General features: G+C 34.7%; 9 protein-coding genes across 16 annotated transcripts; 3 read left to right on the plus strand and 6 right to left on the minus strand.

Moving 5' to 3' along the window:
• Window positions 1-26,108: 26,108 nt before the first annotated feature.
• On the minus strand, window positions 26,109-27,386 carry LOC148546718 (uncharacterized). Its single transcript, XM_088500476.1, has 5 exons — window positions 27,291-27,386; window positions 27,123-27,215; window positions 26,941-27,042; window positions 26,669-26,835; window positions 26,109-26,223 (listed from the first exon to the last, which is right to left on the minus strand). Exons 1-5 carry the CDS (start codon window positions 27,384-27,386, stop codon window positions 26,109-26,111), a joined length of 573 nt encoding a protein of 190 aa, XP_088356602.1.
• Window positions 27,387-40,479: 13,093 nt separating this feature from the next.
• LOC107619029 (lectin) lies at window positions 40,480-41,623 on the minus strand. Its single transcript, XM_016321234.3, has one exon. It carries the CDS (start codon window positions 41,502-41,504, stop codon window positions 40,632-40,634), a length of 873 nt encoding a protein of 290 aa, XP_016176720.1. The 5' UTR covers window positions 41,505-41,623; the 3' UTR covers window positions 40,480-40,631.
• A 20,378-nt stretch (window positions 41,624-62,001) lies between these two features.
• On the minus strand, window positions 62,002-64,471 carry LOC107618295 (uncharacterized). Its single transcript, XM_088497943.1, has 8 exons — window positions 64,451-64,471; window positions 63,906-64,335; window positions 63,583-63,815; window positions 63,302-63,505; window positions 62,923-63,015; window positions 62,668-62,769; window positions 62,126-62,521; window positions 62,002-62,049 (listed from the first exon to the last, which is right to left on the minus strand). Exons 1-8 carry the CDS (start codon window positions 64,469-64,471, stop codon window positions 62,002-62,004), a joined length of 1,527 nt encoding a protein of 508 aa, XP_088354069.1.
• Window positions 64,472-64,893: 422 nt separating this feature from the next.
• LOC148546719 (uncharacterized) lies at window positions 64,894-68,539 on the minus strand. The gene is made up of 4 exons (XM_088498183.1): window positions 66,267-68,539; window positions 65,867-66,181; window positions 65,683-65,788; window positions 64,894-65,595 (listed from the first exon to the last, which is right to left on the minus strand). Exons 1-4 carry the CDS (start codon window positions 68,537-68,539, stop codon window positions 64,894-64,896), a joined length of 3,396 nt encoding a protein of 1,131 aa, XP_088354309.1.
• An 11,420-nt stretch (window positions 68,540-79,959) lies between these two features.
• LOC107616415 (uncharacterized) lies at window positions 79,960-80,841 on the minus strand. Its single transcript, XM_016318375.1, has one exon. It carries the CDS (start codon window positions 80,839-80,841, stop codon window positions 79,960-79,962), a length of 882 nt encoding a protein of 293 aa, XP_016173861.1.
• Window positions 80,842-85,913: 5,072 nt separating this feature from the next.
• Window positions 85,914-88,216, plus strand: LOC148546720 (uncharacterized; the record flags this gene model as incomplete). Its single annotated transcript, XM_088499325.1, has 4 exons — window positions 85,914-85,955; window positions 87,559-87,792; window positions 87,996-88,088; window positions 88,181-88,216. Coding segments are annotated over exons 1-4 (405 nt in total), but the record flags the coding sequence as incomplete, so codon positions are not given.
• A 9-nt stretch (window positions 88,217-88,225) lies between these two features.
• On the plus strand, window positions 88,226-88,794 carry LOC148546721 (uncharacterized). Its single transcript, XM_088497944.1, has 2 exons — window positions 88,226-88,282; window positions 88,375-88,794. The coding sequence occupies exons 1-2, from the start codon at window positions 88,226-88,228 to the stop codon at window positions 88,792-88,794; spliced, it is 477 nt and encodes a 158-aa protein (XP_088354070.1).
• Window positions 88,795-132,781: 43,987 nt separating this feature from the next.
• On the minus strand, window positions 132,782-133,750 carry LOC107616412 (uncharacterized). Its single transcript, XM_016318373.1, has 2 exons — window positions 133,408-133,750; window positions 132,782-133,218 (listed from the first exon to the last, which is right to left on the minus strand). The coding sequence occupies exons 1-2, from the start codon at window positions 133,748-133,750 to the stop codon at window positions 132,782-132,784; spliced, it is 780 nt and encodes a 259-aa protein (XP_016173859.1).
• Window positions 133,751-138,459: 4,709 nt separating this feature from the next.
• On the plus strand, window positions 138,460-143,987 carry LOC107618127 (DNA repair protein RAD51 homolog B). Of its 8 annotated transcripts, none has more exons than XM_088499695.1 (12): window positions 138,460-139,017; window positions 139,135-139,515; window positions 139,946-140,099; window positions 140,224-140,292; window positions 140,380-140,539; window positions 140,930-141,087; window positions 141,197-141,422; window positions 141,536-141,587; window positions 142,507-142,651; window positions 142,781-142,891; window positions 142,991-143,284; window positions 143,729-143,987. In XM_088499695.1, exons 7-11 carry the CDS (start codon window positions 141,355-141,357, stop codon window positions 143,038-143,040), a joined length of 426 nt encoding a protein of 141 aa, XP_088355821.1. In that variant the 5' UTR covers window positions 138,460-139,017; window positions 139,135-139,515; window positions 139,946-140,099; window positions 140,224-140,292; window positions 140,380-140,539; window positions 140,930-141,087; window positions 141,197-141,354; the 3' UTR covers window positions 143,041-143,284; window positions 143,729-143,987. The 8 variants fall into 8 exon arrangements, with proteins under 8 accessions (XP_088355821.1, XP_088355822.1, XP_088355818.1 ...); XM_088499696.1 differs by having other exon boundaries at window positions 138,460-138,704; window positions 139,382-139,515; XM_088499692.1 differs by having other exon boundaries at window positions 138,460-138,704; window positions 139,382-139,515; window positions 141,197-141,297.
• Window positions 143,988-144,179: the final 192 nt, after the last annotated feature.

Consider the following 144,179-nt stretch of genomic DNA (forward strand, 5'->3'; position numbering starts at 1 on the left):
TCACAAGTCGGCTACGTCCCCGAGTAGAACACTCGAATCCAAGTCTTAAAAGAAATTGGACTTGAGTAGGGGCACTGTTCATACCCTGGCCCAATGATAAGGCCCAGGTCCAGATGAAAGGCCCAATCCGAAGGATTGAGCCTCGCGCTACACCGACCTTCTCTCTATGAAGTCGGTTCTTACCACGACTTGTGATGACATGTCATCATGTCATCTTTTTCTATGCTTTTTCATACAAGAAATTGATAATTAGTGCTTAAATATTGCATTTTTTTATGCTTAAATGGTATATTTCCTTGATCTTTTAATTTTATAAATTTGGTAGGAAATAAGAAGAAAAAGAAGCACAAAATAAGCTAAAAAGGAGAAAAAAAGAACTTTGGGGCACACTTTGAAGTTGGAGCACACTTTGAAGCCTTAGGCCACGCTTTTAAAAGCGTGGCCCATGACCAAATCAAGAAAAATCACAACCAGCACTCAAAGCTATTAGTGAACTGAGCTTTGCCGTACAAGAAACTTAGCTTGGAGGCAAGAATTTTCGCTAAGTTAAAAGTTGGGCGTTTACAGCATGACCATGCCTTCTTCAAAGGGCCATAACTTGAGCTACAGATGTCCAATTGATGTGCTTCCAGTTGCGTTGGAAAGCTGACATTCAGAGCTTTCCAACGATGTATAATAGTCTATATTTGGCATGAAATTGAGGCACAAGTGAAAGGAATCTTTAAGGACCAAAAACAAGCAAAAATAAACCAAAGTAGCTTCACCAAGGCTCGAAGGGGGAGACACAAGGAAAGCAAGGCAAGAGCAAAATAGTGCTCAGTTCACTTTTCCAACTTAGCTTTATCGGGCTTCCACTCAAGAAAATTCAAGGAAAAGGCTCACAAAACTTCTTCCACCAAGAGTTGAACTTGGGACCTTGAAGACAAAAGCAAGGCGCCACAAGGGGAGCTCAGTTGGTTTTCCCAACTGAGCACTACTTCCCCCCTTTTCCCCACATTTTGACACGGACCAAAGGCACCAAGCAAGCCTTGTGCGCACAATGGGACACGGCCAAGGCTGGGACGTACGCAAAAAATTGGACAAGCAAGGAATTGGAATGCTCAGTTTGGTTTTCCAACTGAGCCGTCCCCTGGGAGATGCACTTGGGCCAAAACTCAACCAAAATTCCATTTAAATTCAATTCTTCACCAAATTGAATCAAAGCCAACCAAACCCATCTCTCTTCAAATCCAAAGCAGGCAAAGCCCACATCATCACTCAAAGGCACAAGAACAAGCTAGAATTAGGATTTTCATTTAATTTGTTTTTCATTTCAATTTCATTTTATTTTCATTTTGTAAAAAGCCTATATAAAGGCATCACTCTCATTTTCAAAAGAGGAGCTCCATTAGAGAGAGGAGGAGGCTGGCTCCACTGAGGAGCATTAGAATTTGAGAGCTCTCTCTTAGTTTTCATTTCTGTTTTAAATTTTGGATCAAGAATTGAAGGAATTCTATTTCACTTGATCTGAAATCTCTTTGTTCCTCTTCTGCATAAAATCTGAGTTTCCTTTATTGCTTTCATCTTCTTTTTCTTCTGCAATATTGTTTTCTTGTTGGATCAAGGAAGGATTTGAGATCTAGACTTGTTTTCTAGTCTCTTCCACTCCTGAGATCTTCAACCTTCTTTTAAATTGCTGCAAATTAAGCATAGTCTTTCTGTTTTCATTCTTCAAGTAGTTTTACTTTCTGTTGCATTGCTTCCAATTTACATTTCCTGCAATTTACAACTCTTGCAATTGCTCTAAGTTCTTATTCACTGAAATTTTGCTTCTCTGTTTGCATTGCTTCCAGCACCCAGCCCTTTACATTTTATGCAATTTACATTTCTTGTCATTTAAGATTCTTGCAATTTACATTTCTTGCTCCTTAAGTTTCAATGCAATTTATTTTCTGCAACTTCAATTTCTCTTGTCATTTACTTTCTGTTGCTTCAATTGTCACTCGAATCACTCAATTTAGCTTGACTAAACTAATCACCCACTAAAGTTGCTTGATCCATCAATCCTCGTGGGATCGACCTCACTCTAAGTGAGTTTTACTACTTGATACGACCCGATACACTTGCCGGTTAGTTTTAGGTGTTTTGGAAAATTCGTTTTTCCACAAAAAAATACCATCAACTTGCCCTAAAGAAGTCGGGAACAAGGATTAGCTGGCAGATAAGCACTCATTCAAATGAGTAACTGCCCCTAAAATCTCTCTACCCACTTCCAAGAGCCATATCTCAACTTCCCTAAGATAAAGGGACGGTTATCCACCTTAAATGGCGGAACTACTCCAACGGTGGTTATGGGTTCACCACTATAAATACACTGACACTTTTCAGGTATCACTCAGACCCAATACTCGCTAGACCTGTTTTGCTCCCTTTGCTGACTTTGGCATCGGAGTGTCTTTGCAGGTACCACCCCCTATTTTCTCATACCGAAGTCGGACGGGGGCCTTGGATCATCAATCCGCTTGGATACTTCCTCATTCAAACGATTGGGCCAGCCAAACTGATCCAACCCAATAATCTCCGGTTACCCATCGTAACAATAAATAACAATAGAGCCATAAATAATGAAAATTTATAGTCCAAAATAATACTAAATTAAAGAGTACGGGTAATATTAGAAAAATTATAGAATATTTTTTTTGTTTAACATTATAAAATTTATAGTACTCTCTTTTATATTTTTTATTGTATTTATTTATTTATATAATAAATATTTTTTATATTATTTTTGTTAGGTTCTGTTTTTGCATGTATATAAAAAAAATAATTTAAAGTAATTTTTACAATGTGAAGTTCCGGAGGATCAACATTTCTAGGTTTTGATTTCTTTGACATTTGAGTTTTTTTTAGTTCAAACAGATGAAGCAGAAATGGTTGAGGGAGGAAGAAGATGAAGGCTTCGAAGCTGGCGGGAGAAGAAAGGGAAAGTGAAATCCTTGGGTACGCATTCAATAGAGGGGGTTGGTTGTGCTAAATGGGCACCGTCTCTGGGGAGCACCTGACCAACGATACGTGGATGGGGATAGCAACAAATCGGACGGTCCGCTTTGGCAGCAGGAACTCGCACGGTCCGAGTTGCGTCTTTCCAGTCGCACAGTTCGAATTCTATTTTCCCTGACACCACCCCAATGTCAAGCACCCCTCTTCTCCATATCAGCGTCTAGCACCAACTATGCCTCCATATTAAAATTCAAAAGCGTATATATTTTTTGTATTATTTTTCTTTTTTATTCTTCTATTACTTTAATTGTCAAATCACTATACAAGCATTGCTGCAAATACCATAATTGCGATTGCTACCGGTACAACATAAAACACGATAGAACGGAAAAGATATATTATTTTTGAAGAAAAAATTTAACTTCAATCAAAATATTAAAATAAAATAAAATATTTAAAATAAAAATAACATATTTCAAATATTAGACAATTTAAAATTTTTTTATTATAATTATTTTATTATTTTACTATTAATTTTAAAATTTGATACTTAGATAATTCTAATATTATTTGAGTTATCTGCGTAGAAGTAATATACACGTAAAAAACATATAATAAAATTTAATTTTTATTATGATTTAATTAATTTTAAATATGTTTATAAAATAATAAAATCTCACATTATATATATTTTCTAATAGAAATGAATTTTAAAAAGAGAAACCACTACAAGAAATTACCCGGATTAGCGATCAATTTGGGTGGTTGCTAAAACCATGGTCGCTAATCAGAAAATAGCGACAACTTTGGTCGCTAAACGTTAGCGACCGATTTTAGCGACTGATTTGTTAACAAGGCTACCAAACCCTTACCAAAGAGTATCGGTCGCTAACAAAATAAATCGGTCTCTAAGTAAATCGGTCGCTAATTTGGGACCAGTGTTTCGGTCTCCGATTCGCAAACGTTATTTCGGTCGCTAAATCAGTCGCTAATTTGTGATCAATGTTTAAGTTTCTAATTCGGTCACTAAATGTGGACCTGTATTTTAGTAACCAACATTTCAGTCGCTAAATCGGTCGCCTAATTAGCAACCAAGCATTTTAGTGACCAAATTTTCATGGCTGATCCTAATTTTTCAATTATCATTTTTACTAAAATTTTAATTTCAGCCATCAAATATTGAAAAATCATTAACACAAAACCTACACCTTAACACAAAAGCAAACAACACTTAAACAATAACCAAAATAACATAACACACTTAAACAATAACCAAAATAACTCATCAATTTAATATCATAGACAACACCAATAAGTAAACAACACTCTCAAATTACTAATTACATCAGTTAAAATCTATTAACTAACTAACATCACAACTACAATGAAATAATCACTCTTCAGACATAGGTTCACCATCTTCATCATTTAAATCTATTAACTAACTAGCATTTGCCATGGTTTCAAGTTCATCCACAGTATAAAATTCAAGCTGTCCATTTAGGCTTTTCAATCCAGCAAGTATTATGAATCGACCAGCAAGTGACCAGAAAATGAACTTACTCTAGCTGGCCGGTTCCCACCACCCAATTCAGGAACAAAAAGTGCAAGGATGGGATCAGTTGGTGACCAGCTAAAATACATTACACTTTCAACCTTTAAGGATTTCTTGTCAACAAGAGAGAATGTATCTGTCTCGTACACAGAGATTATATTTTTTCCAAGTCTTGCAAAGTACTTGTCCTTTCCTCCACCCCATCTAAAAGAAATATTATCATTCCAATAAGTTAATGATAACAATAGTAATTATTACTACTATCACCGTCACAAGCCAAGGCAGGAAAACAAATAATTACCTAAAAATGGGCCATGACACTCCTGCAACACCTCCAATACCTCCAATAGCAAAATCATCAGCATTTCCCTTAAAATCTCTCATGACTTTTCCAGTTCTCACATCGAATATATTTATCACAACCCTCTGTAAGAATAAAATAGATACTACAACAAGGAAATCTTACATTTGCATATCGAGGATTGCTTGGCTCATGCCTACTATAGGTTACCAAAAACTTCTCACCAAGTGAAAAATCAATAAGTTTAACCTGCAGTTGGTACCTTCATTGCTTAAGTAACAAGAACATAGCTCATATAACAATATTGCATGGATAAGGACCAAAATTGACTTGGGGATGAGCATATCGCATGAGACGATTGAATGTTGTGGAACCTCCCCAAACTGCTGCTCCTTGCCTATGTATGGTTGCCAGGTATGTACCCATTGGAGACCATTGCACAAAACTTTCAGTCCAGAACTGCACATGAAAGATACATTAAACGGTAGACAATCTCAAAAGCAAAGATAATCTAAAGAAGCGATGAATCATGCAAAAACTTTGACTACGACATCATATTATCATATTAATGAAGTAAAGGTCCCGAAAACTACTGACTGCACGCTTATAAACTGGATCAGGCTTCAAATGTCTTGCATCATTCCACAACACCTTAGTATCTTAGCCAGCACGAATCACAAACTGGTCTCGAGCTTTTGAGTCAGTCAGCCAATGTTAAAGATTTTCCTGCAACAGATTAGATATATAGCAAGGCTTGTAAAAGGAGAGGAATTTATTTATCGGAGATTTATAAGGACAATGAAGGAAAAAACGTAATGCAAGATAAAGGAATAAAGGCACTAGTGTCCTTATTTGTACACAATCTACACCTACAAGGGAAAATATTCTTAATGTAACACTTAAAGAACCAAGCAATAAATAACATATAGCAAAGTAAAAAATACAAAATTTCTAGTTAGTAGTTGAGTTTAGCATATATTTTTAGCTTCAAATATCAAATACATTCTTTAGAAGGCATTGTGAGAGATAAGTTACCTTCTTGAGTTCAACCTCTGGAGGAGGTTCCTGCACAAAATCCACAAGACAAAATGAAGAAAATAATTTAGAAAACTAAGATCAAAACAAGGAATAGAATCCATTTTGTTCGCGCTAGGGAGAATGCTATGATGCATCACTTTAAACTCGGTACATCATGCACTAAGGTAATCCCAATGGCTCAAATCCGGTGCATAATAGATTGACCTAAATCTACTCAATTGGATTACCATAGTGCATGTTGCATCAAGTTTAACTTGGTGCATTTAAGCCATAAACCCATGCCATATACACCTTTGATTTCTCTTGGAAATTAGTATTTTCAGCTTCCTTTTCCTGAATTTTCCCTTCCAATTTTGAGAAGAACTGAGGGAAACAAAGGATCAATATATCACAATGACTATAACATAATCAATAAGATAAGATGCAAGGTTGCAGTAATAACCTCCTTCCTTTTTTCAGCTCTGTCTTCCAATCTGAAGGAGAATCCAGAACCACTGCTCCTCCAGCGAAGAGTGGTGCTTCTGATAGCATGTAAACAAAGTTTGGTGAATATACAATATTGAAATCCAATCCAAACTCAGAGATAGCGTAGGCATCAGTTAATTCATTCACAACCACATCAAATAAATTTAACAAAATTATCGTGATGGAGAATGATGATGTTGATAATGGTTTCTCACATTCATGTCGCAGGTTGTTCTCCCTAGTATAAGCAGATTTAGCACCCTGAGAAGTATGATGGAGCATTCTTAATCAGATATAAACAAAATGTAAGAAGTGCTTAACGAAGTCTTTGATCCATGCATAAGTGAAAATCATATTTGCATAGACTGGGGGGGAACTTACTTGAAAGATGGTTCCTAACTTCTTTAATGCTTTTGCCCGAGATTTCAAAACATCTTTTGAGACACTTGGATCTCTAAGAACCCGAGATAAATAACAAGATAATTTTCTTAAATCCTTGCAATTAAATGAGATTTCATTATCTGTAAGTGAGATAAATAACAAGATAATCTTAATGTACTGTACATTTTTTTATTAGAAAGTCTAATCTACCTGAAATCAAAACAACTCCTGCAACAAGAGAAAAATTCCCTTAGTGTACTGTAACATAGTTTACACTTCACACACATCCTTCAATGTTTCAAAAATAACCAATTAATAATGAATTTTAATTTTTACTGCCTCACATTACATTACATATAATCTTTCTTTCAAGAAAAAAAGGGACAAACCACATAACTAAGCTAAGGAGAGGGAAATATTACACAAATCCGCCAAACGAAAATGTGGTTCATGAATCAACTAAGGCAGGTTTCTATGTAGTTCAAAGCAGCTCAATTCGAACTCCATGTACATATAATTCGAATCAACTCGATTCGAACTATATACAAACCCAAACACACACTAATTCGAAGGGGCCTAATTCGAATTACACTCAAACAGTAATTCGAATCAGGGTGATTCGAATTACTCCCCAGCACGCAATCCCAAGTAATTCGAAACTGACTAATTTGAATTACACAATGTATAGTTCGAATTAGGCTGGTTCGAATTATATAGGACCAGACGTGTATAAATATGGTCTGAACGTGAATTGATCACATTAGAGTGGAAAAATAGCTAGTGAGGAGAGTTTTGTAGTGTTGGTTCACCAAAGAGGATCAATTAAAAGAAAAACACGATCCGGTGTGAAGTTCACCGATAAGGATCCTCTCAGTATTTTTATGAGGCCTATGACGAGCTATGATGACCTGGTTAATTCTGTACTACAAAAACTTGGTCTGGAAGGCGTGAAACGGGTTAAGAAGTTTTTCTATCGCATTCCAATCTCGGTGCTGCAGGAAACCGTGAAGTATGATTGTTTCACGATCAGGAGTGATGATGACTTGCAGGTCATGTTTCATTGTCGTCGGCAGTTTTCCGAAGTTAGGACACCTGAACTGTTGGCGAAGTTGGTTGACGTGGTATCCAGCTCGGGGGGTTTGAACCGGAATACCCCCACTGTAGGCACGGTAGCCGGTTCTAGTTCCAGACCTGTTGGTGCATCTTCCTTCGTCCCTGTGTTTGAACCTCTGGTCGAGCTTGTTGCTTCCCCTTCGTTCGTTGCTGATCTCAATTGTAGTGGAGGGGGCGAGGTTGGAATAGGGGATACTGTGCTGACCTCTTTACAGTGTGCTGCACCGGCTGGTCTGGGAGATGCATTGTTGGATGATCCAGACGATGATGATGTGGAGCCGGATATCATTGCCGATGACAGTGGCGATGATACTGGAGCGAGTGAGCCAGCTGGGGCGGGAGGTGGTTCTAGCTCTAGCACACAGCAGTACCCTCCACACTTTTCATCTTTGGACTTGGATGCCATGAGGCAGGAGGGGGTTCCTGGGGAGCCTGCTGGATTTGGTGCTAGAGATGCCGAAGGGTGTGCAGGTCTGACAGAGTTTCACATTGGTCAGCAGTTTCAAGATAAAAATAAGGTTGTGTTAAGTGTAAAGACGTACAGGATCCTACGCGGGGTACAGTACAAGGTGGTGGAGTCTGACTATCGCCGGTATGTTGGGAAGTGTTCTGAGTTTGGGAATGGGTGCACATGGTTGATTAGGCTTAGTCTCCGGCAGCGCAAGGGCATTTGGGAGGTCAAACGGTACAACAGACCACATACGTGTCTTGCGACGTCCATCTCCAGCGACCACAGGAGTTTGGATTATCATGTGATCTCGACATTCATCATGCCAATGGTTAGGGATGATGCATCCGTGACCATCAAGGTGCTCCTGAATGCAACGGCAGCACACTTTGGGTTCAGGTCGATGTACAGGAGGGTTTGGTTGGCGAAGCAGAAGGCCGTTGCCCACATCTATGGTGATTGGGATGAGTCGTACAATGAGCTCCCTAGGTGGGTGTTAGGAGTTCAGCTGACAATGCCTGATACTGTTGCAGTCCTTAGGACGAGCCTTGTTCGTGTTGGGGGTCAGTGGACAAGTCGCAAGCTTATTTTCACCGACTGTTCTGGACGTTTCCACCATGTATTGAGGCATTCCGTCATTGCAAGCCCTTGGTCAGTATTGACGGCACCCATCTGTATGGCAAGTATGGGGGAACGTTGCTTGTCACGATTGCACAGGACGGGAACTCCAACATTCTGCCTGTTGCATTTGCACTGGTTGAGGGTGAGAATGCCGAGTCCTGGTCCTTCTTTCTCTCCTACCTGCATCAGCACGTGACCCCGCAGCCGGGTCTGTTGGTAATATCAAACAGGCATCACGGCATCAAGGCTGCCCTTGAGACTCTGGACGGAGGATGGCTACCTCCTGCTGCTTACCGTGCATTCTGTATTCGACATGTCGCAGCAAATTTCGCCCTGACCTTAAAGGGCAAGGACGCTAGGAGGAATCTTGTGAATGCAGCCTATGCTAAGACTGAGGTGGAGTTCAATTAATGGTTTGATATTCTGCGGTCTGAAGACCCTGCCATGTGTGAGTGGGCGAACCGGATTGAGTATTCATTGTGGATACAGCATCGGGATGAGGGTCGGAGATTTGGTCACATGACGACAAATATCTCCAAGTGTGTTAATTCAATCCTGAAGGGGTCAGGAATCTCCCTGTGTGCTCGCTGGTGAAGGAAACTTATGGGAGGTTGGCCGAACTATTCGTTCGCAAGGGGAGAGAGGCTGAGGCCCAGCTGGGAACCAAACAACAATTCAGTCAACATCTGGTGAAGTGTGTAGAGGCCAACTTGAAGACGGCGAGGTGCTTCACGGTGACTTTGTACGACAGAGATAACTCGGAGTTCACCGTTTCGGAGACGACTCCTACCGGTTTGTTCTCACTCGGTAGCTACAGGGTGTCACTCGGGGCCCAGACATGTGACTGTGGATACTTTCAGGCACTTCATTTCCCATGTCCTCACGCCCTAGCATGTTGTGCCTATTCACGGCTAACTTGGCAGCCATATGTCCACCAGGTGTATCGTCTTAGCTCCGTATTCAGTGTGTACCGGATGGGGTTCACACCTCCCATTCTCGAGGGTTTCTGGCCACCGTACGATGGGCCGACAGTGATACCAGACCCCAACAAGAGGCGTGCTAGCAAAGGACGTCCCAGGTCTACCAGGGTACGGACTACTATGGACGAGGCGGATCCGAACAGGCTGAAGAGATGTGGGCTCTGTCAGCAACCAGGACACACACGTCGGAGTTGCCCACAGGTCGGAGGACCAAGTCACATGGAGGGGGGAGATGAGTAGGTGATATTGTTAGCTTTATTATTACGTATGAATCTCTTTTGTATTTAGAATTCGCTGTTTTAAGATTTGTTACTTGAAGTTGTTAGGTGAAAAACTTTGTTTAACTTACTGTCATGTACTTCGCGTGGGTTATTAGTTAACCAATGTGTACCGCTTCTGAAGTGAAATATCAAATTAAAGAAAATAAATAAGGAAATAATGCAATCTTGACAGTAACTGCTACACGATAAGCAAAATATCTAACTCACCTAAATAAAGAAGGTACACCAATTTTCAGAGTAACTGATACATGATAACTCAATAAGGTACGTAACATAAATAACAAAATACAACTAGAATCACATACATACATAACTTAAATAAACAAAGCAAGCTAACATACAACACTGATCATAAACATAACTCATACAACAGAATGAGGTCATCTAAATAGATGCGAACTGGTGAAGCAACGACGGGGAACCGGTGTCCTCTGGCCTCTTCCGGACGAGTGGCTCCTCATCCTCAATGTCATCGTCGTCATCATCCGGGTCTGCCTGTGGAGGTGGCCTAGGCTGGACTGGCAAGGGACGTGAGGAAGACCCTGAAGGAACTGACTCTCCACGGACGGGTGCCCTAGACGGTCCAGCAAAAGAATGTGAGGCGGAAGGAGGGGTACCACCCAATGCAAAATAGTCATGAACAGGCACGGAAGGAGGCTCGTTCAGATCAACGTCTAAGGGTGCCTGTGTCCCCGTCAGCTGACCCCGACGACGTGCCGCATCATCCTCCTGCATAATGGCACTGATCTCATTAAGGAAGTGTGAACCGCCGAAGTCCACATCAAGACCATCACTGGCCAGCAAGTCTGAAAATAGCATCCCCAGACTAACCCATGGCTGACTCTCATGAAGTGTGTGGTCATCAGCGGGGACACCAACAAAGTAATCCCCGAGTGGCCCTAATCCAAGTCCACCATCACCCTGGGCCGAACCGTCTCCCACACCGGACCCGTACCACTCTCCACCATGACTGCCATGGGGAGGACTAACACCCCCTACACCAGCATGGCCTCCACCGTGCTGGTCACCATGGTCGTCATCATCACCATGATCCCTGTGATCGTCCACAGCAGCACGTGCCCTGCGTCGTCCTCCACGACCTCGTCGCCTGCCTCCACCCCTACTGGCCACGTCACCCTCCTCCATAGCCTGGTCGAGCCACCTCCACTCACGTTGGCTCTGTCGTGTCCCGACGCGAGCTCTCCGCTCAATCCGACGCCTATCCGGAACGTCGTCGACACGGTCCATCTCAGGAACTCGTCTGGCACCCCTCTGCATCGCCTCAATAGGAATAGGCACGTCTCTCGAATCCCCAAGGAACATCTCTGGTGACAAGAACCTCTTACCATGCTGACGCCACCAATCCAAGAAGTCATGTGAGGGACCTGGGTCTGCGACAACATCAAACCGGAAAATGTGGTCCGCACGGCTCTCCCAATGCAGATGCCAGAACTGAAAACTGTATGGGAACCAATGATCTCCGCCTCTGCCATCCTTCGACATCAAGAAGTCGATGTTTAGGGCGTGCTGGGGGCAGGACTGTACTCTGCCAAACTACAGTAGCACCCGGTCAACCTGATGCCACTCTATGACGGCGAAATATATCAATGAAGTCACACACCGCCATAACGCCGTATGACGAGGCTCCAACACCTCCGGATGGACAACCTGAAGTACGTCGGGAGAGCTATATGGCATCCAAATAAATTGCAAAAACACGTCAAGAATGTTAGGCTACCTCGTGAAGCGAATTATGAAACGTTAGTTAACTAAACATAAGCGGTTAGTTTACTCACAGTGGCCTGTAACAGGTCTATCCGCAGCCTCCACATCTACACTCGAGGTCCCTTCTCGCTAGCAGAAGGGTTGTGACCTGACCACCTGCAACTCACAATGGTGTTTTAACGAAAGAGAAGTGTGATACAATAGTATAACATTATAGGCGGACATGGAACAAAATAATTTAACTGGAAAGAGAAAAGTCCGACAACAGTACCTCGAGACCAAGGGCCAGCTGAACGTATCATACCCAACAGGTCTAAACCCAGGAAAGCGCCAAAAGATCCAAGATTGAAGTAACTGCAACGGACCAGCTAACTTCACCACATGTTTGTTGGCCACTCGGTACATGCACCGGTACAACCACGCTAGTGCTGCTGAGGCCCAGCTGTAGCCACCCGTCTCCTCAAGCCTAGCCACGTAGGGTAGCCATCTGATGTGTATACGGTTGCCGAACTTGTTGGCAAACAGCTGAGTGCCCAACAGCATCATGATATAGGCACGAGCATAGCGCCTCACTGTCTCCTCGTCGGCTCCCTGGTGGCACTCTCCGAAGGTCTCCTGGAACCAGGTGCAGTTCACTGCAAACTTCTGAATTTGGTTTGCAGGAAGTAACACCCCAAGCAACTCTTGGAACCACACCCATGCTGGACGGCCACCCAGGATGTATAGCTGGAAATCCGTCAAGCAACCACTGACATAACGGCCATCAACTGGCAACCCCAACTGGTACGCCACGTCCTGTAGTGTGATTGTGCACTCCCCGAACGGCATGTGGAATGTGTGCGTCTCCGGACGCCACCTCTCGATAAAAGCACTGACAAGGGGCTCATCCAATCTGAACCATCTATCGTTCAGTCTCGCAAGATGGTATAATCCAGCCATCTGCAAGTATGGAACATACCTCTCGTTGAGTCGCATGCCCTGCTGCCGCCGCATGCTCGAGATGTATCGCTGGGGCTGCGCATATGATGGACCACATAATTAAAACCACTTACAAAACCACGGACGAAAACCACTAACAACATAATCCACTAAAAGAAACCACTAACAGAAAAAACTAACATAAACCACTAACAAAGACTACATGCAAAACCATTAAAAAAACCACTAACAAATCCACCAAAATAAACCACTAACATAAACCACTTCCGAAACCACTAACTAAACCAGTAACATAAACCACCAACAAAACCACTAAAGTAGATCACATGCAAAACCACTTGCATAAACCACATGCAAAACCACTAACAAAACCGCTTGTAAAATCACTAACATAATCCACTAACATAAACCACTAAAATAAACCACATGCAAAACCACTTACATAACCACTTGCAAAATCACTAACATAAATCACTAACATAAACCACTACAATTGACCACATGGAAAATCACTTACAAAATAACTAACATAAATCACTAACATAAACCACTACAATAAACCACATGCAAAACCACTTACAAAACCACTTACAAAACCACATTCTAAACCACTAACATAAATCACTAACATAAACCACTATAGTAAACCACATGCAAAACCACTTACAAAGCCACCTCTAAAACCACTAAAACAAACCACTAAAAAAAACTTTAACTACTAACCTCGTCATTGATGACCCCAGCTATATGAGCAACTCCATCCAAACGATATAGTCTTTCCGGATCATTCCCCATCGCCTCAGTATCCTGCTCGAGCCTTTGTCGGAGTGAATCTTGGTCGTTTTTTCTGGGATTTAGTGGGGTATGAGTTTGGAAAAGTGATTCGAATAAAGGTGGTTCGAACTCCTTTTATAGGCGAACCAAGTGTAATTCGAAACAGCCCAATTCGAATTACTACTAGTGCCAAATATTGTGTAATTCGAATCAGCCAGATTTGAATTACTTAGGGACTCGTGCTTGGGTGTAGTTCGAATCACCCTGATTTGAATTAGTCTATGTGTAATTCAAATCAGGCTGATTCGAATTAGTGGGTGTGTGCGTCTGTGTGTAGTTCGAATCAAGGTGATTTGAATTACATGTAAACTAAGTTCGAAACAAGCTAATTCGAACTACATATAAATGCTCATTGGTTGATTCATGAACTAGTTTCTAGTTTGGCTGAATTGTGTATTATTTTGCTCCCCTTAGCTTAATTAGGTGTTTTGCCCAAAAAAAAAAAATAAAACTGCATATCAAGCTGATTATAGAACAAAAATTCCTATAAGTTCGCCAGTGCCAAAATAAAATAACTGAGCTAAAGGAATTAGAAGAAAGTGATTACCTTTGCAAAATTGGAACAGTAAGAGGGAAGAAGCTTCGAGAAGGTTCCACGATCCGTGCCCGGAAATCTAATCGGAAGACCTTTACGATGGTATTTTAGAGAGAGAGAGAGAGAGAGAGAGGTTCGTATGATAGGACCGGGTGTGTGTGGAGCACTCAATTTCTTTCTCTTGGAAGGGTTGTAGGATCAGATCAGAAAACGAAGAAATAAAAAACAGAGAACAAAACAAAACCTAAAAACAGATCTGATTTGAGAGAAAGAGCATTTTTATTTACCTCTTTGAAACAGATCTGATTTGCTTCTTGCTCCGTGAGCTGGCCTCAATGCAAATGAAGAAGACGACCGGAGAAGATGACACCAACGGTTAGGTTGGAGGAGACGTTAATGCGCGCAGAAGATTGGAGGAGACGAGAATGGTGTGGGTGGCTTAGGGTTAGGTTGGGTAATTTAGATAATATCTTTTTTTTTAACTTAGCGACCACTTCTTTGACTGATTAATTTATAAAATCGGTCGCTAATTTAAAAATTAGCGACCGATTTAGTGACTATAATCTTAACGACTGAATTAGTAACCAACCACATTATTCTAATTACCTATAAATCGGTTGCAAAATCGGTCGCTAAATTAAAAAATAGTGACCGATTTTGTGACCAAGAGTTTCAAGGACATTTCTTCTTTTGTTTTGGTTGCTAATTTGGTCGCTAAATTAAAAAATAGCGACCGATTTTAGCAATCGTCTATATTCTAATTGTATGAAACTAGTCGGTCGCTAATTCGGTGGCTATTAGTGACCGGTTATGTTAGTCACTAAAATCAGTCGCTAAATTAACAATTAGCAACCAATTTAACGACCAATAATTTAGCGACTGAATTAGCGGCCAAACAGTTGTCCACCCTATTTCACTATCAGTCGCAAAATCAGTCGCTAAAATAAAAAATAGCTACCGCTTTTGTGACCAACAGTTCCAAAGATATTATTTCTATTTTGGTTGCTAAATCGGTCACTAAATAAAAAAATAGCGACCGATTTTAGTGACCGATAACTGAATTAGCGACCGAATTTATTGGTCACTAATATCAGTCGCTGAATGTAATTTAGCGACCAATTTAGCGATCAATATTGATTTGGTCCTGAAAATTCTGTATCGGTCACTAAATTGGTCGCAATTAGCAACCGATTTTTTCAGTCGCTAAAATCGGTCGCTATTTTGGTACTTTCTTGTAGTGAACGACAACTAGAGACCATTGATCACATATAAAGCCAAGGAATACACACATTCTTCGAGCCGCGTCTGTTAATCATTGCAGTGATGTGACAATAATTTTATCATTAAAATTAATATAAATATATTATAAATATAAATAAATAATAAAAAATAAATAAATTTATTCTAAATACATTATCAATAAATTTATTTTTGAGAATAATGACTTTTTAATTTATTATAAAAAACTCTCTTTATAAATAAATTATCAATTTTTTAATGAATTCAAAAAATAAAATAAATTTTAACTTCTACTCAAATTTTTTTCCTTTATATTAACATTAATTAAAATATAACATCCAGAAAGAGTTTTTAACTAAAGTTAATATCCGATATATTTTGCTAACAAAATAAGTTGATGATATATAGTATGCCCAACTACGAAATACGAAGACTTTCTTAATTTGTCATATCCGTATGTCAGATATATTTTGAATATAATATTTGTTACGATGGATAACCAGAGATTGTTGGGCTGGACTCGCTGGGTTGGCTCAATCGTCTGAGGAAGGAAGCCTTCGACCGGGGCTGCGTCTTGGGGGCCTCCGTCCGACTTGCGTGTATGAACGAATGGGGGTGGTACCTGCAAAGACACTCCGATGCCTAAGTCAGCAAGGGTGTGAGCAGGTCTAGAGAGTATTGGGACTTAGAGATACTTGAGAGATGTCAGTGTATTTATAGTGGTGAACCAATAACCACCGTTGAAGTAGTGCCACTTTTTTAGGGTGATAACCGTCCCTTTATCTTAGGGAAGTTGAGATATGGCCCCTGGAAGTGGTTAAAGAGATTCTAGGGGCAGTTACTCATTCAAACGAGTATTTATCTGCCAGCCAACTCTTGTCCCGAATTCTTTAGGGTAAGTCGTGGTGAGAACCGACTTTGCAGGAGGAAGGTCGGTGCTAGGTGAGGCTCATCCCTTCGGATTAGGCCTTTTATTTGTACCTGGGCCTTATCGTTGGGGCAGGGTATGAACAATATTCATCAATATTCATTTGATATATTTATTTTTGTGTTCAATTATATCTTAATAAAAAGTATTTTTTTTTTTTAAATATACTTAAGTACACTCAAATATCATCACTAATTTTTATTTTTTATATTATCTAAACCTTAAATTATAACTTTATGTTTAATATATATTTTTAAAATAAATTTAAAAATAGTATATATTATTAATTATTAAAATAAAAAATATTTTAAATATTTTATATAATTAAAAATTAAAAATAATTAAACAATTAATTTATATTTTAATATTAATAAAATATTAAAATATTTTATATTTTATATATAAACTGTGTCGTTGTTATATTTTATAAAATTTTAAATTCATGTATTTATATGTATTTATATTAGTGTTCATACATGATAGATACTGTATCTGACATACATTTTATTAAGACAGTTCATTTCAATTGTCTCGATCAATCGTGAAGGGTGAAAAAAATCTTATCCTACATATGTGATGATATGTGTGATATGTGACGTGTGTGTAATTGTATTATCTAAATAGTTTCTTAGCTTTTATCAATCAGGTATATACATGGAAAAAAAAAATTCAACAATCGACCAACTATAAAGGAACACAACATGTTGGAATAAAGACGAGTTATATATTTATATTTATAATTAAATTTCATAAATAATATAATATAATTTAATTTTTATTTGTAGTTAAATTTTATAAATAATATCATCAAATTCAACTTATATTTATAATAAAAATATAAATAAAACTATAAAAATATCATGGTAATTAAGTAATTTTTTATATTCATTAAAAATATGATTATTATGCTATAAAAAATATTGATTTTGATAATTAGTTATTTTGTTAGAAAATATGTGAAATAATGCATATAAATATATATAAACATATAATAATTGATTTTTTTTTTATAGTTATAAGGTATTTTTGTTAACCTCTTATATTGAATAGGTTAGGAGCCTTTAGAGGTAAGGACTATTATTAGTATATAATCTCATAGAATGATGTGTGAGTCGTATTTCGGTATAATTTATGCATCATATATAGAAAAATAATTTAATTATTCAATTAATTTTCCTACATATTTTTTAATTATTAGTTGTAGAAATTTTTTATTTTTAGTATTTTAGTACATTAATTGTACATACTCGATCTACTTCTAATATATTTGTTACGATATTAATTTTACTAAAATATTCTTTTACAAGAAAATATTGAATACTTCATTCTTATAGTTGTTAAATATTAAATAAATTTAAATATTTCTTTGTTCAAAATTTAGAAAACTACATGGTAATGAAAAATATATTATTAGAAAGATATATCAATGTTGTATATGTATATTATTAGCTCATTCAAATATTATTCGACAATTTTCATTTTCTTTTACGGATGAAATGTTTTATATACATATATCAATGTCTTGCGTTATTTGAATTTACATATTATGTAAAGAGAAAGTCAATGGGCCAGCAATTTTATTAAAATTTGGCCAGTACTTAACTATAAAAAAAGTAAATAATTTTATACTATTAGATATAATTTTACACCATTAAAAATACTAATGATAACTAATTGATGACTACAAATTATAAAACTTGCTGTCTCCCTAGCATTTCTCAAAAAATATGCTACTTAAACACTTATTGTGTTGGTTATGACTTTGTTGGATTTATGATTATGTAAATATATTGTATTTTAAAATGTAATATTGATATTATTTTGATAGATTTTTATACCTTATTTTGTAGATCTTGATAATGTAGTAGATTATATATAGATTCATTTATTAAAAAAAATGATGCAGGGGATATTGCAGCAGTTCAAACTGCCACAGAAACTAGCTTTAAATTATATCAGCAATTTGCGGCGATTAGAAATTGTCGTGATGTTCAAAACAAAATTCTCTGCATTTTTAACGGTGGTTCCCAACCCGCCACAAAACATCTATGCAATATTCTTCATATAAATAGTGGCGGATTAAAACCGCCGCTACGTATAGAGCATCTTGCAGCGGTTATTCCAGTGGTTCTTTTAAACCGCCGCCGCAACTATGCTGACGGTTGACCTGTCAGTGCTTTGAGAATCGCCGCCAGTTAAATCTAACGGCAGTTTGAACAGCCACTATCCGACCAAAAAGCTGCCGCTGGTGACCTGTTTTGCTGTAGTGATACCAGATTTTTATTATAATGATTTTAAATTTAGCAATATAAATACAAAAAGAAAAGTAGAAAATTTTAAAACAATACTTATACTACCAACACACGGATCATCATGGATATACAAGCCATCTTTTTTATGAACACTACAAGAAATACTGTCGAGTTTAGCGATGTATTTGATGTGAAATTCGTCATGCCAAATAATTACTAGCGGATAACCGCTTCCAACGGTAAAATCGCTGTAACTTTTTTGGCGAAAAACCACAACAAATAGATGTAAATCCTGCAAAATTAGCGAATAATTAACCCATAAATTAAATTTTAATAAAGAAAACTAAAAATGTAAATTTTATAGTAAAATAGGATAGAGCTAATTAAAATAAGAATTTTGACACTAATTTTAAAGAGTTTGGCCTAAGATTGGACCAAACGGGACGAACCGGTCGAACCGGTTAATGAGCATCAGCTCATTCTCTTCCTCATTTCACATGCAACACGCTGCTGAGGAAGAACACAAGGGAAGAAAGGTGGAATGTTCCAAAACCCTTGGTTCCAATTCAATCCTCCATAACTTTTCGCTCCGAGCTCCGATCGCCGCACTGTTTGCGCCCACGCGTCGGCGGCGTCGAGCTCTACAAAATCCGATACCTTTCAAGGTGAGGAAATTATATTCCTAGCCTTTATTCTCTCTTCTTCAATTCAAAAATGTTGAGGTTTTGGGGTATTGAGATTTTGGTTAATTTTATGGTTTAGGATCAAATTGACTTGAGAGATTAGTGAGCTTTTACTTAATAAAGTCACATCCAAGGTAAGGATCATTAACCCTAGTTAATTCCTTGTTTATATGTGTTGGGTATTGAATTTTGGGTATATATTTGTGATGAATATGTTAGGTGTATGTATATATGTGATATGAGGCAATTGGGTATGTTGGAAGCTTAATTGGAAGCTTGAAGTGAGATCTAGTTGCTGAATTTTGGTGATTGAAGCTTACAATTTTGCCTTGTGGGTTGTCTTGAGTGATACGAGAAAATCGGCCAAGGTATGGTTTAGGTTTCTCGTATTTAATATATAAGGTTTTGTGAAAACTTAGGCTAAATGACCATAGGATAGGTATGGATGCATGAGTATGATAATTGCCTAGCACCTTTGATGATGATTGTTGATATAGATTGAGTATTTATTGATGATTAATGTTCATGATGAGAGTAGGGTGATAAATGATGGATTAATGATGCTTGATATGTTGATAATGATGAAAATGATTAGATAATGGATTAGTGATGATTTGTTGGTAAAATTGTGAAGTCCATGTATGAGAACCATGTAAAATTAATGTATGGTTGATTATGGTAGGAGGTGGAGGTAGTGTGGCTGTGATAAGGTGTTGGTGGGTTGTTTGTAAGCATAGAATGTTGATTGAGTTTGATTTTTGATGAAAGTAGAGGTTTGAGGTTTTGAATGGAAACTTGATTTTTAACAAACTTCGGTGGTCCATAACTCAAGCTTCAAATCTTGGATAGAAGTGAAATTTGTTTCAAATCAAAGATGGTTTTACAAGCTTTAAAAAGGTATAAGCTTTGTGAAAAAACAAAATTTTGTAGAGGAAGTTATGGACGTTGGAAATCTTGTGCAAAAACTGGTTTCTTTTAAGTTACAGCAAAACCAGAATTTCTGGTTTGTGTGCATACGCACACTGATGTGCGCACGCCCCCAGCAGTGGCAACATTTTCTTTTGTGCGTACGCACACTTGTGTGCACACGCACACCCTGTAATTTTCAGAAAACGTGCGTACGCACACTATGGTGCGCACACACACACACAGGGACATGCCTACTGCTAAGAGCGTTTGCACACTCTGGAGCACACACACCTCTATGTACAATTGCACAAGTGTTCGCACGCACACATCCTGTTTTCAGCAACGTATATTTTTGTGATTTAAACATGGTTTTGAACTTCTAAACCTCTATTTTCATTCTTTTAACCCTAGATCTTAATAGTATGCCTAAAAAATGAGATTGAACTAGGAAAGAGTGGTAACTTAGGGGTGAAGTAAGGTTGAAAAATGATGGATTATGTATGAAAAATGCAGAGAACTGAAGTATATGAGATGCCATGGCTGTAAAGGATGATTATGAATGAATTGAGAAAATGATGAAAACTGAATTGGATTATGAAATTGAAGGATTATGAATGAATTATAATAATGAAATTGAAATTGATTGTGTTATGCCTCCAGGTAAGATGTAGTGGTGTCATCCGCTTGCTCCTGGTAAGAGGCGAGATTACCGGGTAAGATGCAGTGGTGTATCCACTTGCTCCGGTTAAGAGTTCGAAGCTCTGGGTAAGATGCAAGGGTGGAATTCTGTTGCCGCTTGCTCTGGGTTGAGAACTATAACACCGCCTGGGTAAGAGGCAGTGGTGAGGTTCTCCCCTGCTCTGAGTATGCGGGTAAGATGTAAGGGTTGAGGCATTGTCCCACTTGCTCCGTGTTTGGTGTTCTGTCCACGGTTAGCTACTAGGACATATCGGGCTGGTTAAGTAATCGACAGTTGATATCAATAGCCATAGGACAGGCATGCATCATAAGCATATTGTTTGAATTGCTTATTCATGCTCTAATTGGGATTGCCTATGTGACTTTCATATGCTTACTTGTATACGTGCTACTTGCATTACTTGTATCCTAATTGTGTTTGTTATTGTCTGCTTGCTTGTCTGTGTGATTCTACTGGTGATGGAGGTTTTGGAGGAAAGAGGATGATGGAGGGTTAGGTTAAAGTATTTGGTTCGGTTTAGGAATCCTTAGAAAACCACCCTTATTTATGGTTTTAGTTTTAATTCTTAAGTTTTATAATCTGAATGTTGGTGTTCTAGGATTGCCTCTGGCATTCCCAGGACCTTATATCTTATGTGTGTGTGATGAGCGGATAATTTATACGCTTTTTGGCATTGTTTTTAGTATGTTTTTAGTAGGATCTAGTTACTTTTAGGGATGTTTTCATTAGTTTTTATGTTAAATTCACATTTCTGGACTTTACTATGAGTTTGTGTGTTTTTCTGTGATTTCAGGTATTTTCTGACTGAAATTGAGGGACTTGAGCAAAAATCAGATTCAGAGGTTGAAGAAGGACTGCTGATGCTGTTGGATTCTGACCTCCCTGCACTCAAAGTAGATTTTCTGGAGCTACAGAACTCGAAAGGCGCGCTTCCAATTGCGTTGGAAAGTAGACATCCAGGGCTTTCCAGCAATGTATAATAGTCCATACTTTGCCCAAGTTTAGACGATGTAAACTGGCGTTCAACGCCAGCTCTCTGCCCAATTCTGGAGTTCAGCGCCAGAAAGGGATCAAAAACCAGAGTTGAACGCCAGAAATGGATCAAAACCTGGCGTTCAACTCCACAAATGGCCTCTGTACGTGGAAAGTTAAAGCTCAGCCCAAGCACACACCAAGTGGGCCTCGGAAGTGGATTTATGCATCAATTACTTACTTCTGTAAACCTTAGTAGCTAGTTTATTATAAATAGGACCTTTTACTATTGTATTAGGTATCTTTGATCAGTTGTATGCTATCTTAGATCACGTTTGAGGGCTGGCCTCTCGGCCATGCCTGGACTTTCACTTATGTATTTTTAACGGTAGAGTTTCTACACTCCATAGATTAAGGTGTGGAGCTCTGCTGTTCCTCAAAGATTAATGCAAAGTACTACTGTTTTCTATTCAATTCATCTTGTTTCGCTTCTAAGATACCCATTCATACTTCAATCTGAATGTGATGAACGTGACAATCATCACCATTCCCTATGAACGCGTGCCTGACAACCACTTCCGTTCTACCTTTGACTGAATGAGTATCTCTTAGATCTCTTAATCAGAATCTTTGTGGTGTAAGCTAGAATGATGGCGGCATTCAAGAGAATCCGGAAAGTCTAAACCTTGTCTGTGGTATTCCGAGTAGGATTCAATGAATGAATGACTATGACGAGCTCCAAACTCGCGATTGCGGGGCGTTAGTGACAGACGCAAAAGGATAGTAAATCCTATTCCAGCATGATCGAGAACCGACAGATGAATAGTCGTGCCGTGACACGGTGCGTTGATCATTTTCACTGAGAGGATAAGATGAAGCCATTGACAAGGGTGATGCCTCCAGACGATTAGTCGTGTCGTGACAGGGCATTTGGATTATTTTCCCGAGAGAAGACCGAAAGTAGCCATTGACAATGGTGATGTATCACATAAAGCCAGCCATGGAAAAGGAGTAAGACTGATTGGATGAAGATAGCAGGAAAGCAGAGGTTCAGAGGAACGGAAGCATCTCTATTCGCTCATCTGAAATTCTCACCAATGAATTACATAAGTATTTCTATCCCTATTTTATTATATTATTTTCGAAAACTCCATAACCATTTGATATCCGCCTGACTGAGATTTACAAGGTGACCATAGCTTGCTTCATACCGACAATCTCCGTGGGATTCGACCCTTACTCACGTAAGGTATTACTTGGACGACCCAGTGCACTTGTTGGTTAGTTATGCGAAGTTGTGAAGATATGTTTAGACCATGGTTATGTGCATCCGTTTTTGGTGCCATTGCCAGGGAATCAATTTCGAACAACAATTCACAACCTGAGTAGCAATTTCGCATACCAAGTTTTTGGCGCCGTTGCCAGGGATTGTTCGAGTTTGGACAACTGACGGTTCATCTTGTTGCTCAGATTAGGTAATTTTCTTTTTGTTTTATTTTCAAAAAATTTTTCAAAATCTTTCAAAAATTTTTCCTTTGTTTTTGAAAAATTTCAAAAAAAAAAATGTTTTCAAAAATATATTTTTCTTCAGAATTTTTAAGAATGAATTCTAGTGTTTCACGAAGCATGCGAAGCCTGGCTGGCTGTAAAGCCATGTCTAAATTTATTTGGACTGAGGCAGCAATTTGTTATCAAGAGCAAGCTAGTTGTTGTTAATCCACCTGCTGCTGTTCCTGATTTACATGCTAAAGCTTGGCTGGCCATTGGCCATGTCTAGTGTTTTGGACCGGAGTTTTCATTGAAAGCTTGGCTGGCTGGTGAGCCATGTCTAATTCCTGGACTGAAGCTTTAGACTAACATGGCAAGATTCCTGGAATTTATATTAAAAATTTTGGAATCCTTATTTTTCTTTTTCATAATAATTTTCGAAAAAAATACAAAAAAAAAAAGTTAGAAAATCATAAAAATCAAAAATATTTTTGTGTTCTTGTTGAGTCTTGAGTCATATCATAAGTTTGGTGTCACTTGCATATGCATCTTGCATTTTTCGAAAATTTCATGCATTCATAGTGTTCTTCATGATCTTCAAGTTGTTCTTGGTGAGTATTCTTGTTTGATCTTGATGATTTTTTGTTTTGTGTTGTATGTTGTTTTTCATATGCATTCTTGAATTCTTAGTGTCTAAGCATTAAAGAATTCTAAGTTTGGTGTCTTGCATGTTTTCTTTGCATTAAAAATTTTTCAAAATTGTGTTCTTGATGTTCATCATGATCTTCATAGTGTTCTTGGTGTTCATCTTGACATTCATAGTGTTCTTGCATGCATTCCTTGTTTTAATTCAAAAATAAAAGAGAAAAACATGAAAATGATGTTTTTAATTTTTTCTCTTGAATCATAAAAATTCAAAAATCAAAAAAATATCTTTCCCTTTTTCTCTCATCAAATTCGAAAATTTGAGTTGACTTTTTCAAAAATTTTTAAAATCAAGTTGTTTCTTATGAGTCAAATCAAATTTTCAATTTAAAACCCTTATCTTTTTCAAAATCTTTTTCAAAAATCAAATCTTTTTCATTTTCCTTAGTTATTTTCGAAAATTATAAAAATGTTTTTCAAAAATCTTTTTCTTAATTTTATCTCATAATTTTCGAAAATAACAATAATCAATTAATGTTTTGATTCAAAAATTTCAAGTTTGTTACTTGCTTGTTAAGAAAGATTCAAACTTTAAGTTCTAGAATCATATCTTGTGAATCAAGTCATTAATTGTGATTTTAAAAAAATCAAATCTTTTTCAAAACTAATTTTTATCATATCTTTTCAAAAATATCTTCTCATCTTATCTTTTTCAAAAATTTGATTTCAAAATATCTTTTCTAACTTCCTAACTTCTTATCTTTTCAAAATTTGTTTCAACTAACTAACTAACTTTTTGTTTGTTTCTTATCTTTTTCAAAACCACCTAACTAACTCTCTCTCTCTAATTTTCGAAAATATCTTCCCTCTTTTTCAAAATATCTTTTTAATTAACTAATTATTTCAATTTTTAAAATCTTAATTTTCGAAAATTACTAACATTTTTCAAAAAAATATTTTCGAAAATTACTAACTCTTTTTCAAAAATTATTTTCGAAAATTCCTTCTCTCTCATCCCCTTCTATTTATTTATTCATCTACTAACATCTCTTCATCAGTGTGGCACGTTTACCATGTTGAGAACCTCCGGTTCTTATTCCATACTGTGTTGTTATTTTTCAGATGCTGGTCGAGAGGCACCTCAGTAGACGTCTAGAGTTTCTGCGGCGAAGTAGTTTACTTTGGGGTTTCATTTTGTTATTTTGATATTATTATGTATAAATGTATAGTTTCTCCTCTTGTGCATAAGGATGCGTTGTTTTTGTACCTCGTAGAGGTTTTATGGAGAACTAGGGTTTATGTATATGCATTTTGGGACTTGGGGCTATGTACATAAATACATAAATATTCTCCGGCCAGCCTTAACTTCACAGGCTGAGTTAGGAGCTTGTTATTTTGTACCCTTGATCCTTTACTCTTATCTTTTGTATAATTATGTTAGTGGATTCACTACAAAAAAGGCGCTAATTTGCGGGTTTTTTTTTTGGTTTTGTGGGAGTTTTTAACCCCCGCAAGTTGTGTAATGGCAGTTTTAAGAACTGACAGAGTTAGGTGTCCTGCGGTTTAGTTACGGGGGTTTTTCTCCCTCCGCAAATTGTGGGGGTTTTCAGTATATTGTGTCGGTTTTCGAAGGCATCCAGTTACCCTATTCTGTGGCGGTCTTGATTGACGTTGTGGGAGTTATTAACCCCTACAAAAATAAAAGACTAAAAACTGGTTTTCTATTTGTGGAAATTATAAACTGCCTCAATTTAAAAATCACTACACAAATAAAACTACCATAATATTTTTATTATGCATATATATAATTTTTTATTTTATAAGATATTAATAAATATGGAAAATTTTAACACTAATAAATTCATATAAAATATAAATGTAATTCATAACTCATTGTAATGAATAATAACATTTTTATATTATAATAAAATGCATAATATCTTAATTAACATTGTCTTCATATATCTATTCCTAAAAATTAAAAATGTTAAAATTCAATAAATTCACAACTACCACTAATAAGTTCACTATTTGAATAAGTTTGTTTAGTAAATAAAATCTAACATAATATCCTAAAAAAAGAAAAAGAATTCACAACTAATCAATCTTTAAAATAACACTAAAGAATGTCTTCACGATTTTCATTGCTTCCACCTGATGATGATGTTCTTCCTGTTGTTGGTGTAATAGTTTCATTATCAATATCATTAGCCTAAAATAAATTAAAACAAAAATGTCAACCTAAAAATTACCAACATTTATAGAACTATAACAACAATTCAAAAGAAAAAAAAATCGAAGTGTAAAAAAAGCATTAACCTTTTCAAATGTCAAAAATATGAACAACAAATTGAAAAGAGTAGAGGTGTGAGGTTAGAATATACGAAACTAACAATGCTAGAATATTAGATTAATGTAACAATTATGATTCATCATAATTTTCAACATGATTAGTGCAACATAAATGCCACAAGAGAAGGCAATTTACCTAAGCTTCGTGGTCAAATATCCTAGTAAATTCAGCAGGAATTTTTCCTTCTTTAGAAAGGAAATAAGTCTTTAGTGCAGTCAATGTCCCATCAAATTTAAACTCTAAACGTTTAAAATTAGCTTGGGAGTAATTGGTAGAAGACATTGAAATTGAAGAATTAGCAAACTGGCCAGGATGATTGGCACCTCTAAAAGTATTAGTAGGTGTAGCTCCCATTCCCAAGCATCGCACCCTACCAGAATGCTCGTCCCCAAACACTTTGCCAATAGCATCATTTGTGGATGGTCCAGATTCAACTTTCTCATTTTGAGTCATAAGTAGTTCAATTTGTTCCTACAATTGAAATTTAAACAACGAAAATATAATAAAATAACATTAAAATTTGTCGGATTCTGAAGTTACATTTTTTACTAAAATAGACTAATAAATTCAACTTACTGCTATATCCCTTGCTTCATCAGTCACAAATGACCCATCTTTCTTCTTATGAGTTTCTATATACATTTCTCCATGGCTAATTTTTCGCCCAGTTTGTAAAAACTATGTAAAAAAATATAAAAAAAAGTTAAGAAGCATAACATAATTTAATAAAAACAAAAAAAAAGAATTATAGTTCATACTATTTCATGTCTTTTTCTTGAGATGGGTTTTGAGCCACCAGTATGGGGAATTGTTTGCTTCTTGCGAACTTCTTTGTTTCTCCTACACATCTCCTATTAAAAAAGAAAAATGAAGGTTAAAGAATTGATCACATATTAATATTAATTTTAAAAGAGAAAGCATGTTACCATTGTAGAAGGTAGAAACCGATATTGAATGAAGGATGCCCATTGATCTCTGTCGATGCCAACTGGGACATTATCAATGATTGCTTGTCTACTCATACATGGATCATAGAACTCATTCCACAACTTAATTCTATGTTGTGACCACTTTTTTGCAAGGCTCAATTTACAATATCGCTTTGCAATGCCCTCAGAAATTTTGAAATGAAATTTTGGCTATCAAAAAGAATTATACATAAATAACAAGATGTCATTATTAATGTATAACTTTAATAGGCATTTGATAAAAGTAAATATTCATAATACATACCTTCAGCAAGTTACTAAAGCACTCTTCAAACCTAGATCGAGGTATACCTAGAGGTCCTGACCACTTTGAGAAATTGATTGAAAATAACTTACAATCAACTGCTAATGTCCCTAAATATCCAGCAAGCAAACCTTGGCTTTCCCCAATAGCTTGTTGATCTTCAAAGTTTACAACAACTTGCTCATCTCTAGATAGGTTATCCATTTCTTTAACTTTTAGCCTTCTAGTCTTAATAGTTCCATCTGTGCCTTTATTTACATATAAAAAATAATTTATGAGAAATAATAGGAGATTAATAAACTAAATTAGTGACAGATATTTCCTATATAAGTTTTAAAAATTTAAACTAAATTAATTTTTGAACTAAATTAAAAATTTAAAAATAAACTCTTTGTATATAAAATTAATTATATGTAAGAACAAGTAGAAAATGTTTCCTATGTTGGGGAATAAGCTTAATCAAAGTAATCTAAGAATACTTATTACTCCTTGTCTTGTCTGGTGAATCATAGGTGATATTGATATATGAGCAATTTTAAGTAACTTTATATATGACACACCAGTATATATACAGGATCAACATATAATTTGTCAAAGACGGTAACCTAATAAATATTTTTTATTTGAATTTAGAAAATGAGAAACTTGGAGAAGTGGTATATATTATATTCCAGTTTCCAGATTTGTTCATATATATAGTTGGGACTGAAAAAAATAAAATATTAAGTAGTGGAATATGAAATTTAATTAGTTTCGTCACACTTACCAATGGCCAAATTGGGCTAAATTTTCATACAATTGAAATTTTTAACATATGGCTCCAACTAAATAAACTTTAGCATCATTCAATCATAGCAATATAGAACAATGAATGATTGGAACTATATATCTTATGTTATTATTTTATTATGTGGGATGTGATACGTGTAATGAATCTATCTGTTAAGAGAATATTAAAGAAATTTTAAACGCATTACAGAAACCATAATTGAGTAATTAATATTAAAAGACAAATCCTTCTATTAAATTCTTTTTCCCAATAATTAAAATTGAAAAACGATATATATAAAAAATATATATAAAAGGACTTGATACTTTTTTAAACGAAATTCATCTGTATTGTAGAAATCCGCCCTCTCCTTATTTTTTTGTTGTAAGAACACTTTAAAAATAAACCAAGTTTATTAATTCAAAAAATTTATTTAAACCTGCCGAATAAGTATACAACTCAAATACTTATTAATTCAAATACTTATTTTTTTTTCTCTATTTTAAAATAAGTATCCTTTTTAAAACTTGACTTATTTTAAAACAGAAGAGTATAATGGAATAAACTTGATTATTTCAAAACACTATTGATTAAGCTACTTCTATAAAGGATTCAATTTTAAATATTGAAAACATGTGTATTTCCACAAACTAAAAAATGCTATATATAATTTAAACTTATATGAATGAAAAGCATTAGATCTATACATATTGGCATACTGTATATTCAGAAATCATTCGATCACTTCTCTACTTTCATACAAGAAATTGCATAAAAAAATATAACATATAAAGATTGAAATATAATCATCATTTGCATTTATTTAGAAAGCAATTATCTAGAAACTTAGCATGAGACAATAAATTTATTGTGCATCGTACCTATTGTCTCCACTGTCCAATATTTAGAAGATTGACGTCCACCAAAGTGCTTAGTATGTTCTTGGAATCCTTGGTTAGGAAGTGAGTGATCCTTAGTACTATCCGGATTGCCTTGCATTATGGAATCATGATTAGGTGGTGAGTTATCCGTAGGTGAATTGTGTACTATGTCCTCATTAGATTGATCAAAACCCCTTTCGGGTTGAGGAGCTGATTTCAGCGGATTAGTAAAACGTTTACACTTCGGTATTGCTGCAGATGCATTTAACAACAAAAAATTTGATAAATTAACTCAAAAAGCATGTTATATTCACACAAAATTAGGCTAAAGATAAACTTTATGAACAAATCAAAGGATTAATCATAACCTTAAATTAACAAATATAAGCTTAAACCTTAACAAATATAAGCATGTAACTAATGATTTGTTATTAATTAGTAGTACATGATAATATGATTCATACCACTGATAATAACAACTGTGAGTGATTGTGGCACTGACTCGTATATATAGATGGCAAGGTATTCTATGGAGCTTTCAAGAAGAGTTTCACTACATGGACTTATCAAAATAAGTTAAAACTGAGTATTTCTGTTTTTTATATTCACAATTTAATCATCTAGATTTTTTCATTCTATCTACAAATTTAGCACTTAACTTTTCTTAATCAATTCCCACAAATAAAATTTGCAACATTGAATTCTACCTGACAGGTTAATTATGAAAAAATTCAGCTCTTGGTATAACAAGAATAAGAAAAATAATTTCGTTCAGTCTAGAACATCATGCTAGGTATAGGAGAGAAAAACAAAAAAAAGTTATTTATAAAAATTAAAAACTTTAAATTTCTCATATTAGATTTGCTTAAAATTTTCTCAGCAGATTTTAATTGAAAAATGAGAAAAGTCCAAGTTAATCAAGTATGAAGTATTCTTTAGTTCAAATGATCTTAGAGTATCTAAATACCATTTCATCTTTCAACAAGCTAAATATCAAATTCAAAAAAATCAATAACATCTAACAAATTACTAAGATATTATCTTCAATCTCCACTCACAGAGTTCTAAAAAATTATTGATCTCATCAAGGCCTATAGCTAAATATCAATTGAAGGCTTATGCTAACATTTTTTTGTCTTTTCTTTTGATGTATTACTAGTTCATAGTCCTCCAATTTTCTATTAAATAAGCCTACGTAGTAGAAGTATTCTAGTAGCAATCAAAACTATTAATATACCATATATAGTACTGAGCCAAGAATTTAATTAAGATCTTAAGATGTTGTCTTCTTTTTGGAACCTAACTAGTAGTATAATAATAGATAGATATAGATAACATTTTATCATGGTAACATGGACTTAAGAGTCAAATTGATTATATAATCTTGATATATGAGAAATAAAAAGAAAAGAATATTACAAATTCATCAAAATTTATTGTTCTTTGTTATTAATTAGTGATTAATATTTAAAAGTATGAGTATATTGTTAAATTAAAAAAATTAAATTAACAACTAAAATAATAATAAAAAATAATAAATGTAATCTAAGATTTCTCACAAAAGAAAATAACATGGTGACACCAATAAAATGAAATAAATTGTGTGGTTTAACAACTGGCAAAACGGCAGTTGCGGACAGGAAAGAAAAGAGTAGTGCAACAGATTTGAATTGGAAAGAAAGCTTCTAGAAGTTATATGAGCAAGCATACGTATCAACAAAAATTGAGAGAAAGAGATGAAGCATTGAGCAAACACATTTTGTGGGAGTCATTCTTCCTCTTTTTCACAATTAAGTTATTATTCTAGATATATATTTAGTAAAATTTCACCATTATTGAGAAGTGATGAGAAGACAGTGAGTTGGATAAGAAAAGTAGTGAATATATTTTATGTTTTCTATGAGAAGGAATAACCAACTCTGATCCAAATTGTTCAGCCACAATAAGTCATTCAGAAAGAACTGACAACAGATATAACTAGATAACCAAATTAAATTAACTAAACTATTTTATGCTTTTATCTACTCAATATCTTTGTTTGTACTGAGAAAGAGATTGAAAAATTGTAGAAATAGAGAGAGTGATCATTGTGAGAAGTGAAGAATAGGGAAAAAGTATTCAAAGGTTGTGTCCCGTATAGGATTCATCCAAAACAAGTACTGATATATTAGCAACCACTAAATCATGGGAAAAGTTTAAGCAATTGGTAATATAAAATTCTTGCATAAAATAACATTTAATAAACATTACACTTGCAATTTGCAAGTGACTAAGTTGTATGAGAACATACATATGATATGAAATCTCTCAATTTTTCAAAGATAACCTTATCCCCACATGGTTATGTGTGATCTCCATCAGAAAGTGATGAGTTATTACTGAAAATCACTTGTATCATATACAACAAGTGCTGGACATGTGTGCTCCGATCTAATAAAACAACACCCCATTGGCAACAAATACATTTAAAGAACATTGAAAGCACTATAAGCTCTAAGAACAGACATATACTGTACATCGAAAATATTGTAGTCGACGCACATTACAAATTCTTTTTTTTGGTGAATTCACTTTTCTTGTCTATTAATTATTTTTTTGTTCCTTCTGTATTCAAATGTTTTATTTCTGTTTTCCTTCTATCGATTTAATATGAAGTTTAGAAAAAAAAAGTAAAAACAGAATACGGAAGGAGTACATAATCAAGAATCAGCATTGAATAGGGACTCAAGCAGCAACTCATTTAAATGAAGGACACATTAACCTAAATAAACAAAGCTCTGTATAACCATGGCAACAAATCTCTCTTTTATTTATCACACATGCAAATTCAAATATGAGTATATGAACCCTAACAATTCCCATCTGTATATGCTACCAAATTGTTACCTTTTGTATAAAAGCACAGCTGCCACTATGAACGCGAACAGCAGCAGCAAGAGGAACCCAAACCTGAACCCGAACCTGAATCCGAATGCTTCGCAAGGAACAGCAGCTTCAACACGCGCCCGCTAACAACAGCAGCAACACTAGCGCGAGGCAGAATGATGGACAATAACAATCAATGAAGAAATTCAAAGAACAAAGCAATTACAATGTTAGGAGAGTAGGAGCAAAAAAGGGTGGGAGGAGGAAAATTTGGGTTTCGCGGGAAGAAGAGATTTTTGCACCTGCGAGATTGTGTGGCCAAATTGTTTTTAATTTAAGGGGGTTTTTAAAAATCCTAATATTTAAAATTAAAACTCCCGTTAATAAATTTATTAATAAAATAACAGAAAATGTTTTGTTTTCAAATTCAAATTTACAGGATTTTTTTAAAACCTCCGTTAACAAATTCCTATAATATAGCCTTTTTTTGTAGCGACTTTAGATTTCTTCGTACGCAAGTAACCACGTTTTCTGAGCGCTGCGCTTTTATATTTTGTGATTTTTGCTTTACCTTTTCTTCAAGACTCCTCGTATATTATATCCTTTTAATTATTATATTATATATACTTTATTTTAGAAGTTGTAGCGCCTCGCCACCTCTATTTTACATCCTAGGTGAAAAGCTCTGTGTAGTAAGGTGTTACAATAGACGCCAAATTTAGTGTCAGAGTTACCGCCGGAAAAATCCAACGGTAGCCACGTTTAATGGAATATTGCATTTTGGTTATTTGCACCGTGTTACCGTTGGAAATATCCACCAGTAAATCCGATGGTAATCGTGCCCTAAATTCAAATTACGAACCATCTCCCCTTCATTTCGAATTCACTCTCTCTCTCTAACCTGTCACCTTCGTCTCTCTTTCTCTCTAACCACTCACGCTCCCACTTTCTCTCTAGCCTTCTCATCTCTCCTTTCCATAAACCTCCTCTACTGCCACCGCAAATGTCGTCGCTGCTGTTGCAATTCTCCTGCCGCTTCTGCTTCTGCCGCCACTGCACCTCTACCCCTCTTCTTCGTTTTCTCTTATTTTGCATTCAAGGTTTTTTGTTTGAACTCTGTTTATTTCAAATTATATTACTTCAAGTTAGTTAATTAGTTAGTAAAGGAGGGTACTGCTCTGTGCTGGAACTTGAAGGGCTATGTTGTGTACGTGGATCGGCACCTGTATCATCATCGCTGTCCCTAATTATATCAACAGGCTCCTGGTCTGAGTCATCGTCCTGCATTGCATTCTCAACTGGATCAGGTTCTCCCAACCCTACAACATCTAGATTAATGCCAGAACCATTAGCCACCTCATATGTCTGCTGCCGGACCGAACGGTTCTCGAATGGTACAGAACCAACTGCTTCCGTACGGTCTAAATCAACCGCAAAGGAAGGAGATGCAACGTACGGAACAGTTGGTGCAGCCGTAGCCATCGAACTAGAAGCACCGCCCATGGCAGTCGAGTGAGGAATCGGAGCTAATGCCCCAGAACTATCGACACCGATCTCTAACTTCGCATACAGCTCGTGTAGTATGACCTCTGCAAAACTCCTGCGATAATGAAACAGAACCCGAATATCTTCATCAGATACTATCACAAACGTATCATACTTCACACTGGTTGACACAACTGCGATAGGGATCTTTTAAAATAACTTCTTCACTCACTTGCTCCCGAATACCCCAAGCTTCTGCAATACGCTGTTTTTTAGATCTGACGAGGTATTCGATGAACTAATAAATACACTTAAGGGTTCTCTATCAGTGAACTTCACACCGTATTTCTTGCTTCTATGAATTTTTCTAGAACAATGCACTAGCACTTGAAAACTCTCATCCTCACTTGCAATTATAAAAATGATCCTCTTCAACACAATTGATTTCACTGTGTATATATAGATTTTTTTACTCCTTATAAACCGTAAAAGGAGTAAAGAGAATTATGTATGCATCCAGTGACGGATCCAGAAAATTTTGGTAGTGGGGGTAAAATTTATATAACATCATAATAATTTTTATAATAAAAATAATATGTGTATATAAAAAATTAAATATTAAATTATCTATTAACCATTATATATATGTGTATAAATATATGTATTGTTTAACTTATTTTTAATGTGTATTTTATATTTTAATATATATTTTATACAAATAATTATTTTTTATGTACATATAACATGATTATTGTTATGATTATATTTTATTATTGTAAAATATGATTAGCCTTCAAAATATCTAATATATAAATTACAATATTAAAATAGTAATTTAAATAATAATATATAATTTAAAATTCTATTGTTTTAGGTTTTATATTTTAAAAAATTAAATAATTTTTCTCTTAGCACTACCATCCAAATTTCTCTCTTTTTATATATATTACTAAATAATTATTTAGAAATCCACTTTCCAACGCAATTAGAAGTCGACTCTTATTGATATTTATAGTTAAAAAAGTTCTTTCAATTAATACAATTGCTATGCAAAAATTAAAGCTAATTTAAAAAGAAGATAAATAATATTCTTTTGAGTTGATTTTTAAAAAAGAACACTAATTTCGTTTAAATTTGAGAATTAATCATTCTAACGAATTTCTAATATAAAATTTTTAAATTGACGATTAAGTACCAAAAGTTGAGTAAAAAATTATTGTGGGGTCAAATTTAATAATCGTCTAATGGGGGCAAATAAATATTATTATCATATACTACTAAAAAAAATTTCAAATCGTAGTGGGGGTGCTTGCCCCCACACCACTATACATAGAACCTAGGGGTAGCAATGGGTAGGGTAGGGTAGGGTTTGGAGTCAACCCTAACTCTACCTGTGGGTTGAGATTTTTATATAAACTCAACTCTACCCTACCCGCGGGTTGAGAATATCTCAACCCTAACCCTGCCCGCTCTTAACCCGCGGGTTAAAAAAAATACAACGTTATTATATAATTTGATGATAATTTAAAATAGAACTGACTTTTATGTAAAAAAGTTTATTAAATTATCAATTAATGATATTCTTTTAATGACTAAGGATCTTTTGTATTTAGTGAGAAATCTTTTGTTCAACATCCACTTAAAATATATTTTTATATAAGTATATAACATATACATATATAGGGTGCGGGTTGGTCGGGTAGGGTTGAGGCTCAACCCGCACCCTACCCTACCCGCTGCGAATCGGGTTAGTAACCCTACCCGACCGGATGGGGTCGGGTTGGGTACCCGCGGTAGGATACATATTGCCACCCCTAATAAAACCGTTCCTGTATGCATCGCTTCTATTCATAAACCGTAAAAGGGATATCACGGTTTATGTGATTCTACTAAAACGTAGAAGGAGTTTCACGAATTATATAAAATAGTAACAAGACAAACAAATAAAAAATTTTCAATTATTGTATTTGGATAAATTTTTCTTCCATTTATTTTAAGAATTTTATTGATATGTGTTCTGCTGATATATTTCAAGTGTACTATAAAGTTATCATATTAAAATTACTAAAACTGCAGTAAATATAAAATTATAATTATATTCCTAAAATGTGTTTTTAAAATACAAATTAATTAAAATTTTTAATTATTTTTTTTCGATATCATTAGGATTTATAAAATCAGAATCACCAATAATCATCTCTTGTAAGATGTGCCTCCCACGTGGCAACACGTTGCACAAGAAGACGATGGCCGTTGGATCAAGTACTTCATCAGTATCCTAACCCGGCAACTAATTATATAAGGTCTTTGGTTGTTGCACACAGATATCCATTTTCTGTGGAGAGATTCTAATTTTGTAATGTCAGCGATGAAAACGGAGGTAATACCTTTTTAAAATATGGGAAGACGGAAGGTGTCATCTGATGTCATGTGATATAGTTTTGAATTTTGCATTTGAAAATGCATGTTTATAAGCACATGATGAATACTAATAGTCATCTTAACCTTTTTTTTAATACAATTATAAAATATACTATATCTTAATATGATTTTGTCGATCTACTTAAATAACTTTCAATCATACTATATCTCAATAATACTCTCTAAATTTCCATTGTACACATTATACAAATATTTTATTGACTTTTTATATTTTTTCTTTTCCCTTATTATATACAAGATAAAGTTTATTTATCGGTGTTAAATAAATTAAAAAATAAAAAAAGATAACTATCAAATTTAAATTAAAAGATTTTTAATTTAACTAATATTTATAAATTATTCTAACATTTTTTCGTAAATTCAAGTGGAAGCTATAGTAAATATCTTGTTTAAACACTAAAATACTAACATACATAAATAGAATTATAGTAATTTCACATGCAAATAAAATTGAATAAACACTCAATTTGATCTTTGTGCATTTTAAATAGGATATGGCGATTTTTGTTGAAAAAATAAACCTGTTTCGATTTCTGTTTCTAATATGTGTACTGTGAGTCATGGTGGCCCTTCCATCATCTCTCTTCACCAAATTTAACGGAAGAGATCTACGTGGCACTTAATGTTGTTGATGTGGATGCTAAATCACTGTTAATTAAGTAAGGTGTTGGCGAATGAGGAATGGTCAGAGATCAATTCGCAAATTGGCTCCCTATAAACAATGGTCAAGGGTCGATTTGTTCTTCTATGGACAATAGTTAGGGGTTAAATTGTCTCTCTTTAAACCTCTAACTAATGAATTTTTGGAAGTTGTTACCGTTTTTGAGACGATAACTTTGACCCCATGAATTTGTTTTTCGCGCATTCTTTACTATCAGATAGCATAATATGGACAACAACATGGTCCTAAGACAAAAGAAAAAGTGTAAAGTACCATTTTTGTCCACAACGTATGGGGTAAGTCCTATTTGTGTTCCTAACATTTAAATCGTCCTATTTGTATCCCTAACGTTTGTAAGAGTAATTCAATGTTATCCTGCCGTTAATTATAGATCATGAGCTTTAGTTGGAGTTCTAAAAATCTCTTCTTGAAGTTAGAATACTAATGCTGGATCAGAACCAATGATCCACTCCAGATAATAACTCATTAAAAGCTTAAACTGTTCATACCCTGACCCAAAATATAAACCAGACCCAAAGCAGAGAAAGCCCAGAAAACAGCTACCAAGTAACCGACCTCCCAAGAGGTCAGACAGAATGCTACAAAGTGATAACAACCCCCCTGAAGGAGTTATAACTGCCTCCCCAAATCTCTCACCCACTTCTAGAAGGGAGATCTCAACAACCCTAAGATAAAGGGATAGTTATCCACCACCAATAGTGGAACTACTCCAACGGTGGTTATTGGCTCATCACCTATAAATACCCTGACACCCCTCAAGTATTCTTAAGTTCCAATACATTACAAACCTACTTACCCCTTGCTAACTTAGGCATCGGAGTGTCTTTGCAGGTACTCCCCCACCCATTCTTTCATATACACAACTCGGACGGCGGTTCCCAGGTGTAAAGCAAGTTGGAGACCACCTTCCTCTAGCGTTTGGGCCTCTCATTCAAGCCCAACCATCCGATTTTAGGTAAGCCCCGGAACATTGGCACCGTTGCCGGGGAACCTGGAAGATCAACTCATAATGGCGGACGACCAGAACGAGGACGGACATACTGCATCGGAGTCTGAGCAAGAGCATCAAGATGCGGTCAACAACAACAGAGCAATAATATCTCTGCAAGGAGCAGACAAACAACATAGAGAAGGTCCCTCAGGCATTGAAGACTCAAGAAGAATCTCCTCTGAGGTACACGAACCAGATAAGGAGGGACAACCCTACTCTGCCGATCTCATGGGACTGCTACATGGCCACCAAGGACGCCTAGAACAGCTGGAACAAGAGCTAGAACGACAGCACGAAGCGCAAAAAAACCTAAGGAGAGAAGTTGAGCAACGAAGAGAGCTTGAAGAAAAATGCTTAAGGCTAGAATCCAACCTCCGAGATAGGAATTCTCGCGCTGATCGAGAAGACACCCCATTGGGAGGAGAAGATCCGTTCAGTGAAGATATCATGAGGGCTAAGGTTCCCAGAAACTTTAAAAGCCCTGACATGGATCTGTATGACAGAACCACAGACCCAAAACACCACCTCAGCAACTTCAAAAGTCGAATGTACTTAGCCGACGCCTCAAATGCTACTCGCTGCAAAGCCTTTCCGACTACTTTAACAAAGGCGGTGATGAAGTGGTTTGACAGTCTCCCCCCCAGGTTGGTAACTAGCTTTGATAACCTCTCGCGTAAGTTCCTTACACGCTTTTTAATTCAGAAAGACAAAGTCAAGCATGTACCGAGCCTACTAGTAGTAAAATAGGAGGTTGGAGAACTCCTGAGAGACTACATGGAAAGGTTCAACAAGGCATGCTTAGAAATTCAAGACCTCCCCACTGAGGCAGTGATAATGGGCCTTATAAATGGACTTCGAGAAGGACCTTTCTCTTAGTCCATCTCTAAGAGGCACCTGACCTCTTTGAGCGATATACAAGAAAGAGCTGAAAAGTACATCAACATGGAGGAAAACGCCAGACTACGTGAACCAAGCTGGCAATCGGGTGGTAGCTCATCTGATCTCACACCCGACAATAGTTCCTCCCTTCTGTATTTCATTCTTTTCACTGCATAGCATCTTCTCTCTCTCTCTCTCTCTCTCTAAGATAGTAGTGGTGTCCTCCATTATCTCCATTTACGCCTTGTCTCTTTTTCTTTCTTTTTTTTCGGTTTGGTCTTTCTCACTTTTGGATCTTTCAACAGCGGCAATGGTAACTATGGTTCCTGTAGCCATTGCCCTCCTCTCTTTTCTCTACCTCAATCTATATTTCATGAAGTTGTTGGAAAAGAGGTTTGCAATTCGCTCTCAGATGAGATAAAGGAGATTTGTGATTTATATGAGAAAGAGGATGGGCTCGTTGGTAGTGATTGGAGGAAAATAAAATAGTATGATAGTGATAGTAAAGAGAAATAGGTGGTAATGGCGGCAGTGATGGTGGTAGTTGGGGACGAGTGATTGTGAGAAAGAATTTGGATGATGGTGGAGTTTGGAATTAGTGTGGTGGAGTAAAATTTGAATTTAAGATTAGGTTAGATTAGAGGGTAGTTTACGAATTTTAAATAATTTTTTAAGGTTTGATAGTTTTGTTAGCGAAATTTCATCTTTCATGCACTACAAGAAAAATGCTGAATACTGTCAGATTTAGCGTCAGACATTAGCAGTGGATTTACTGGCGGATTTAGCAATAAATTCGTCGGATAAAAAGATTATCGTCGGATTCATTTTTTTACTGTAATAATTGGAGGAAGAAAAAAAAAAGATAAAATGGCGTGATCATTACCTTCGGATTATCCGAATTAGTGCAATGCTGCATTTTGGTCATTCGCAAAGTATTACTGCTGAACTACTCTCTCTCTCTCTCTCTCTCTCTCTCTCTCTCTCTCTCTCTCTCTCTCTCTCTCTCTCTCTCTCTCTCTCTCTCTCTCTCTCTCTCTGCCAGCTTCGGCCACCACCAACAACGTTCAAAGACTGTGTGGACACCATGTGTCGTGTCGATCGTTCTATCACCGCCGTTTTTCGTCGCCGCCGCCACTGCTGCATGAAAATTTTGATGCACAACATAAAAATATTAATGCACAACACATAAATTTGATAAGTAGCACATAAATTTTTGAAAAACCACATGCACATAACATTATTATTGTCCAACTAGCAAACAATTCATGCCTCAAAGACATTTTAAAGCACAACATAAAAATATTGGTCCACAATACGTAAATTTTTAAAAGATCATTTATTCATAATACAAAAAATTTTGGTGCACAATACATAAATTTAAAGACCATATATCCATAACATTGACTCAATCAACCAACAAAATACATATATTATATGCAAAAATTTATATACTCTATGCACAAAATTTTATGTTATATTAATAAATTATGTGCTATGTACAAAACTTTGGTATAATCAATAAATTTCTATACTCTTCAAGAAAAAAATCATCCGCCAAAGAAGAACCAAATGAAAAAGCATGTGATGCATGTGCGCATTTTTTTTTTCTTTGACATTCTGCCAACTTAATTGAATTTAGCTATAAAAAAATTTGTAGGTGTAACATCATTAAAATTTTAAATACTAAATCATAAATATTTAATTCTAAATTCAAAATCATAAATCTAAACATTAAAATTAACAAATATTAGTTAACAAAAAATTAATTCTCTAAACTTTTTTTTTTATATTTCTCCTAAAAAATCGTATATACCTCTATTTTCTTTTCTTTTCTTTTCCTTGACATGTGTCACTTTTTCTAACGAAACGAAAACAACAGAAAAGTACAAAAATCGAAATGCATCTTATTAGGAAGAGTTCATTGTTCATGGATATATTACATAGAAGGCAGAAACACCACAAGCACAGTGCAGTATTCACATACACAATGGACTACATGTACTTGTCCTTATTATTATTATGTAGCGTCATGCCCAATCATTACACAACACTTGCAATACCACCTTTCTCAACCTTGAAGCTTTTCCCTAAAATTGAACCAAAAGACCAAGATATTATGTTATTAATTTGTGAGTACTGTCCAGTGGCACCAGAGAACCCTACCCTAACTTGTTCAGGAAGAACAGTGGTCAAATCTATGTCATGAGTGAAGTCAACGTTGTAACCATTAGGGTAAGAAGCAAAAACTCTAAGAGTCTTGGCATAGGGATCATAGAATATTGTTACCGCCACCGGTTCTCCATTTTGAAAGTCCCATTCAGCGGTAACTTCCGACTTAATAGAGTTCACATCAATTCCGATGTGTTTGTAATCGGGATCCCCGAGATTGAGATTAGGGTACGTATCAAATTCAACAGCAACAACTTTGTCAGATGTGGATTTAAAACCAACGAGCTCTTTGCGCGTGTTGTTGAGCGCATTCGAGGCGCTAAAGAGGCCAAGGTAGCCACCACCGGAGTTAGGAGGGATAGTAGTATCCGGCGAAGCGAGGAAGAAGGTAAGGCCGTCACCCGGGGTATCAGAAGGTGAAGAAATGAGGAAGATAAAGGAGGTGAATATGGACGCTACTGCTCCGGTGGATTTATCGTAGAGCGAAATGGGTTCGGAGTACAAGGCTCGGCCGACGCTACCTCCTTGTGGGACGCCACTGCTGTCAACCCTAGTGAGTTGCAAGGCTCCGTTGCTTGAAACGGAAGCGTCACCTTGGATGATGAGATTCTCGTTATTTTGATCGAACCTGTCGAAGAGGAAAGTGGTGACATCCACTGAGTTCACACTGTGGAGTAGGATGAGGAAGATGGCCATGGAGGCAAGAAGGGGAAGGTATAAGGGTATTTTGGAGTTAGACGCCATGGCTGGTACGTATAAAGTGGAAATGAGTATAACACCGCAGAATAAGTTATGTTTAGTGTGGGTTAAGTTTAGTGCTAATTTATTGGGTATATATAGAGTGGGTGACGGTAGGTTCAAGGCGCATGATGCATGCAAAACTTTACTTCTGTAAATATAAAAAAGGAAAAGTAGGAGGAGAAAATGAGTTTAATGTATAATGAGTATAATAGAGCTAAAAAAATTAAAATAAGATGATAATTAATTTTAAATAATTTTGTCGTTTAAATTAAAAAAAAAAAATTTGTAAATGGTGTGCAGTTACGTATATAGACATACGACGGTAACTTTTTTTTTTTTGTATGTAATTTTCGTTCTGCATCGCCTTTTTACTTTTGCCCATTCTCTTTCTATCACTCTGGTCTGTCGCTACCAGGAACACCAGTTATCACTGTCCAGAACACCAGCCGACGCCGCCTAGTTTTTTGCCGACAACACCCAGTCTCTCTGTGTTCTGCTTGCGCGCGTAGCAATGGGAGATCGCACCGCATAACCCTGTGTGTTCTCGTTACTGTTGCCCACCCGCTGCCGGCCGTGCAGGCCCACCGTAGCCGCCGCTTCCCGTCGCGTCGTTCCAGACGCACGTTATACTCGTACTATATATTCACAATCAATGAATATACAGAATCAAAGATAGAGATGACAAAAAATTTGTTGGTCTATAGCTTTGGTTGCTATATATCTACATATCCACAATCAATGAAGATACAGAATTTTTAACTCTCTTTTCTTTTTTCTTTAACACTTCTGATTTAATTATACTCTCTTTCACAATCTAGTCGCCGTCGACTTTTTCCACCCTACAAATATGCTGGATGCTCAATTCACTAAGTATGTAGATGGTTATTTTAATTCTTAATTGGATGGTTATTTTTGTTCGATTCAATTTAAGTATATACAATTAACAAATGCTGGATGGTCATTTCATTAGGTAGCCAGATAATTATTTTAATAATTACGTGAATGGTTGTTTGATGACGATCCCGCAACGGTGACGGGAGAGGGGCTACAAGGGTGGCTGCCGGATGAAAAAGAAGAGTGATTTGGGGTAAAAACTTTTTGTAATTTAGGATTTGGGTGGTTATTTCTGAAATAATTGAATGGGAGTTTTTAGATTTAGGGTAATTTGTGGAGTGATTTTTATTTTTTATTCCTATTAGGCTAAATAACTAGTTTATTGTACACATTGTCAAGATTTTTCATTGCCTTTCTAGTTGAGTTGGAAAAAAAAATGTTCGGTGGATAGTAAAAATTAATTATTAAATTAATTATTATATATTTATATATGTAATATAATTTATTTTTAATATACATTTTATATTTTAATGTGTATTTTATATTAATAAATAATTTTAATGATTGATTTTAATGTATATTTAATATAATTGTAAATATATAATATTAAAAAATATTGTGTATTTTAGAAATTCTAATAGCCGTTAATATATGCGTGTAAGTGATTGTAGTGAATTTTAGGAATTTTAATAGTCGTTAATAAATTTATTGGTATTTATTATTTTTAAAAAATGAATATAACGTGATTCAACAATAGTTTAATCTATATAATATTCAAAGTATATAAAATATTATTATAATATAAATCAACAAAATTTATTATTAATTATATAAGTGATATATTGGTACTGTTTTGTTGCAATGCATGGTGTCCGATCACATCATATGGATAAGATTTCTTCTTAGCAAAAATTATTGTTGCTCTTGCACATACATGTCAATTAACAATTGAAATTACAAGTCACCCCAGAGCCAATGATTCACCTCTTAATTCCCACATGTTTCACGCAAGGAAGAAGACGGCGGTTGTATAATTTTTCATATGAAATTTTTTATTTTTATATTTTTGGGGGGAGGAGCGGGGGTGTTAATGACCTTCCCAAATTAATAATTTTACATGTGAAATTTTTTATTTTTGTACTTTAGTCCTCTCTTAATTTTTTTTAGCCTCTTAATTTTTATATTTTAGACTTAGATTATGAATGTTTTTATCTACGGTTCCGCTACGTTACCAACAACATATCTATCAACTTCTGCCAACTCTTATTTATAATTGTGTTTTATGGAAGTGTGTTCGTGGATGTGTCTAATAAAAATATCTTTTTTATAACTGTGTTTAATAGAAGTGTCTTTATAGATATATTTTCTAGATGTGTCTCTTTATATATATATTTAAAATATATATATTAATTATTAGACACATCGATGAACACACTTTCATGAAATACAATTATAAATAAGAATTGACAGAAGTTAACAGATAATATATTGGTACCCTATACTTTTCCTTTTATCTATTATCTTATCTTATTATTTATACTAATGTGATAGTATACTAATAAGACCCAATATATATATAATACATAATGAGATTTAAAATCTAAAGTAGATCATCCAATTACTTCATAAACATATTAAATAAATATTATAATTAGATCTAAATATTCAATCTGTATTAAAAAAGGCAAAAATTATCAATAGAATCCCAATACAAGAAATTCTTACATGTTTATCTTGTTGTTCTATGGGCAACAAGTGAGAGTGTATTGAGAATTTAGAAGTTACTCAAATTGATTGGGATGATGAACGAAATTGATTATATTAAAAGGGGCTTTTCATCGTTGATTAATATAATGGACAAATCGTTAGATATATATCATTCTTTTATTTCTATTAACGGTTTAAATTTTAGAATAAATAATTTTATAATACGATATTAAAAAATTTTATAATTAAGATGTCTAAAATTTGATCTTTGTATATAGTAATTTTTGTTAGAGATATAATTTTTTTTGTATTAGTTTAACCTTTTAAAAAAAATAATTTCATGACACGATATCAGAATTTTTATAATAAAAAAGATCTAGATTTCGATCTTTATTATTTCCCTCTAAAAAAAATAGCACAAAATGAATAATAAAAAGAAAGTCTATACAAAAATTTAAATAAAACTCAAAAAAATTATTGTTTAAAGAGATATGCTAAAAAATCTAGAATTATTTTCTTATTATTATACCGACTTACATAACATTCAGGTATATTTTTTTTTTCTTTTTCTTTTTTGGACTACATTCGCTGGTATATATCTGGTCCAATTGTTAACAATCAATAATGTATGATTCGATACAATATTTCACTACGAACAATAGACACCACCAATAAAATTTATTATTTTTTTATTAACTTTTGATAAATATTAAAAAATAATTTTTAAATTTTAAATTTTAATAATATAAAAATAAAACATCAACTTAAAATATTGGTTAATATTAAAAAATATTAATTTCTAATAAATTTCTTTCACAAATTATATATAAGTAAAATAAAAAAGATGTGGTTTTTGCTTTGCACGCCACTATTATTTTTGTTTATAAAATTTGGTTTTAATTTATTCATAATTAACTAAACATTTATAATTAATACTTATTTAATCAAAATATTTACTTAATTGAAATATAATAAGCATTATACATGTATTATAATAAAAGTTTTTTATTATTATAAAATATAATTCATTCTCAAATTATTTAAATAATATATCTATTAAATAGAATTTAATAATCTAAAACGATAAAATAATATTTAAAATTTATGTAGTTTTTGTTTTATATTTTAAAAAATATAAGGTAATTTATTGTCAATTCAATTAAACACCTTCATTTAAAAAAATATCTTTTAAAGGAAAAAAAATCTCAATCCCTATTGAATTTATAATTTTCATAACGTACGAATTTGTTATTTTGATTTAAATTAAATTTAAAATTTTTTTATTTTATCATTTTGTTCATTCACTTAAAAAGAGCATAATTTCTCAAATTGTATATGCTGCTAAATAGTCATTAAAAAAAATATTCATCATTCATATAATCACAAATTTGACTCTTTATGATAATATTACTAGTAAAAAAATCTTTCAACTATAATTGTCAAAATCAAAGCGAATTTTAAAAGAAAAAACACTAACTAAACATATCCTTTCTAATTTAAAAAAAAAAAAACACACACACACAAATCCAATTTAAGTTTGATTATTGATATTTAGATTGATTAAATATTTTATAAAAAGTTATCAAATTAATTATTAGGTGCCAAAAACTGCACACACAAAAAAAAAAGGAAAAGATAAAATCGAAGTAACTAAATTACCTTTTCATTATCTTGAATACTTCCAATCCGCTTCCACACTTGAAGACTCTGCTGGCTTCACTGCTGCTTTCTACTCCTCACAAAGGAGAGAGCATGATGACGCTATGTTAGACTACAGCTCACCATGCCAGTTGTTGGTGTAGCACGCCTAGCCTCCGCCATCTCCACTACAGCTCACTATGCCAGTCGTTGCCGTATTTTCTGATTCTGCTGATATCTTTGACTGTCGCTACTACTGCTACCGTGCTAAACGTCCGTCGTTCAGTTCTGCAAAGATCTCTCCTTTTCCTCTCCTCTCCTCGGATTCCTGGCTCATTCTTCTGAAGTTTTGCGTGCATAACTCTAGGTTTTTGTGTCAACCCCAACTCTCAGGTTGGTTGATTTTAAAACCCAGATTCTTCTTCTTATTTGTTCTGTTGCCTGAAGAGCGATTACCTTCCTGTAAGTTCTATTGTTAGATTACAAAAGATATATTTGCTGCTTCGCCTCGTTTCAAATTAGCATTCTTTAGGCTCCATTAAAATCAAGGAGAGGATATGTAACTTGAGAGAAGGGGTAGCAGCAACGACAATAACACGTTTTGCAATTAGGATTTGGAGAGAAAGCCTATTTTTGCGTTTATTTATTTAATTTCTTTTTTATTCAGTAATAGTTACCAACAAAGCTCTGCCATAGTGGATACTACCCTCCAGGTGTGTAACAGCATTACCAAAATATTAATCAATTTGATGGTAGGATAATATTGATACAAGTTAGAAATGTTAGAGATATAAATAGAACGTTTTAAACGTTAGGGATAATTTTGAAACTTATCCCAAATGTTGTGGATAAAAATAATACTTTAAATAAAATACCATGTTCAGTTTGGTATTGTGTTTTGGATTGTAGATGTGGAATTTTCAATTGACTCTCATTCAATTCATCCTTTCACCAAATATGCTTAAATTCAATAAGCAAATCTGAAATATTAATTTAAGACAATTATTATTAGTAAAAATTTTAATTTTAATTATTTTTGTGTGTTTTTTTTATTTGTCTTATATTGATATTTTTTTTAGAGTTCACCAAATATCAAATTCTACACTTTTTAGATATAAAATTTTTTATACCATATCATAAAATTATTTCTCTTAAAAGTTTATACTGATAGGATGAGGTATATGGTTAGTTATATTTTTAATATTATTAAATATATTAGGTGTACACTAATATTAGCCACTAGTATAAAACATATATTAAAATATAAATATACATTAAAAATAAACTAAATATGACATGTAGTTATATACAAATATATTGGTGATTGATTTCACTTTAATATATATTATAGGTTAATTGGTAATGTAACTTTTTTATCTTATATTATAGTTTCCACTACAACACTTCCGGTAGTTAGCGGCGGTTAAGTAACCGCTCCAAAATAGGTCGTGGGTAAATAGTTAGTAGCGGTTTCTGTTAATCATTGGAATAATCGCTGCGAAATTAGCGTTCAATTTTGCGTTGGTTTTACCCGTTAGCATAGTTGGTAACAAAAATGCCTTTCATTTTAGCGACGGTTTGTGACTGCTGCTAAATAACACGTACATAAAAAACTAAAAATGACATATATTTTGCGGCGGTTATAAACCGCCGCCAAATTCAATTTTCCAATTTCTTTTTTATTATTTTGCCTCTTTTATTTTGTCTATTTTTTTTACTTTAATTTATTAGAACGTAATTAAAATAAAAAACTTTTAATCAAATAGAAAAACAAAATACCATAAAGAACATAAATATATATACGCAAAAATAATATATATAATAAAATTGTCATAAGTGCATCATTCTTTATAAATTAAAATGAGGTAATGTTAGAAAAATAAACATTAAACACTAAAACAAATTAAATTCAATAGTATCTATTTTAGTTGACTTAAACTCATTATTTTTGTTGGAGATCATGATTGCCAAAAGAAGATGGCCTTGCGCGCGATGAAGTCAGTGTACTCCCCAAAGAATCCAGCTCTGCAGCAACCTCAAGTGGCAAATTGTCTCCTTGTTGTCGGATTAGATATCTCAAAAGATTGTTCATCGTTTGTCTCTTTGCCTTCTCTTCTACTATCTCAACCTTTAATTCTGCAATTGTCCTTTGATACTCTTCAATTTGCACACAAAAATCCGACTGTTGTGTAGTACTGTTACCAAAAACTTGGGTGGGACGACATGGTGCAACACCTAAGGCACGAACTCGTCCTAGGTACTCCTTTTCAAGTATTTGTACAAGCGAATTATTTTATGAAAGCTGCTTGGAGAATTCATCTTGACTCTCATTATTCGCAATTGCTTCCTACAGATATACCAGAATTTGGGTTATAATGATTTAAAATTAGCATGATAATACAGTAAGAAAAGGTGAAAATTTTAAAACATTACTTATACCAACAACACGCACATTGACATGGATATACGAGCCATTTTTTTATGAATCATGGTCCACAACTCTCCTCTACTAATGGGATTTCCTCGTACGTTCTCCTATAACATTGATGTTGACATAATCATATAAATAACAACACTATATTTACGAAAATGAAGCAAAATCTTAAAGCAAATAATTATTTATTATCTCTTCGTCTTTTCGTCTTGCCAATATTTTGGAGCTCCCAAATGTAAATTTGCTTCAAACGATTTAAAGCATTTTGTTTATACTTTTTCTATGAACAAATAAAGAAACTAACACAAGTGAGACTGGGCTGAATATTATAAAATTTAAAGAGACTTTTACGTAGACATACATATGTTTTAGGAGAAATAATACAAAATACCATTTGTTACCTTTGTTTCTTCCTTCAAGCGATATTCAAGGAACCATTTTCAGTGATTTTCTTCTATTTCTGATGGGCATTGCTTTACATTTTCCTCAAGAGTCTTTGTTTTATTGTAAAAATTATGATACAAGTTGTGTCTTGTATCCTTCCAGTTCTTTTCTATCCTTTGCATAATTTTCTGCTTTATTTTTCCTCCAGCGTCGTCCTCATAATGAAAGACCTGCTACAATTATTTGCCATTACCAGTAACCAAAACCAATCAACAAACATAAGACTATGATAATGTAAAGAATATCAACAACAAAAAAAGGGTACTTTAAAATGAAAAAGTATAAGAATATAAGATGTATGTTGTATGCATGTTCCTTATTAGCGTTGTTCACGTTCTTCCAACTCTCTTCACAGATGAAAAACTGGGAATAGTCAGCACCCAAACTCCCTAAGAAACTACTTAATAATCCAGTTGTTTGACCAATTGGTTGCAACTATTTATTAAAAAGGAGTATGATCTTTGTATTTGGAGGAAGTGCTATAGCCTCCTTGATGCTCAGTTTAGACCCTTTTGTGATGCCATCCTCTAAGAAATATATAAAAAAAATTGTAAGATAATCGTTGCACAAAAGAAAAATAGAAATAAAGGACTTTAAAAATAAATATTAACAAAAATAGCAGGAAAAAAGTTTGCCAATGACAATAACTTTCCATCTGTATCTTTGTTTGTTGTCGTTGTTTCGACCTTCGACTTCTTGGGCAGCAAACAAGTCGTCAATGTGGTCATCAAACGACTCAACTTCATCCGCCTCCGGGTCGTAATCTTCAACCTCTGAAGGTTATCGGCCACTTCATCGCGATGTCAAGTCTCTGTGTGTTTTGTGCGAGTTTGAGGGTCATCACTTGTACTTGACAGCGCAAGGCGTCTATCATTGCGCGGTGCACGAATTGGTTCATTAATACGAGATGTTGGAGCACTATATTAGCTGAGGACGAAAATGGAGGAGCTCTATCACGTGGTTGCTCACGTGATATCTGAGCTCTTTTAGGTATTATTCCAACCTTAAGGCAAGATAAAATAATTTAGAATGATATTGAACAAAAAGAACTAATTTAGAATTATAATTGAATTCACAAACTAATAATTTTCCACGAAAAAGTTACAAAATGGCTCAATGATATAATTAAAGGCTACATAATTTTAACATAAGCTTATGTGGAAAAATGTTAACAACGATCACTCACCATAATATTCTCTTCGGCATTAATTCTGACATCTTTTTGGGGTTCTTGTATAATGTTATACCATGATCTTTTAGACATTTTTACAAATCTTGACAGAAAATAATATTATAAGACAAATATTAACAAAACAACAATTAAAAAAATATTAAAATAAATAGAAAATAAAAATTACAAATCAATATAAGGAAGAAAAAACATTCAAAAGCTTAATAATTAGACCCAATGGTTATAAGGAGTGCACATTGCCAACCACATTCTTTTTTTTAGCTTTTACCCTTGGTTCCATTGAGTACAAATTTGTTAATAATATGTATATATATATATATATATATATACCTCATATCAGATCACTTCCTATATACACAAAGACAAGAATCGAGAAGAAACTAAAACATAATTAGTCGTTATTGAGTTTCGTTAAACTAATTCTGTAACAACTCTGAGTATATCTACTGTGTGAACTTTATATTTTTTCGGATGGGACTTGATATACGATTTTATTTCAAATTGTCCCATATACTTATGTTTGTTATTTCTAAGATTTGAAGCTGAAGTTTTTTTGAATAATATATTGACCATCTTAAGTAGTTTTTATGTTTAAATATTATTACTATTATTATTATTTAATAAAAAATGAATAAAAAATTAAAAAGTCTATCAATATATTCATTTCTATAATGTGTTTTTAGATGTTATAAAATATTATTGTGTTTGAGTAATGTTTGATCTAAGTAAGTGTAAATTGTTTTGGGTCCAAAATGTATATAATTTTGGTGTAGGCAAAATCAGTCAATTCATACAGCATCTTTTATTATCTCGTTGGAAAGTTATAAAACATATTGTTAAATACTTGCAAGAAACTAAGAATTTTGGTTGACTCTTCAATAAGTGTGATGATTATAGCTTTATGGATTTTTTAGTGTGGACTAGGCTGCTAATTTTAAAGATTGAAACCTTTTATCTGGTTTTTGTATATTCTTTGACACTAATCTAATTTTTTGGTGCTACAGCAAACAAATCACAATCTTTAGATTCTCTACAGAAGTAGAATTCAGAAGTTTGGCTATGTATGAAGCTAAGTTTGTGTAACTGCAGAATTTTCTCCAAGAACTAAAGATTAATCTGCATATAGCACCTATAATCTTGTTTGATACTATGAATACTATAATATTGATAACAAATTCAGTATTGTATGGAAAGACCAAACAATCTCAATTAGACATGCAGTCAAAACAAAATATAAAAAAAAAACAGCTCAATAGAGTACATATACTAGGAATAGATCCTGATATTCTAACAAAATCATTGAATATAGCTTCTTTTAAAAGATTGGGATGCAAACTCAAAGTGGTTCCAAAACCTCTCTTATGTTTGAGGGGGATAGATATAATGGAAAACAAACTATCACTTTAGTTAGTTGTGTTATAAGTGTACAATTTCTGTTATAGGTAGTTAGAGGGGTTGAAAATTTATCCTTCATCTTTCTTGAGCTTCTCTTGTTTATTCACTACCTATAAATATTGCTCTTTCTTTAGTTGTGAATGGCACTTACTTTGCAGTCTCAAATTCTATATTTTCATTTTTCATTTATTGTCTTCTTTTTTAAGAAACTACAACTTTAGCATTCTATTTTCTCTATAACTTTTAAGATTGTTTCAAACTTAAATTTTTGGTGAAATGTGATTTTGTGATATAATATCAAAATTTCAATAATAGAAAAGTTCAAAATTTGGTTTTTATTAAAACCTTTCAAAATAATAAGATAAAATCAGCACAAATTAAATTAAAAAAGAAAAGAAAGTCAATATATAAATACAAATTCAAAGAAAATTTATTTTCTAATTTTAAAATAGATTAATCTTATCTATTTATAAGTCCCATAAATCTTAACCTTCAAAATTACATAACTTTTTAAATCAAATTCTTATATTCTTACTTATAAATAATAATTATCATGATTAGTAATTAAATTATGTTCTAACTTTAAGTTTAATGTATATATTAAATAAAAAATATTTGAATTTTTATTTACATCAATTTTTGGCTAAATAATTTTAATATGGAATTTAGAGGTGAGCTTTACCTGGAAATGGAGATTTTTGGTGTATATACAGGTGGGTGGATGTTGTACTAGTGCAAGCACAACACGCAAGTAACGTGTTGACTCAGCACGCAGGCAACGAGTTGGACACATGTCCAAATCTTATGCAACACGGATGGTGCGTGTTGCCACGTGTCGCCAATCCCTTCAACACGCATGATGCATGATTCATACGTGTCACCAATGGTATGCAACATGCAACCTGCGTGCTGTACACGTGGCAGACGCTAGTTGGATGGCATTGCAACATGTGACATGCGAGCTGTGTCCTCTGCCTATAAAAATCAAAGCTCGTAACCATTTTGCTTCATTGTGAGAGAAGTTTTTTCCTCCAAGGTCACTACGATGGAGGGCACCGCAAATATAGCGGTTTACCACAACGGTGAGGTCATACGAAATACGTATAAAGGAGTGAGCTTTGCGTGCGAGAATATGTTTTCTTTTGTGGTTCCGTGCACTATAACGTTCGTGGAACTACAGTACGGGTTCTGTCAAAGCATAGAGGATGATACTTTAAAGAGGGTGAACATTCTTTACAGGAGTCTGGTTGTCATATTTGGCGGCCTAATACAGTTTGAGGTTATGCCAATCGTCAACGAAACAAGTATTCAACGGATGTTTCATATTCACCATCAAACTCAGGTGCAACACTCGAGGATTGAGTTATACGTTGAGTTTGAGCATATAGCTGCAGATGAGGTTCAACATGATACAGATGTGCAAGATGACAGAGTTGAGGCATACTTGGGAATGAACAATGATAGCGATGAGGAGTTCAAAGCTACTTACGAAGCCGGTGATGAGGACAAGGACTGCGATGGGGGAGTTGAGGCAGTGCCAGAAACTTTAGTGGCTCTAGCCACAGTTTGTCAACTGATGGACATTCCACCTTTTATGCGTAGCTTAGATCTTGACGCCATGCATACACCAGAATTTCCCGAATATGCAAACATAGGTACGTGAGCAGTGGGTAGTATGTTTACTTGATTTTCTTTTAGCGGATCGATGAGCGACAAATTTGTTTTCTTGTAGGTGTTGCTGATTCTGAGGTTGGAGAGTTTAGAATCAGAATGGAATACGCTTCAAGAAAATCAGTCGTTGCGGCAATTCAGAGTTATACTATCTCCAGAGGAATCGATAACGTTGTTTATGAATCCGAGTCACAGACATTCTATGCAAAGTGCAAGACTTATGGACGTCGGTGCGACTAGCTTATCCAAACCAGCTTGATACAAAAGAAAGCATGTTGAGAGATTCGGAGATACAACAGGAGGCACATGTGTTCCATGGGAACGATCTCACAGGATCACTCCAAGTTAGACCCGGACACAATTGCTGAGGCTATGAAGCCATTGGTTGAATCTAACCCATCTATAAAGGTCAAATCTATAATTGCGGAGGTCCAGGCAAGATTCAACTACACTATTAGTTACTGGAAGGCTTGGCTAGCAAAGCAGAAGTCGATAACTGATATGGCTTATGATGCCAGAGGGGGGACTGTGCATATCCGTACTGGCGCACCACTCGGTCTGCAGAAAGCCATTCGACACACTCAAATGACACTAATGGCCCCACCGTGTCACAGACATTAAGGTGTACGTGTAGTTCGGCAGGAATGATGATGCCGACATACGGCCTCCAGACAAACTGCAAAATATTTCGAGGGGCATTAGATTATTAATAATATCGTAAATTATAACAGAAAATCTCAAAACCCATACTCACCCCTTCCATAAAGCCAATTGCGTGCCTAATAGACTCCTGAGTCATAGCCATCCGTTTTCGGGTCCATGGATGATGACTCCATCTGCAACACAGAACATTATTCACATAGTTTGAATTACATCTTGATTGTAAACCATAAATAACATATAAGTCAAATTCCAATAAAATAATTACGGTTACCTGCATGCCACTAGTATCTCAGCTGACCCAAGCTGGTGTCGGGGAATGGGCGCTAGCCACGGCATACGCTCCCACGCCCAAGCAAACAACAAATCAAGTGGGCCATCTATCTCCTTAAAATCATACCATGATGCACGATACAGTGACCTGTAAAGGTGCGCAAGAGAAGTTGACCCCCAACTGTAACTGCCGATCTGATCAAAATTCTGTAGCAATGGTAGATACTTTGCATGGGCATATGTCGTCGACTTATCCACGAAGGGGGTGGTACCAGCAGACAGAAGATGTGATACCTAACATAGCTTATAACAGACTCCCATGTGTCCAAAGGGTGTGTGTCTCTAATATGGCGGACCCATGAAAGATTTATATAGCTCTTGGAGGAACTGCTCACTTGGGGTTCGCTGCCGAATATCGCGAGGCTCTTGGTGACCAAGAAGTCGTGACTGCTATCGGTCCAACCAGTCACAATCTCTCTGTCAATCGGTAGGCTGAATATGTATAACACGTCCTCAAGTGTCACTGTAACCTCACCTACTGGCATTACAAATGTATGTGTCTCCGGCCGCCACCTTTCAACAAGAGTAGCTAGCATCGCGGAATGCCCTCTGATCACTCCAACTCTCGAGAGCTGGTAGAATCTGGTGGTTCGTAAGGCTTGTTTAATATCCGGATGCCACGTCTCTGGCTGATTAAGCTTACGGAGCAGAAGATTCTTATTAGCCTAGTAAAGTTCAACCACAAAAGAAATTAATTTAATAAATAGCAAAAAAATAAATTAAAAACAGAAAATAAAATAAATAATACTTACAGAAAAATTATTATACTCACATTCATCTTGTTTATTAATTTCATTAATAAAGTCATTTTATTAATTCAAACATAACATAAAGTAAAAATAACATTAATTAAATAAATAATAAAATAATAACAACATACTAAGAACACAAAAATAGAAAAAAAAATAGCCTAACATTAATTTCGAAAAAAAATAACTTAACATTGATTTCGAAAATACCTTATCAATTCACTACAACTGCTCATAATAATATTTATGCAAATAATTACACTAATAATAATACAATTTAAATACAAAATTCTAAATTATTTCGGATTAACAATAGAATTTTCGATTAATAATAACATCATAATAGAATATCCAATAAAAAAATTGACAAATTTATCTTATTAAATAACTTCAATAAAAAAATTTTCTAAATTTATTAAATTACTTCAAATGCTAATAATAATATTAATCAAATAATTACACTAATAATAATACAATTTAAATACAAAATTCTATATTATTTTCGATTAATCATATTATTTTTTATTAATAATAACATCATAATAAAACGGCTAATAACAATATTAATCCAAAATAATTACACTAATAATAATACAACTTAAATACAAAATTTTAAATTAACAAAAATATTAAACTTACATAATTAGGCTGTCCCAAATAACTAACAATGTGATCTTCTGGAGACGTATAATCACGTACCATTTTTTCAATTAACACAATAATTAATCTCGCTCTCAATCTCAGAAAATATCACTCTCTTTCCTCTCAATAACTATCAAAATCCTCCACCCATAAACCCTCTCAACCCTCTCACCAAATCCTCCTTTCATGCAGAGAATGAACACCCCACCACCTTTTTAAAGCCTTCAACGAACCCAATTTTTTGCCTTCCCGAAGTATGATGTCGCGTGCATGGAGACCGCTCTGCCAAGTGGGCAACACGCAACTTCTGTGGTGCTAGGGAAGCGACACGTGGCGTGACGCATGGCTCTGGAATCTCTGCTACTGCAACACGCGGGTTTCGTGTTGGCTACATGCTCGAAACGTGGCTTGGAATTTCTACGACGGGGACATGGGAAACAAGCAAGGAATCCTTGCACAGTCAACACACTGGTTGCCTGGTGCATGGTGGCTCGACAAGTGGCGAATCTCTGCGCATCTTTGTTTCGAATTTCTGCAAAAGCTGAAGCAATTTTTTAAAAAGTTAACACGTTTATTGTGTGTTAAAACTGTGTTTTCTGATACTCCACATTTTTGCAAAGCACCTCCAACCCCAATGTTAAAGAAAAATGCTCATTTCCTTTCCATATATAAAATATTTTTTGTCAATTTTTTTATTTTTTTTAACTTTTTTATAGATACGATGTTATTAAAAATATCAATGCAACACTTTAGAAATTAAAGTATTGGTTGTTTACTTGTTTACAAATGAAATGTGCACTTGTATTTTTTATAAATAAAGTTAAAATATTTATTTATTGTACTATATTTTTTAAAAAAAATTTAAATACCTTGTGAATTTTTTTATTTTATATCATTATTTAATATTCATATAAATACCAAAAAAACATACAAACTTGTGTTATATAAATTAAATATATTCGTAAAAAATATTTAAAAGCATTTTAGACATAAATATTTAAAAATAGTATTTTTTTTTTGTTACACGGTACATAACCCTAATAATAAACATGTAACATGTTTATAGAAGATACTAAAATAGTCTATGATACGGGTGTCACGGTGTCCATGGTACATGCATCATTCACCATCTATGAATTCGCAGTGCAGTTTGGTTCGGTTTTATAGAGAAAAGTCATCCGATCCGATCGTTCAATTAAACTGCGGTTCGATTTGGTTCGATTTTTTTACCAAAACCATATGAATTGTTTGGTTCGGTTCGGTTTGTTCGGTTTTTCAAACATTAGAAAAATGTAAAAAATTATATCCATCTTTACCTAACAAAATTAAGCCATAATACAAACATATGAATCATAGTATGCAAAACTTAAGCTGTAAAGAAATTGACTAAATCATAGCAATAAGAATAAGGGTGGTGGAAAGCAACAACTATTATCAATCAATCACTACTTCTATACGATATTACCATGTATATATATCAGGTGATTTAAAACTCTGTCTTTCAAAAATTAAAACAACATAAATTAGAACACCAAATCACATTCAAATTAGATAATTAACCTGACTTAGAAAAATCAAGAAGCAAAAAGAAAAGCAAAAAGGGACTGAATCAGAAATAGAACCAAAATGAATAAAAAATACAACCAAACTAATTTCAAAAATTTTCATGTGGTGCACCAATTTCACAAATTCTTCCTCTTTCACCTTCTCCTTTCCTGTATTATCATTGAGTAAACAAAAAGTTCAGAATCAACCCTAAGTCAAATTACCCTAAATCAAAACAGAACAAAAAGTTCTAAATTAAAAAACAAAATCAAAATCAACAACTCAACCACAGAATCAAAAACAAGCCAACCAAGTGTTCACTACAAATTAGAATCAATAAGACTGAACTAGGATAAAAACAAATAGAATCAGAAAAAAAAAAACAAAACATGAGGCTTAGGGAAGAGCTTTCTATGTTAAGGACATCATCTAAGCTTGAACACTGAACAATACATTGAATAATGAATAGTTAACAACAGAACAACAATCAAAGCAATTTCAGTAAATCAACAACAAATAAAATAAACAATGAACAATAATCAGAAGTAATTTCAGTAAATCAACAAGAAATAAATTAAACAACGAAGAACAATCAGTAACAAATATACACTAAAATTATACATTGAACAACAAAACAAAATTAATAGCAATTACAAATACTTTGAAGTTAGAACAGAAATTATTCAAACAAAAGCATAAATTCAAACAAAATAAAATTATTAACCATTACCAGAAATTCAAACAAAAATACACTGAACATAAAAGTTAGAATAGAAATTATTCAAACAAAAATACACGTTGCTTCTGGGTGGCTAGTGAGGAGTTGGGTTTGCTGGTTCGCGGTGCTGGGAGGGGCTGAATGTCGCTGTTGGGTGGCTGATTCGGCGCTGCTGGGAGACGCTGATGGGAGGAGCTGGGAGGCGCTGGTTCGGCGGGATTGGGTGGGGCTGCAAGGCATTGGGAGGCAGGGTTGGGAGGAGTTGGGAGGGGCTGGGAGGAGGGATTAGGAGGGGCTGCGAGGTGTTGGGAGGCGGGGTTGGGGGAGGGTTGGGGTAATGGGGCTTCTTTCCTTTGAGAGTGTGGCTGCACTAGGTTAGGAGTTAGGAATGTTAGGGGATTAGGTTATCTGATGGGGGTGGGGTGGGGTAATGGTCTAATAGTTTTTTAAGGTTTTTTATTTGATCGGTTCGGTTCGGTTCAAGTTGTTAGTAGAAAAATCGAAAACCGAACCAAACCACAAAAAAATAGCAAAACATAATTTTTTCGATTTTTTTAATTTTTGATTTTTTCGATTCGGTTGATCGGTTTTGTTCAGTTCGGATTGATTTTGAACACCCCTATACACGGATACATAACCCTAATAATAAACATGTAACATGTTTATAGAAGATGCTAAAATAGTCTATGATACGGGTGTCATGGTGTCCTTGGTACATGCACCAGTCACCATCTACGAATTAAAGAGTCGTATTATTATTATTTACTAGTTTATTTTTTCATGCTTTATAAGGAGAGATTAAATTTAATTTAAATTATAAATATTATTAAATATTTTTATAAATTATATATACAATTATAAAAGTAGATTATATTTTATAATTTTATAATATTTATTTTCACAAATTTTTTGTCATTTTTATTTATAAATTAACTTATTTATTTTAATTATCTAAAATTACTAAAAATTTAGCTATTAAATTTTTTAATTACATAAAAATTACTTAATTTTGATTTTTTTTATATTCACAATAAAATGAATTTTTTTTGGTGACACAATAAAATGAATTAGTTCATATAACTAATTATTTTGAATAAATTATTTTTTTAATTTAAAAAAAATTATTTTAGATATTTAATTTTTCAAAATAAAAATTATAAATATATTTAATTATTTTAAATTAAAATTTAATTTTAGTATTTATTTATTATATTTATTAAAATTAGATCTTTTATATTTTACTTTAAGCTTTTAATTTTATCAAAAGAATTTTATGATTTAAAAAATATAATTATTAAATAAATTAACAAATTATCAATGTGGATACATTAAATTGAGTAGATTTTTCTTTCAAATAAAATATGTTAGTATTATTTATTATTTCAACCCATAATATAACATGTGGTGGTGAATTCAAGTAGAAAAGAAATAGCATATTAACAACTCTTTCATGTGTGTAAAATTTTTAGTTAAAATAAAATGGCAATGTAGTTTGTAACAAAATAAATAAAGTAACCATACATTTTATATCAAAAGTTAGATCCGATGTCAACAGAACAGGAGTAGAGATCGAGGTGAAGATGTCTCCGAACTCTTTGATCCTGAACCTTGACCTTCTTCCTTTCCTCGTCATCAATTTTCGCCATAAAAAATATTATCCTCATTTTTATTCTCTTGTGTTTCTCACAAAACCCTATTCTCTATCTTTTTTTGATCATTTCTATAAAAATTCTAATAAATTAAAAAAAAAATCATAAAAATATTGAAACAACTTACAAATACATATTTTTCAAAATTATAAATTAAGTAAAGTTTAATATCATGTTCAGAAAGGTAAAATAACACATCATAACATTTTAAGGATAATTAAATAAATTCACCTAATAATCCGAAGATGACGGGGATCCTCACTCAAGTCTACAGTTGTCTTTGGAAAAATTTATCTCCATTTCTATCTCTGCGAAAAAAATTCCGTCTTTAAAAATCAATTCCGAGCAATCCCTACAATGATTTTCGTGTCTCGAAAAATTTTGCCACACCTAATAAAAAAGAATAATATATTTTTTGTTTAAATTTTACAAATAATAGATGTTACATAAATCTACAATGCAAATGAATAATAATTAAAATAACCAAAAAATATACTAATAACGATCAATAAAAACATAAAATTTAAGTAAGAGTTGAAGTAAATCATTATGATAAAAGTAAAATAAAAAAAATACTATGTGTACACAAATAATTGGTTATCATGTATTTATGCATAAATACATACATATATTGTTAAATTCATTTTTAATATGTATTTTATATTCTCACATGTATGTATTCTATATGGATGACATAATTTGGTGACTGATTTTTTTATACACATAGCATAGTTGAATAAACAATTATAGAATGGATTTACTTAATTCAAGCAATTTGAATTATAAAAAATTCAATAAATAATAATTTAATTAATATTTTATAATTTTAATTGAACGTAAAAGAAATTATTTAAAAAGAAAATTATTATTATAAAGCTATCAAATATTTAACAATAAAAATATGTAACAAATCAGTTTCATATCAAATAAAAAAATTGAGATTGATGAACAATAAAAATAATAATTCTATTTTTTTAATAATCACATTAAAATATTACATATAATATAATTAGAAATAATTTGTATTCCTATTAATATAATATCTTTTATATTAAATTAAATAATTGTTAGAATTTATTGCTAGAATTAATTATTCAAAATTTGTTAAATTGGATTAATAAAAAAATATTACCAAAAACATGTTATTTTAGTATAAATTAATGGTAAAAATAATCCAATTTTAAGTATATTTAAAATTAATGGTTATTAAACTTGACACAAAATAACATTAGGTTTTATCTACATATAAAAATTATAAACAGAATCTAACTATTTGTAACTATTGCATTCAATTTTAATAACAACAAATTATTCTACACTACAAAAATAATCACTTTTAGCGGCCATTTATTTTGCTTTTAGCGGCAATAAAAATAGCCGCTAATACATTTACCGGCAATTTGACATTAGCCGTCTTATGCTTCGTCGCTAAAAGGTTTTAGTAGCCATTATAACATTTGCCGGTAAAGACTATTTTAATGGCCGCAAAAAGTATATAACTTTTAGCGGCCATTTTCTTGGCAATTTATATGGCCACTAAAAATAATTCTAAGATTGCAACATTGTTCACTTTTAGTTGCCATTACTATTGCCGCTAAAATCCATGTTACCGGCAATTTATATGGCCGCTAAAAAAATTCTAAAATTATAATATTATTCACTTTTAGCTGCCATTACTATTGCCGCTAAAATCTTAAAGACTTTTTTTTTAATTATACTCACTTTATTAGAACTAACAACCTATAATTTTTTTATAATAATAATAATAATAATGATAATGATAATGATAATGATAATGATAATTTGCATTTGAATTTTGATCAAGAAAATTTAAAACAAGCTTTCTATTAAAATGCTCTTTTTAACAAACTAGAGTATTAAAAACAGTATTTATCAATACATAATAGAGGTTTCTTCGTCATTTTATTGACTTTTAATACATTTTGCAAAAAATAAAAAAAAAGCCAAAATATGCTAATTCTTCTAGGCTAACAGTGCAACAAAGCCACCAACTATGAGTCCCACAGCAGTTATAGTGATGCCAATTCCTATAACACCATCTGCATATATAACATTGAAATTTCAGTTCAGTTAATGTTCCAATACTTATTTTAAAATTCATAAAACTATAAATACCATCCAAATATAAATTAAATTTGAAAAACAAGTCATACAATGTCAAAAGAAATATATATATATATATAGGAAGAGGGCGCACACTCAAAACTGAAGCAATGATTGAATTATATCTGAGTGAAGTAAACTAATAGTTAGATCTACTCGACTTTCAAAAGTGAAAACAGTAAACATTCTCTTGAGTATAGTAAGTATATCAACAGCACTCGAAAACAGGGTAGCACTAGAGAAATTGAATGAAATCCACTCATACAAAAACACACTAAAACATGCACTCTTAAACCAAAACTAAGTCACGTATCAATAAATATATAAAACCAAGCTTCACACCCAAATATAAACAGTGATAAAAAAAGCATCCTGTCCAAATTTCATCAATTCGCACCTACTACATAACCTTTAACGCATGGAAATCCTTAGAAAATGTGATACTTATTCTCAACAACATATCCACTTCAAATGGATAACTATGAAGATCTTCCTTGCATCAAACGAACTCATGTTCGGTAAAATACAACATATGTTTGCTAGGAACTAATATTATAAGTAAGCTACTGTTTTAACTAGGAAGTAATCAACTAAGCTATGTTTTAAAAATTAAAAAATCATTGACCCCTTTTTTATGTGTTGCCAAAATACTGAAACAGCATATCTTAATAAGCAGTTGGTATTAGTTAATTAGTGCTAGATTCAAACAATAATAGATAAAGATATAATCTTTTAAAAAAATAACTATTAGCATCGAACCTGATTTTAAGTGCTGGATGGTGCTAACTCATGACCACTATTAGCATCAGGAACCTAATAAATGCAGTAATGTCAAATTAAAAAAAAAAAAACAGCTCACAAAAAAAAAAGTTCAAATTTCAAAAATTACCTGCATAAAAGAATTTTCATTGAAATTTTGAGTCATAGATGAACCTGTTGAAACAAGCTTACACAAAACTTGTCTCATAAAAGATAATTCAGCAAACATTTTATTTTGATTTTCTTTCATCAACTTCATTTCTTCTTCATGTTTCTCCTTTAGCACCTTTATTTCTTGTTGTAATTTTTGAGCAACCTCATTGGCTAAAGCATCTGAAACAAATTTACCATAAGATGATTTATTACCCCACAATATAGAAGGTGTTGGACCAAGTCCTAAACCACGTACGTAACCACTTCTATCACTTCCCAATACTTGAGAATAAATATCTCCTTCCCAAGCAACACCATTAATAGATTCTTCATTAGATAGCTCGCCATTATTCAACTTCTCTTCAATTAGTTCCTATATAGAAAAAACTAAATGTTACAATTGAGTGAAGCTAAAAAGGAGGATACATGTATGTTTCTATTTTAGAACTAAATTCATGATTTAGTTCCTTTATACTTTTCAATCACAGCAACAAGAAGATACAAATTCATAAATTTTACCACTGCTTTTGCAGACTCCTCATCCAATGGTCTACCATCCTTACGCCTTTTATGAATTTTGAGAAAAATCTCTGCTCGTGAAGGTTCGATTCCATCCTTGGCCTAACAAAATAACAAAGTCAAAAGAGAAGTGCAAAAAAGAAAAATTTTCAGTGTTCTCATATAATATATACTGTGCTGCGTTGCTAATGGTTATAGAAAAAAAAAACAGTGCAGTTTTATAAAATATCTGAAATAAAAATTACGCATAAGTACCAGTTCATCCATCAAAGTTGCAATGCTTTTGGATCCTCCCGTGTGAGGCATTTTTTGCTTTGCCCTATTAATCCTATTTGCTTGGGTACGTTTCTATCATAACACATTATGGATTAGTAAAATACACTACTACACACACGTGCCATTATTTCTCTATTTTTCTATTTTCTATATCTATATAGTTTCAGTAAAATAGTAAGTTCTATTTCTCCATGCATGTTCACGGAATCTACTTTGGCCTAATTAATTTGCTGCAGTTATGGCAGAATTAGAATTAAAAAATAAGGAAATGCTAATAAAACAAAGGAAGACAACCCTTATTAGATTCAGTAATAATATTTATCTTATATTTACATGTTAGTTAAGGCTTTCAAAGTACCTTTGCTTTATCAGAGAACCAATATGAGACAAGACCAATCCATTGATCTCTTGGGATTCGTTCCGGTCTATTCTTCAATAAAACATCTTTGGTTTTGTACTGTCCCAAATATATACCCTTTAAGTCACATTTATAATCTTTCCATTTCTTCCCAATTGATCTTTTTACAAATTCCTCACCACGTACTGGGATTGAAAACTTCTTCTACAAAATGTTCAAGCAATATCTTAATGAATTAAATTAAATTAAATTAGAATCCATTAAGAATAATAAATTCTTACCCTCACAATTTTCAGCAACTTGTTTTTCTCCTCTTTATCATAACATCTCCAGTCATCTATGTTTAAAGGCATTATTGAAGGAGTTCTAGCTAGAATACCAAGAAAACTAGCAAGCTTTCTGCCTTCTTTTCTTATAGCTTGGTTGCGGTTATTAAACTGCACATCAATTGTCTTTCCACGAGGCATGTTCCAAATTTTTTTCAACAATGTAGGTCCTCTAACCCTCTTTGCCTCTAGATGACATAACAAAAAAAATGCAATTATTCAGTGAAAAGAAATATGAAAATATAACAATATCATATTTGAAGCAATAATAATATCACCTAATTCTTCATCTTGCTCAGAATTTATACTATCAGAAATATTGGGAGTTTGAGACAAATCCTCATCATTCAATAGTTGCTCCATAAAAGGCAGCACTTCATCAGCATAATTTTCCTCTTCAACAAATCTGACACGACTCTTTTTAGGCACTCTTAAATCTGTACTTGAGACAGCACTCTCAAGATCATTATCCTTAGTAAATTTGTGTCTTTTGCTTGCCATTGAAGCACTGATTTCTTGCAATCTCTTTCTCTTCTTTTTTCTACTGGTGAAGCCCTCTTCTTCTGAATTCCTTGTAGCTTCTCCATCAATTTCATGCCTTCTCTTTCTCTTCTTATGTTTCTCCTTTTTATTTGACTCTAAATTATTTCCCAAACTGTTTCCTTCAATATTTGACTTTTTATAGTTCTTCTTTGATGCATCCATATCCTACAAAGTCAATAGAAATTAAAGTATAAAACCTTTACATTTAACAAAACAAAATAAAAAACAGATTACAAAAAATAGAAAATATTATCAAAAAACAGAACCCAAGGATTCTAACCTGAGTTTCCAAAGCTTCCATGTAATAGCAGGACAAGGGTAAAGTGAATCAAATTATATTATACCAGCTTTATCAGAGAAATCAGATTCTTACTAACATGAATGTCATTTCACGATGGAGAAAAGAAAAAGATAAAATAACATATAAACTCCCTAGGTCAACATTAATGAACAGAATAAGTAACCAATCTTAAGACATAAAAGATCCTTCAAACTCAAAGGTCAAAATTCAAAACATCAAAGTAAGAGCTATATATCAAAGTAAGGGCTGCATCTGCTTCTCCATGCGTGTACCAACACCTCCCCAAACGAGCATGTGCAGAAAAATGCAAATCACTTGGTACACCTCTCTAAATAAAAAAAATATAAAATTAATAAATAAAAATAAGAAAAATACAGAAAATGAGAATGCAAAATGTAAGAGTTCTCAAAATATTACCTAACTTACTCAGAATTGTCATCAGTTTGATTTGGTGAATGTCCATGATCAATTACTATACCATTAACCCCACTTCTAACCCAATCAGTATTCTCATCCTCAAAGTGACGAATTTCCTCTAACAAAGTTAAGTCACCATTATCATTTTGCATTAATTTCTCAAACTGCATGATTTTCTTTTCTCCCATATTATATATGTCTCGAGGACTAATTAGCCTAGGGATAAACCATTCATGATCATGAGGATCTTTCACAAATATCACTTGTTGAGCTTGGTTTGCAAATACAAAAGGTTCATCACTCTCTTGATCACCGGTATGTATTAAGCGTGAAAAGTTCACTAGTGTGAAACCCAAGTCATCTTTCTTAACTCCTCTACCTTTGGTTATGTCAACCCATTCACATTTAAACAAGACAACCTTAAATTCTTCAAAGTAATTTAACTCTATAATATCAGTCAATCTTCCATAATAATTGATATTTCCCGACTTGGGAGCATTGTCACTTGCACTTGCATAGCTAATCACCTTTGAGACAACCATGACACCAGAATTTTGTGTTGCCTTGGACTCTTCATGCTTTTTTGTTCGAAATCGATACCCATTGTTCAAATCAAAACCTTTGAATCGTCTTGCAATGTAACTTGGACCTCGTGAAAGGGTTCTTATATCACTTTGGGTACCAAATGTGATATCCAACTTGTTAATCTAATCAGAAAATAATATAGAAGCTATAAACTTTTGAGAACGTAACATGATATTAACCAAAAACTAATAATTAAATCCTTTACTTACTTCATCCTTGAACCATTCATGAAATGAATTAAAATGCAAGCGATCAAGTTGATGTGAAGAAAGGCGACGCTTGCGATGTGTTCTCTTGATCTCACTAATATGTTCACTGTACATGTGATCCATATATATGTCACTAATAATGTTATATATGGTAAACAATAAAGAGAGCTAGATGATCACTTACTTTCTATAATCTTCAACCACTTTAGAAGCACAATTGAAGAGCACATATCGATGGGTTTGCAACCATGTTTTATCATCCATTAGAAATGCTTCTTCTTTGCCAAATGGCTTCCCAATAGAAGGAAAAAGGCATCCTTCTTGATCAGCCTCATGCTCAATCTCCATTTTATTTTTTGTTGACCAATAAGATCTTGAATCCCCACCTTCCATATATAGTGAGCAAAATGCCAAACACTCATTTGAAATATATCCCTCTGCTATAGAACCTTCTGGACATGCTTGATTTCGAACATATGATTTTAAAGTGCATAAATACCTATAACATAAGTTAATATTATTCTACTATATATGAAAATGGACTGAACCTGCAATTTAAATCTAATATATATAATTATCCGTACCTTTCTATTGGATACATCCAGCGATATTGGACCGGACCTGCAATTTTAGCTTCAGTTGCTAAATGAATAACCAAATGTACCATAATTGTAAAAAATGATGGGAGGAACAGCTTCTCCATGTCACACAATATTAAGGCAATCTTCTCCTCAAGTAGTGTTAATTTTTCCACTTCAAGATTTTTACTGCATATCCCTCGAAAGAATGTGCACAATTCGATCAAAACAAAGCTCATCTTTTTATCTACTGTTCCTCGTAAAGCAAGTGGAAGAAGTTCTTGCATTATAACATGGCAATCATGAGATTTTAGCCCTGATATTTTCTGTTTCCGAATGCAACGAGAGACATTAGATGCATAGCCATGTGGAAGCTTAACATTTTCTAGTACTTCATAAAATAACTTCTTTTCAGCAGAAGACATTGAGAAATAAGAAGGAGGGAGAAATATCTTTCCATTAGCTCGTTGTTGAGGCCATAAGCTAGGTCTTATATTCATCTCTTTCAAGTCCAACCGAGCCTTCAAGTTATCTTTCGACTTTTTACCCAGACCTAACAGTGTATATATCAAGTTATCACACACATTTTTTTCTATGTGCATCACATCAAGGTTATGTCGCACCAAATTTGTTTTCCAATAAGGGAGATTGAAAAAAATGCTCCTCTTTCTCCATGTATTTTTTATCACCCCACTAACATCTTCACCAAGCTTACCAAGGAAAAAATTTATGCCTCTAGTTTGATTCAAAACTGATGACCCTGATATTGGACAAGGCGCAACTCTTGATTCTTTAGTCCCATCGAAAGACCTTGCGTCATTTCGATATTTATGATTAGACTTCAAGAAGCGTCGATGACCCATGTAGCAATACTTTTGACTTTTTGTGAGCCTTATAGAATGAGTGTTTATATTGCAAGAAGGGCAAGCAAATTCACCATAAGTACACCAACCAGATAAGTTACCATATGCTGGAAAATCATTTATTGTCCACATGAGCGCTGCTTTCATATTAAATGTCTTCTTATCAAAGGCATCATAGGTTTCCACCCCAACATCCCATAATTCCTTTAACTCTTCTATCAAAGGTTGCAAGAAAACATCAATATTATTTCCAGGCGCTGTTGGTCCAGGAATGAGTAACGACAAAATAAAAAACTCTTGCTTCATACACAGCCATGGTGGAAGATTATATGGCATTAAAATCACTGGCCATGTGCTATGTTTACTTTGCATTTTACTATATGGATTAAATCCATCAGCAGCTAATCCTAAACGAACATTGCGAGGATCTTTAGAAAATTCTTCATGAGAATTGTCAAAACTTTTCCACGCTTCAGAATCTGCAGGATGTCGCAAAGTCCCATCTTTATTGCGTTCGTCATGATGCCATCTCATCAATTTAGAAGTTCTTGAAGACATAAACAGCCTCTGCAACCTTGGCTTAAGGGGAAAATACCTTAGAACCTTAGCAGGAATTTTTTTCTTATTGTTTTTCCACCTAGAAGCTCCACAAACTGAGCATTCGTTGATGTTCTTATTAGCCAATTCATTCCTAAAAAGCATACAATCATTGGGACAAGCATGGATCCTTTCATACTTCAAGCGCAATCCCTTAACCATCTTTTTAGTATTATAATAAGAACTAGGTAACTTCTCACCATCGGGTAATACTTCCTTTAATAATCCTAGCAACGCATTAAAAGACTCGTTGCTCCATTTGAATAATTGCTTTAGATGGTAAAGTTGCAATAGAAAAGAAAGCTTGCTGAATTTCTTGCATCCAGGATATAATTCTTCATCTGCATCTTTTAGTAACTTGTCAAACATTTCCACTTCTGGATGAGATTCATTTATTGACGCATGTTTGGCTCCAAAGTTTGGCTCCTCCAAGTTTGGCTCCTCATCACCACTTTCTGAAGGGTCATTATCTATGCTCTGGGTAAAGCCATTATAAACATCCTCTATCATTCCTACCATATCATCACCCCTAAAAGTTTCTTCTATACAATTAGTTTCTCCAATAGGAGTAGGTGATTTTAATAATTCCCCATGACAAAACCAAGTGTCATATGATGGCATAATACCATTAACCACAAGGTGATCATAAGCTATTGTCCGATCCACTAAATAGTGTAACACACATTTCTTACAGGGACAAGCAATTGATTCTCCATTACTATGATGAAAGGCATGGTCTAAAAACTTTTCTAATCCCTCTAGATACTCTTCACTAATTCTATCACATTGCATCCATCTTCTATTTCTAGAATTGTCCATGATCCTTCTATAGATATTTTATATCCTAATTAAAATGAATAAATTAAAAATATATAAGCATAAAAAATTATTATTATAAAATAAATTAGTCTTCTTTATAAAAAAAAATAATCCATTTCAGTTCATCTCAAAAAATTGTAAAATAATAAAATTTATTAAAAATTAAAGTGTCTAGTCTAAGAGTTCAAGATCAATTTATTATTTACTCTACATTATTTAATATTGGGCCTAAGTTTAATATACATGGTGACTTACAAACCCATAATGGATGCGGAAAATCAAGCTTAGATTATCCATTCAACTCAATTTGTTAAATATAGAATTCACTGATTAATGGAAGTCCAAACCCAAAAAGTAATAAGACAATCAAATAGTACATTATATATAGTCGAAAATTAATTTTACTCACCTTATATTTTTTTTAAAAAAAAGTCACAACACCAAATCACATGGTTAGGACAAAAGTAAAGGTTCCAATTGGCTCATTAATTCTCAAGCTTACTTCTTATTTTATAGAAAATAAAAACTCAATAGAAACTTATTTAATTTTTATTTATCGTATTAAGGATCATTATCACTAAATATGAACATTATTAAAAGAGATTTGTTTGAAAAATAGTTAAACAAAGAGACTAAATTAGCTTGCTTGGTGAGACAACCAACTAACCTTGTTCAGGGACCGCACACCACTTGTGTTTTCTTTTTTGGTTCGGAAATGGCAGCTAACTAACTTTGTAGGCTGTGGTTGAGATGTTGAGATGTTGTTTATTATTCTGTGACAATTACAACTAAATTAAAAGAAAACAAATACCATTAACAAATAGCTTCTTAAAGACATAAGGTATCTTCTTTTTGCCACGAATAACATTAACAAATTAAAAGATACATATATTCAACCAGGATAATCCCAAGAAGTGGAAAATGCACAAAGCTCTGTGAAGAAAGTTTACCAAATAACCATATGGATAATACAAGATATCAAAATGAGAGGTTCTACATTGTTATTTTTAGTACTGACAATGCTATATATGCAAGAACACAATTTATAAAAATTAGACATGCACCCATTACAAAAGTAGTGCTTATCACAAACTCTACTAATTGAACGGAATCTCATCAGTATTAATTCCAGCCTCACCAATGTTTGGCAGCGTGTCAATATTCTCCAAGACTGTGAGACTATTTAATTCATATATGTATATGCCTTGTCTTGTAAAATGAGAACGAGTCTGCAATGAAAAGAAACAGAAGTGAGATGGGAGTATTCTTCACAAGGAAAGAATTATGCTTATTGGCCCATTCATTATCTAGTACGAATGGTGCTCTTACCATTCCAATTATCTAATATAGTAAATTAGTAATTGGAAAAAATGGAATCATTTTATTTGATGATTGATGTGCAGTTCATACATATACACACGCCAAAGGATAGGAGTGCAACTATTAAGTATAGCTACTATACAGTGACATACAAAATTGCAAAATACACAAGAAACAAAAATAGTGTGATAGTGAATATTGAGAAAATGGCATGATGGTGTAATCAAATATTCATAAAATAGATCGGAGTCCAAGCAACTTCACTAGTACCCAACTTCGTTGAAAACCACCGGCAACCATCTTTGATGAGCACTCCATACCCAAGAATTGTCCAATAACATTTTAGCAACAGTAAATCATGAGCGCACACAAAACAAATCATCACAAAATAGGAGAAAAGTTGGAAAAGTTGAGATTTTTAGCTTTCTGTATTCATACAAACAGCAAGTATTGAAGTTAGAAAGTTTAATTCCCAAAGAGCAACAGAAGTGATTGAATTAAACAAACAGAGGCGTTTTGGGAAAAGAAGATAGCTGTATCACTCGGAACAATGAAGACAATCAGATCATAGAGAAAGCCCAATCAAAACTCACACACAACACAACGAAAAAAAGCAACTACCTTATCACCAACTCCAACAATAGCAAGAAGACTTGAGCTGAACAACATCTCAACAATAATAAACCCAAGTTAATTTAGTTGTAATTGTCACAGAATAATAAACAACACATTTTAAAAGAAAAAATGGCAAGCGACAAATACTCAAATATCAATATGCAAAAAAATACACAGAACGATTCCTAGTCAATGCATAAGAATAAATAAATATAAACTATAAAACAGCAGTAAGAGAAAGCTTGAAAACAACAAGGGAGCAGTTTCTATTTTTCTAAGGTAGAGACAGAGAAAGGAAAGAAAGAGGGGTATTCCAATAAACATAAATAATAGTGTTGTAATAGGGAAAAGGACATGACAAGAACAAGTAATTTACAAAACAAGTGGGTAAATAGCTACAAAATTATAACAAAAAAAAATGAACCACGCCTTCCAATAAAATAGCAAAATAAAACCCCCAACCATTAGCAGTTTCCAGAAAATGGGACCATGCTCCCACTGCCACCGTAACAGAAAACCAACCCAACATCTTCATAACAGTACCTCGGACGAAAGCGAACAACTCTAAACCCAAAATTTAAGAAAACAAAAGCCTAGAACCTAAGATCTTAGTTTACGCGACAATGACAAAAATTAAATTAAAAACAAAGAAGAAAACACAGTTCTTAAGTTCAAGACTAAATTAAAAATAAAGACTAAAACCTGAATCTGGCTTTGGAGTTGACCCAGCTTGAATTCCTGGTAACCAAACTAAATTAGAATGACATATTACAGGACAGTCACTTGAACAAAACCCATTTCTAGATGTTCAGACTTCAGATCCCCTGTTTCTATGAGACAGTCACTTGAACAAAACCCATTTGATCCCAAACGATTGTCTAATTTTAGTTACACACATAAATTTGAAAAATAATAACAAATCAAAGGCACATAAATCAGGCATCATCCAAATTCCAGATTCCTTTATCATCTCACATCTTAAATTGAAAATAAAAATAAACCAAACACAGTTCATTTGACTACACATAGCTTCAGTTGCACGATAACATTAATAGCAGAAAACTAAATTCAAAGTTTAAGAACTGGAACCACAAGATCTAAATCAGTGAAAATAATGCGTAACGCAAACGCGAAGATCTGATTTAGAAGAGAATGAAATGAAGGAGTTGTAAGAGAGAGCACAGTAAATCGAAGCTGCGAATGAGTCAACTCGGCGATACCTGAAGGAGCAGATCGGAGCTGCAAGAAGGATCTGAGTCAGAGCGAGTTCGTGAGCCCTAAATCGAAAATGAGAGAGAAAGATAGAAAGCTATAGGCATGAGTCTTTCTCTTCTCTGAACAACATAGAAAGGGATAGAAGGATCTGAGTCAAAGAGTACAGTTGCTTGATCTGAACTGTAGCAGCGACGGCGGCAGCGACGGCGGCAGCGACGGCGGCAGCGACCGCTACGGTGAGCTTGGCGGTGAGGTTAGGCTCTCTTCTCTAACACGTCTTTCTTTGGTTTTTCTGAATCCCTTATTTGAGTCATTTCTTTAGTTTAGATACAAGATTATTTTACTAAAACTAATACTAGCCATAATTTTATGGCCACTAAAAATATTTTATTAAAAAGGTAATGATAGTAATAATAATAATTGTTATTACACTATAATTTTAATAAGAATAATACTGGCCATAATTTTATAGCCACTAAAATTTTTTTACCAAAAAATATTTTAATGATAATAATATTAGTCATAGAATATATTAGTGGCAATAAAGATAATTACCGCAATAAGATATAGTAACAACGGCAAATATATAATTGCCACAAAAGCATAACTTAAATAAAAAAAATAACAGCCATTGTATTATTGCCGCTAAAAGTTTGTCGCTAAAACTAATTATTCTTGTAGTGCTATATTAATTCAATTGATTCATATTATCTATATCTGAATTTTTAAAAAATACATAAATAAACCTAATATAATATGCAAAAAAACCTAAGAATAACTTAATGTAAGATATTGTTTCATCAATATATCTGCAATGTAACATAGTGAGCACCTTATTTCTAATAATTTTTGTGAACATACGAAGCGATCATAACAAGCAAATAAAGTGACAAACTAAAAGACGAGCACAAGATTGTGAACGATATAGTACCAGTTTTTCCATGTCTGCAAGGTGATTTCCGGTAACAGACCAAAAGTTAGGAAGTTTCCAACGCTGATTGGGAATGCAGACAAATATAACTAAAAGATACAATTCAATACAAGCGTTCAATTAATACCAAATAAAACACACATTACCGCTCAAAATACAACATTCCACATCTAATTTGAATAAAACACGTAATTCATTACTCAAAATTCAACCGAATGCACAGTAAGAGGAGAGAAAATTTTTTTGCAATAATTTAGACCATTGCAGCTTTAAATCACTAAATCATAAACCAAGACCAATTAAGAAAAAATTAGTTCCAAGTATCAACTTTTCTTTTTTTTTTCTAACTCAACTAAGTCAGAGGTATAAGAATAGGAAGAAATAAAGTAATTCAACAACAACTTCTATTAATCAAATAGACATCAAAGAACACTGAACGAAACTAAATAAATTCAGTTAGTGATAGCCATACATATAATTTCAACCATGGAACGGTGCATAAAAATTAACTTTGATCAGAAGACATGTAACACCCTACTTTTAGCACCTCATGATCGTACTAAAAGTTCGAGCGATACTTACCTCTATTCCTTTAATTATACACTATATTTATTTAATATTGAGCCTTCGCGAATACGAACCGAAAATCTTATTAAGAAAACGAAAAAAGACTTTATTTTAAATCACTTAATCACAAAAGTATATATATTCACATAGCTTTATATATTTAGACTTATTTCAAAGAATCTCAATTACAAGTCCTACCCCTCTAAAAACCAAAATAATAAACGACGAGGGAAAAATAAATTTTAACAACTCAACTCATAAAAATAATCTTCTATGCTCCTGTAGCTCCGCACTAAACCCTCGCACCTGTAGCTGAAAGGGGTGGAGATAGGGGGTAAGAGCTGGGGAGTTCTTAGTAGGGTCGGAGTTAGAAGTTGAGTTCGTTTTATGATGTTCTTAGTCAATAACAACAGTCAATAAAGTATAATTCAACTCAGCAATTACAGAACATAGAATCCAATCACAAGCACACACAATCATAGAAAACACAATCACAAACAAATATGTGCAATCAAGTATGATGCATGTCTATACAGGCCATGAGCTTATGTGTCGGTTTGTTGTCTGATTCCCAACACTGATCCTGACATAAGCGGTTCGTATCGCCATCCTTATCTCAGCCAACGTCCCCCTCCATGAGCATTACGCATCGCCGTCCTTATGCTTGCTTTCGGTCTCCAATGAGCGTTATGCATAGTCGTCCTCACTAGACACTTTGCACTAAAGCCCAAACAGCACTCAATTTCTTTTCAATCTTCGCTCTCTACTCTACTGCGGTAGAGATCCCTTTAATTAATACCCTCTTTTCTATCTGCTCTACTGGGGCAGACATTCATTAAAATCTTTTCATTCACTGCAGAGATCCTTTTACCTAATACATCCTTCTCTTTTTGTTCTTTTTCTTTTCTTCTCTTTCTCATCTTTCCCTTTTATTTTCTTACTTCTTTTCTTTCTCTTTTCTTTTCTTCAATCCTTTAATTCTTTATCATAATTCAACTTCACATTTTTCCCTCGCCTTTCCCTAATATCTTATCAAAAAAGAATCATAAGATTCTTAAATTAATTGCGTCCTCTAAAGCTTTTAAGAGTTTTTCTATTTGCTCTTCTCTTACTTAAATATTCTTAATAAAATGATAATAATAATAATAATAATAATAATAATAATAATAATAATAATAATAATAATAATAATAATAATAATAATAATAATTTGTTATCTATGTTTTAAACCTCAAACTTTTAAATATTTTATTTTTAACTCAATATTTTTACAAAATTATACTTAAAACCCCACTTATCTTAGTATTTACAAAAGTAACCTTGAACTTGTATAAAATACCCATTTTTACCCAAGTACTTTATTTATTACCCAAAATACTCAAAAACTTATATAATTACAAATTGTACCTCGACTTTTATATACAAATACAATATTATCCTTCAAAAATAAATTTTAAGTACTACTCTTCCTCTTATACCAAAACCGAAACCCTTAGCCCTTTCCTTTCAAAATATTACTTGTATTTTAATCAATTTTCGAGTTTTTCGATTACCGATTTTTCACAACTTTTAATTTAATCTTTCAACCACCCAATCTCATCAATATTTTTCAGTATTTTCACATAAACCAGCCCCAAAATTCACTTAAAACAGTTTGGTTCTGGGCTGAATCCACAAAAGCCAAACCATAATCTCAAAAATAACAATAATTCAACCAAATTCAACATAAAACTCAATCAAACTCAACAATAATCAATCAAACTAATATTCACTTATCAAATTCACACTTAATTATTATAAAATGATCAAACCCTATCTCCGTACAAAATCAAAACAACGAAAACGCTGGAGAAGCTTTTTGATCAAGCTACTGAAGAAGAAAACATCAGAAATCGTCTGTGCCTCTTAGAACTCCAATTGGCCGAACTCAAGGGAAAAGAGAACTACGTCACCGTCAACTTCTATCGAACAAAAGTGACATTATCGTGTAGAGGAGGAAGATACGAACACTTTTATCGGATTAGATTTTTTATTAGAGTTACGGAGCTCAAGAAATCAACGCTAAAAGATTTATGTTTCCATGAACACTACAAGAAAACCGGCAGATAGCGGCGGATATTTAGTGGCAGTTTTTTCAACCGCTGCTAAATATTATCTGCCAGCGGCTCTTCTGGCGGATTTGGGAGAGACTACCAAAAGCTCTCATTTTGCAGCGGTTTTGCTGTAACCGCCGCAAAATGTCGACTTGGTGAATATGCTTAGATACTTTTTTGCAGCGGTTTTCTTCCGAACGCTGCAATATTATTTTTAATTTCATTTTTTTGTTTAAACATTGCCTTGTTAAATCTATTCTAGTCCTCGCTATTTTTTTTACGAAAAATATGTTTCAAAACTGCAACTTAATGCATTAAATAAATTTTTGATTTTGTGTTACGTAAAAAATAATTCATTAATTAAAAAAATATTTATAAATTAATAATGTGCACAAATTTACGAATCAGGTTTTCTCTTGTACTATCAGCGCATTTTGAGTTTGTATTCAAGCATAAATGGTAAAGAAAAAATCAAGTGAACGTCTGTATTCATAAAGTCAAAACAAAGTTCAATAGAGCATAAAAATCAAAATTACTAAAGTAGAGAAACAAGTATTGAGTCAAAATTTCTCATCAACATCGTATTGATCTGGCCAAAAATACTCTGTCAAAAATCTACTGCAGTGACGTAATAAAAGATCTGATAAGTCATCTCAACCCCATGGCAACTTGTTCAGATCGAAGCCCCTTTTTGCAGCATGTACGTCATCTTCTCTATGTTGGGTGTATAAAGTTTCATTGTCTTCTTCTGGAACCTTTTGAGTTCAACATTCCTGGAGATGTCATATCTATCGGAGGAGATAGCATCTAAATCGTCTTCTGAATCAGTGTCTGACCCATCTAGAGTGTCATCAACTATTTTGCCTGAATATTCAGCTGACACTGAAAATATGAACATGCAACCAACAACATAAATCTACTTAAACGAAAATGATAACTTCCAGGTCATTACGTAGTAATTAAGAAAAAAATTGCGGAATTATGGGAAGAGGACTTTAAACATTAACAAATACAAAATTAACGATTACCATCTCCTTCGTCGGTAGTTTGGACAGATTTCTAGGAAAGAAGCTCTCTAATAGAACGTTCTATATACTTTAATTCCTCTTTTGAAGCAATCTCCAACTCAACAACATGTGTGTTACTAAAGCGCATCTACATCATAATAAAATGTATAGTTCATGGTCTTTTTTGTAAGGCATATTGTGTCTCCGTGATTCACTTTCTATGCTAGAAATTTATTTCTAACCTTTAATTCAGCAAGTATGTCTTCAGGTGTCCTACCAGCTACAAATATAACAAAAACATACCCAAATTTCTCCTCGTACATTGATCCCCATTCATGAAGTTCTTACAAATTTTAGCATGAACGTAACAACTATCATTGGTTAAATGTTGTAAGCATATATCAACTTAAACTACTTATTATTCAAAGATAGTTTAACTCAAGTTTTTAAGGGTATGGCTAATGAACAAACCTGCACAGTAGCTTTGTTTGTCGTTTCCAAGTATTCATTAGAACAAGATCGTCCTGATATAGCCTCCAACCAAGACCTAACATTCAACTAACAGGACCATATGTCTCTAGCAACCGTAATTGCATGTTCCAATGAAGAGAATGGAGAGGCCATAGCCATTTCATTAGCAAATGTTGTGCCTGCACAGCATTATGAGAAATCCTCCGTTTTCATTTCTCCTGTTACAACACCAAATTATGTTGACTATTTGTGTCAATGATAACAATATTGTAATTCAACGCAATCTACTCGATACCATAATTTTTTTCATTGGAGACTAAGAACAACAACAATGATGGTGACAACAACAAAGCCTTGAAAACTGACTGTTGCTAGCAACAATCGTTGGAAGAAATGAGAAACTGGTGGTATTCATGAAAGTCAACAATAAATGAAAACTTAATTCAAATACGAAAACACAGATAGTAATGTAACCAGCAAACTGCGTACATCATAAACAATGTTAAACTTATTAAACACACACAGATCCTCTATACATGATGTACACGTTTTCCTATTTTCACAATGCCACATCATCGATGTTATCAGAAACATCTTCTATTAAGTCCTCTATATCATCATCCCTTGTAAACTGTAAATCACTGATGTCACCTGCCGCTGACATGTTCAACCTGGGCTGTGGAGAAAAGGCAGCTTCAACTTCTTCATTCTGTCCTCCCATGTCATACAAGTCTCGTGGTTTTACATGAACCACTACACTTCATTCTTGATCTACTTCATCACATACATAGTACACGAAATGAGCTTTTGATGCCAATATGTATGGTTCATCCTCTTCTCGATCACCGGTGTGAATCGGATGAGTGAAATTAACGATGGTAAGGCCTAGATGGTCTTGTTTGATGCCTCTGCTCGTAGTTGTATCAGCCCAAATACATCTGAACAAAACCACTGTGAAATGGCAGCTGTAGTTCAATTCGATTATGTCCACAATTTTTCCATAATATGGAACACTACCAACAACCACTCTATTGTCACGCATGCTTGCATAACTTCTTGTATTGGATGAGATATAAACTCCACTATTTTGGGTTTTCAGCCTATTTTCTTTTGTGATAGTTTTAAACTTGTACCCATTGACGTTGTACACCCCAAAATATCTTGCCTGAAGCATGGGACCACATGCCAGCAACTTCATTTCTTTCGAATGTATAGTACTGTCCATTGGAACCTGGCACCATAAATTAGAGTTCATTCGTATAAACCATTGGAATTTGTAAATTATAATTCTAGGGCACAAATAAGTTGTTCAGGTTAAATTTCTACCAACCTCATGGTTGAACTAGCAAGGAAATTCTGCATGCACAACACGGTCTATCTTAGATTGTGACCTTGTTTGATGCCGTAATTTTTGCTTCGTTTCTGTCCTAAATGTACTTTATGACACAATAAGAAATTAGTCCAACGACTGATTGTTTGAAATGGGTTATAATCGTGCTTAAAAAGTACATCTGCATACTTACTCAATAAATAGAACGATGGCTTCGCAATTGACTAGCACATGACGATGTGCCTGATCTTTTTCCATCGGGGTTAGTCCAAAATGTGAAACAGCCCCTGAAGCTTTTTCAATTTCTGGGAACATAGTTTTTCCTGTATTGTTTGTAATATCAACAGGTTGATCATCAACTCGCGCTGGTCGGTTGATTCTGGTCTCAAAATTATCCAAATATCTGGAACAGAATGTTAAAATCTCCTCGGATAAATAGCCCTCTGCAATTGAGTCTTCTGCTTGTGCCTTGTTACGCATGTATTGTTTCAATCGTCCTAGATACCTTTTACATAAATACGACATAACGCTTATTATATATGTAATGAGACAAAATAAATGTATTAAAGGCGTTTAGTAGCAAGCTAACTTTTCTATTGGATACATCCACCGATAATGTACTGGGCCACCAAGTTTTAGTTCATCAACGAGATGCACTGTAAGGTGAACCATGACAGTGAAGAAGGATGGAGGAAAAATCATTTTCATTTGACACAGAGTTTGCACAACATGATTTAGAAGGCCACCAAGCTGCATAAGGTTTATAGCTTCCCCACAGAGTTCTCGGAAAAATGAAGACAAATTCGCAATCACAGTCGACACCAGACTCGGCAATGCATTCTTTACCAAAATCGGAAGTAATTGTTCCATTAGAATGTGGCAGTCATGACTTTTCAACCCATACAACTTACACTATCAAATGTCAACACAACGAGCAATATTGCTTGAGTAACCATCTGGAAAGACCATGTTCTGTAGAGTCTTCAGGAATACATCCTTCTGTGGATTCGACATTGTGAAAATTGCTGAAGGATATTTACCACCTTTGTCCGGCCACAATTCAGGCCTTATGCCCATGCTTTGTAAATCTTTGCGAGCTTTAAGATTGTCTTTTGATTTGACGCTATCGTTTAAGATAGTGAAGACCACATTCTCACAAATATTTTTCTCTATATGCATCACGTCAAGGTTATGACGCAACATGTGATCCTTCAAGTACGGGAGTTCAAAGAACACACTCCTCTTTTTCCAATACGAGTCATCTTCATCAGCATCTTCACCAATGCGTCTTCTTTTGGCTGTCAAAGTTGAGTTCTTCCCAAATGAAAATTGCATGTTAGACTGTTGTCTTAAGACATCTGTTCCAGAATATTTCTTCAGTGGATCTCTGCTTTCAGCTTGTCCGTCAAATCTATTCCGGTCTAGTCTATATTTATGGCCCTAATTCAAGAAGCAGCGATGGCCCATGTAACACCATTTTTGACTGAATGTTAGTTGCTGAGCCTTAGCGTCCACGTTACAAGTGGGACATGCTAACCCACTGTACGTGTTCTACCCAGATAAATTTCCTAACCCTCGAAAATCACTAATAGTCCACATTAGCGCTGCACGCATCTTGAAAGTGGTCCCCTTATTAGCATCATAAGTTTCAACGCCATCCCAGAGTTGCTTCAACTCACCCACCAAGGGATCCAAATAAACATCTATGTCATTACCCAGCATTTTAGGACCGGGAATAATCATAGATAGTATAAAAGATGCCTGTTTCATGAAAAGCCATGGAGGAAGATTGTACAGAATAAGAATCACAGGCCAAATGGAATACTTCGTACTCATATTGTCGAAAGGATTAAATCCGTCACTAGCTAAAGCTAAACGAACACTGCGCAGATCGTTAGAAAAAATGGATACTTTGCATCAAATTCTTTCCATGCTTCAGCATCCTTTGGATGCCTCAAGTACCCATAATTATAATCAGCCTCTTTATGCCAGAACATCTCAGTTGAAGTTTTGCTACACATGAATAATCGTTGCAGTCGTGGTATAAGAGGAAAGTAACAGAGAGTCTTTGTTGGGAGAGGCTTTCCGTTTTTCTTGACAGGTATTTTAAGTTTTGTAACGGAACCCTTTTGCGTCTTTTGCTTCCATCGTGAAGTCCCACACTGCTTGCATTTGGTCGCGTCCTCATCATCACCCCGATATAACATGCAATCATTTGGGCATGCATTTATCTTTTTGTATCCAATCCCTAACTTTCGGATAGTTTTTTTGGCTTCATACAATGTGGACGGGAGTTTGGCTTGCTCAAATGCATCCTGTAATAAGTCCAGAATCATCGACATAGCCTTGTCACTCATACCGCACATACACTTAATATGATAAAGCTTCACTAGGAAAGACAACTTTGAGTATTTCGAGCAGCCGGGATATAATTCCTCCACTCCATCCGCAAGAAGATCGGTAAAATCCTGTGCCTCGCGACTTGGACCATCGTACAAGTACGACAACTCCAAATCATCGTCTTCTACAGGTTTGCCTGTTGTGGCCTCGTCACTTCCATGAGGCATTGTGAAGTTAAATGCCTCGCGCACCATTTGAAAAGTAGGATTCACCTCGGTTGTAGGTTTCTCAATTATCGGTGTGCAAATAGAGCTCTCCTCAGCTGGTTTCTCACCATGACGCAACCACAAAGTATATCCAGGGGAAAAGGGCTTTATCAACAGGTGTTCACACGCATCCTCTCTTGTTTTCATAAATTGATACCCACATTGAGGACATTGACACTTTATCATGTCATCCGACTATGCATTCGCAAATGCAAAGTTTAGGAACTTATTAAGTCCTCGTCTATATTCTATGCTATCTCGTGGCTTAAGAATCCACGTATTGTCCATATCTATTATACACCAAAGATATAGTTTAATAATTAATATGATATAACTTGTTCAACACTAAAATAATGTTAAGTATCTTAGGGTATTTTATCCGCATAATATAACAAATACAAATCTACTTGGGCTTAAAATGTATGGTTATAATATTAAATTATATTTAATACAAGGAGCTAACTATGTTTCAAATGTGTCAATTAAATTAAAACTAATTGTGTTTCATATGCATCTAATAACTAGTTTGAGTTTAAAACAACAGACATATTAAATTTTTGGTTTTTGTTGCTGCTAAAAAATAACTATAAACAAGAAATGTAGTAAAACGTAAGATGTATGGTAAAATACGTGTGCAACTAAAAATATTAAAATTTATAATAAAATGTATAGTAAAACATAGAATATAAACTAATATTAAAAAAAAAGACGCCACATAATTTCAGTTATAATATCACTCTAAAATTTACACAAAATAATTTTTGTTACAATATATCAGGATTCATTTTACATATAATAGTCATTCATCTAAATTCATTCATGGAGTACCTTACAAAAATTATATTTACGTAATTTTTTTTCTTATAACCTTTTTATAATTTGGGATTCAAAATTTATGTATTTTTATGTTTATTCAATGTTTATTTTTATGTTTTATTTTAGTTATGTTAATAAAAAAGTATTAACATTAGTTTTAATTTTTTTACTTTTAGGTAGGCAACCAATAAATATTGAGACTTTTTTTATAAATTATAAGATTAAAAAACTATTTATTATAGAAGAAATTAAGTCTATTTCTTGACCATAGGAAAACATATAATTCACTCTTGAATGTAATCAAAATAAATATAAATTTATTTAATTTTTTAAATTTTACATTAATTATTAGAATCATGATATAATGGATGTACTCATGTTAAAAAAATTGAAAATGACTTCATAATAATTTTTTTGTTGGACGAAAACATGACTCAATAACTATAAAGTCTAATTTAAACAACTGTTTGTAAGTAAAATAAGTAATAAAAATTGGACATAAGATTTAACCTTCTTGTTATTTGGTACAAAAATAAATATAATAAAAAATAAATAATTGTTCCCAAATATAATAACACAAAATTCAACATTTTTCTTTTCTAGAGCTATCTATTTTTTTAGTTTTCATCTTTATTTTGTTACTTTTTTTTAATTTTGTTAAGCAAAAAAGTACTAATATCATCGAACTTTAATTTTCAACTTCTGTTTTTCACTCGGTTCGAAGGTGCTCCACCACTACTCCTTACCTTGGTCACTCGGTGGCTCTGTCTCCCTTCCATCTCTGTTGACGGCATCTTCGAGTTTCCAGGTAATTTTTTTTAGATATGAAGGTTTGATTAACTTATTGAATAACTGTTGTAGTGTTTCATGTCTCTGTATCCCTAATGAGCTTTATTGAAAAGTTTTTTTATTCTGTAAAGCTCTATGCTGTGAAGTCACTGAAGCTCTGTTGCATGTCTCTGATATACTGATATGTGATTTACTGATATGTTAATTTTCTGAGCTGTGAAGTGTGAACTGATCGAACTGAAATTACTGAACTGAACTGTGAACTTTGTTTACTAATGCTTGTTTACTGAGATGATTTTTTATTGTTTACTGAATTGAATTTTGTTGTTTGTTGAATAATTGGGATTAATTTTGAATAATTTTGGATAAGCATGTGATTCATTGTTATGACAAACTAACAAAAGAGACTAAAAATGTAATAATAACTCATTACTCACCTAATTCATGTAGGTGAAAGATATAAAAAATGAGCAAAAGAGTTAATAAATTAAAAAGAAAAAATAATCTTATAAAAATTTACAGCTTCAAGGAAACATTTTCAAAAATTTTACATTAAAATATAATTTTAAAATATTGTATTCATTACAATAATGGAGGAAAATAATAATAATAATAAAATATATCGTAAACAACACTCAAAATCCAAAAAGAAAAACTCAAAAAGATCAATGATATAAAATCGTTTTAACCTCAATTAATAGTCTCTCCTTAAATAGAACAGAAATAATAAAGAAAAAACAATGACGGAAAATATAGAATAAAACAACCAAAATGGTCATAAAAATGGAAAAAAATCAGTTTACAAATTCTATTAAGAAAATTTTTACTTTGTAGAAAAATTGTGAACAATGAATATTTGAGTGTACACATTGGAGAAAAGATTAGCATCTACCACTGAAAATGGTGGTACCTGGATGAATGTGGAGTTGGAAAATGCTATAAACGAAAATCACAGAAGACTGTTGTTGGTTCCTAACATTTGAAAAGAAGAAGAGTTGCTATTAAGTTTATGATTATACGGGATGAAATAAGTTATTATATAGACTACCAAAAACCTTTAAAATATAACTAATAATCGAGTATGTTTTGAAGATAAGATAAAAAAAACCAATTTGCCATCTATCATCGCATTTACAGTCACTTTTTTAACAGAAGGAATTTCTTCATTTACTATTAATTAAATAAAAGGATAAATTAATTATATAAAAGGATAAACTAATTAGAATGAGAAACGGGCTTCTCAAAACTGATAACTTAAATTCTTAAATTTGAAATCCATAAGCTAGTTAACTAAATGGCGGAAAATCTTATTGAGATGAAATTATTAGGACGGAGTTCAAAAAATCACCCAATATTTTAGCAGTCACTTTTTCTCGTCTTCTTAACCTACTCCGCGCCTCCTTCATCCCAAACGAAAAAACCCTAAGGCAGCTTAAACCCCAGATCACAAACCCTTCTAATTGTAACGTATAGCCTCCAGTTAGCTTCATCCTCCAGAGCACCACCACTCATTAACGCCGGACTGCCTTCTGTTGCCGTCGCTGCACATCGGGCGTGTCGTCAGCCCTTGCTCCTTGGAAGGTCGCCACATCTTTGTCATTTGGAATTCCTGGAGAGATCGGCGTAGCAGCCTCCGTCGTAATATTCATGGCTTCATTTTCTTTTAATTTTCGTCTTCTGTTCAGCTTTTTTTTTTCTCAGAACAATTTTTTTGCTCAAAACAATTTTCGTTCTGGAAACCCTGTACTCTCTCACCAAATCATGTATTCTTCTCTCCTTTGGTTTAAATCACTGAATTGAATTATTATGCAATTTTTGTTTCCTGGTGAAAGTCTTTTAAAATTGTGCTAAAAATTATGTTAACCTGGTCATTTTTTTAATTTTCGCTCTCTGTTCATTTTTTAGCTAGGAACAAATTGTTTGCTCGGAACAGTTTCCTCTCTCCAAACCATGTTCCCTCTCATGAAATGCTGTATTGTTCTCTGCTTTGGATTCAATGAATGACTTGAATGATTAGGTGATTTTAGTTCCCTGGTGAATGGCTGTTAAAATTATGATGAAATTTTTGTTAATGGGTTCATTTTATTATTTATTGTTCTCTATTCATTTTTTTGGATTGAATAATTGATTTCAATGTATGGTTGATTTTCGTTCACTTGATCAATATTGATTAAAATTGAGCTGAAATTTTGTTAATTTTTAAAAATTGTGCTGAAAATTTGGTAAAGGTTTATTAGGGAAGAAGGAAATTATGCTGTAAATTTATTAGAATGACGATCAACCTTTGTTAATAAAGAAGTAAAATTGATCATGACCAGCCTTGTAGTTCAATGAGGAAATATATGAATTGAAGTAGCTCAATTAAAATTAACCAGTCTTTTAGTTTAATGAGTTTCTATTTAAATTGACTGGCTTACAGATTTTTAAAATATTTTATGATTTAAAACAATCGACTCAGTTATAATAATGAATATGTGAATAATAATTTAATTGATGTTCTTAAATTTAATATTTTAAATTTTGAAGAGATTTAAAATTTTATATTAGATAATAATTATATTGTATGGTGTGTTTATTTATAATTTTTTTTATTTTAAGCCCGTTTTTTTTGTCATTGAACCTTGGTATAATCGGTTAAACCAGTAAACTAGTGACTAACACGGTTCAACGACCGGATTGATTTTCAGAACCAATTTTGATAATTTTTTAAATACTATTTTGGTTACAGAATTCTATTGGTGAGGGTGTTAGTTTTGCGTACTATTGATTTTTACATCGTCGTTCTCTTGCTAATTGTCCAATGATCTTATGTTGTGTAAAGGATTAATCCAATGCCTAGAAAACCTCGCTACACCGTTAGTACTGCAGCCGGAACTTTTGTTGCCCCTGATAGTCAAACCCACGCTACTCTGTTTGATATACTAACTGCTTTGTTTTTAGCACACGGATGGAACGAAGGATACGGGAGCAAATACTTCAAGTGCACAGCGACGTGCTAGAGCGCCTCCACCTCCGCATTCCGGCAACGGTGCTCGACAATCTCGTGTTAACGCTGTACCATTTCGACCACCGTGCAATTCAACACGGCTGGCTTCGTCAAGTGACATGGGGACACTCGAGCTCCTACAACACGCACAGAGCATCCGAATTTACATGAAGTTGTAAGTGACCATTCAGAAAATGAATACTATGACCCGGAGGCGGATGAGGTCGAGTCGTTCGAAGACCATGTCGACGACTTGTTTGCCGCGCATGAAGTTGAACGTCAAGGCAATGCCAACAGCAAAAAAAGGACACTGATTTTTGGGTTATTGATGTCATAGGTTTTTTTTGCTTGTTTCGTAGAAAGTGTAATTACTCTTCTCCGTGCATTCTAATTCTCTTAGTAAACTAACTATTAAAGCTTTTTTCCTCTGTTAGAAAATGGCGTGACTTCTTGTATGGAGCTGACTGTTATGGAGGCATTAGCACTTCCTCCTGGAAAGAAGATCGTACTCTGACATAAAAATTAGTTGCAACAAGTTGGTCAGGCAGCCGGCCTATTGAACGGGTTCCTGGGGACATTGGGGGATGATTTTCAACAGTTACCAATTTGTGAAAAAAGTTGGAAGACAATGAACAAGGCTTTCAAGGAGCATGCGTTTGACCAGGTTAAGGTAATGTTTAAGTTTGTTGATAAAGTAAGGCGTTACCAATGCTTGGTGTAAAAAGCTTTTTTTTTATCTATTAAATAAACAGTACAAGGGAAAGATAAAGACGCACACACATGATATCGACCATACAAATTTTTAGAGAATATCGATAAATATATAAGGACTTTTTTGTTTAATGTAAATTGCACTACGTTATTATATAGTGTAGTCCCCAATTAATCCGGTCCTTCGTGTTTAGCAATGTAACTAATAATTATAGTAATAATAATAACAATAATAATAATAAAACTTATAAACCTAATTAGAATGTTAAAGCTGCTCTGATAGTAAACAATTAGAGAGTGACTAGCTATTATTTATGACTTTTGGTTAAATGAAAATGTCAGAAGAAAATAAATATGGAACACATTTGCACAAGTTAAATCTGTTACCCTCCTAACTTTGAAAATTTGAATGTTTTGTGGTTTTAATTTTTTATTGAGAGATTATTTGATTATTGACTAGCTCTAGTTATGCTGTTTTTCTATGCTGCTATTCTCCATTAGTAGGTGGATTTCTTTGGTTTTCTATTTTTTTGTTTTAGTCTGGTAAATTAGAGAAGGATAGTGCATGTTGGGTTTCTTTTTGTTCACTGCTTTGAATTTTGTTGCCGAGAATTGTTCATGTCCAATGATGTGTCTTTTGATAATATGTAAGTCTGTTTCAGGTGGTTAATTATTATATGTTTTCTTTATGTTAATTTTTAGTCTGCTCCTCCTCAACCCTCCCGACCAAAAACCGCTTCACCTTTCAACTTTGTTATTGTTGTCCCTGCCTGTAGAAAGCTATTGTAGAAGAGATTCAGCCTGATTCCTTTAATAGGATTTGATGGGTTCCTTTACCAAAAAGTTTTAACAGATTTTATTAGTAACTAAAATCATTATTTAATGAAGTGATATATACTTGATCACTACTAAGCTAGTCCAACAAGGGGGATTCTTCTCATATTTTGAAGGTGAATTTTCCATTATCATTATTGGGAACCTTCTGTGGCATGTATGATTTTTGTGGCATGTATGATCAGGTGAGCGGTCCATCAAGATTTGATTTGATCCTGTTACTGATAAGGTGTATGTTAGGAGGGAATATAGACGGTAAGAGTGTCTTTCATGTGCTTGTTCCCAGCTAACTTTGATTATTGAAAAACAAATACTCAATATTGAGCCATCTTTGTCAAGGGTCTCTTTATTCTTGAAGTTCATGATCAAGGTCCACCTCATATGATTTTTTGTCTATATGATAAGCTCTTGTTAATCTTTATGTGGACCAAGTTATGTGGCCTTATGTGATTAGGCATGCTTATATTGGATGTTATTCTTGCTCTTTATATGGTTATATTGGTTGTGAAACTTTCATTTTGAACTTAGCCTTTAGGATAAAGTTTTCATGGTGGAAAGTTCTCAATCATATTTTGCTTGTGTGTTGATTTGATCACTTGTGTATAAAGTTCTGTGATGTAGAATGGACGTGGAGTTAAAGTTAAGTGGTTACAATGACGGTGTGAAAGCACTGATAGAAGATCTTTATCATCTTCATTGTGTTATCTTATGATCTGAATTATTTGTAGCGAGCCTTTCACTATGAGGACGATGGAAGAGGGAGAATAAAGTGGGGAATTGTACAAAGAATAGAAAGATCCTGGAGGAATGCAAGAAATCATTTGTTCCATAAGGTTTATGACAAAGAACTGACTTTTGAGGAAAACCTCAAGCGTAAGCCATCAGGAATAAAAGCAAATCACTGGAAATGGTTTATTGAATATCGGTTAAAGGAGGACACACAGGTAACAAATATTGAGTTGGTATTTCATTGTATTCGATTTTAAACCGTCATGAATTACTACTAAATATGTTGAATTTATTGTGATAGTGGAAAAACTACTACCCAAAATATCTTCCCCTTATCCTTTTTTGTGTTTCCTGAAGTTGTAAATGGCTGACTTATAGACATTAACATTGTAGTAATTTATCCCGATAACATTTATGTTTGTCTTTTTGTTTGTAGGAGAAGTGTAGACAAAATGCCATTAATCGTTCAAAGCAACTGTACACACATACCGGAGGTTCTAAAACAATGGCAAGAAAGAGACACAAAGAAGTAATTAATTTAAATTCAGTTCCAAAATTTTGACTTGTTTTTGGTAATATAGTATTGTCTGTTATATGATTGTGTCTTGATGAATGTTATAGGAGCAACGACAGGGAAGGCCTATTGGTAGAGGAGAGATATGTACCATGAGTCATAAAAAAAAGAATGGTTCGTATATGAACGAAGATGCGCGTGTTGTTGGGGTAAATCATGTTCTTTACTTTTTCAATTTTCTTTTTGCAATTATTACCATTGAATTTAAATTAGTGTAAATCCGAATTTCACATGTCTGCAGGAAGCAATTGAACATATTGAGAGCCAAGACCCCTCCAGTAAGGAATTTTCACAAAATGATTCCCTTGCACAAGTGCTTGGAAAGGAGCACCCAGGAAGAGTTCGTGGACTCGGTTTCGGTCCATGTCCCACTCAGTATTTTCGTAACATTCCACAGCAGTCTGACTTTGGTGTGCAGATTGAGGAGTATCAGATGGAGATTGTAAAACTTAAGGCGGAGGTAGCAGAACTCAAGGCAGCGGCAGCAGAGGAAAAGGCAAAGAGAATAGAGGCAGAGGCAGCAGAGAAGAAGGCAAAAATGCAAACAATGAGAAATTTGTTAATATACATAATCCAGCAACAAGGAGGTAATTTGCCACCTGATATAGCTGCAGATCTGGATTCTTTGAGAAGTGCACCGACCTCATCCCATGCAAGATGATGTGCTGGAACTAATGATCTAAATGATCAATCTTGGAATCTGAATACTTTTTAATTGTTCATTGTCCTAATGACTTTTGAGATATTTATTTGTAGTTTTTTTTGTGGCTATTTATTTGTAGTTTACAGACATCGATGCACTGAAATCAAATTACTATTATAATGATTCACTTTTGCATATATATATTTTTGTTCTGTCTTGTGTGTTTTAGTTTGATTGGCTGTTGGTTGTTTTAATAAATTAAAGTAACTTAGTGGAAGAACGTATAAGGAATAAAAGAATTGACATATATTATTATAAATTTGGATTTTTTTTAAAAAAAAGTGCAACTCTACATTTGGCAGCAGTTTTTAATCTGCCGCTATATCTTAACAGAATTTCTCAACAGATGGCATTTTGCAGCAGTTAACAACCACTGCGATCTCCAAGCCATCCTATTTACGATTTCGTAGCGGATAGAACCACCGCAAAACTATGCCGCTGCAAAATACTATTTAGCAGCGGTTATACCAGCGGTTACTATTAACCGCTGCTAAAGATTTAGCCGCACGCTGTCTTTCAGTGGGTTATGAACCGCTGCTAATTGACTGCATAACCGCTGCTATTTGCCGGATGTGGTGTAGTGAAAATTCACGTTCTCTCTCGATTTTCATTCTTTTTCTTCTCATGGTTCCTTCTCTCTTTTTCCTTTGCTTAGTTCGGTAATGGGGAGAAAGAGAAATAAGTGATGATGATGTGGTGGCAAAGGAAGGGGCATGTGTCACGAAACCAAGCTGCTGAGTCAGCGATTCAGGTTATAAATATCCTAAACGGATAATTATGAAAACTGGATATATTAAAATACAAGTAATAATATATATGAGTTACTAATATAAATGACATTAGTAACATAAAGATAAAAGATATATGATGAAGCGTTAGCAAAGCTAAGTTCACCGAAAAGTACCGATATTACTCATATCGGTAGATATTGAGCTCGATAATAATATTATTAACTAAACTCTTTTTAAATTAAAAATATCAATTACTCAAATTAAAATATACATATAATTTTTATTACTTATAAATTACTAGAATTATAGTTTTAATTATATAAAATATTTCATCATAACAAAAATATATATAAGAATATGAATTTGATTGAATTCAAACAATTATAAAATTAATTCAATTACTTATAATAAAATAATTTATAAAAATAAGGAACTCTAATTTATAAAATAAATTATAACTTATTTATATTTATATTTTCAAAAATGTGAATCATTACAAGACACGCCCATTTTTAGAAAAGTTAAACCATTACACCTGCTAATCGCTAAATTATGAACCAAAATTCAATTTAGCCAAAAAAAATTCCAAGATTCACCTTTTGGTTTTTCTAGAACAACTAAGTCACAGGTACAAGACTCAGAAGACATAAAGTAATTTAATAGCAACCTCTATTAATCAAATGAGCATCAAAGAACACTGCACGTCCTCAAATAAATTTATTTTTTGATAACCATACAAATAATTTGAAACATGGCATGGTGCACGAAGAGTAACTTTGATCAGAAGACACACTAATTTTTAAGAGAATTTAAACCATTGCACCTGTTAATTGTAAGACCCGGTTAATTAATGGTTAATTAACCCATAAATGAGAATTTATTCTAGAAAGCCAAAAATGTTATTTTTATAGCTAAATGTGATAGAGGAAATTGAGACGAGAATTTCGGTACCAATTTTATAGAAATCGGACCAAGATTGGACCGAATGGGCCAAACCGGACCAACCGGACCCAAAGTGGGCCCTTGGCCCAACATAACTAAACCAAAACCCTAGTTTTCAGCACTCTCTCTCCTCACACAACACCAAAACACGCTGAAAATTGAGATGGAAGGGGGAAGAACACTCTCTCAACTTCCTTCTCTCACTTGATCTTCAAACCACCATAACTTTTGATCTAGAGCTCCGATTGCCGCTTCGTTTGCGGCCACGCGTTCACCGCGGAGAGCTCTACAAAACCCATACAATCAATCTTGAGGTAATCCACGTTTTACTGTTCGAAATTCCAGCCCTTGATTTCGAGTTTCATGAGCAAAAATGTTGAGATTTTGGGTTCTTTGATGTTATAGGACCCAACTCTCTTGAAGGAGAAGGTTAATCTTGTCTCCTTGGACCTTGGGTGTGGTAAGATTCTCAACCCTAGTATAATTTGTTGTTCTATGATGTTTGGGTATTGAGATGTTGTGTATGGGTATGATGATTGTGGCTTAGGTTGTGTATATGTGAATATTGGAGCTTGATTGGTGATTTTGGAAAGCTTGGAAGAGGGTTTTGTGTGATAAAATCTGTTCTTGGAGGTGTTGATACCTTGAGAGCTTGTAGACAAGTGGTTTGGAAGTGCTCCGGTTGAGCTTGGGGAATCGGCTAAGGTATGGTTTTGGTTTCCCGTATCTAATATGTAATGTGGTAGGAAATACTTAGGCTAGAGGCCCTAAGATAGGCATTGAATTGTTGGTGTTGTTGAATGGTTGAAATATATGATGTGTTCATATATGTGATTATGAATATTGATGCCTTGATTGTGTGAAATATGAGAAATGCATGTTGTGATATATGCTTGATGGATGATTGAGGTTGAATTGATGGGTGGTACCATGTTGATGGTGAGTATGATATTGATTATGTATAATGATGGTTAATTGGAAATGGTATTATTGGAAATTGGGATGAGGAAGGATGTATGACATGATATTGTGTTTGTCCTTTAGCCATTTGATTGAGAAGTGTTAAAATGGTTGGATGTGGTTTTGGAAACCTTGGTAAAGTGTCAATGTGTGAGTTGAGGATGGCTTGTTGTTGATTTTTGGTACATTTTGAATGATTTCAAAGAGAAGGGTTGAAATTGGCATGTTTGATTGATTTTGAAAAGAGTTGAAAGTGGCTTGTTTTGAAAATGGCACCTTGTGGTTTTGTATGAAAACATGGTTTTTGGGCATACTTTGACGGGACATAACTTGGACTACGGATCTCTGATTTGTGCCAAATCTGTTTAGAAATGAAATTGGATCCGGGATGTCCATGCCGTTCGAAGAACGGGTGAAAAACGATTTAAAATGAGGAAGTTATGTCCGTCGGAAGATTGGGGTTTGAATCTGTAAATTCTGCAGCTTTTAACTTAGAAAATTTTTAGCAGAATGACCCCTCGCGCGTAGGCGCACTTGGTGCGTACGCGCCGTTCTTCGAGAAAGCGCCATCCACGCGTGCGCGTACGCGTGGACCTGTTTTCATCCCAAAGTTGATTTTTGAGTTTTAAAAGCCAAATTTCATACTTCTAAGCCTCCGATCTCACCACTTATGTCTTAAATCATTATGATATGCCTAGCATGAGAAAAAGGGCTAGTGAATGTGGTAACTTGCGAGTGAAGCAAGGGAAAAATGAATGATCATTGAGGATCAAAGATGATTATGTGAGATGCGGAGAATGGCGGTGGAAGTGCTTGTTGTGCCATGGGCCGAAGGGCCGTAAGTGTTAATGAATTGGCTGGTTATGGATTTAACCGTGAGCCGGATGGCTAGATTATTGCCGTGTTACGGCGGAGCCATGTTTATGGCCAAGTATAAATGCATATATGATGTTGATTGAATTGTGAAGGTTTGCACTTCTACCATTGGAGATGAGGGTTTCCCTGGGTAGTAGCAATGGCTAGCCACCATGTGCTCCAGGTTGAGACTCGAAGCTCTTTTGACCCTATGTCGTAAGTGTGGCCGGGCACTGTGAAAGGCCCGGATGAGCTCGCCCCCATAAATATTCACCAGTGATGGTGATGGATAAATATTCACCAGTGAGGGTGATGGATATGGATCATGATTATGATCAAGTTTATGATGAGTATAATTCGAGTTGGGGATGCACGACAGAGGGACAGTCCAATGGCTAGCTACCAGGACTTGTCGGGTTGGCTCTATAACCGACAGATGTTATCATCAGCCACTAGGGACAGGCATGCATCATAAGCATACTACATGAATTGTTTGAGATTGCCTATTTGACTGCATATTACTTGCTAATTGCCTAAATGCCTTATTTGTTCCTATTTGTAAATCTCTTGTCTGATATAACTGTGTTTGCTATATTATACTCCTGCTGGTTGTTGGGAGGTCTGAAGGAAGTAGAAAGGGAAGTATTAGTTAGACTGAAGGATCTTTAGTTAGTTGCCGCTTACGGTTTAGCTTGTTTATAAGCTTTGATATTTTCTGGAGGAAGTTCTAGGATTGCCTTCGGCTTTCCTCTATTATTATGTATTATATATGTGGAAGCTGTTACCGTACTGGGGACCTCTGGTTCTCACCCATGCGGATTTTGTGGTTTTCAGATGCAGGACGCGAGGCTTCTCGTTGAGGCATGCTGGGGACTTCTGGATTAGCGAAGATTCTTGTTCTCGGGACTCTATCTTGATTTATATATCTTGTTTAGATACTTTTATCTCCATTAAATAATACAAACTGTGATGACTCCTTCTAGAGGGGATTTTGGAGATTAGGTTTTCGGTATTTGTGTCCCTTTGGGTTTTCCTTGGGGTTTTCCTTATTTTATTATATGTATATATTGCTATGCTCGAACCGGTTACCTTCGCAGCCGGATTTTGAGTCTTGATATTCCTGTTTTTGATACTCTTTATATATATGATCTTGCGTTAGCTTATCCTTTGCTCGTTGTGTTAGTGATCGGAGTGTTGCGCTTTCGAGTTGCGGTTTTTGTTTACCCCTTTTTTTTACAAGGCTCCTAGTTATAATCAATCATTCATACTACTATACGTACTAAATTTTTGTTTTAGAGGTCGTAATACCTTGCCATCTCTGAATTATGACTTAAGCATAAGTCTCCGTATGGTAGGGTGTTACATTATGGTATCAGAGCAGTTCGTTCCTGTAGAGCCTGAGGAATGGACTGACTATGCTTCTGTGCATTCTCTGTATGTGTGTTATGTGCTGTTAGTATATCTACTTGATATAGTTGGCATAAACGTTCATGAGCATGCATTTGGGACTTTAAAGTACTAAACTTCCGATATTGAGACTGATCAACTTAATATCGATTGTTTGGTGTGTATAGGAACCAGATGGCGCCTCGTGGACGCGGTAGAGGCCGTGGGAGAGGTCGTACTAATGCTCGTGCGCCGGAGACTAACCCTAATGACCCGGTGAACTTTATGATTGCGTTGGAGAATATGGCTGCTGCTATGCAAGCCACTGCTGAGGCTCTTGGTCAACAGATGAACAACCATGGTAATGACGGAGGTGGAGTTCAGGGCCCGATGACACTGGCAAACTTTTTGAAGGTTAATCCACCTAAGTTCAAGGGAACTACTAGCCCGACTGAGGCCGATACATGGTTTCAGGCTATAGAGCGAGCACTGCAAGCACAAGTGGTACCTGAAGGACAGCGTGTCGAGTTCGCTACCTATATGCTCACAGGTGAAGCGTCGCATTGGTGGCAAGGTATCCGTCGTCTTCTGCAGCACGGTGATGATTATATCACCTAGGATGTCTTCCAAGAGGAGTTCTATAAGAAGTACTTTCCGACTTCTGCTAGGACGGCCAAGGAGCTTGAATTGTTGCAGCTGAAGCAGGGTACTATGTCCGTATCTGAGTATACTGACAAGTTTGAGGAGCTGTTTAGATTCTCTCGTATGTGTCAAGGGACTCCGGTGGAATATGAGGAATGGAAGTGTGTTAAGTACGAGGGAGGACTCCGGAGTGATATTTTCGGTTCGGTGGGGCCAATGGAGATTAGGACTTTCTCCGAATTGGTGAACAAGTGTAGGGTTGCTGAAGAGTGTGTGAAGAGGGCAGCCGCTGAGAAAGGAAGTCACAAAGGATCATTTCCACAGAACCGAGGGAAGAGCTTTGCACCTAGAGGTCTGTCTTTTAAGAGGGGAGGTTCTTTTAGGAGGCCCAACAACAACTACTCCCAAGGGAAAAGGTTTGGGAAGCAGCCTCAGAATGATCAAGCTTGTACTAGGTGTGGGAGTCACCATCCGGGAGTACCATGCAAGGCCGGATGGGGTTTGTGCTACAATTGTGGAAAGGCGGGGCATAAAGCCGCAAGTTGTCCAGAGAAGCAAAAGCAAGGTGCTGGGAAAGCACAACAGACTGGTCGGGTGTTCACCACCTCAGCTGTGGGTGCAGAAGGATCTGAGACACTCATTCGAGGTAACTGTGAAATGGCTGGTCAAACTTTAAATGCTTTATTTGATTCGGGAGCATCGCATTCATTTATTGCATTTGAGAAAGCCCATGAGTTAGGATTGAAGATCGTAACCTTAGGTTATGACCTAAAGGTACATAATGCTACCCATGAAGCCATGGTAACTAGGCTAGGATGCCCGAAAGTTTCGTTCAGGTTCAAGCAGCGTGATTTTGTCCATAATTTAATCTGCTTACCGATGATCGGTCTTGATCTTATCTTGGGATTGGACTGGTTATCTGAGAACCATGTCCTGCTTGATTGTTCTACAAAGTCGGTGTACTTTATGCCGGAAGATACAGAAGGGCCGGTCGTGGTGAATAATTATTACTTGAATTCGATGATGGTGAACTGTTCTGGAATCGAATGCAGGGTATCCTGTTGTTAACCGCTGGTGTTTCGGGTGATGATCAAAAGTTGGATCAGATTCCGGTAGTGTGTGAGTTTCCGGAAGTGTTTCCCGATGATATTGAGGAATTTCCACCTAACCGAGAGGTCGAGTTTGCTATTGAGTTGGTGCCTGGGGCGGGACCAATCTCAAGTGCTCCTTATAGGATGTCACCGTTAGAGATGGCCGAGCTAAAGTCTCAGTTAGAGGAATTGTTGGGTAAGAACTTTATCCGACCAAGTGTTTCCCCGTGGGGTGCTCCAGTATTACTGGTAAAGAAGAAAGATGGAAGTATGCGGCTCTGTGTGGATTACAGGCAGCTGAACAAGGTCACCATAAAGAATAAATACCCATTGCCGAGGATTGATGATCTCATGGATCAATTACAAGGAGCTGGGGTTTTCTCCAAGATCGATTTGTGATCCGGTTATCACCAGATAAGGGTGAGGGGTGAGGATATCCCTAAGACTACTTTTAGGACTCGTTATGGTCATTATGAGTATACTGTAATGTCTTTTGGGTTGACGAACGCTCCTGCGGTGTTTATGGATTACATGAATAGAGTGTTCCGTCCGTTTCTGGATAAATTCGTTGTTGTCTTCATTGACGACATACTAATTTACTCCAAGACCAAAGAAGAGCATGCGGAACACTTGCGGACCGTGTTGCAAATTTTAAAGGAGAAGAAACTCTATGCGAAATTGTCTAAGTGTGAGTTTTGGAAGGATGAGGTAAAGTTTTTGGGTCACGTGGTGAGTAAGAGGGGAATAGCCGTAGATCCAACTAAGGTGGAAGCTGTAATGGAATGGAAGCAACCAACCACAGTAACTGAGATAAGGAGTTTTCTGGGTTTAGCTGGCTATTACCGAAGGTTCATCAAAGGCTTTTCGCAATTAGCTTTGCCGTTGACAAAGTTAACTCGCAAAGACACTCTGTTTGTTTGGACTCCTGAGTGCGAGGAGAGCTTTCAGGCATTGAAGAAAAAGTTGACCACTGCACCTGTGTTAGTGTTACCTGAGCCGAACGAGCCTTTTGAGGTGTACTGTGATGCATCGTTGAAGGGTCTAGGGTGCGTGCTGATGCAGCATCATAATGTGGTGGCGTATGCCTCACGACAGTTGAGACCTCATGAAGTTAGTTACCCTACGCACGATCTGGAACTCGCTGCGGTCGTATTTGCCTTGAAGGTGTGGAGGCATTATCTCTATGGGGTTAAGTTCCAAGTCTTTTCCGATCACAAGAGTTTGAAATACCTCTTTGATCAGAAAGAGCTTAATATGAGGCAAAGGAGGTGGATGGAATTATTGAAGGACTACGACTTTGAGTTGAATTACCATCCGGGAAAAGCGAATATAGTGGCGGATGCGTTAAGTCGGAAGTCGTTATATGCGTCTTGGATGATGCTTCAAGAGGAGAAGTTGCTCAAGGGATTCGAGAGTCTAAAAATTGGTGCTCGAGAAGTATCTGGAAACTTGTGTTTGAGCCGATTAGAAATCTCAAGTGACTTTAAGTCCAAACTCCTAAAGGCTCATGAAAATGATGAAGCATTATGGAAGGTGTTACCGGCTATCGAGCAAGGAAAACAGTGGAGAGTGTCGGAAGAAAAAGATGGGTTATGGAGATTCAAGGGTAGGATCATTGTGCCGGATGTTGGTACTTTGAGACAAGATATCTTAAGGGAGGCACACAAAAGTGGATTCTCCATTCACCCGGGAAGTACTAAGATGTACCATGATTTAAAGGTGATGTTTTGGTGGCCGGGTATGAAGAATGATGTGGCGGAATATGTTTCAAAGTGCTTAACTTGTCAAAAGGTAAAGATTGAACATCAAAGACCTTCCGGGATGTTGCAACCTTTAGAGGTTCCGCAATGGAAGTGGGAAAGTATTGCAATGGACTTTGTGTCGGGATTGCCAAGGACTAGGACTGGTTTTGATGCTATCTGGGTGATTGTGGACCGACTGACGAAGTCAGCTCACTTTTTGCCCATTCGGATGACTTACACCCTTGAGGAGCTAGCTCGGTTATACATAAAGGAGATTGTGAGACTCCATGGTGTACCTGCTATTATAATCTCTGATAGAGATCCTCGTTTCACTTCGAGGTTCTGGGGTGCATTTCAGAAAGCTTTTGGAACCCGATTAAGCTTGAGTACAGCTTACCATCCTCAAACAGATGGTCAATCTGAGAGGACGATCCAAACACTAGAGGATATGTTGAGAGCTTGTGTTTTGGACCAACCGACGAGTTGGGATCGGTATATGCCGTTAGTGGAGTTTGCATACAATAATAGTTACCATGCGAGCATCGGAATGGCTCCGTATGAGGCATTGTATGGGAGGAAATGTCAATCTCCACTATGTTGGTATGAAGCTGGAGAGAAAGGCTTGTTGGGGCCAGAAATGATAGCTGAAACCACTGAACAAGTCAAGAAAATCCGAGACAGGATGCTTACGTCGCAGAGTCGCCAAAAGAGTTACGCCGATCAGAGGCGGAAGCCCTTGGAATTTGAGGAAGGAGATCATGTTTTCCTGAAGGTTACTCCGACCACAGGAGTAGGTAGAGCGATTAAAGCAAAGAAGTTGAATCCTCGATACATTGGTCCATTTCAGATCCTGGAGAGGATTGGGCCGGTGGCGTATCGGATGGCTCTACCACCTCATCTTTCGAACCTGCACGATGTGTTTCACGTGTCACAGCTTCGGAAGTACACTCCTGATGCTAGCCATGTGTTAGAACCTGAATCAGTTCAGTTAAGAGAAGATTTGACGCTTCCAGTGGCTCCAGTTAGAATTGACGATACTAGTATCAAACGATTGCGTGGAAAAGAGGTTTCATTAGTCAAAGTGGCTTGGAGTCGAGGCGGTGTTGAAGAACACACTTGGGAACTTGAGTCGGAGATACGAACGGATTATCCGCACTTATTCTCAGGTAATTGAATTTGAATTTTGTGGGCAAAATTCCCAATTAGGTGGGTAGAATGTAAGACCCGGTTAATTAATGGTTAATTAACCCATAAATGAGAATTTATTCTAGAAAGCCAAAAATGTTATTTTTATAGCTAAATGTGATAGAGGAAATTGAGACGAGAATTTCGGTACCAATTTTATAGAAATCGGACCAAGATTGGACCGAATGGGCCAAACCGGACCAACCAGACCCAAAGTGGGCCCTTGGCCCAACATAACTAAACCAAAACCCTAGTTTTCAGCACTCTCTCTCCTCACACAACACCAAAACACGCTGAAAATTGAGATGGAAGGGGGAAGAACACTCTCTCAACTTCCTTCTCTCACTTGATCTTCAAACCACCATAACTTTTGATCTAGAGCTCCAATTGCCGCTTCGTTTGCGGCCACGCGTTCACCGCGGAGAGCTCTACAAAACCCATACAATCAATCTTGAGGTAATCCACGTTTTACTGTTCGAAATTCCAGCCCTTGATTTCGAGTTTCATGAGCAAAAATGTTGAGATTTTGGGTTCTTTGATGTTATAGGACCCAACTCTCTTGAAGGAGAAGGTTAATCTTGTCTCCTTGGACCTTGGGTGTGGTAAGATTCTCAACCCTAGTATAATTTGTTGTTCTATGATGTTTGGGTATTGAGATGTTGTGTATGGGTATGATGATTGTGGCTTAGGTTGTGTATATGTGAATATTGGAGCTTGATTGGTGATTTTGGAAAGCTTGGAAGAGGGTTTTGTGTGATAAAATCTGTTCTTGGAGGTGTTGATACCTTGAGAGCTTGTAGACAAGTGGTTTGGAAGTGCTCCGGTTGAGCTTGGGGAATCGGCTAAGGTATGGTTTTGGTTTCCCGTATCTAATATGTAATGTGGTAGGAAATACTTAGGCTAGAGGCCCTAAGATAGGCATTGAATTGTTGGTGTTGTTGAATGGTTGAAATATATGATGTGTTCATATATGTGATTATGAATATTGATGCCTTGATTGTGTGAAATATGAGAAATGCATGTTGTGATATATGCTTGATGGATGATTGAGGTTGAATTGATGGGTGGTACCATGTTGATGGTGAGTATGATATTGATTATGTATAATGATGGTTAATTGGAAATGGTATTATTGGAAATTGGGATGAGGAAGGATGTATGACATGATATTGTGTTTGTCCTTTAGCCATTTGATTGAGAAGTGTTAAAATGGTTGGATGTGGTTTTGGAAACCTTGGTAAAGTGTCAATGTGTGAGTTGAGGATGGCTTGTTGTTGATTTTTGGTACATTTTGAATGATTTCAAAGAGAAGGGTTGAAATTGGCATGTTTGATTGATTTTGAAAAGAGTTGAAAGTGGCTTGTTTTGAAAATGGCACCTTGTGGTTTTGTATGAAAACATGGTTTTTGGGCATACTTTGACGGGACATAACTTGGACTACGGATCTCTGATTTGTGCCAAATCTGTTTAGAAATGAAATTGGATCCGGGATGTCCATGCCGTTCGAAGAACGGGTGAAAAACGATTTAAAATGAGGAAGTTATGTCCGTCGGAAGATTGGGGTTTGAATCTGTAAATTCTGCAGCTTTTAACTTAGAAAATTTTTAGCAGAATGACCCCTCGCGCGTAGGCGCACTTGGTGCGTACGCGCCGTTCTTCGAGAAAGCGCCATCCACGCGTGCGCGTACGCGTGGACCTGTTTTCATCCCAAAGTTGATTTTTGAGTTTTAAAAGCCAAATTTCATACTTCTAAGCCTCCGATCTCACCACTTATGTCTTAAATCATTATGATATGCCTAGCATGAGAAAAAGGGCTAGTGAATGTGGTAACTTGCGAGTGAAGCAAGGGAAAAATGAATGATCATTGAGGATCAAAGATGATTATGTGAGATGCGGAGAATGGCGGTGGAAGTGCTTGTTGTGCCATGGGCCGAAGGGCCGTAAGTGTTAATGAATTGGCTGGTTATGGATTTAACCGTGAGCCGGATGGCTAGATTATTGCCGTGTTACGGCGGAGCCATGTTTATGGCCAAGTATAAATGCATATATGATGTTGATTGAATTGTGAAGGTTTGCACTTCTACCATTGGAGATGAGGGTTTCCCTGGGTAGTAGCAATGGCTAGCCACCATGTGCTCCAGGTTGAGACTCGAAGCTCTTTTGACCCTATGTCGTAAGTGTGGCCGGGCACTGTGAAAGGCCCGGATGAGCTCGCCCCCATAAATATTCACCAGTGATGGTGATGGATAAATATTCACCAGTGAGGGTGATGGATATGGATCATGATTATGATCAAGTTTATGATGAGTATAATTCGAGTTGGGGATGCACGACAGAGGGACAGTCCAATGGCTAGCTACCAGGACTTGTCGGGTTGGCTCTATAACCGACAGATGATATCATCAGCCACTAGGGACAGGCATGCATCATAAGCATACTACATGAATTGTTTGAGATTGCCTATTTGACTGCATATTACTTGCTAATTGCCTAAATGCCTTATTTGTTCCTATTTGTAAATCTCTTGTCTGATATAACTGTGTTTGCTATATTATACTCCTGCTGGTTGTTGGGAGGTCTGAAGGAAGTAGAAAGGGAAGTATTAGTTAGACTGAAGGATCTTTAGTTAGTTGCCGCTTACGGTTTAGCTTGTTTATAAGCTTTGATATTTTCTGGAGGAAGTTCTAGGATTGCCTTCGGCTTTCCTCTATTATTATGTATTATATATGTGGAAGCTGTTACCGTACTGGGGACCTCTGGTTCTCACCCATGCGGATTTTGTGGTTTTCAGATGCAGGACGCGAGGCTTCTCGTTGAGGCATGCTGGGGACTTCTGGATTAGCGAAGATTCTTGTTCTCGGGACTCTATCTTGATTTATATATCTTGTTTAGATACTTTTATCTCCATTAAATAATACAAACTGTGATGACTCCTTCTAGAGGGGATTTTGGAGATTAGGTTTTCGGTATTTGTGTCCCTTTGGGTTTTCCTTGGGGTTTTCCTTATTTTATTATATGTATATATTGCTATGCTCGAACCGGTTACCTTCGCAGCCGGATTTTGAGTCTTGATATTCCTGTTTTTGATACTCTTTATATATATGATCTTGCGTTAGCTTATCCTTTGCTCGTTGTGTTAGTGATCGGAGTGTTGCGCTTTCGAGTTGCGGTTTTTGTTTACCCCTTTTTTTTACAAGGCTCCTAGTTATAATCAATCATTCATACTACTATACGTACTAAATTTTTGTTTTAGAGGTCGTAATACCTTGCCATCTCTGAATTATGACTTAAGCATAAGTCTCCGTATGGTAGGGTGTTACATTAATCGCTAGATTATGAACCGAAAATAAAATCAGGAAAAAAACTCTAACATTCAACTGCTGGTTTTTCTAAATCAACTAAATCAGAGGTACAAGAATAACAACACATAAAGTAGTTCAAGAGCAACCTCTATTAATCAAATGGACATCAAACAACAATGAACGAAACCAAAAAAAATCAGTTAGCGATAACGATCCATATAATTTGAACTATGGAACGGTACATGAAACGTAACTTTGATCAAAAGACACACCTATTTTTGGAGAATTTAAACCATTACACCTGTTAATTGCTAATCCATAAACCAAAAAGCAACTCAGCAAGAAAAAATTCAACATTCAACTACTGGTTTTTTCTTAATCAACAAAATCAAAGGTCCAAAAATAACAACACATAGAGTGATTCGATAGCAACATCTATTAATCATATTTAAATCAAGGAACACCTAACGTAACAAAAAAAAATCTAGTCAGTGACAACCATACATATAAGGTGAACCATGAAACGGTGCATGAAAATTAACTTTGATCGGAAGATACATCCGGAATAATAGTCAGTTAACGGGATTACAGCTACTATTTATTGCTCAACACTCTGAAACATCACTCCGTATTTATAGGGATAACAACTAGATATTTTTCAAACCCAATTATACGTTGACCACATTCAAACCCAATTTAAATCTGGAAAGATAAACAAAAATGAACTAATAATCCTATTTCAATCCCGTAGTTCTGAATTCTCTTATCCATTATGATTACCAATGCATACAACAGCTCTCCAGCAAAGCATGATGAACCAATATCATACAAAAATTAAGTTCAACTCATATATCAATTCCGCTAACATTACTTAAAAGTAGCATCCACAAATTAAAAAAAATCATCTTGTATGAATGCCAAACCCTATAACATGCACCCAAAACAGATCATCAACAACCTTTGTTTACTAAAACCGTGAATTACTACTAACCTATTATCGCAACGACTCCGACGGAGGAGGATGACCCTGCGCGACGCGTCTTAGAGGCGATGCTGGGAGCGGCCAGGCTAAGGTTGATAACGAAGAACAGAAGAAGTGGGATGGTGGTGCTTCGACGAGGCAGGGAAACATCCACCGCCGCATGCGTGGAGGCAGAGTAACAGGAGGCGCCGTCGGGTTGTACCTCGGAGAAGTGGATGCATCTTCAATGGAGCGTCGACTGTGACATACAGCAGTAGTGGTAGCGCTGAGTTGAATTCCAAAAGCCACGCGGTTGATCGCTGATGGACGTAGCGGCGGCGTTGACTAGGGTTGACGCTGGCAACGGAAGAATAGATCGAAGACGTGGGTTCAGCGGCGCTGCAACAGGGTCTTGGTGGATGAGGCTGAACAGTGAAAATTATTGTAAATTAGGTTTACTATAGTAATTAGGAGAAATTAGATTTAACTTTGGGTAGTTGAGAATATGGCCTTTTTAATTAAATGAGTTTTGGGGTCTAGCCCAATGGAAGTTGGCAGGAGTTGGCTGGAGTCCTCTTGATTACTTAGCGGATTTAATTAATTTTCGTTAAACTAAAAAATCAATTTGTGAAAATTTTAAATTGCTACAAAAGTGATTTAAAATTGTCATAAAAGATCAATATAAAACTTTCACTAAACACACACAAAATCTTCACTGAATAGATTATGGGGTTTCAAAAAACCTCCACAAAAAAAACTCGTGACACCTCAAATTTTTGGAGTTTCAAAAACTCCGAAAAACTATTTGGTGGGATTTATAAATCTCCACAAATTAATATAAAAACTGTCACAAATACTAAATTTTTTATAGTGTCTACTTATCAGTTTAAATTTTTGAAAAAAAAAATTATAATAATCTCAAGAAAAAATTTCAATCTACAACAAATAAAAGAGAGAGAAAAACATATACAAAATAAACTACTCGTATCACTAATGTATTTTTATTTAATAGTTAAAAATTTTAAAATAAATAATTTCATGGTATAACTATATATCTCATAAAAGTTTCTAGTTAATGGAAAAAAATCTTACCGAATATTTTAAGGTTTTCACTTTTTTAAAAAATTTGATGTCTATCTAAGTTTATTTTATTGATTATAAATAATATATAAGATATTTTTTCCTTTTTAAATTACGTTTACAAAACCTCACATCACCAAAGCCAACTTCGTAATTTTCCGAGGACATAGAGATTATTGACGGTCTTATATTATTCATACAAACTACAGCTATCGATTTTTCGCCATTTTCTATTATAATATTCAAATGTAGTACAATAATTGAAGACACCCAAGGAATCTATATAATAGATTAGAATGTCATTTGTTTTATCAAAGCCAACATGTGATTAATAATAATTGATTTAACTTATCTACAACGATTTATGAGACTATGTTTGTCATAAAATTACTTTTTCAAAAAACTACTTGAATTCCTTTTGTCTTTGTCTGTTGAGTTAATTTAATAGCCTTTTTATTGTTTTACGAAACAAAACTCTATTTTTTAATTATTCGATTATAAATTTTACAAGAATATTAGGATGTTTATAAGAATTTGTAATTCTTAATATAAAAAATAATATAAATAATTATATTTTTAATATTTTTTTAAACAAAAATTCTTTTAAATTTATTTAATTTTTGTATAAGTTTTTTTTATTTTATCTTATATTCTTTTTAAAATTTACCAAATTCTAATATTATATCATAAAATTACTTCTCTTAAATATTTAAACTAACAGAAATAAATGAGAGAAAGAATTCTTTTTTACAAAAAAATTTAAAAAAATCAAAATATTGTTTCGGAAAACAAATAAAAAGTGTTCAATATACTCAAATTGTTTTTTAGGGGAAAAAATTGGGTGAGCTCCATCCAAATCTATTATATAGTTGTTTTTGTGTATCAAATATTAATATGGGTAAAGTATACTTTTTTTTCTTCTGAAATTTGATAAAAGTTTTAAAAATATTTTTAAGTTTTATTTTGTTTCAATTTTGTTCCAAAAGTTTTCGATTTGCATCAAATATATCCCTGACGGCTAATTTTTCAAAAAAATTAAGACTGATTCAACAACAATTTTTTTAGAACAACCTCTCAACACAAGCAAATCAAAGCATAATTTTCATACATTATTGTTAGATTGGTTTTAAATTTTTTGTAAATTTAACCGTCGAAGGTATATTTGATGCAAATTAAAAACTTTTAGGACAAAATTAAAACAAAATAAGACTTAGGAGTATTTTTGAAACTTTTGCCAAATTTAAGGGGCAAAAAATATACTTTACCCTATTATTATTTATTAGAAATATGTTATGATATTATTTTTACAAAAAATTTAAGTCAATGGAAAAATATTTTTTTTTCATGAAAACGGCCCTATACACCCAAATTACAGACTAGAAGTCACATAACTAGTTATATCTCTTAGGTTTCGTTTGGTTTGTGTATGTACTAAGACATAGACATTTGAGACATAGATATAAAGTATTTGTGTTTATGTATGATGTTTGGATATAATAGATATGATATTAGTGTAGTGTCTAATATTATGTTTGGTTATAAAAAATAAGAACACTACATAATTAAAATGACAATTTTACCCTCATAATTTAAATTGAAAATCCAATAATTTTAAGGGAAAAGAAGGGGACCAAACACCCGAAATTGACTCGAGGGTTTCTCCCCCTCACCCCAACCCCCTAAAAATCTCCCTTCTCCCTAGTTGGCCTCCTCCTTCTTCGCTATTATGTGCGGTTCCATTCTTCTTGTTGCGAGTGTCTTTGCAGGTTCAGTTAATCAAAGAGTGTTCATAGAGAATTGTTTATCGATGAAAAGCACCGTGTGTTGAATTAGCGTCAACGAAGAAACCAATGCCGAGAAGCGTCTCCTCTACGTTTGGCAGGTATCTACCATACCTATTCCTAATATTTACAGCTTAAACTATATCTCTTATTGTTTAAGAGGTAGGATTTAAAATTTAAGATTTAAGATTTACCGCATTTTGAGAATACGGTGCTTAATATGTGTAGCTACTGCAAACCAAATTCCTAACTTTAACGGTTTACATAGTGTAGTTATATCCCCGATTTCATAACTTTAACGGTTTACCCAAGTATTAATGAATGAAATTGAAAACTGCATGTGTTATAGAAGTGTGGATTAGGAAGAATTAAAAGAGTAATAATTGAAAAGATGAAAATAAGCCATGCTCTTCCATCGATTTGCGATTAAGAAGACCATATATATTCATATCAATGTTTCTTGGTTACTTTGTATAGAGCATATGATAATTTCTTAGTGCCATGGAAGTGAATTAGTTACAAGGAAAAGTATAAGGAAACAACTTTTCTACAAGTTAATATAAGCCAACTCTATTATAATTTAAATTTTATAAATAAATAAAAATTTAAAAATTAAAATTCAAAATTCAGAAAAGATTTTATCTATATTTATCCTAATTATTACATTTATAGTACACAATAAAAATAATCCATAAAAAACATAATCCATTTTCATTCACTTGGAAACAGTCAAATCTCTCCCTCCACAAACTCACCGTCTCCATGCAGTTTTCGGCATTGCCACCCATCGACCACCGCCGCGTCTTTCATCGCGCTGCGCGGCCTTTTCCTCACATCCTGCCACTGTCCTTTTTCATTGGACATAGTCGCCTCCACCGTTGCAGATCATAATCCCGACGCATTTGCACCGCTAATAAACACCATCGCAGCCTCCATCCATCGCGGTAGACAGTGCAGAATCTACACCCCACGGCTCTCCATCCTTTGCGATGTAGCCACCGACAGGCCCCATTTGCGACGCGCAATCAACTACTCTGATCCATGGCGACTCTTCCACTCGCGATGCGTGGCCTCCATGGGTTCTTCCTCGCAACTCGCCACCGCGAGTCCCTCACCGTCCACACAACGCCGTTAAGACGTCGTCACCGGCCACCCTGCGGCTCTTCTTCTCCTCCTCCTATTTGGTTTTGAATTATTCTTTTAACTAGTTTTTTTATGTTTTTCCCCTAAATTTTGGAGGATTCTTTTTATTAGTTTTGGATGATTCTTTTTCCTATGTTTTATAAGTTTTTTTTCTCAGGATTTGGATGATTCTTTTTATTAGTTTGGGATGATTCTTTTTCCTATATTTTATATGTTTCTTTTCTTAGGATTTAGATGATTCTTTATCTTATGTTTTGGTTTTTTTTTTGGAGTTTCAAAGTTTTTTTTGGAAAGAGGAATTAGGGTTTGTGTAATAAATGGTAAAAGGTGAATTAGAGTAAGAAGAGGTAATTAATAATCATTAATTTTGTATCTTTTAAAAAATAAAATTTAAATAATCACTAATTAATGACAATTAATTAGTATAGAGTGCAGTTCAAAAATGCTTGTTAGCTTGTTGTTGGCTAGACTTATGTTGGTTCCCTAGCAGGATTGTTAGTTACAAAGGTAATAATTTCACATTGGTTCTCATAGTTGATTCATTATAATTGTATGTTCTTGGAACATGTTCTAAATTATTTTAGCCATCTTCACATATATGCATTCAATGTGTTTGATGATTTGTTTGTGTGTAGACAATGAATATGCTTACTTTGAATCTGTTTCAACGACTTTTGTTATAGTGTGTGTTTCAATTTAGTTCTTTTTTGTATTTTTATCAATATTTTCAAGCAAATAGAACTTTTTTGGAATATACACTGACCAAATGTGATGGTAAAAACTAGAAATCAAAGACTAATAAAACTTCAATAATCTTTTAAATTCAGTGAATTCATAATCTTTGCAGCAAAGATATTGCTTTATCTTTATAAAGTACTAAAGAGAATCAAACTTCATCTTTTTCTTTTGTTATTAGATTCTTTAGTTATCAACATCTCAACTTATCTCCGTGCCTTCTTTGTCTTTTCTCTGAACCATGTGAACTAATCTAGTGTGAAAATTTTCTTTCTTCATTCACAGTAAAACTAGAAAAAGTGCACCTTAGTCTTAGTCCCCTTTTAACTAAAGTTCATAAGAGGCCAGTTGCTTTTTCCAATTTTGGAGAACTTGTGAATCAAATTATTTTATTCTTATATTATATTTATCCCATTTCAGATAAGCATGACTCCAAGAATGCATAAGGAGCAAGCTTGGGAAAGAAAAACAAAGAATAAAGCTACAAGAGGAGAGGAGAGGACAAAGTGGTAGTATCTTGTGATGACTCTTGGAATATTCATAGACTTTTAAAGTTGTATTTTTTTTTTCTTATTTGGCATTGTATTTGTACAATGAATCATGACAAACAATAGCATAAGAATTTCATCGGTATAGTTTTAGGGAATACACAATTGTTTGTTGGATCCTTTACTTGTAATGAAATCGTATGAATTAAAAATTGAATGGAAAGTGGTTTCTTTGAAATTTATTTTGGCTTGCTATTTGTTTTTAACTAATAGTATCTAGAATATATTTTGTTTGCTTTGCACAAATATATAAGTGCAGAAATTAAGAACTCAGGCTGTAAATATCATGTAGGAAATCAACATAGGAAGTGCATTATTTTAGAAAGAAAAATTTGATTCGAATTTCGCAGAAGTGCACAGTTTTGTTGTGCAAAATTACACTATACAATTAAAATTCAATTGTACTTATGTGCAGAAAATTAACATAGATTATGAAGAATTCAATAGAATTTTGCAGGAATGCACAATTTTAAGTGTAAAATTGCACAATACAACTAAAACTCACTTGATGGATAACTTAGTTGCATAATAGCAGAAAATTAGCACATAAATAGTTGAAATGTAGCACGTGCACTTTACTTGCATAGCATAACAAGAAAACAACATAACACTGAGAAGTCTAATAAGTTTATCAAAAGATCTTAGTAAGTTTAGCAATATATCCTAATAAGTTAACAACTAAGACCAACTACACCAACAATAGCTAAAAGTTGTCCATAATATCTCGTGTGAATGCTGCCTTTTTCTCGTCCAAACTCCAAAAGGTTGCCTTCAATTCTGGATTCGGCACAAATTTCTTTGCAATTTGCACGATATCCATTGCGTCAAAGTTAAGACTCTTCAACGTTCGGCCAAGATTCACTTGCTCATTAACCCCAAACGTTGCATTGGCTTATACTTGCACATGATTTCCTTGATCCTAAACTGCAGCCTTAAAAGTTTCAGGCAAGTTTGATAGGATTGCAGCATCGTTGCTTTTTTAGTTGTAGTTTGACATCCTTGATTTCTCTCACTTGATGAAGAAAAAGAGGTCGAAAAGGTATTGGGTAATTCGCTCTCAGTAGTTGCTAAATCCTCCATGTCAACATCCTCTCCGTCTAAACCCAGGCCACTAGCTGTGTGGCGCACGGAATTGTAATTCACACTTTTCACATCTCCGCACAACTAACCAGCAAGTGCACTGGGTCGTCCAAGTAATAAACCTTACGTGAGTAAGGGTCGATCCCACGGAGATTGTCGGCTTGAAGCAAGCTATGGTCATCTTGTAAATCTCGGTCATGCAGATTTAAATGGTTATGAGGTTTTGATAATTAAAATATAAATAAAACATAAAATAAGATAAAGTTACTTATGTAATTCATTGGTGGGAATTTCATATAAGCGTATGGAGATGCTTTGTTGCTTCTGAATCTCTGCTTTCCTATTGCCTTCTTCCAACCATGCGTGCTCCCTTCCATGGCAAGCTGTAGGATCCTCTCAGTGAAAATGGTCCTCTACAGTTTCTGCACGGCTAATCAACTGTCGAATTTCTCGTCTCGGATGAAAAATACCAGGTACAGCTACCGCATGGCTAATCATCTGTCGGTTCCCGCTAGCGTCGGAATAGGATCCATTGATCCTTTTGCACACTGTCACTGCGCCCAACATTCGCAGGTTTGAAGCTCGTCACAGTCATTCCTTCTCGGATCCTACTCGGAATACCACAGACAAGGTTTAGACTTTCCGGATCCCATAAATGGCTGCCAATTGGTTCTAGCCTATACCACGAAGATACTAATCTCACGGACTCGGTCCGTGTATTAGATATCCAAGAGAATATACTTCAGCTGTCGTCCAATGACTATGTTGAACATCATGTAGACCGCTTTGTGGTTGTCAGGCACGCAGATCTTGGCTAAGCGAGTAACGAAGATTGGGTGATTGTCACGGGTCACTCCTTCATTCTGACTTAACTGAATTAAGTACGAGAGTATATCTTGGAGAAGAAGTAGGCGTGAATTGAATAAAAAACAGTAGTAACTACATTAATTCATGAAGAACAGCAGAGCTCCACACCTTAATCTTTGGGGTGTAGAAACTCCACCGTAGAAAATACATAAGTGAAAAAGGTCTAGGCATGGCCGAATGGCCAGCCCCTCCAAACGTGAAAATAGTCTATGATAAAAGTGTTCCAAAACTTCTTAGATCCGAATACAATAGTAAAAAGTGCTATTTATACTAAAGTAGTAATTTAGGTTTACAGAAAATGAGTAACTAAATGCAGATAGTGCAGAAATCCACTTCTGGGGCCCACTTGGTGTGTTCTTGGGCTGAGCATTGAAGCTTTCATGTGCATAGACTGTTCCTGGAGTTAAACGCCGGCTTGGGTGCCAGTTTGGGTGTTTAACTCCAATTCTGGTGCCAGTTTGGGCGTTTTATGCCAAGATATTTTAGGCTGGCTTTGGATGCCAATTTGGGCCATCAAATCTCGTGAAAAGTATGGACTATTATATATTACTGGAAAACCCAAGATGTCTACTTTCCAACGCAATTGAGAGCGTGCCAATTAAGCTTCTGTAGCTCCAGAAATTCCTCTTCGAGTGCAGGACGGTTAGAATCCAACAGCATCTGCAGTCCTTTTTCAGCCTCTGAATCAGATTTTTGCTCAGGTCCCTCAATTTTAGCCAGAAAATACCTGAAATCACAAAAAAACACACAAACTCATATTAAAGTCCAGAAATGTGATTTTTGCATAAAAACTAATAAAAATATAATAAAAAGTAACTAAAACATACTAAAAACTATGTAAAAACAATGCCAAAATGGTATAAATTATTCGCTCATCACAACACCAAGTTTAAATTGTTGCTTGTCCCCAAGCAATTGAAAATAAAATAGGATAAAAAGAAGATAATATACAATGAATTCCAAACTTATCAATGAACTTAGTTCCAATTAGATGAGCGGGGCTAGTAGCCTTTCGCTTCTAAACAGTTTTGGCATCTCACTTTATCCTTTGAAGTTTAGAATGATTGGCATCCATAGGAACTTAGAATTCAGATAGTGTTATTGATTCTCCTAGTTCAGTATGTTGATTCTTGAACACATCTACTTTATGAGTTTTGGCCGTGACCCTAAGCATTTTGTTTTCCAGTATTACCACCGGATACATAAATGCCATAGACACATAACTGGGTGAACCTTTTCAGATTGTGACTCAGCTTTGCTAGAGTCCCCAGTTAGAGGTGTCCAGAGCTCTTAAGCACACTCTTTTTGCTTTGGACCACGACTTTAACCGCTCAGTCTCAAGCTTTTCACTTGACACCTTCACGCCACAAGCACATGGTTAGGGACAGCTTGATTTAGCCGCTTAGGCCAGGATTTTAGTCCTTTTAGGCCCTCCTATCCATTAATGCTCAAAGCATTGGATCCTTTTTACCCTTGCCTTTTGGTTTAAAGGGCTATTGGCTTTTTTTGCTTGCTTTTTCTCTTTTTTTTCGCTATTTTTTTCATATTTTTTTTCGCAAGCTTTTGCTATTCACTGCTTTTTCTTACTTCAAGAATCAATTTTATGATTTTTCAGATTATCAATAACATTTCTCTTTTTTCCATTATTCTTTCAAGAGCCAACAATTTTAACATTCATAAACAACAAATTCAAAAATATGCATTGTTCAAGCATTCATTCAGAAAACAAAAAGTGTTGCCACCACATCAAAATAATTAAACTAATTTCAAGATAGAATTCGAAATCATGTATTTCTTGTTCTTTTGCAATTAAAAACTTTTTTCATTTAAGAAAGGTGAAGGATTCATAGGACATTCATAGCTTTAAGACATATACACTAGACACTAATGATCATGTAATAAAGACACAAAACATAGACAAAACATAAAGCATAAATTTTGAAAAATAGAAAAATAAAAACAAGGAAATTAAAGAACGGGTCCACCTTAGTGATGGCGGCTAGTTCTTCCTCTTGAAGATCTTATAGAGTGCTTGAGCTCCTCTATGTCTCTTCCTTGCCTTTGTTGCTCCTCCCTCATGGCTCTTTGGTCCTCTCTGATTTCATTGAGGATAATGGAGTGCTCTTGGTGCTCCATCCTTAGTTGCCCCATGTTGGAACTCAATTCTCCTAAGGAGGTGTTGATTTGCTCTCGATAGTTTTGTGGAGAAAAGTGCATCCCTTGAGGCATCTCAGGGATTTCTTGATGAGGAGTTTCCTCATGCTCTTGTTGAGGTCCATGAGTGGACTCTCTTGTTTGCTCCATCCTCTTTTTAGTAATGGGCTTGTCCTCATCAATGAGGATGTCTTCTTCTATGACAATTCCGGCTGAATTGCATAGGTTACAGATGAGATGAGGGAAAGCTAACCTTGCCAAAGTAGAAGGCTTGTCCGCCACCTTGTAGAGTTCTAGAGGTATGATCTCATGAACTTCTACTTCCTCTCCATTCATGATGCTATGGATCATGATAGCCCGGTCTATTATAACTTCAGACTGGTTGCTAGTAGGAATGATAGAGCGTTGGATGAACTCCAACCATCCCCTAGCCACGGGTTTGAGGTCAATCCTTCTTAGTTGAACCAGCTTACCTCTTGAGTCTCTCTTCCATTGAGCTCCTTCCACACAAATGTCCCTAAGGACTTGGTCTAACCTTTGATCAAAGTTGACCCTTCTAGTGAAAGGATGAGGATCTCCTCTCATCATTGGCAAGTTAAATGCCAACCTCACATTTTCCGGACTAAAATCCAAGTAATTCTCCCGAACCATTGTGAGCCAATTCTTTGGGTTCGGATTGATACTTTGATCATGGTTCTTAGTGATCCATGCATTGGCATAGAACTCTTGAACAATTAAGATTCCAATTTGTTGGATTGGGTTGGTGAGAGCTTTCCAACCTCTTCTTTGAATCTCACGTTGGATCTCCGGATATTCACCCTTTTTGAGCATGAAGGGAACTTCGGGGATCACTTTTTTCTTAGCCACAACTTCATAGAAGTGGTCTTGATGGACCTTTGAGATGAATCTCTCCATCTCCCATGACTCGGAGGTGGAAGCAATTGCCTTCCCTTTCCTCTTTCTAGGGGTTTCTTCGGTCTTAGGTGCCATTAATGGTTATGGAAAAATAAAAAAGCAGAGCTTTTTCCACACCGAACTTAAAAGGTTTGCTCGTCCTCGAGCAAAAGAAGAAAGAAAGGAGTAGAAGAAGAAGAAATGGAGGAGATGGAGGGTAGTGGTGGTTTCAGCCAAGGGGGGAAAGAATTATTTGTGATGTGTGAAAGTGAAGGTAGTGAGGAGGGGTATTTATAGGGTAAGAGAGAGAGAGAGAGAGAGAGAGAGATGGAATTCGGCTATGAAGGGGTGGGTTTGGGAGGGAAATGGTTTGAATTTGAATGGTGAGGTAGGTGGGGTTTATGATGGATGGATGTGAGTGGTGAAGAGAATATGGGAAAGAGGGTAGGATTTGATAGGTGAAGGGTATTTGGAGAAGAGTTATTGATGGGATTGGTCAAGGGTATTTGGGAAAGAGTGTTATGGAAAGGTGTGAAGAGGAGAGAAGAAGAGGTGGGGTAGGTGGGGATCCTGTGGGGTCTACAGATCCTGAGGTGTCAAGGAATTCTATTCCCTGCACCAATCTGGCGTTAAAATGCCCTCTGTGTGCCAATTCTGGCATTAAACGCCAGCTCTGCTACCTTTCCGGCGTTAAACGCCAGACAGACACCCTTTTCTGGCGTTAAACGCCAGTTTGTCTGCCATTTCTGGCGTTTAACGCCAGCCAGACGCCAGACACCCCTTTCTGGCGTTAAACGCCCAGAGTGTTGCCCATTCTTCTATCCTTACTGGCGTTTAAACGCCAGTAAGTCTGTCCTCCCAGGTGTGCTATTTTTTATTCTGTTTTTCATTTTGCTTTAATTCTGTAGTTATTTTTATGACTTCACATTATCATCAACCTAAAGAAAACATAAAATAACAATGGAAAATAAATAAATATAATTAAAATAACATTGGGTTGCCTCCCAACAAGCGCTTCTTTAATGTCAATAGCTTGACAGTGAGCTCTTAGAGAGCTTCACAGAGACTCAGAGCTTAATGGTGGCCTTCCAACACCAAACTTAGAAGTTAAGTGTGGGGGCTCTATTTGACTCTGTATTGAGAGAAGCTTTTCATGCTTCCTTTCCACGGTTACAGAAGAAGATCATTGAGCCTTAAACATAAGGTAGTCCTCATTCAATTGAAGGACTAACTCTCCTCTGTCCACATCAATCACAGCTCTTGCTGTGGCTAGGAAGGGTCTTCCAAGGATGACGGATTCATCCTCATCCTTCCCATTGTCTAGGATTATGAAATCAGCAGGGATGTAAAAGCCTTCAACCTTCACTAAGACATCCTCTACAAGTCTATAAGCCTGTTTCCTTGAATTGTCTGCCATCTCTAGTGAGATTCTTACAACTTGTACCTCAAAGATCCCTAGTTTCTCCATTACAGAGAGTGGCATGAGGTTTATACTTGAACCAAGGTCACACAGAGCCTTCTTAAAGGTCATGGTGCCTATGATGCAAGGTATTAAGAACTTTCCGGGATCCGGTTTCTTCTGAGGTAACTTTAGTTGCCCCAAAGCATTCAGTTCATTGATGAGCAATAGAGGTTCATCCTTCCAAGTCTCATTACCAAATAACTTGGCATTCAGCTTTATGATTGCTCCTAGATACTGAGCAACTTGCTATTCAACAATGTCTTCATTCTCTTCAGAGGAAGAATACTCATCAGAGCTCATGAATGGCAACAGTAAGTTCAGTGGAATCTCTATGGTCTCTATGTGAGCCTCAGATTCCTTTGGTTCCTCATTGGGGAACTCTTTAGTGGCCAGTGGACGTCCATTGAGGTCTTCCTCACTGGAAATCACTGCCTCTTCCTCCTCTATAGGTTCGGCCATGTTGGGTATATTAATGGCCTTGCACTCTCTTTTTGGATTCTCTTCTATATTGCTTGGGAGAGTACTAGGAGGGATTTCAGAAACTCTTTTACTCAGTTGACCCACTAGTGCCTCCAAATTTTTGATAGAGGACCTTGTTTCAGTCATGAAACTGTGAGTGGTCTTGGATAGATCAGAGACTATGGTTGCTAAGTCAAAGAGGCTCTGCTTAGAATTCTCTATCTGTTGCTCAAAAGATGATGGAAAAGGCTTGCTATTGCCAAACCTATTTCTCCCACCATTATTATTATTAAAGCCTTGATTAGGCTTCTGTTGATCCTTCCATGAGAGATTAGGATGATTCCTCCATGAAGGATTGTAAGTGTTTTCATAGGATTCTCCCATGTAATTCACCTCTTCCATTTCAGGATTCTCAGGGTCATAAGCTTCTTCTTCAGAGGAAGCTTCTTTACTACTGTTGGATGCAGCTTGCATTCCAGTCAGACTCTGAGAAATCATATTGACTTGCTGAGTCAATATTTTATTCTGAGGCAATATTGCATTCAGAGTATCAATCTCAAGAACTCTTTTCTTCTGAGTCGTCCCATTATTCACATGTTTTCTTTCAGAAGTGTACGTGAACTGGTTATTTGCAACCATTTCAATGAGTTCCTAGGCTTCTGCAGGCGTCTTCTTCAGATGAAGAGATCCACCAGCAGAGTGATTCAATGACATCTTGGACAATTCAGATAGACCATCATAGAATATACATAAGATGCTCCATTCTGAAAGCATGTCAGAAGGACACCTTCTAATCAATTGCTTGTATCTTTTCCAAGCTTCATAGAGGGATTCACCTTTCTTCTGTCTGAAGGTTTGGACTTCCACTCCGAGCTTGCTCAACTTTTGAGGTGGAAAGAATTTGGCCAAGAAAGCATTGACCAACTTTTCCCAAGAGTTTAGGCTTTCTTTAGGTTGTGAGTCCAAAACCATGTCCTAGCTCTGTCTCTTACAGCAAAAGGGAAAACCATAAGTCTGTAGACCTCAGGATTAACCACATTGGTCTTAACAGTGTCACAGATTTGTAAGAAATTTAGCTAAGAACTGATGAGGATCTTCCAATGGAAGTCCATGAAACTTGCAATTCTGCTGCATTAGAGAAACTAATTGAGGCTTAAGCTCAAAGTTGTTTGCTCCAATTGCAGGAATTGAAATGCTTCTTCCATAGAAGTCAGAAGTAGGTGCAGTAAAGTCACCAAGCATCTTCCTTGCATCTCCACCATTGTTGTTATTTTCGGCTGCCATCTCTACTTCTTTTTCGAAAATTTCTGTAAGGTCCTCTCCAGAGTGTTGTGCTTTAGCTTCTCTTAGCTTCCTCTTCAGAGTCCCTTCAGGTTCAGGATCAGCTTCAATAAGAATGTTCTTATCCTTGTTCCTGCTCATACGAAAAAGAAAAAAACAGAAAAAAAAAAGGAATCCTCTATATCACAGTATATGGATTCCTTTATGTGAGTAGAAGAATAGAAGAATAGAATGAAGAAGAGAGAAGAAGAAGAATTCGAACACAGAGAGAGGGAGAGGGTTCGAATTTTAAATAGAAGAGAAGTGTTAGTAAATAAATAAAATAAATAGAAAGAGATGAGAGAGAGAGTGTATTCAAAAATTATTTAAAAGAGAAGAAAAATATTTTTGTTTTTATTTTAATTATTAGTTAGAATTTGAAATTTAAGAAGAGAATTAAAATTAAATTAAAATTTAAAACAATTAGTTAATTAAAAAGAATTTTGAAAAAGTGGTTAGTTTTTTTTTCGAAATTAATGAGAGAGAGAAGTAGTTAGGTAGTTTTGAAAAAGATAAGAAATAGTAAAACAAACAAAAAATCAAGTGGTTAATTGAAAAAGATTTGAAAATCAATTTTGAAAAGATAAGAAGTTAGAAAAGGATTTTGAAATTAATTTTTGAAAAAGATATGATTGAAAATCATTTTGAAAAAAAGATTTGAATTGGAAATTAAAAAGATTTGATTTTTGAAATTAAAGTTGATTACTTGACTAACAAGAAACTAAAAGATATGATTCTAGAATTTAAAGATTGATCCTTTCTTAATAGGCAAGTAACAACTTGAAATTTTTGAATCAAAACATTAATTGTTAGCATTAATTTCGAAAATATGAAATAAAATTAAGAAAAATATTTTGAAAATAAATTTTGAAGAATTTTCGAAAAACAGGAAAAAAATGAAAAATATTTGATTTTGAAAAGATAGAATTTTTAAATTGAAATTTTGACTTGACTAACAAGAAACAACTAATTTTAAAAATTTTTTACTAAATCAATTCGAAATTTCGAAAATTATGAGCAAAATAAGGGAAAGATATTATTTTTTATTTTTGAATTTTTAATGAGGAGAGAGAAAAACAACTAAATGATGCAGAACATAAGAAATTCAAATCAAAACAACTAATGCATGCAAGAACACTTTGAGTGTCAAGATGAACACCAAGAACACTTTGAAGATCATGATGAACATCAAGAACATATTTTTGAAAATTTTTAAGAAAAGAAAGATATGCAAGACACCAAACTTAAAAATTTTTAAACCTTAAACACTATGAATTCGAAAATGCATATGAAAAACAACAAAAGATACAAAACAAGAAAATCACAAGATTAAACAAAGAAAATCATCAAGAACAACTTGAAGATCATGAAGAACACCATGCATGAATTTTTGAAAATTAAAGAAAAATTAAAAACATGCAATTGACACCAAACTTAAAATTTGACAAAAGACTCAAACAAGAAACACAAAATATTTTTGGTTTTATGATTTTATTAATTTTTTTTGTATTTTTCGAAAATTATGTTTGGAAAAAGAAAATTCAAAGATTCAAAATTTTTAATAACAATTCCAGGAATCATGCAATGTTAGTCTAAAGCTTCGGGCCAAAAGAATTAGACATGGCCAAATGGCCAGCCAAGCTTTAGCAGAGCATTACATACAACAGCCAAATTGATGGGAACCAAAAGGCTCTTGCAAATATAAGTGGAAACATCAGTCCAAAGATTAAACATGGCTTAACAGCCAGCCAGGATTCAATATATCTCATGAAACTCTTGAATTTGTTCTTAAAAACTCTGAAATAAAAATGAACTTAAACATAAAATAAAATTACCTAATCTAAGCAACAAGATGAATCGTCAGTTGTCCAAACTCGAACAATCTCCGGCAACGGCGCCAAAAACTTGGTGCACGGAATTGTGATTCACACTTTTCACATCTCCGCACAACTAACCAGCAAGTGCACTGGGTCGTCCAAGTAATAAACCTTACATGAGTAAGGGTCGATCCCACGGAGATTGTCGGCTTGAAGCAAGCTATGGTTATCTTGTAAATCTCAGTCAGGCGGATTTAAATGGTTATGAGGTTTTGATAATTAAAATATAAATAAAACATAAAATAAGATAAAGTTACTTATGTAATTCATTGGTGGGAATTTCAGATAAGCGTCTGGAGATGCTTTGTTGCTTCTGAATCTCTGCTTTCCTATTGCCTTCTTCCAACCATGCGTGCTCCCTTCCATGGCAAGCTGTAAGATCCTCTCAGTGAAAATGGTCCTCTACAGTTTTTGCACGGCTAATCAACTGTCGGATTTCTCATCTCGGATGAAAAATACCAGGTACAGCTACCGCATGGCTAATCATCTGTCGGTTTCCGCTAGCGTCGGAATAGGATCCATTGATCCTTTTGCACACTGTCACTGCGCCCAACATTCGCAGGTTTGAAGCTCGTCACAGTCATTCCTTCCCGGATCCTACTCGGAATACCACAGACAAGGTTTAGACTTTCTGGATCCCAGGAATGGCTGCCAATTGGTTCTAGCCTATACCACGAAGATACTAATCTCACGGACTCGGTCCGTGTATTAGATATCCAAGAGAATATACTCCAGCTGTCGTCCAATGACTATGTTGAACATCATGTAGACCGCTTTGTGGTTGTCAGGCACGCGGATCATGGCTAAGCGAGTAACGAAGATTGGGTGATTGTCACGGGTCACCCCTTCATTCTAACTTAACTGAATTAAGTATGAGAGTATATATTGGAGAAGAAGTAGGCATGAATTGAATAGAAAACAGTAGTAACTGCATTAATTCATAAAGAACAGCAAAGCTCTACACCTTAATCTATGGGGTGTAGAAACTCCACCGTAGAAAATACATAAGTGAAAAAGGTCTAGGCATGGTCGAATGGCCAGCCTCTCCAAACGTGAAAATAGTCTATGATAAAAGTGTTCCAAAACTTCTTCGATCCGAATACAATAGTAAAAAGTGCTATTTATACTAAACTAGTAATTTAGGTTTACAAAAAATGAGTAACTAAGAGCAGATAGTGCAGAAATCCACTTTCGGGGCCCACTTGGTGTGTGCTTGGGCTGAGCATTGAAGCTTTCATGTGCATAGGCTGTTCCTGGAGTTAAACGCCAGCTTGGGTGCCAGTTTGGGCGTTTAACTCTAATTCTGGTGCCAGTTTGGGCGTTTTACGCCAAAATGTTTTAGGCTGGATTTGGACGCCAGTTTGGGCCATCAAATCCCGTGCAAAGTATAAACTATTATATATTGCTGGAAAGCCCAAGATGCCTACTTTCCAACGCAATTAAGAGTGTGCCAATTGGGCTTCTGTAGCTCCAGAAATTCCACTTTGAGTGCAGGAGGGTCAGAATCCAACAGCATCTGCAGTCCTTTTTCAGCCTCTGAATCAGATTTTTGCTCAGGTCCCTCAATTTCAGCCAGAAAATACCTGAAATCACAGAAAAACACACAAACTCATAGTAAAGTCCAGAAATGTGATTTTTTCATAAAAACCAATAAAAATATAATAAAAAGTAACTAAAACATACTAAAAACTATGTAAAAACAATGCCAAAAAGGGTATAAATTATCCGCTCATCACTGTGGCCATAGCAAATGTAGATCCCGGAGTGACATCTTCTTCATCATCTTTTCCACTGCATGCGTCATGGCCGATAGCTCTATCCTTGCCAAAAATTTCCCAAGACGTTCAAACAATGGAAATGGCTTGCTTGGAGTGTAGAATGTCACATTGCGACCCTATACCATATAACAGAGTATACGTTATCAAATGCATATGCGTACACTTACATGATGAAAATTAAAAAGTATTTGTAAGAACAATGATTAAAAGTGCGAAAAAACACACCTTTTCCCAAGCTTCCAATAGTTGTTTGCTATCTACTTCAACACACATCTTTTGAGAATTCCATCCAAATCCACTAGAACCCAACATCTCAGCCACATAAATATATTTTTCTTTCAGGTGCTTTTGTTTATTTCTGATGTGCTTCACAGTGAGACCATATCTAGGAAACTTCTCATTCATCTTGTTTGCCAGCTTTTGAAATGTCCCTGGTTTAAATTGATCGGCATCATCCCTCTTACCTTCAACAACCAATTCCTGATCCATGAGGACCATAAATTGTTCAGTTTCTTATTTAGTCCACTGGCGTGGTGTAGAGGCCATTTGCTGTTGGATAGTATATATGCACAATAATGAAAAAGAGTACCATATAATAGAATTATTTTTAGGATTACACAAGAATTGCTATGACAATGACAACCGATTTACTAGCACAATTATAGCAGAATTTTCATCAAATTACTAGCACAATAATGGGGTGGGGTAGGACTATTAAAATAAATAATTACCAGCACAATATCAAACATACTTCAACATTTTCAATAAAATTATAGACGTTTAACATCTTTTGAAACAATTAAAACAAAACCTTGTCTAGTTGTATCTTTAATTAAAATACAAGTCATCAAATCGAGTTGGCAAATACATATGCCACAACAGAAAAAACTCAAATGAATTCAAATATAATAATAGTCCAGGACAATTGCATACATACTAAAACTAGAAAAGATAAAAACTCTATGTGTCATGTTCTCCTCTCCATATTTCTCACATTTCGGTTGCTAGGTCCTCACACCATTGAGTTCACTCATGGTTACTTTCCACAAAATCAATTGTGTTGGCTTCATCAACTATAGTATCATCTTCTATGGGTATGTGTTCCGGTAAAAGAGTTGCATCTTCTTCATGATCAACATCCATGTTCATACGAATAAAATTTTGTAACAAATAACAAGCGATAATAATGTGGCTTTGAATCCTAATACGGTAGAACAACAGACTTCATAGATTTACCCATCTTTTCTTAAGCAATCCAAAGCACCACTCAATCTCATTCCTAGTCGAAGAGTGCTTCTTATTAAATAACTCTAGATGATTTTGTAGTGCACGATGACCTTGAACCTACTCATTCACATAATAGTGAACATTTCTATAAGGAGATAAAAATCCTCTACCACTAGTATAGCCAACATCCACTAAATAATAAGACCCTAAAACGGAAGGATGGAAAAAATATAAGAAATACATTATAATTCTTTGATAAATAGTTAATGCTCTTACCAAAAGATTAATTTAGACATACTAACAGTTATTCTCAAGCCATTATGTCGAGTAATTGCATCCCTAAGTACCCTTGAATCAGATGCCGATCCTTCCCAACTGCTAAAGACATAGATGAAATTCATGTTCCGATTACAAACTCCTAAGACATTGGTGGATATTCTAGATTTTCCTGTCTGATATATAGATTTATCATTCTTTGGGAAAGTGACATCTATGTAAGTTCCATCTCATGCTCCTAGACAACCCTATCAAGTGTTAAAACAAATAGTTATTACACACTAGATAAACTTGACCAGTAAAAATTTGAGCTATATACAAGACCTACCTTAAACCATTTCCATCTGGGATCTACACAATCTTCTAGTAGAGGATCTATCGTTGCAAATAATATACTTTGAACACGCAAAACCGAACAAAGTTTCACCAGACCTATAGAACCTAACTTGTACGCTGCGATTTTTAGTATGATGAGCTAATATGATTAAGAAAGTAGCTACTTGCTCACCTATGTCAACATGACCATCTTCGTCCAACCGACCCTGAACTTGTAGCAATTCACACAAATTGTCAAATGCATTCAACCTCATTCTTAACTCTCATTTGCAATTTCTATCTCCACTTACCCCAATGATATTATCTAATACATCTCGCCTTAATGGCAATGTGTTCACTCTTCGACTAATCGATGAATGACTCCGCCTTCTATCCTAATATACATATATAAAGTAACTAAAAAAATAACATTAACGTGTCAAATTGCAGTCTCGTAATCCAGTAATATCCAACATATAGCTTAATTTGCTTGGAACGATCCATCATCACTTCCTAACAAACAATAAAAAGTAAATGTATAAAAATAAATAAATAATAAATGTCAAACACCAAAACATTTAAATAAGCTTTACATAGTGACCATAACTGATCCAAAAGAAGCAGAGCTAGCAACACTAGAGCGGGTTGGAATCGAACTGACGTCCAAGAATTTTGATATCTATTACCGTTAGCTATACAGTTACCATCAAAGACTTTTTTTCACAAACCAATGCTCTAAATTATAAAAAACCAAAACAAAAACTTGAATTCAATACTTTAAACTTCTAACTCCACAAAATAAAAGATCCATGACCTACACCGAATTTCATATTTATATAAAAACCTCTAAATTTTCTCATTAATGTCACAAAATTTTCAAATTCAGAAAAGACAAAAACTTAAAATTTATATCTAATGCAGTTTTAAGTCCAAACTCATAAATCCTTTTGGTAAAGATGAAAGAAACCTAAATTATATGCTTTTTCATAAAATAATATGTTCCAAAATTGCTTGCCCTTCATACAACATAAATAGTTTTCTTGTTGTTTGAAAATACAAGAAAGACAACCAGACCATGACAAATATTATTGAGTTATTGGTTGAATCTTATTAGACATTCCTCATACCAATCCTTACAATAGTAAGATAATAGTTTCAAATATTAACTAAACAACAATAAAGCCCACGAGTTACATGAATTAACTTCTAGAGTATAAATAAAATTAACCTAATTTGCTAATCATCCCGCTTTAATCTGCGAAACAAAATTCAGCATTCAAAATACTTCTATTCCCTTATTTGATTCACGGTCTAGCAGTATTAGTTGTCTCTCTATTCACATACCACTATTTTTTTTCAAAACAAAATGTATTAAAGTTTACAGTAACAGAACAAGAAAAGACAAAAGTTGAGAATTTGAGATAATAATAAAGAGAAATAGAATAATTTCAAACTTTCAGTGAAGTTTTCAAAAATAAGAAAGGATAAAGAAGCTCCACAAAAGATTTTGAGACTTGTTAGGGTTTGTCAAAGGTAAAAGAAAAGATCTGAAATTTAAAAAATTTAATAAGAGTAAAATAGTAAAAAAAACAATTCAGGTTAGTGTAATAGTGTCCATCACTATTCGTCCGTGTCTCATCATTTCATTGAGACATGAAATACATGTGTTATATGTATGTCTGTGTGTCTTTCATTTTTTGTGTCTCACAAATTAAACAAGAGACACGTTCCATTATATCTATGTCTTAGCCTGACATACACACAAACCAAGCGGAGTGTTACATATCCCTCACACAAAAGCTTTTTTGGATTTACGTTTTTTTTTGTAGATTTTCGTTATGTTTTTATTATTATCTTATACTAAAATTCTTTTTTTTTAATTAACAAAATTGAATTCTAAATTTTTAAGTCATAGCAATTATGATATTATATCATGATATTATTTTTTTCTAAAAATTTAAATTAATGAAAATAAAGAGATATATGAATGATTATATATCTCAAATATTCTAAAATAAATAATTTTTACATAAGACTAATAAAATAGAAGAGAATAAGTCTATGTAAAAATGAAAAAATTACAGAAATTAAAAAAAATTTCTTATACAAATAGACGTAATAAAAATATAATAATTTATATATTTTTTTATTTACTTAAGCTTTTAGATTTGAATTAGACTCATTCAATTTCGATTCTATTATTATTTCTTATATTCTCTCTTAAGTTGAATTGAGAGGAGGCACAGAAGTTAATTTGGGACAAGTATGTAACTAATTCACCACGGTAAAATTTTCGAAAAGAAGAAAAAATTACTTTTGTTCTGTTTTTTTTTTTTTAAGAAAAAAAGCTTAATGATTATTCTTAAAGTACTAGCACATAATTAGCAAAAGCCTAAAGTAAAACGACACGACTTTGTAAGATAGAAAGAGTTTTAAGTGTATTGAAAACACCAATTTTCCAATTATTTTAACCGTTGATCTGAATTATAAAAAAAATATTTAATATATATTAATTAAAATTAACAGTTAAAACAACTGAAACACCGATGTTATTGGTATACTTAAAATTTTTTCCATAAGATATTTGTATATTTCTGTGCCTACTAGCTAGCCTAGTGGAATGAACAGTACTAACTATAGACAATATGCCTTTTATTATGGCCACGCCTATATCCACGTATGCAAGAGACAATTCATATGTGTCCGTCCATTTGTTCATTCTTGGCCAAAATAATTGTCACAATCACTCCAAAGAAAAGAAAGAACGGATTGTCACAATCCGATATGCAAAATTTTATAATTTATAACAAAACAAAAAATAGTAAGCTAGTCGTTAAAAAAAATTCAATTAAGCAAGCAATAATTCAAAGGAAAATTCTTGTTTTTTTCTCATTTGAAATGACAAAAAAGATAGGAGGATAGCTCAAAATTTTTCCTTCATTGTTGGTTGGTTGATGCGGTTTATGTATTAAATTAGCATATCCCAAATTATTGCTGTTCCTGTACATGTATGTAGGAGCACGCGGGATATCCATTAAAGGTATTGCAACTCAAAGTTAATACCTCTAGAAAAGATGGACGCAATACGAGAATAGAGCAAAGTTGACAATATATACTCTACTCGCGGATACTTAACTCAGATTAATCCGTTCGGATAGAATTGTCTATTTTATCTGCTGCGAGTAGAGTAGGGTACGAATTTAGGGTATATTCTATCCTACTCTACCCACACTCTTAATATATTATATAATATATATGTAAAAGTTATGTATGTATTGAAGAAAGTGAGTCTTAAATTCACAATCTTCCTTTTATAAAAATTTGAAATAACCACTAAACTAGTTGATTATCATGTTATTTATAATTTTATGTTGAATTTCTTTAAGATTTTATTGTTTTTAATTTTAATTTGAATTTAGTTTTTTATTTTCTATTTTATTAATATGTATGAAATTTAGAATGGTTGAATTTTATATTTGTTTGAAAATTTTTTATGTTTCTGCGGATAGGGTTTAGAACTTTAGAGTGTGTGTAAGATTAGGGTTGAGAGATTCTCAACCCGTGGATAAAGTAGGGTAGAGTTTTAAGAAAGTTTTCAACCCGCGGTTAGGGTTAGGGTAGAGTCTAAACCTACCCTACTCTACCCATTGCCAGCCCTACTCAGGGGTGAGTATATGAGGGATATCCGGTTTATTTTCCTTTAATTTGCTCTTCAACAACCACTGTATTTATCCCACGGATCTACGATGTGACGTATGTTATCGTATAAGATAGACGGTTAACACGAATTTTTAACGGTTAGAAATATAATTATTTATGTTATTTTTTTATCAATTTAAATTTTTTTAAAAAAGTGGTATTATAATATGATATCAAAGTTCTATATCCAAAAGATCTAAAATTTAGTCTTTAGTAAACCTTAAAAAAAATTAGCATAAGATAAATAAAAAAGATAAAAAAAAAGACTTATACAAAAAATCAAATAAATCTAAACGAGACTCTTACTTAAAAAAAAAATATTAAAAACATAACTATTTATGTTATTCTTTTCTATTAACTTATATAAGTTTTTAGAAAAAGTGATATCCTGAAATTAACTATTCTCAATGATCATTTTTATGTTATCTTTCGACGTGGGCAATTGTAATAGTAATTCTAGCTGACTCTTGTTGAACGGTATTTTGGTCTAAACTTCATTGTTTTATCAGCAAGATAGATGAAAGTTAGAATGATACTTTGAAGTATTATTGCTTTGAAATATATCTAAAAGTAGTCTTTGATTTTAATATGAACACTACAATAAATAAGAGTTTTCGTAACGGTTGAAAATCATTGTCGTGGATCAAAAAATTGTTTTTTAAATGTTAGACAACATTTTGGTAACAATTTTTAACCTGTGGTATATATGGCTGTTATCAATGCTAAAGGCAATTATTTTTTATCTACTAAGACAACGACAACAAAAAAAATTATTGCTCTTGTTACTGTCATAAACAATGATTTTGACAATAAATTTTAAAGAACAGTTTTTAATTACTGTTATTTGTTATTATACAACGGTTTAAGCTCATAAAAGGATAGACAACGCACGGTTTTATGTTGTTGCTGTTTTGTTACTAATTTGGACAATAATTTTAAAATTGTTGCCTTTTTGTTGATGACTTTAAGAATAGTTTATGAACCATTGCTTTTTGTGTGTTTTTTTTTAACAATTTTAATATCATTGTCATTTTATAATTGCTTTTGAAAATAATTTTTTTTTTTGAAAGCAAGAGCTCAACACAATTTTTTTTTTAAATTTTGAAAACAATTTTAACCAAATTCTAAAAACTAGACTAGTCACTAAATCGTTTTAGTTACTAGTTTACTGATTTATAAGTCTAATCGATTTAATTATAGTTCAATCGGAATAATTATTTTATAATAAAATAATAAATAAAATATAAATAAATATAAATAAATATACTAAGATTAACAAAAATTAACAAAATTTAATTAAAATTAACAAAATTTTCAAACATAATTTTAACAAGGTCAGCATAATAATTAACATATTTTAATAAAAATGAGCAAAGTTTTCAATCCAATTTTATTAACACGCTCATCACAATTATTAACAATAGAAACAAAAAGAAAAAACACTAAATGAGCACTATCAACTCTCCACTTGCTTTGTTTTTGAGGAGTATGATCCTTCCGCAATAATCTCTTTTTTTTTCTCAACTACTTCAAAGTAATTTCTAATTCATCCTGCAATAAATTATATCCATTAGAGATTATCAAATGACATTTACTTTATATACAAAGACCGTCTTAAGCATATCTTAAGTAATTTCTAATTCATCCTGCAATAAATTATATCCATTAGAGATTATCAAATGACATTTACTTTATATACAAAGACCGTCTTAATAAGCATATCTTAGACCCTAAATATAGAAGACTTCATTGCAAAAATTCAAGTTGGGGCTTACAACGATTGAGAAACAACAAGAAGTGAAAAAAATGTAGTGTTAAAAAAAAAAAAAAAATCTAACTGTAAGTTAAGCATAAAGTTAAAAACTTGTAATATGAACTGGTTCTATAGCAAGTACCAATACATAGCAACAAATAATAATTAAGGTACTAGCTATGCTTGTATAAACCTTAACAAATTGTGCAGATATTCGGATAGCAAATTCATACAAGAATTATAATGCATCCTATAAGTTATATGTCTTAAATTGAGTAGTAAATCAGTAATATAAACAGTGTAATTTATTATTAAGAAACTTTAATAAAATTTAACAACAAAAAAAGAAAGAATAATTAATAGTGAATCAGTAATACAGGTAATGCAAGTTTTTTTAATAGAGTTATTAATTTAAAATTTATTATCGAGTACAAAAATGAGCAAAGCCATCAACTAAAAACAAGCACTAAACACTGACTGACCATTTGAGAAAAAAAATCAAAGAAGCATTTAAAACACATCAACAATACAACTACACCAAACGAAAGAACCTTCAATCACAGTTTAAACTAAAATTTACGATCTTCTCAAATTGAAGTAGTAAGAAACTTGAAAAGAAAAGCACTAAAAAATAATTTCCAATAAAAGATTTAGATAACTAATCCTAACTAGAAATAAAATCAAATCCAAAAACAAAGAAGTCTAAAACAGTAAGCAACGCATGAAATTAAATGGTGCCAGGTGAAAGATGGAAACAAAAGGATTAAAAGGAAAAGAAGAGCGCAGACCAAAACAAGCACTTCCGGCAACATTTTCGATATTTTTATATTTATGTTGTCAAAAATTTAAAATAAATATTATATTTGGAAAGAACAATTTTTATGTGTATTATACGTTAAGTATTTTTAGAGAACGATTTTATGTTGTACTATAAGTTAAGTATTTTTAGAAAATAATTTTTATGCGTATCTTTTGTATAATTATTTAAACGACATTAGAAAATCGTTCTTTAAAATAGTTAAAGAGAACATTTTTATTTTGTTGTTATAAAAATAATGAGAAATTGAACTTCAACAGTAAAAATATAAAATCTATTGTCTACAACCATCTAATAATAAAACGGTTTTAAAGTATAGCAAATTTTGGCAACGATTTTTACGCGTATCTTTTTTTAAATTATTTAAACAACATTAAAAAACTATTACTTAATAACAAATTATTGTAACGATTATAAAACTGTTCTTTAAAATAGTAAAAAAAAGAACTGTTTTATTTTGTTGTTATAAAATAATATAAAATTAAATTTTAATAATAATATTATAAAAAATTATTGTCTAAAATTATTTAAGAGAATAATTTTAAGATGTTGTAAATTTTAATGTTACTAAAGGGCTTTTTTATTGAAATAAATAAACAAAATTCATTATTTCCCTAAATACACACCGATGAAAAGTGTTACCTAAATGCGCAGTACCATCTCTCGGCCACCACCCACGAAATGGGTTTAGTTACCATTTCCTGGATGCCCCCCACGAAATGGAAGATTGCACATCATTGGAAGCAGCAGCGAAATGGGCACGTCAAGAGCGGCGCATGCGAAATGGGGCACCCCGCTTCTGGCATCCACGAGTTGGGCCACACTTGTTGCGGCGCCCACGAGATGACCAAGCCCTTGGCGGCAGCAACGAAATGGTGTAGGTTTGTGGTGAAGGCTGCAAGCAAGTTTCAGGTTGTGGCAGTCTAGTACAAGCATGCATTGGGTACATATTGTGGCATGGTAGTAGGGGTGGCAACACCACCCGAACCCGCGGGTACCCACCCCGCCCCTACCCGCTCGGGGTGCGGGGCGGGGCGAGGTCGGGTTTAGGTAATATCCGCCCCTACCCTCCCCGATATATATATAATATATATAATTTTAATATATAATATGTATAATATATGTAAAATAATTAGTAAATGATTAATAATATTATATCATATTTAAATTTTTACTTTAATTTATGTTATGTATGTGATGATGGTTATATAAATTTTGAAATTTAATTTTATTTATTAGATTTTAATAATTATAGGGGCGGGTAGGGGCGGGACGGGTACCCGCAGGGGTGGGTTAGGGTTCAACGTTTTACTACCCGCGGGTAGAAGAGGGGCGGGTTCTACGCAGATTGTTGTACGGCGGGGCGGGGTCGGGTAGAGCAAAAACCCGCCCCGTTGCCACCCCTACATGGTAGGGGCAAGTGGCTTGGTGTGTATATAAAGGGGAGTAGGGGAAGGGACCAAGTGCGGCATGAAATGAAAATGGGTGGAAGAGAGGGTTGAAAATCATAAACCGTGGAAGAGAGAAAAAAAAAGTGTGTTTTGGTTAATAATTTTATGTTGTGGTTTGATTTGAAAAGTGTAACATGGGCGACGGTGGTGGTAGCAACGTCGAGGAAAATTTAAATCGGCTGGCCGAGGTTCATATTGCCGGGCATTTGATTCACAATGTTAATTTCAGTGATTCTTTGTTGTCAATTTTTTTACAACTATTTTCAGTATAAATATTTTTGGCGTTATTTAATATCTGCCAGTGTAAATTTAAGGGTTCTCTTCATGTTTCTTTTGTGCAGCCCGCACGTGTTTTGACACTGCATGGCACACTTGTGGATGTTTTTACGTTGGAGCCCCCAGATTCAATATGGATCTCAGACGGCAGAGGCTTGAACCATGTTTACGACGAGTAGGATTTTATTATGCTTCATTAATCAAGCGTTTTAAGTATGATAATCCACTGATAAGTGCCTTTATTGAGAGATGGCGACTCGAGACGCACACATTTCACCTCCCGTGGGGTGAGTGTACCATCACACTGGAGGATGTGGCAATGCAGTTAGGTTTATCTATTGATGGGGAGCCTGTCAGTGGTACTCTAAGGTCATGGGGTAAGTTTCATCAGAGAGATATATGGCGATGGTGCCAAGAATTACTTGGTGATGTCCCAGCCGGGCATGTAGGGACAACAAAGTACAACATAAAGCTGAAATGGCTTAGAACTCGTCTTCAATAGATGCCGCTTGATGTAATAGAGGATGTCCTAATTCAGTATGCCCGTTGTTACATTCTGTATTTGTTGGGTAGCGTGCTACTGCCAGACAAGGCCAACAACACGGTCCACGTACGGTATCTACCTCTCTTGGCCGATTTTGATGCCATCAGTACCTATAGTTGGGGTAGCGCATGTCTTTGCTGGCTATATCGAGCCATGTGCTTGGCAACAGATTACAATGTCGAAGGTATGGCTGGTTGTCATACGTTGTTAATGTCGTGGATTTATTACAAGCTATCGTTCTGGGTACCAGAGGTGGCGGCGCCGTATAGTTTTCCATTAGCTACAAGGTGTGGTATCATATGGCATATCCTGTTTAGTTTCGCTACGTCATAAATTTTGATTTATTGTTAACTATACAACTTATTTGCACGCATTGATTTTCCCTCAGGTGGGCGGGCAAAAAGGGACATAATGACTACGCTGAGCAACGCCTACTGAGGCACCGACTGAGGTTGGACAATCTGCATGTGGACAGTTTAATTGGTTGCCGTATATGGAACCTCATATTCTGTCAAGTGTGCCCGTTGAATTTCTTGGTGCTCCATATAGAGACTTTTACACCTCGGTTGTACCGCTGATATTATTCCGGTGGATTGAGATTCTAAACATCGACAGAGTGTTGCGGCAATTTAGGGGCAAACAACGATCGCCGAATCCTCCCTTGAATATTGATACATTCCGCCAAGTCATATCGTCTGCAGATTGATCGCGCGGAGACCTTGTGTCCCAGCCAAGATTACTATAGGTGGTACTGTGACAGGACCCGGAGGTTCCTATCCGCACCTGACACATTGCATGATCCGCGCACCGATGACATTCCTGCTGGTGTGCCGGCAGAGTATGGAAGAGGACCCGTGATAAGGTTACCTGTTGTCCCACAAGACCGGAGGCGCCGACGCACGCGCCGAGAACGACATCATGCTGATGTGGGGGCGGTAGAGTCCGAGGTGCCAGAATTTCCCGAATAAGATCGACCACAAGATGAGGCAGAGGTCGGAGCACATGGTCTACCTCCACAACCTCACTTTCATGGAGATTATTACTACCCTCAGCCTTTCATGGCAGGAGACCAGCCTCAGCCATCTTCCATGCAGCAAGTTATGGCATATCAGAGCAGCTATGAGGTTGGTGGTTCATCCTAAGGGGGTGGCACATAGGACTTTGATTGATTCCATGAACAGAGTAGGTTGGACAAACTTCTCTTCTTTCTTTGACGGTTTAGACCATTTCATCCCTCAACAGCCGTCACCACACACACCTACAGATCTTGGATTGGCCCTTCCATGATCCGATACCGATCCACAACTCACAGTTGCGGGAAGGAGGTCTTTATCTGTCGGCGACACCGCCGTGTCATCTCTCCGACCACATGATGTCTCCTTTATGCAGGGTCGACGTCTATCGTTCACAGAGGACTGATCCCGTGATGGAGGAAGCCGATGCAGGTCGTCCTCGCCATGACCGTCGAGCTCCTTCGTGTGGTATAGGTGGGAGATTAGGTCACGATCACCATTAGTCGCTTGTTTTTAGGTTTATTTAGTTTCATGTAGTTTGAATTTAGTGTCATTACTTTGTGTTATCTTCCATGTAGTTCGTATTTAGTTTCATGTACTTTTTATTATCCTCCATGTAGTTTGTATTTAGTTTCATGTACTTCGTATTAAGGTTCATGTACTATGATGTTTCTTGTTTCCAAATTTATGTGTCGAATGTTGCTTAGGCGAACTTACTCAGATTAAACAAGAGTTAACACAAACAATACATTGTGCGTGTTAAGAAAGTAACAACCAATAAGACACATGGTTCCTTAGAATGTAACATGCAAATCGACTTAAAGGAAATACAACCCTAGTGAACATGCAAGTCTAAATGGAAGATATATGCGGATAGTTCCGTCTTGTATGACCTGGTTGCCTGCAAAGTTCACATCGCTTTTCAGGTTCTGGCTCTACCTCGTCCATTTCATTCCTGATCCTTGTCGACATCGGACGTCCTTCCATTGTTCTTCGAAGATGGGGAATGGGGACGACACGTTCACTTTCGTATGGAGGCCACAACTCCTCGTCCAGTATTGGAGGAAATTTCATCTGGTAAACCCAGAACACACTCTCAACGCGATAGACTGGCACGACATAAGGCTGTCAATCAAGCCTTGCGTGTGCACATGCAGCCAACGCATGAGCACATGGATAGTGCAACGCCTGGAAGTATCCACAGTCACATCTGCCTTGTTCTAGGTAAACCCTGAAACGCGACCGGACCCTGAAGGCTGCTATCTCATCGACTGTGAAGATAGACGTGGCTCTGTCGTATGAAATCACAAGCATCTAGGAAATACCTTCTCTGTTAGCCAGTATAGCTTTCTACAGGAATTGCGAAAAAACTTGACCGCATGCGATCTATGCCTGTGCCTTGCAACCCTTCTTGACGAATAATGCATTAAGACGATGGTAAGTAGACTTCACAATAGCACAAACTGGAAGGTTACTGGTACCCTTGAGAATAGAATTGATACACTCCGATAGGTTGGTTGTCATGTGACCGTATCGTCGGCCCTCGTCACGATGCTGCAGCCACTTCGGAGGCTCCAACCCTCGGATCCAGGCCATCATTTACAGAGAAGAGACTGGATCCTCGTTGCTAATTAACTCAAGGTAGTATTGTGCCTGGTCTTGTGTCTTGGAATACGCCGCGTTGACTAGGTGCCTTTTCGCTTCCTTGCTCTTGAAACTGGTTGCAAAGTTAGAGGCAATATGTCTCACACAGTACACATTGTGTTCCCATCCACACCCAGCCCGCTCTAAATCATCCTTTATTGCTGCATGCCGATCAGAGATAAGAAATATCCCTGGTTGAGTCGCTACATATCTCCTGAGGTTCGAAAGGAAAAAGAACCAGGATTCTTTGTTCTCCCTTTCGACAATCGCAAAAGCAACGGGCAGGATGTTGTTATTCCCATTCTGCGCTATGCCCATCAACAGGGTCCCTGTGTACTTACCATACAAGTGTGTTCCGTCTACGGAGATCAGTGGCTTACAGTGCTTGAAGGCTTCAACACGGGACGGAAACGACCAAAAAACTGATGAAACATGACACTGTGACAGTCCAACGTGTTGCCGACATAGTTCGGTCGGGTTTGGATATTAACAACTGTGCCTGACATGACTACACTTAATTAGAACCACACCGTAAGGACTCCAACTTATAAATTACCGTAACTTTAAAATGACAAAAATACCTGGAACAAAAGCTTGCAGTGCATTGAAATATCTCTGAAGCTGGTCATATGACTCCTCCCAATCACCATATATTTTGGCAATTGCCTTCTGCTTTGCGTGCCAAACCTTCTTGTAAGAAACCTTGTACCCGTAGGCTGCCTCGAATGATCCTTGCAACACCTTAATGCAAATAGTAGCATCTGCATGAACCATGGGAAATATATGCTGGCAGATGACGTTGCTATCAAGCTGAGCATGATCTTGAGACATGGAGCTGCCAAACAAGTGTGGGGCCCTTTGTATTTTCGAATTACCCAAAATTTGGAGGCCCTTGTCTTTGTAACCCATACCATCCAACGACATTGGTCCCCAAACTGCTTGCATCGACAGACATACCTAGCTTGATCTTACTCTACCACCTTGTATTTCGCACTTCTTCGAATGTTGTAGTTCTTTACAGCAAGCATCGCAGTTTCTCTATTCAGAAATTTCAAACCAACCTCCAACTCCATCTCACCGGACAAAGCATATTTGCTCGGTGTGTCTTCGGCGGTGGTCGGCATCATGGCACCAAGATTTAAAGACAGGTAGTAGCCTGGGGTACTGCTAGATCCACCACCACCCCCGCCCACAGCAACTGATTCGACACGATTTGGAACATCCCTTTCGTGGTAAACAGGTTGGGTTTTGGGAACCACTTCTGCTTCTTCACCACTATCATCTTCATCAGAAGTTTCTGCCAACCCGTCAACAATACCTTCTGGGGATGGAACACAGTTAGAAGGGGAGGGACATGAACGACAATTTGTTACAGTCTGACCAGGCGTCACAAAGGCATTGAAGGTTGGACTACGAGCTCTTAAAATCTCCTGACCTGGCATCAAATCTGCCACACCGAAATTTCCAGCTTGCTCCACATACATTATTGGAACTAGAGGAGCTTCCTCCAATATCTTGGAGATTTACACATAGTTCCAACGAGTAGATACTTCCAATGCTCCAATGGTAAGAAAACATCATCGAATCTTGTTGCTCAGATTTAATCTGCATTTTTTGATACGCAAACGAGTTGGCGACTGCAACTGGCATTCTGTAAGTCAACTTCGTGATTTCCTTCTTTCCGACCATACCGGTATTCATGAGGATCACATCTTTTAGCTCTTGCAATGATGTTTGGGGCGGGGTCACTATCCACAATGGATCATCACAAACAAATGTAATACCTTCAGATGTATGAAAAATTTCTCCATTAGGATATAGGATAACGTAGACATTTTCAGAAGTCATATGCATAACAACGTACCAACTTGAGTATTTTATAAAGAAGGTGAAGAGATGGAGATGGGAGAGAGTTGTTGGAGATGGAAGAGAGTGGTTGGAGATGGATTACTCGGAGACACAACAATGATTTCCAAATGTGGTTTTAAACTGGTTGCCACAGCCCTTTATATAGCGAAATCCATGCTCTATTTCACGGGAGGTGCACCTGAGTTGCTCCAATTCGTGTGGGGTGCAACTGAATTTGGGCCACCTCGCGTCTGGCATCCCGGTTATATGTCTCAGGTGCCATTTCGTTTGTATCTCTTAGGAAATGGCCCAATTCGTGGGTGCCCTACCTTAAATGCCCATTTTTTGTGCACCTGTCATATAATGGCAACCTGGCCCAATTCGTTGGCGCCTGGCTTGAGTTGGAGCCTAAACTCATTTCGTGGGTGGTGGCCGAGAGATAGTACTGTACATTTCGATAACATTTTTCATCGATGCGTATTTAGAGAAATAATAAATTTTGTTTACTTATTTCAATAAAAAAGCCGTTATTAAAGTCTATATTTATTGTAGTGGAAGTAGAACTTTTTTGTCTCTTTCCTTTCAATTTTATAAGTGACTATGTCAAAATATTATTTTGACCTGTATGATCTCATGTGTTTTGGTCATTTACGGTACTTTTATATTTATATATGTATATATATATATCCTAATTTGTCCTCGTGCTTATTGAGATATCAATACGCAATCTATTTAAAAGTACTTCACCCTTCTAATAAAAATAGATTAATTTTAAATATGTTCGTAGTTCATATAAATATAAGTTACTTTAATTATGGATAAAGTACATAATTTTTAACCATTAATATTTGGACTAAATCATAATTATTTTTTTAACATGTGAAATTTTTTATTTTTATTTCAAATATTTTATTTCATGTTATTTTCGTTATTAGATTAAAATTAAAACATATTTTTTCAAAAGTACTATATATTTTTTGTATTATTTGTCTTTTTTATTCTTCTATTACTTTAATTGTCAAATCACTATACAACCACTGCTGCAAATCCCATAATTGTGATTGCTACCGATACAACATAAAACATGATATAGAAGGGAAAAGATATATTCTTTTTGTAGAAAAAATTTAACTTCAATCAAAATATTAAAATAAAATAAAATATTTGAAATAAAAATAAGGCATTTTACATATTAGATAATTTAAAATTTTTTATTATAATTATTTTCATTATTTTACTATTAATAATTTAAAATTTTGATATTTAGATAATTCTAATATTATTTGAGTTATCTGCATAGAAGTAATATACACGTAAAAAACATATAATAAAGTTTAACTTTTATTACGATTTAATTAATTTTAAATAACATATATTTAGAAAATAATAAAATCTCACATTATATATAATTTCTAAAAGAAATGAATTTTAAAAAGAGATACGACAACCAGAGACCATTGATCACATATAAAGCTAAGGAATACACACATTCTTCGAGTCGCGTCTATTAATCATCGCCAGTGATGTGACAATAATTTTATCATTAAGATTAATATAAATATATTATAAATATAAATAAATAATAAAAGAAAAATAACTTTATTCCAAATACATTATCAATAAATTTATTTTTGAGAATACTAACTTTTTTATTTATTATAAAAAAATTCTCTTTATAAATAAATTATCAATTTTTTAATGAATTCCAAAAATAAAAGTAGTTGATTTGAGAAAAACTAAATAAATAAATAAATTTTAACTTTTACTCAATTTTTTTCTTTTATTAACATTAATTAAAAAATAACATCTAGAAAGAGTTTTTAACTAAAGTTAATATTCGATATATTTTGCTAACAAAATAAGTTGATGATAGTGTGCCTAACTAGAAAGTTCGGAAGCTTTCTTAATTTGTCGTATCCGCATGTCAAATACATTTTAGATATGACACTAATTAATATTTATTTGACATATTTATTTTTATGTTTAATCATATCTTAATAAAAAATAAAATTTTTGTTTAGATACATTTAGATATATTTAAATACTATTACGTGTCAATATGTCTAATTTTATTCTTAATATGTATTTTTAAAATAAATTTAAAAATAGTATATATTATTAATAATTAAAATAAAAAATATTTTAAATATTTTATATAATAAAAAATTTAAATATAATTAAAAAATTAATTTATATTTTAATATTAATAAAATACTAAAATATCATTATAATTTATCTAAAAAATATTTTATATTTTATATATAAATCATGTTCTTATATTTTATAAAAATTTTAAATTTATCTATTCATGTATATTTATATTAGTCTCCATACATAATAGATACCCATATTTTGTATCTGACATACATTTTATTAAGACAGCTCATTTCAATTGTCTCAATCAATCGTGAAGAGGGGAAAAAAAATCTTATCCTACATATGTGATGATATGTGTGATATATGTGACGTGTGTGTAATTGTATTATCTAAATAATTTCTTTTATCAATCAGGTATATACATGAAAAAGAAATTCAACAATCGACCAACTATAAAGGAATACAACATGCTGGAAAAAAGAACGAGTTCGTTATATTTTTATATATAGTTATAATTAAATTTCATAAATAATATAATTTAATTTATATTTGTAGTTAAATTTTATAAATAATATCATGATTATCATCAATCAATGCCTGAAACTTGTGTAAAGCCTTTAGCCATTAGACATGCCTTGTACTGTTTAATGGTCCCGTGGAGATTATGTTTAAGTTTAAACACCCACTTGGACCCAATTATTTTTTTTTTAATTGGTAAGGGAGTGAGCTGCCAAGTTTAAAGATGATGAAGAACATTGAATTTGTCCTTAATAGCACTTTCCCAATGAACATGATCTGTTGTCTCTTCATAACACTTTGGTTCATTATCAGTGGATGGCCAAGGAGAAGGACTTACGAAAATTAGAAAGTACATTATAAGCTACAAACTGTGAGATGGGATAACGTGAGATTGTTTCCGTTGTAGTGTTCATGCACTGGAAATCCTCTTAAGTGAGCTGGTCTTTTCTTTTCTCTAGTGGACCGTCATGGTGGTAATTGAGAATCGGGAAGTAATGCATGAGGCGGCATATGGGTGTGAATTAGTACAGTGGCTAATGACTCAACAAATGGATCAACTAAAGATTCGGGGATATGTGCATTAGGGACTTCAATGTGTGTTTTATGCAAAATATGTGTAGTGCGTGGACTAGTGATTGCTTCATCGTAAATGAATGAATTAGATGCATGAATGTTACTCTTTTGTGATGCAAAGGGAACCTCGGTCTTATTGATAAATTAAAAGGGAAGTGAGTTTCATAAAAATGAATGTTTTGAGACATAAATATTTCTCTTGAATGCATATCTAGTAAAACAAATCTTTCGGTCCCTCCCTAAATCCTAAGAAGGTGCACTTTCGTGCTCTTGGATCAAGTTTCAATCTACAATGCTCACTACTATAAAACTAGTTATTACAGACGGATATTTCCGACGGATTTTATCCCACTGAAATACAGACGAAATTTCAGAGGAATTTTTTTGTCGAAAAACAAAAAAAATAGATTAGCATAAATTACAGACGGAAAAGAGAATCCGTCTATAATTCTGTCGGAAAAATTAATTTTTTTTCGCGAAATGATTACAGACGGATTTTCCATCTGTAATTAAGCAGACAAAATACGCATTTTATTAAATTATTACAGACGGAAAATCCGTCTGTAATTTAAAATTTCCGTCGGAAATATTAGAATAAAGATTTGAAGATCACGGTTATCTCTTCATTTCACACTACACTCTCGCGATTCCTCACTCATCCCTCTGAATGCTTCATCGGCGGCGCTATCAGCCGTGCACCGCCGTCTCACGGAACCTCCATTGCACTCTACTTCCATCGGCCTTGCTCGCATCACTCCCTTCTGTCGCACCCCTTCCCGGTTCTTCTTCGTCGCACCCCTTCCGTCGGCCTTGCTCGCATCGCTCCCTTTCGAACCCTAATGTGCGTTTCTCTCTTCGATCTCGCCATGTTTGCTCTTTTCCACTGTGTTTCTCTCTTCGATCTTGCCTCAGCTATGCAGTTAACCCTAATCTCCTTTCTCTTTCATCGCTGTTTTCTTTCTTTCAATACCATCGCTAACTCTAACTATATTATCCTATTTTCCATCGCTAACTATGATTCTATTTCCTATTCTATGATAAGAACTTGTAACGGTTATAGTTTTTTATTTTGTGTTCTTATAAACTTGTTCGTGAAATCAAGGTTCCTGAATGCATTGACTAGTTTCATTTTTATTGCTGAGGAAGAGGAGGAGGTATGCATCTGCATTTTCTGTTGTCATATATGTTTCATGCAAAACTGTTTGAAATTTTACTTGAACAATATGTTGCCTTGTATTTAATTTCTTTTTTCGTTTTTGGTTATTAAACAGGAAGTAGAGATAGAGTATGTAGAAGGTTATGATGAACTTAAAGAGGAAGATGACATGGAGGATTTTGTTAATTTTAGATACATTTCAATTCTATTTTTATGTATTAGTCTATTATTTTTCTTATATGTTGGAGGTGAAAAGTTGTGCATGTGGAGTTGGAGCTCTGTGGTTGAGTTTAGAAAAATGAAATAAACTAGGAAATGAACGCATTTGAAAATCAAAAGCATAACAGAATTTTCTAATGCAGCTGGAATCTCTGAAGATGAAGAGGCAGAAGCAGCTGCTCAGAGAAGGGTGAAACAGAAGAATAAGTTAGCTTCAATAAAATCTGAGAAGGATTCTGTTGATCTTAAATCAAAGAAGGCAAAGGTCCTTGTTGAGGTAAATCTATATTGCGCCCTTCAATTGAAAAAATGATATAATTTCTCTTTTAAATGCTGGTTTTTGTTCTGATATAATTTGTTACTTTGTTTCTTAAGATCTTGTTGCTTTGAAAATTCATGTGACTATTTTCATATGGTACCAATTTCAAATATAATCTAATAACTTCATTTATATATCTTACGTAAACTGAGGAAATGTTGGTGATTTAGTTCATGAGTGCAAGAAGAAGCCGAGAAAAATAGAGCTTGTGAGAGATAATTCTCTTAGATTCATAGAGTAATGAACTAGAAAACTGAAATGTACAAGGGAACTAACTATTTATACTATCATAACAGTTAAACAGTTATTTATATCATCCATTACATATTTGCATCGCGTAATCTTAACATATTTATTTATAACAAATGAAAATACTGCAACATGACAGAGTAAGAAGAGTCCTCAGGAGTTTGCAGAGCAAATTGTTGAAGAGGCACATGTATATAATGGCTTCAATCTAGTTTGTGTTGATATTTGCAGCTTCAATCTAGGCTGCTCAGAAAGGTATAATGAGTGTATGGGACAAAGCTGATATCATAAAGGTATTATGATATATAACACTTTGCAATTTGTATCTATTTTGATTTCTTTTTTCATTTTCTTTTGATTTCTTTTTTCATTTTCAATTTGTATCATATTTTGTGCTTACCTTGCAAAGAAATAAAGTGTATAGGACTCAATTGGAGGATTAGTCTTAGCATGAGTGATCCAAATCTTGTTCCACTTCTTATCCAGGTTCTTTAATCCATTTTCTTTTACTTTATTTTTATTCTTTTTAATTATATTAATTATAGACCAAGCTTAGCTGGTAAGGATGACCAGGGGGTAAAACGCATGAACCTGATTGCTCGTGCTGCTGAGTCAATTGCTGATGGGGATCTAGTGAATGTACAGATTCGAAGATATCGACAGTGGGGATCTGACCTTGATTATTTTAATGGTAGCTGCTGCAGCTTCATTAGTACTGGGGATAAAATCTGAGGTGAGAAAACATGGCAGAGTTATAATGTTCCTTTATAGCAGAAACAAGTATCCTGCAGCTTCATTATCTCCATTTTGTTTCATTTGCCTTATTTTATGTTTGTGTAATGCTTCAAGTGTAGTAATATTTTCCTCTTATTTATTTAGAAATTTTTTTATGTTAATCATAGCTTTTATTGGATACCTTGCTATTTAGAAAATTGTTGTTTCATGAATTGGACAAGGCCTTGTAATTATTCTGACTTACTGCTTTGCATAATTATTGTGTCTTATCTGTTTACATCTTAAAATATTAGATTTTGTGAGCATGATTACTTTTGCTTAATTCACTATCAATTCTTCTATTCCTTCTAAGAGAACTGAATTGAGATATTGCATTATCTTGCTGCAGGCAGGAGGTCTTGTTTTTAGATAATGAGATTGCCTTCAATGAGGCTATCATTGAAGAAAGAGAGCAAGGCATTCAAGAAATTCAGCAGCAAATTGGTGAAGTAAATGAAATTTTTAAAGATCTTGCTGTGCTTGTGCATGAATAGGGAGCTATGATTGGTAACTTTCACCTCTATTCTAATTGAGTACATCTCCGTCTTAATCCCAAGTTTTTTATTTGTCCAGAACTTCTCATCTGATCTGATGCCGAGAGTTTATATTTTTTTAGATGATATTGGGTCCAACATTGAGCAGTCTCATGCAGCAACTGCACAAGCAAGATCGCAACTTGCTAAAGCTTCAAAGACTCAAAGATCAAATTCTTCTTTGGTAATATACATTGTGTAATATTTGCTTTAAGATTTCACCTCTCACGTGTTGTTTTAGATGTTGGGTGTGAGAGCCGTGCTTCCTTGTTCTTCTTTTTCTTCTTCTGAGCTCAACCCTGCAATTCGGTCAGCTACTGACCAAACTATATCTTATCTGATTCTCTTTCATGGTTTTAGACTTGTTGGGCCTTTCTTAAACATATGTTTCTTTGTTGTTTCATGTTTGCTTATGTTGATAGGTCAGAGGTTTCATTTTCTGTTGGGTCTTGCCTCCTTCCTCATCCAGACAAGGTACTAAGAGTGCTAAATTCTGATTATTTAGCATATAGCTCGGTATTCTATTTGCTCTTCCAACTCCTTTGCTATCTCACTCTTTCACCATATAGCTCGGTATTCTATTTGCTACTTCATTCATTATTCAGATAATTTCTTTTTCTTATTTAACTCTGTTTATTCAGCTTTTCATTTTTCGCTGTTTGAATCTACATGCTTTATGGATTGAGATATATAAATCTTTGGGCTTGAGATTGCAGCTTATTCTTCAATGGTTGACTGGGATATTTGTGCTTATCTATGGTTTGAGATGGAGGGGGCCGGGTAATGAATACTTAATCATTTTTAATATTTTGAAATTTTGGGATTCTGGTCTATAAGAATGTAGATGAATATAATTTATGTTGTATAAAGTCATAAACTAAAAGGATCTGATAGATGCCAATTAAGTTGTATCATAATCAGTAATAGAAAATTTGAAATGTAGAAAACAGAATACTAATGTTTTTATGCTCATTTTCTATATGGAAAGGAAGCAAAATCTGCAAACTAATGTTTATTTTGTTTGAAATCAATCATCATAAAACTCTGTCTTCACTCTTCAAAAATTGCAACAACCTCTTTCGTCATTTCCATACCTCTTCTTCCTTCTCCTCTCTTCAAAGCTTTGTCTGATTTTTTGCCTGTGTACTGTGTAGAATTCAACTTCTTACTTTCATCCCCCACTTCTCTCTCTTCTCCCCACGCTTCAAAAAGACTATATTTGTAATCCCCACTTTCCCTATTGAACAGCTTCAGGTCACTAATCACCTTTTTTCTATTTTGGAATTTCCCTAGGATATTATATTGTTGGTGCTTCAATTTACAGCTTAGTGATTACAGTAGGTGATGATTTGACTGTTTAAGTCCCTAATGCGGGTATTTACTATTTACACAGGCATCAGGCATAGCTGCCTTAGACATTAAGAAGCTTAAAGATGCAGGTATTTGCACTGTTGAATCTGTTGCTTACACTCCTAGGAAGGATCTGTTGCAAATTAAAGGTATCAGTGAGGCTAAAGTTGACAAGATTATTGAAGCAGGTATGCACCTCCTGATATATTTTACTTTGCTAATACGGTATTTTCTTCAATTTCAACACTCAAGAGCATCAGCTATAAGCACATTAATTGTGAAACCTTACTGATCTTCTGATGCTTGTTTATTGACAGCTACTAAGTTGGTGCCTATGGGTTTTACTAGTGCGAGCCAGCTCCATGCTCAGCGGATGGAGATCATCCAGATAACAACTGGATCAAGAGAGCTTGACAAGATATTGGAAGGTGAGACATCTCTAATAAAGACATTGCTTACAAGTGGATTTTATGGATTGTGTTTTTCATTGATGAAGTGTCATAATTCAATATGGTTTCTTCTACTAGGAGGAATTGAAACAGGTTCTATCACTGAGTTGTATGGTGATAGAAAATGAAATACCCCCAGAATTCCTAAACACTTTGTTGAATATGGCACCAAGTCAAGAGGAAGAACGAATCAGATTGGGCATTGAATTTGTTGAGCATTGAATTGAATCACTTCAGGATATATGGTGTGGCCCTGGAATTGGATTCGCATCAGATCATGCTTCTGCTTCTGTGGATTGTGTGGTGGCAAGGAAGAATGCTTCTTCAAGAAGGAACCTTGATGCTGTTGAGAGAGCAACACATAGGGAAGAGGTATTCTTCTTTCTCCATCATCATCTTCTACTTCAATTCTTACTGTTTTCTTTTTTTTATTTAATTGATTCATTTATGTTGTTTTCTCTTCAGACATTGCATTTTCATGTTCATATAATTGTTGTGAATTGAGGCCTCTTCTCTTCCTCAACTCAATGACAGTTCTTGATTGCTTAATTGATCAAAGACTTGTATAAAGTATCCAGTCACTGAATTGAATATGAATCACTTGCTTTTAGACTTGTTCTGGTTTATTGCATTGTGTGCATTACATGTTCCAAATCTGCTATTGCTATTTGGCAGCGTCCATGATCTTTAAAAAGAACTAACCTTGAGAAATCTATGGAAGAGTTCCAAATTGTTGCAGGCAGATACTTGAAATTTAATCAAAAGTAACTGCAGTGGTAACAATTCCTTTTTGGTTCTTTTTTCTAATAACTGCAGTGTAGATCGGATATAGTAAGGTAGACATCCTCTGCTCAGAAAGTGGGAAGCAGCGAATAATTTTGATGGACCAAGAATCTCAAGAAGCAAGTATATTGCCATCATCACTAAGAAGTTCAAGAAAGAATGAAGCTATCCATAAATTAGGATATTGAATCTTGATGAGTCCACTAGTAGTTATTTGTCATCTAATGTATTTAGATTGTATTATTGTATGGAAATAATTGCTTCTTATTATAAAGAAAGCGTTTTGTACTCACTGGTGTGTTTTTCTATTTATACCATCAATAAAAATTTGTATTTATTAAATTTATATTTATTTTGTATGAAACAGGTTTATTTTTGTAATAGAAAAATTTTAAAAAAAAATATTTTACCTTACCGATGTATTTACAGACGGATTTTCTGTCTGTAATCAGAGTGTAAGATGGTTTTCAAATGGAAAATCTGT

Source organism: Arachis ipaensis, chromosome B9, assembly GCF_059453495.1.
Source record: "Arachis ipaensis isolate K30076 ecotype BB chromosome B9, ASM5945349v1, whole genome shotgun sequence".
Taxonomy (NCBI): domain Eukaryota; kingdom Viridiplantae; phylum Streptophyta; class Magnoliopsida; order Fabales; family Fabaceae; genus Arachis; species Arachis ipaensis.

What these genes read in the sequence shown, in the direction of transcription:
- LOC148546718 (XM_088500476.1), bottom strand. Translation starts at nt 27,386, where the DNA reads ATGAGTAGACAAGCAATCATTGATAATGTCCCAGTTGGCATCGACAGA. An exon ending in CAAGAAAAAGACATGAAATA is followed by an intron (nt 27,043 to 27,122) that starts GTATGAACTATA and finishes TTTTTTACATAG; the next exon opens with TTTTTACAAACTGGGCGAAA. An exon ending in GGTGCCAATCATCCTGGCCA is followed by an intron (nt 26,224 to 26,668) that starts GTTTGCTAATTC and finishes AATTTATTTTAG; the next exon opens with GCTAATGATATTGATAATGA.
- LOC107619029 (XM_016321234.3), bottom strand. Translation starts at nt 41,504, where the DNA reads ATGGCGTCTAACTCCAAAATACCCTTATACCTTCCCCTTCTTGCCTCC.
- LOC107618295 (XM_088497943.1), bottom strand. Translation starts at nt 64,471, where the DNA reads ATGGAAGCTTTGGAAACTCAG. An exon ending in TGGAAGCTTTGGAAACTCAG is followed by an intron (nt 64,336 to 64,450) that starts GTTAGAATCCTT and finishes TTGACTTTGTAG; the next exon opens with GATATGGATGCATCAAAGAA. An exon ending in CAACTTTGATGGATGAACTG is followed by an intron (nt 62,770 to 62,922) that starts GTACTTATGCGT and finishes TTATTTTGTTAG; the next exon opens with GCCAAGGATGGAATCGAACC.
- LOC148546719 (XM_088498183.1), bottom strand. Translation starts at nt 68,539, where the DNA reads ATGGACAATTCTAGAAATAGAAGATGGATGCAATGTGATAGAATTAGT. An exon ending in TGGATGTATCCAATAGAAAG is followed by an intron (nt 66,182 to 66,266) that starts GTACGGATAATT and finishes CTTATGTTATAG; the next exon opens with GTATTTATGCACTTTAAAAT. An exon ending in GTGGTTGAAGATTATAGAAA is followed by an intron (nt 65,789 to 65,866) that starts GTAAGTGATCAT and finishes TCACATGTACAG; the next exon opens with TGAACATATTAGTGAGATCA.
- LOC107616415 (XM_016318375.1), bottom strand. Translation starts at nt 80,841, where the DNA reads ATGAAAACAAGAGAGGATGCGTGTGAACACCTGTTGATAAAGCCCTTT.
- LOC148546721 (XM_088497944.1), top strand. Translation starts at nt 88,226, where the DNA reads ATGAGTCATAAAAAAAAGAATGGTTCGTATATGAACGAAGATGCGCGT. An exon ending in AAGATGCGCGTGTTGTTGGG is followed by an intron (nt 88,283 to 88,374) that starts GTAAATCATGTT and finishes ACATGTCTGCAG; the next exon opens with GAAGCAATTGAACATATTGA.
- LOC107616412 (XM_016318373.1), bottom strand. Translation starts at nt 133,750, where the DNA reads ATGTCGTTGGATGGTATGGGTTACAAAGACAAGGGCCTCCAAATTTTG. An exon ending in ACTGCAAGCTTTTGTTCCAG is followed by an intron (nt 133,219 to 133,407) that starts GTATTTTTGTCA and finishes CCCGTGTTGAAG; the next exon opens with CCTTCAAGCACTGTAAGCCA.
- LOC107618127 (XM_088499692.1), top strand. Translation starts at nt 141,197, where the DNA reads ATGATATTGGGTCCAACATTGAGCAGTCTCATGCAGCAACTGCACAAG. An exon ending in AAAGATCAAATTCTTCTTTG is followed by an intron (nt 141,298 to 141,535) that starts GTAATATACATT and finishes TTATGTTGATAG; the next exon opens with GTCAGAGGTTTCATTTTCTG. An exon ending in TGACAAGATTATTGAAGCAG is followed by an intron (nt 142,652 to 142,780) that starts GTATGCACCTCC and finishes GTTTATTGACAG; the next exon opens with CTACTAAGTTGGTGCCTATG.